This window comes from Neltuma alba, unplaced genomic scaffold (genome assembly GCF_004799145.2).
Source record: "Neltuma alba isolate B1F8T4 unplaced genomic scaffold, ASM479914v2 tig00012000_pilon, whole genome shotgun sequence".
NCBI lineage: Eukaryota > Viridiplantae > Streptophyta > Magnoliopsida > Fabales > Fabaceae > Neltuma > Neltuma alba.
The window spans coordinates 513,991-658,169 of NW_021636573.1; the positions used below are offsets into that span (position 1 = coordinate 513,991).

General features: G+C 32.5%; 12 protein-coding genes and 1 non-coding gene across 16 annotated transcripts; 5 read left to right on the forward strand and 8 right to left on the reverse strand.

Annotated features, from left to right (window-relative positions):
• Nucleotides 1-1,394: 1,394 nt before the first annotated feature.
• Nucleotides 1,395-2,273, reverse strand: LOC114720797 (uncharacterized). The gene has a single exon (XM_028906500.1). The coding sequence runs from the start codon at nt 2,222-2,224 to the stop codon at nt 1,598-1,600; it is 627 nt and encodes a 208-aa protein (XP_028762333.1). The 5' UTR covers nt 2,225-2,273; the 3' UTR covers nt 1,395-1,597.
• A 2,486-nt stretch (nt 2,274-4,759) lies between these two features.
• Nucleotides 4,760-5,855, reverse strand: LOC114720840 (uncharacterized protein At4g14450, chloroplastic). The gene has a single exon (XM_028906561.1). It carries the CDS (start codon nt 5,659-5,661, stop codon nt 5,329-5,331), a length of 333 nt encoding a protein of 110 aa, XP_028762394.1. The 5' UTR covers nt 5,662-5,855; the 3' UTR covers nt 4,760-5,328.
• A 21,446-nt stretch (nt 5,856-27,301) lies between these two features.
• On the reverse strand, nt 27,302-34,004 carry LOC114720844 (DNA repair protein RAD5B). Its single transcript, XM_028906567.1, has 18 exons — nt 32,978-34,004; nt 32,665-32,798; nt 32,244-32,379; nt 32,115-32,168; nt 31,601-31,741; nt 31,347-31,498; nt 31,140-31,224; nt 30,868-31,056; nt 30,517-30,660; nt 30,282-30,434; nt 30,089-30,156; nt 29,850-29,972; nt 29,655-29,754; nt 29,405-29,517; nt 28,598-29,159; nt 28,439-28,510; nt 28,234-28,332; nt 27,302-27,641 (listed from the first exon to the last, which is right to left on the reverse strand). The coding sequence occupies exons 1-18, from the start codon at nt 33,974-33,976 to the stop codon at nt 27,519-27,521; spliced, it is 3,447 nt and encodes a 1,148-aa protein (XP_028762400.1). The 5' UTR covers nt 33,977-34,004; the 3' UTR covers nt 27,302-27,518.
• A 6,907-nt stretch (nt 34,005-40,911) lies between these two features.
• LOC114720837 (enoyl-CoA delta isomerase 2, peroxisomal-like) lies at nt 40,912-68,218 on the forward strand. Its single transcript, XM_028906558.1, has 3 exons — nt 40,912-40,923; nt 43,070-43,078; nt 67,312-68,218. Exon 3 carries the CDS (start codon nt 67,312-67,314, stop codon nt 68,026-68,028), a length of 717 nt encoding a protein of 238 aa, XP_028762391.1. The 5' UTR covers nt 40,912-40,923; nt 43,070-43,078; the 3' UTR covers nt 68,029-68,218.
• LOC114720820 (nonsense-mediated mRNA decay protein 2-like) lies at nt 43,010-44,662 on the reverse strand. Its single transcript, XM_028906539.1, has 5 exons — nt 44,525-44,662; nt 44,233-44,436; nt 43,584-44,069; nt 43,207-43,517; nt 43,010-43,046 (listed from the first exon to the last, which is right to left on the reverse strand). Exons 1-5 carry the CDS (start codon nt 44,660-44,662, stop codon nt 43,010-43,012), a joined length of 1,176 nt encoding a protein of 391 aa, XP_028762372.1.
• Nucleotides 68,219-69,345: 1,127 nt separating the features above from the next.
• Nucleotides 69,346-69,472, reverse strand: LOC114720848 (U11 spliceosomal RNA). Its single transcript, XR_003737997.1, has one exon. It is a non-coding gene; the product is annotated as a U11 spliceosomal RNA (small nuclear RNA).
• A 688-nt stretch (nt 69,473-70,160) lies between these two features.
• LOC114720794 (uncharacterized) lies at nt 70,161-73,320 on the reverse strand. Its single transcript, XM_028906496.1, has 5 exons — nt 73,127-73,320; nt 71,113-71,227; nt 70,927-71,016; nt 70,705-70,803; nt 70,161-70,611 (listed from the first exon to the last, which is right to left on the reverse strand). The coding sequence occupies exons 1-5, from the start codon at nt 73,192-73,194 to the stop codon at nt 70,510-70,512; spliced, it is 474 nt and encodes a 157-aa protein (XP_028762329.1). The 5' UTR covers nt 73,195-73,320; the 3' UTR covers nt 70,161-70,509.
• Nucleotides 73,321-80,704: 7,384 nt separating this feature from the next.
• LOC114720841 (1-aminocyclopropane-1-carboxylate oxidase homolog 1) lies at nt 80,705-84,676 on the forward strand. Its single transcript, XM_028906562.1, has 3 exons — nt 80,705-81,374; nt 83,139-83,460; nt 84,193-84,676. The coding sequence occupies exons 1-3, from the start codon at nt 80,845-80,847 to the stop codon at nt 84,442-84,444; spliced, it is 1,104 nt and encodes a 367-aa protein (XP_028762395.1). The 5' UTR covers nt 80,705-80,844; the 3' UTR covers nt 84,445-84,676.
• A 5,049-nt stretch (nt 84,677-89,725) lies between these two features.
• On the forward strand, nt 89,726-93,778 carry LOC114720804 (CASP-like protein 5B3). 2 transcript variants are annotated; one of them, XM_028906511.1, is made up of 3 exons: nt 89,726-90,295; nt 92,346-92,451; nt 93,303-93,778. In XM_028906511.1, exons 1-3 carry the CDS (start codon nt 90,165-90,167, stop codon nt 93,495-93,497), a joined length of 432 nt encoding a protein of 143 aa, XP_028762344.1. In that variant the 5' UTR covers nt 89,726-90,164; the 3' UTR covers nt 93,498-93,778. The 2 variants fall into 2 exon arrangements, with proteins under 2 accessions (XP_028762344.1, XP_028762343.1); XM_028906510.1 differs by having other exon boundaries at nt 89,733-90,295; nt 92,346-92,478.
• Nucleotides 93,779-98,546: 4,768 nt separating this feature from the next.
• On the forward strand, nt 98,547-111,531 carry LOC114720792 (WAT1-related protein At2g39510-like). The gene is made up of 7 exons (XM_028906492.1): nt 98,547-98,628; nt 106,148-106,210; nt 106,292-106,408; nt 106,719-106,959; nt 107,260-107,418; nt 107,988-108,139; nt 111,211-111,531. The coding sequence occupies exons 1-7, from the start codon at nt 98,549-98,551 to the stop codon at nt 111,329-111,331; spliced, it is 933 nt and encodes a 310-aa protein (XP_028762325.1). The 5' UTR covers nt 98,547-98,548; the 3' UTR covers nt 111,332-111,531.
• Nucleotides 111,532-112,712: 1,181 nt separating this feature from the next.
• LOC114720796 (electron transfer flavoprotein subunit beta, mitochondrial) lies at nt 112,713-116,651 on the reverse strand. 2 transcript variants are annotated; one of them, XM_028906499.1, is made up of 5 exons: nt 116,462-116,651; nt 116,084-116,364; nt 115,601-115,681; nt 114,364-114,458; nt 112,713-113,188 (listed from the first exon to the last, which is right to left on the reverse strand). In XM_028906499.1, exons 2-5 carry the CDS (start codon nt 116,339-116,341, stop codon nt 112,963-112,965), a joined length of 660 nt encoding a protein of 219 aa, XP_028762332.1. In that variant the 5' UTR covers nt 116,342-116,364; nt 116,462-116,651; the 3' UTR covers nt 112,713-112,962. The 2 variants fall into 2 exon arrangements, with proteins under 2 accessions (XP_028762332.1, XP_028762331.1); XM_028906498.1 differs by having other exon boundaries at nt 116,084-116,368.
• A 13,682-nt stretch (nt 116,652-130,333) lies between these two features.
• On the forward strand, nt 130,334-133,769 carry LOC114720793 (APO protein 2, chloroplastic). Of its 2 annotated transcripts, none has more exons than XM_028906493.1 (4): nt 130,334-130,439; nt 130,831-130,976; nt 131,271-131,620; nt 132,484-133,769. In XM_028906493.1, the coding sequence occupies exons 2-4, from the start codon at nt 130,833-130,835 to the stop codon at nt 133,313-133,315; spliced, it is 1,326 nt and encodes a 441-aa protein (XP_028762326.1). In that variant the 5' UTR covers nt 130,334-130,439; nt 130,831-130,832; the 3' UTR covers nt 133,316-133,769. The 2 variants fall into 2 exon arrangements, with proteins under 2 accessions (XP_028762326.1, XP_028762328.1); XM_028906495.1 differs by having other exon boundaries at nt 130,369-130,401.
• A 609-nt stretch (nt 133,770-134,378) lies between these two features.
• Nucleotides 134,379-140,473, reverse strand: LOC114720811 (RNA-dependent RNA polymerase 6-like). The gene is given in 5 exon segments (XM_028906530.1): nt 134,379-135,041; nt 135,044-135,605; nt 136,303-139,023; nt 139,864-139,973; nt 140,274-140,473. Coding segments are annotated over 4 exon segments (3,600 nt in total). The 5' UTR covers nt 139,870-139,973; nt 140,274-140,473; the 3' UTR covers nt 134,379-134,730.
• Nucleotides 140,474-144,179: the final 3,706 nt, after the last annotated feature.

Consider the following 144,179-nt stretch of genomic DNA (forward strand, 5'->3'; position numbering starts at 1 on the left):
CCTTGACCCCTCAACAAGAAACATGAAGAAATCTGAATTATAAGTGTTTGCTTTTCTAGCTCTTTTACTTCTTCTAAGTTTTTTTTCTTCCAAGTCATTGTCAACAGATTCATTCTTCTCTTGATTTGTTTTCTCATTGGAATGAAAAACACCATTGGATTTAAGAATTGAGTTGAACCTTTCTTCTTGAAACATTGCATCCCTTGATTCAATGACTTTATTAACAGGATATGAATTATTTGGTTCAATAACCAAGAATCGATATGCCTTACTATTTTCAGCATATCTTAAAAAGATGCATTCAACTCCTCTTTCACTCAATTTCTTCCTTTTGCATTCTGGAACTTTAACTATTGCTCTACATTCCTAAACTCTAAAATAATTGAGATTGGATTTTCTTTTCTTCCATAATTCATATGGGGTTATCTTGTTCCTTTTATTGGGAACTCTATTTAATATATAACATGCAGTTAGCAATACTTCATCCCAATATCCATTAGACAAACCAGAGTAAGATAACATGGCATTCACCATGTCAACTAAAACTCTATTTTTCTTTAGCTATACCATTTTTTGTGGGGGAATAAGGAGCAGTTACTTGATGTATTATGCCAACAGACTCAAAATATTTTGGATCAAAATATTCTCCTCCTCTATCCGTCCTTAAACATTTTACAAAGGTTTCACATTGAAGTTTTACTTCAGTTTTAAAGATCTTAAATTTGTCTAAGACTTCATCCTTCGAATGCATTAAATAGACATAGCAATATCTAGTGCAATCATCAATGAAAGTCACAAAATACTTTTTACCACCCAAAGTAGGCCAACCATGCAAATCACAAATATCAAAATAATCAATTCTAATATTTTAGAACTTCTTTCTACTCTAGGAAAATGTTTTCTTGTTATTTTAGTCAACATGCAAGTAGTGTAAGAGTCATGATTAATAGCAGCTTTTGGAATCAATTCAAGTTTCATCATATCATTCTTTTGCCAAAATTAACATGACCCAAATGATAATGTCATAAATCACAAGAGTCAATATAAGCAGAACTATAAATACTGTTATTAACTTTAACAACATTACATCTAAACATGTTATCACAAAAATAACCTTGGCCCACAAATGTTCCACCCTTAGTGAGAACAAACTTATCTCTCTCAAATATAGACTTAAACCCAAACTTATTAAGTAAAGATACAGAAATTAAATTCTTCCTAACTTCCGGTACATAATAGACATCTCTTAAAGTAAGAGTTTTTCCAGAAGTGAATTCAACTTCCACGGTCCCTTTGCCCTTGACTTGGACAGCTGATGCATTTCCCATATAAAGTACATCCCCATCTTCCTCCTTCAATGTTTTGAAAAGTTCTTGTTTTTGTACACATGACGTGTGGCACTAGAGTCCACCCACCATGATTCATTATTATCAACTAGGTGGATTTCAAAAATTAATGTCACAAAATTGTCTTCTTTTGTAGATGACTTGTTCTCTTTCTCTTTCTTTTTTTTGAAAAAACGACAGTTTTTCTTGAAATGACCACCTTTTCCACAAAAGAAGCAATTACCTTTCCTTTTCTTATTCTTGTGACCATCCTATGCTTGGGGTTTGTCTTTATCCTTCCCTCTTTTCTTTGAGGTCTTATTGGATTGTCCTTCCTCTACCACATGTACCTTCTCTTGAGTATTGGCTTTCTTTTCAGTGTTTTGCTTTCTATACTCATCTTCTAAACGAAGATAATTTCCCAATTGTTCAAGAGAGATATCTTCCTTTTTATGTTTGAAACTCTTTTTGAAGTCTTTCCATGAAGGAGAAAGTTTGTCTATGATTGAGGAGACAATAATAGACTCATCCATATGCATTTTATGTTGATTGAAATTATTCAAAATATGTTCAATTTCATGCATTTGCTCCATGATAGACTTTCCATCAAGCATTTTATAACTATTGAAACGAGTGACAAGAAATTTCTTACTTGTAGCATCTTTTTGCATGTACCTTGCCTCAGGTTTGTCCCAAAGATCATTTGCAGAGGTTGTATCTTGATAAATATCAAAGAGAGTGTCACAAAGGCTGTTGAGGATATGTCCAGTGCAGATATAGTCATCATTCTCCCACTTCTGTCTCTCTCTAATTTCAGCAATGGTCTCATCCTCTTTTTCTTGAGGCTTGGGAGTGGTGAGAACATAGGCCACGTTCAAAGTTGTGAGAAGAAATTTCATCTTCCTCTGCCATCTTAAAAAGTTGCCTCCTTCAAATCTCTCCAACTTCACAAAATTTACAGTCAACTCCTTCAAAGAAGCTATTTGTACTTGCGGATTAATCCTAAAGACTGTTCATGGGAATGGTTCTCTAAAGAGTATAAGAAGAAGAGATGAAGAAGAAAATAGTGCATGATGTCTTCAAGGCGTGGGCAGCACTTTCTTTTAGGCTTAATTCGCCCCCACCTATTCCTATCTTTTAGGGTGCAAGTTGAGTTGACTAGCAAATTTCCTTCAGGATACAATGAAGACCATTGAATATGGATTGCACTTCCAAAATTCAAGTAAAAGCAATAATGGCTTTTACAAAGTGATAATTTGACTCTATCTTTGTATGCACTCAAAGACAAAGGCAATGAATTTGATCTTAATGTTCATGTTGTGTTTTCTCCAAATGAAGTGATGGTGAAGGGTTTATATAGACCATAAAATGATACCTTGAAAAGATACTTTTTAGAATAAAACTTATTAAATAAAAGGTCACAACCATATGTTGGTTCATGAACCAACATAATTTAAATAAATACAATGAATTTAGTATGTAGGTTCATTTAACGTTTTAACTTTCTAGATGACCCTTTGTTAAATACAATGTATTTAATATGTAGGTTCATTTAATGGTTTAACTTCCTATATAACCCTTCATATAAATATATTAATTTATATGAAGACACAACCTTTTAAATAAATTTATTAATTTATATGAAGACATAACCCCTCATATTTATTAATATAATAAATTTATATAAGGACATGACTTTTCAAAAAACATATTTCTTTATTTTAAAAATATTCCAACACGTTGAACTATAAATTATAAGTTTCATAACCTTTTTGGGTTCTCTATTATTTAGTTAGCTAATAAATTAATAAGTTGTGAACTGAAAAATGAGTAATATTAAATTGGAATTAACAAGTTTCATGAATTTTTTTTGTCACAGATGGATATATGAGTAATTTCACGATATTATCAAAATGGCGATTCAAGCCTTACTTCCTTTACTATCATTTTTAAGTATTAGTTGTCTGGATTGGAATTTTACATATTCAAACTTTTTCTTTACAGATTTTCCCTTTTTATTTTTATATTAAATTTCACATTATAAAAATACATATATTGAAAAAGAGGTGAAAAGCTATGCTTATCCGTTAGCCTCTGCCCAAGCTCCTTTTTTGAGCTTATCAAAGGGGAGCTGAAAAATTTTTAGATTAACATCATTGTTAATCCTTACGATTTGACCGGATTTTGATTTTATTCTCGTAATTTCAATTTGTTAATTTTGGCTTTTAGACTTTCATAAGAATTTGATTTAGGGATTTACCGAAAGTGCAAAACACAACATGTGGCTTGGCTCGAGATGCCCGATGCCAAGCAAGGCAAGCGTACGGAGCCATTAGTTGGCTATGGCCAAGAAAAAAAGGAAAAAAAATTGTTATTACCGACTCAGCATGACGTAACTTCTCGTATCTTTAACTAATATAGTAGTACAATACTATAATGTTAACATAAAATTTAATCTTATTTTACTTGTGGTTTTTGTAAATTTAAAGCTAATGGCTTTGCTTATTCAAATTTAACTTCATTTTATTTTTCCCTAAAATTTGAAATTGATTCATAAAATTTGACTTTATTTCAATTTCAATCTTTAAAAAAATTCTGACAGTCTTTAATATAAAACCCAATTAATTAATTTAAATAGATAAAAAATAGGGGAAATTACAAAAAAAGACTTTGGAATTGTAAAAACGCAGATAGGGACCCTTGACAACTTCACTTTGGGTTTTGACAAGAATAATATGCCCTGAAGTTGTCAAAACCCAAAGTGAAGTTGTCAAGGGTCCCTATCTGCGTTTTTGCAATTCCAAGGTCTTTTTTTGTAATTTTCCCTTGAAAAATATTAGTTAAATTAATTAATATGATATGTTTCTTCTAAAACACTTAGGGTGTGTTTGGATAGAAACCAAACCATGGTTTCAGAAGTGCTTTTACGGATTACGAAGTAAATATGTGGAGGAGATTATCTCGTTTTGCGGAAAAGTGCTTCTGAAACCATGGTTTTGAGATATCCAAACAGGCCCTTAATCAACTTCCTTAATTTCTTCTCTTTCTCTCCTATGTGATTATTGTTGAAGTAACAACACTAAAAAATTAATTTAAAAAAATATTGATAAACATGTGATATAACCCTTATATATAAGATAATTTGATTAAAAAAAATTAAAGAAACATGTAACATAAGTTTTACATATAATATTAATATTAAATCTTAAATTAGATCTACGTTGGTAACAAGAAGAGCAATATTCTAAGGTCTAAAACCCTTTAAATAGACTAAAATAACCAAAACCTTTAAGTTCAAATTTTACGGAGAGTAAAAATACTATTAACCCATTTATGTTTGTTGTAATTTATGTGGATTCAACAACTTTTTTCAGTTACAAAAGAAATTAAAAGAATAGAAAATTTACTCAATTGAATTTTAATACAATAAAAAATAAAGAGAATCATCAAAAGGTCTTAACAAAAAATTTAATTACAAAAAATCCTAATGATAAGCGATGAACCTAAAGTTATTATTATTTCTTACTTATCATTACTTATTCTTAATCTTCACTTGTTAATAAATTTTAAGAGAATTAAATTTTTTTTGCTGGGACTTGTAATTCTGCCTAAAATATATCACTAAATCTAAATAGCGTGATATGCAAACACACATAAAGTATGCCTATAATTTATATTTGCAGTAACTTTTGGGGGATTTAACTTTTTAGTTCAAAAAGGAGGAGTGAAAAAGCTACTCGTAAATCCATCATCATCATCATTATCATCTAGAAAAGTAAAAAAAAAGGGAAGTTGAAAAGTTTCTTGTTCACAGGTTAAAATTTCTATGGACTTGTCAATCATACCTCCTTGGCTACTTGTATGGACTTTTTTGGCAAAATCATGTTCATATTTATATCCTACGTAAGCAAAATCAGAAAAAGCTTCTCCACCAAACATACACCGTCAGATCTTCTCCTGATTTATTCTCAACCATCCGATCATCCTCCCACCTGCTGCGTCTTCACAACTCCACCGGGACGAACGGAGCCACCACCGTAGATGGCGGCGGATCGTAGCAGAATGGTGCCGCCGGATGCTGCCACTTCTGGAAAACCACATTCTCCGGCTCCGCACTAGGAAGCCTTTTCTGTTGCTGCGGCTGCTCTTTCGGCGGCGCTCCTTCCGTCGAAGTCACCACCGGCGGTAGTTCCTCCATCGTCGGCGACAAAAGTGGAATCGCAACGTTCCACTCGCACGACCGATTTATCAATAACGATGACGGTGCACGCCGCTGCAATCGACTCGGCTGCTGCCGGCTTCCGGCGCTGAGTTTACTAATCTGAGGATCTGCCATCCTGGCGAGTATCGATCGAATTAACAGAAGAGAAGAGAGTCCGTTAGGTCGTTCAGGAACGGGTCGGATCGGCTAACGCAAAACGGATCTGAAGAGTAGAAAAGAGATACAGCCACGAGGGCGAGAAAGAAAACTGAGACGAAAGAGAATCTGTTTTTGAGTTTGAGAGATGCGTTTGGTGAGGCATATATGTATGCGAGCGCCGAGAAGCAGCCTCTGGGAGAGTGCGAGAGTGACGCGCACATGCGCGTGTCAGGCTCTGTCTCCAAAAAAAGTTATTTTCTTTCTTTTTTTTTTATGGAAAAAGTTATTTTCACTGGTAAGTAATTATTCTAAAAGCTACAGTAGTAAATATTTCATGATCTTATTTATTTATAAACTATAAATAAAATTTTATAATTAGAATTGAAAATAGTAATTATTATTTTTTCAATGTTCTACAAATTTTTGTCTTTTTTTTCTTTGCCATCCCCGCCCAAATAAATATTTCATTGCAATTTTTTTTGACATTGATATTTCATTGTAATATTAAGACTTATGAATATTGTGAATTTATATGAACGTTACCTTCTATATTAACATTAATTAATACTAATTGACTGGATTGGTTTCGTTTAATTTGGTTAATTTACTTGTACAATATTTCCATTAATATAGATATCTTAATAAATAAGATTTTGGATAACTTTTTAACAGGATTGATAACTCTCTGTTCCTTTCTAGTGTTTTTTTAAAAAAACATGTACAAAATATTTCAGTTGCTACGGTTATTTTGAACTGATATTATTTTAAGATGACATCAAGTTACTTGTATTTATTATTTTAAATTCTAAATCATGCATGTCTATGTGTATTATTTTTAAAATATTAGTATTTTATAGTAATCGATTCTAAACCCATATAAAAAAATAAAAACACATAGTTATGTGTGATTAGAAAACTTGACATGAATATAAGAAACTTAATCCAAGTATTTTTCATTTTAAAGGATATAGAAAACTTGACTCAAATATTTTTCATTCTAAAAGATAACACTTACATTAAGTTCTTTATATTTATTATGTTAAGTTCTTCATGACTATGTGCACTATTTTTAGAATATTAACATTTAATTATACACTTACATTGATATAATGGATACAAATAACTTAGTCTAGGTATTTTCCATTGCAAATAATGAGTTGCTTGTTTACAAACTATAAGAGTAAGAAATACAACTCCTGTTTTTTTTTTAATCATGTAACATGTAATACAATTTTTTTAAAAAAAATGTTTTGCCAAAAAAGAACAAGGACTTTATTATTTTGATATGAATTTATTGGATTATTAATGTAAATCTAAAGTGGATCAGATTAATGCACTACACGTTCTCATCTGGAAGATTCTCAAATTTACAAGATTAATCAGGCTAGGAATTCAAACTTCAGTATCACTAATTAAAATTTGCTAATAATTACGCTTTGACTCTAATCATTATAATCTGAAAATTTATAAAAATAACATAACCATAATAAGGTTATGAATGGATAGAATAATTTAGCCGATCAACTCTCATTCAAAAAAATAGCTGATCACAAATTAAAATTATAATACTCCTCCTATTCTAATTGTAATTTATACTACAAAATGGATCATATATTTAAAACTAAAAGGAGTATTAAAATACTCCTCCAAGCTTTAATGTAAAACCTATTTTGTAGTACAATTTATACTATAAAATAGGTCTTATATTAAGGACCAGAGGGTGTACAACGTAATTAAGCCAGTAAATTGATAGCCAATCCTCTAACTGATTTGTGTAGGAGCTTTTGGACAATTTAACTAAGTTAAATTTTATGGTTTTCTCCTCCCCTTACCAAGTTTGGATTGATGGGATTTTCAGTATAAGAATATACTAGCAGTCTATTTTTTTTGGTAACTCAGCATATATTACAGTTATTTTGAACCTAAAACTAATTTTTATTAGATTATAAACGTTAAGGTTAAAGCCGTTTCAACCACAAGGACACTTCTCAAATTTTCAGGAAAAGAACATGGTAGCAGTCCGTTTGGCAACTTTACTTTTTGGGATTATATATGGTTTACACTTAAATGTTGCATTTACTTATGGATCAATGTCTTCTTTTATTAAAATAATACTTTTTTCACGGTCATATATGCATATTTTTATACATTTTAATTAAATTATATTATTTTAATCGAGCAAATCCTGCTAACTTTTGAATCATTGTTCTAACATGTTTAATAACCGGTTTGATTTTCAATAGTAGCAATTAAAATTGAATTGAAATAAAAACTTCAAAATATAATCAAAGTTTCTTAAATAAACCCAAAAATTCTGTCTTTTTTTTTTAAAAAAAATCAGAAATCATCGGTCAAAAGTCAGAAATAGCTGGTGATAACTAATAATAATAATAATATAGGGTTGTCTTTTGGGTTGAAGGTTAATGCTCCAAACAAGTGATTGAGATAAGCGAAACCACCGGCCCTTTGACTGTCGAGCTTGTGATTGTGGCCTTCAATGTTTAACGTCCGCATCACCCCCACGTTCGCCATCAGTTTCACCATCATCACACAAACCTAACCAATTAGATTAGACCATAAATCATCAACGGTCAGATTTCTCCGCCATCCAACGGCTTGTGGTTGGCTACGTGGTCAATTTTCTAACCAATGCTTATCCCGACACGTGTCACCCCCTTCTTGCACGTTATCCCTGTTGTCGTTTGATGGTCAAATTAAAGAGTTCCAATAAAAATTAATGTTCTCAGATTACATTTGAATGACGTTAAATGCTTGTTGGTGTCATTGTCGCAGCAAGGTTGGGTCAAAATCTGATGGCCAACCTCCAAGTTGTGCCATTTGCTGATGGTTTTTGCTTCTAACACTTTCCTGTTCAACCCTCACAATTGAATAAACCATCTCAAGCTTTGGTTTTAATGGAAGACCCGTTTTAGAATCAGCATTATTATCTACTCTTCTGATCCTTAATATAAGACCCAATTGTTAAGTTAGTTTTTATCCTACATATAGAACCATTTATCATTTTATCAGTTTTCTCTAAATTACCCTTATGAATACTCCCTCAACCATAATCAAGTAGAAGAGGGAGATGAGGTATTAAGAAAGATGATTATGGTGTTTTAAAAAAAAACGTATCACATTTTTTATAATTAATTAACTTACCTAACTTTCTTAATTTAATCAAATTAGTTAAATAGGTCTTATATTAAGAACGAAAGAGTAATTTGGGATCTACAATTTTCGAGAATGTAGTACGTGATTTATAACAGTATGATCATGAAATACGGAGGCTATGCCTTAATTCTAAAGAGTGGTGATTTGGTAAACCCAACTTTTTTAGCATGTGTTTAGATTACCGTTCTGAACCTAAAACATGTTTTAGAACTTGTGAAAAGTTACATTTTGAAAGAGAAGCTATTTTTTAGTGTTTGAATTAAGCAGTTGTTCAGAACGAACTTTCATGTCAAACCCTACATTGAGCCAAAACTACTTTTTTTTGGCTTGTTAGTGTTGTTAGAATACTTCTTCACTGAACCTATATCATCACCAGGCAATAATGAAAATAGATGTAAAATAATTTTTAACATATTTTGTAATATTTTAATTTTTAATAGTAGTGTTTTTTTTATACATTATATATATTTACATAAACATATATTTTTATTTTTATTCATTAAAAAGACTTAGAATAAATTTTTTTAATATGTTTTTTATATTTTTATGAATTTCATATTTACATATAATTATATTTTATTTACTGAATATATTTTTTAGAATTTATAATTTTTAATAATACTTTAATTCCTTTTATTTTTGTAATACCTATGTCCTTTTTAGTCATTTTGCATCTAAACATGCTATTTTATTACATCTACCCGTCGGATGTGTTCAGATTAGCGGTGCCAAAAGTCACTTTTATTCTAATTGACTTTTGCAAATTTAAGTTAAAGATAAAAGTCAGGTAGTATAATGTGATTTATGTTTGAATTGATACTTATAAAAAGTCAGTTAAAAAATTAAAATTTATTAGGATAATTAATAAAAAATATAATTTTCCATATAAAATGAGTAAAACGAACATGAATTTTATTGAATAATAATGTTTTATATTATATGATTTTAGTGTGATACTTGTTAAAAAATAATTATAATTATAATTATAAAATAAAAATATCTTTTAGTGAGAAAATTATAATAGGGATTTTAAATTAATAAAAAGGATTTAAATTAAAGGGTTTATATACAAAATTAATTTGCAAAGTGCTGCTACCATGTGTGTATAAAAAATTTATTAAGTCTTCATCACCAATTAAATTTTTAATGAAGAAATTTTTTCCAATTTTCTCTCAATTTATTATTTAATTTTTTTTGGATACTTTTATAAACATACTTTTCTAGTTCTATTTATAAGATACTTTCAACTTGTTTAACACAGACTAAAAAAAACTTTAAACTGCATTAACTCTCTATTAAAATATAATAACTTTTCAACTTTATCCTATTTAATATATGTACCTTTTTAGAAAAATAACTATATACACTATAATAAATGAAGGAAAAAATTGTATATTCATGTCAAAAATTTAATGAAGTGACTTATAAATAGAATCAAGAAAAACCTTCTCTTTCTACCTTATAAATAAGACTATAGGAATATATATTGATTGAGTATTTTTGGAGTAATTTTTATTTTTGTTAAGGTAAAATAGGACACATTTTAATGTACTCATCTCTCATCTCATGGTCATCTTTTTTCTCTCTTCACGTTGGCTTTTTTCTAAAAGCTACAAAATTTGACTGTTGTTTCAATCTAGCTTATTCTCAAAAGCTCATTTGCTCAAAAGTTAATCCAAATAATATATTACCTTTAAATAAGCCACTAACTGAAATTTCACTCTTTCCAATGCACATTCTCCCTTCCCAACGGCATTCCAAACACGCCTTAAGTTAGACAATTGAGTTAAGGTGTAATTTGTTTTGAAAAATTTTACTCATGACTAATGTTGTCCCCAAAGTTTTTTGAGTTCAATGTCATTCTGAAAATTTCAAAACATAGCAATGTTGTCATAACCTGTTAAAAAAACTAATACTAATTATTAAAATATTGACATTAACCATTAATATTTTTAATAATAAGAGACAATATTACTCTATTTTAATACTTTTGAGGCAATCTTGAACCTAAACTTTCAGGCTAATTTTAATCTTAGCTAAAAGGCTAACACATAAAGATCATGAAATAATTTTTTCCTTTTCATTTTAAAGGACCAAGAACTCTAAAAATTACCCAAAAAAAAAAAGAATCAAGCTTTTAGAAAAGTATAAATGCATATTTAGTACTTTAGCATCATAAATATTTTATTTTGGTCTTTCAGTTTTATAAAGGTTTTTTCAATCATCTAGTATTAACTTTGTTAATAAAAAATGCCGACATTAAAATTTTAAAAGTTGATAATATATTCTCAAATTTTAAGTTGGTTAAGGGAACCATAAGAACCCTAGCAAAAGCAAGTCTTTGAGATTGATAGTAATGTCAGAGAACTAAAATAATATTTCTTTAAAAAAAAACAGACAAATACGAAACTTTAATTTACATAAAATTGGAGGACCATATGTGCACTTTCACTTTTTAGAGGAGAAGATAGATGAATGATATATAATGTCTTTAGGTAATTGACTCATAATTATAGGAAAACAAGACTTAAGTCCAAAAGCCACGAGATCAATTAGCTAAATTATTTAAATATTTAGATTGGATTCATAATTTATAATTCATTTGTAACTGATCTTTCAAAATTTGATCTAAGCGTGCGCCTCATATTGAGGGAGGCTAGGGTTTATTTGAGAGGGGGGAAAAAAACCATTAAAAATCACCTACAGGGAGAGGAAAGCTAAGAGAAATCTAGAGTTTCCGGATGAGATGCTAACACATCGTTCATGTTCCTAATCCCAATTGTGTAGATGCTGGTAGCTAGACGGAATTTGCTCATCAAGGAAGAACACCTATGATCTGAACTACCGAACGGAGACTTACCCTACGTTTGGTATGAGGAAAATGGAAGGAAAGAGAGGGTGGAAATTTTTTTAATAAGTTTGATTTAAAAAATTAAAGAAGCGGCATTCTAAAATTTTAATAAAAAAAAGATATATAATAAAAAAGTAATAAAAATTAATCAAAAATTTTTAACCTCACTTTGTCAATTTTTAAAAATGAGTCTGTTAAAATTTTTTCTCCCCTCCCCTCCATTTCCTTCATATGAAACGGACTATTAAAGATAGGATCTTTAGCTCAAATCAATAAGTCTCTCTTTCTATAATTCAATTTAAGTAAAACCAATGAATATTGTTTTTGGCAAAATTTTTAATCTTATTTCACTGCATGTGTGCTAGAACCCTGTAGTGTTTCATGAGAAGTAGGATGTTATCTTAACGCCATTGCAGAAATTATGAGTAATCCTAATACGACCATGTGGATTACACTACGAATTATGTGTTATATAATATTGAATTATCAGTGCAAGTGCAAGTAGCTAGAATTTCCTTGTGTTGTCATTAAGAGTTTCATTCCATGAAATGACTAGAATACCTGAACCAGCAAGAAATTTGCTGGCAAAAGAAACTATATAGTCTATAATATCTCTATTTCTCCTCTCAAATTTATCGCACCAAAATTTATCTATAATAAATTGACAAAAAAATCTCACCTATCAATATATATGCATATATATACATATATATATATATATATATAAACTACCCAAACCTACTATATTATATAGATGATAAAGAAATATACATAAAAGAATAGCATTGGGGCCCAATATCTAGTTACTTGATATGGTATGAGATTAGAAGCAGACAAACACTTCAATATCCATCCAGTTCCACAGGAGACAAGAGAGATAAGAATGGAGAAAAGATGGGATCATCAAACTTGTTGAATTGAAGAACGCATTGTCTAGAAGTCCAACTATTTTTGTCCAAAAGCCATAGAATGAATACCACACGCCTTTTACTACTTATTGCAACTTCCGGAAAACTTTCCAAAAGTGATGACACTTTATTCATTCGTTTGACCTCTTTTTTGTTGTTTCTTTAGAATTCCAAAGTATGAGTGGGCCAAGCCATACCACAAAGTAAGATGCCAGCAGGTTTGGTATATACTCCCTTCAATCATAAATATGGGAGTTATTAAGAAATTTGCTTTGATTGTGGAAAGAATCAATCACTTTATCACAGATTTATTGGGAGAAAATAGTGTGAGAGAGAGAATACATACTGAGTTGGATCCGAGTTGAAGCTTCGAAACTCAAGTAGGACTACAAGAATTTAAATGGGATTGGCGCAATAGATGCACCACACGAAAAACATGAGAGAGGTAGAGAAAACCAGAAAAATTTGCAGTTGGTTGAGAAATAAGTGAGGGAAACACCTTTTATTTGTATATTTAGGTGGACCATTATTTAGGAAAGTGGAATCTCCATGTATTAGAAATCTTTTTCTACGCTCATTTTAGGAAATGTTTATTTCTTGCCCATCAATTCTCATGGATTTAAAAAAGGTTTCCATATGAGAGTAATTCTCATTGTAAATTATTAGGGATGTCTTAAAGAAATCAACACATACTTTTTAACAAACGACTAGCTTTCCAGAGAAACAGAAAGAAGAAGGAGTCGAGAATCTCTTTCCAGATTCGTGGCCTCTTGTACTCCACAAGAATTTTGATAGCTTCGTTCAAAGTACCTGGGACACTAAGAGGAGCTGGCTCGAAAATACCACTGTTTTTACTGAGGTAGTGCAGGTCTGGAACAAGGAAGTTTTTGGACATCTTGGGCATAAAAAAAGACACTTGATCAGCCGAATAGAGGGCTCAATCGACTATCTCAACGATGTGTAAACCAGAGAGAGGTTGAGGCTCTTATTAGTAAACTCTGGGAGGATTTAGAACCAATCTTATTGGAAGAAGAATTATTATGAGCTCAGAAAGCCAAATGTGATTAGTATATACTTAGGGGTAGGAAATCCAAATATTTTCATGCTCGTACAAGGGTGAGGGGAAAAAAAAGGAAATAAAATTGAGGCTCCCTTAAACGACGCAGGAGAATGCTGTTTTGACACTGAAGAGATAAAGGAGATGGCTCTATCCTTTTTCCAATGCTTGTTTTGTGAAGAGGCTGGAAGAGGAGATCACTGTAGGTGTTCTACCGCCTACCCACAACTTGAAGAATTTTTGTGAAGAGATTAAAAATAGCATCTTTAGTATGGGAGCTCTCAAATCTCCATTTAAGTGCTCTATTTTATCAAAATCAATGGAACCGAATTGGCCCTTCAGTCATCGGATTAGTTCAAGATGCTTTTAGAGACCCTTCATCCATCCAAGAAATTAATGGCACTCTTAATTGTTCTTATCCCTAAGAAAGACCAACTAGAAACCATAAGAGACTTCAGACCCATTAGCTTATATAATGTGATTTATAAAGCAATCACTAAAGTGTTTGCCAACCAAATTAAGGGTCCTTTTCCTACTATTATTTCTCCCAACTAGTGTGGCTTTGTCCCGGGGTGTCTTGGGGCTAATAATGTGATTATTACCCAAGAAGTGATTCATTCTATACGAACGATGATTGGAAAAAAAAAAGGTTTTATGAAAATTAAGATTGATATGAAAAAAGCTTATGATAGGCTTCAATGGAGGCTCATCGTGGATTGCATGGAAGAGGCTGGCTTACCGCCCAACATTGTGAGTGTTATCAAGCATTGTATCTCTTTTCTCCAACTAGGCTGATTTTGTGGGAAGGATGCAAGACTCATGAAGTCTGTCTTTCAATCCTTATTTACTTGTGTTATGTATTGAAGAACTTGCTAACATGATACAGGAAGCAGTGCAAAGCAAAAATTGGAGACTGATTTGACTCCAGAAGGATGACCCTCCTATCTCACACCTGTTTTTTGCTGACCACCTCATTCTCTTTGCTGAGGCTTCTCTAGATCAAGAGGAAACCATCAAAGACTGCCTGGCCAAGTTTTGTCACATCTCAGGCCAAAAAGTGAGCACAATAGAGTAAACCAGTTAAATGAACACTTGGGGTTTACTAGCACTTCAAATTTGGGCAAATATTTGGGAATCCCTCCATCATGGCAGGGTTAAAATAGATTACTAGTACGTGCTTGACAAAGTAAAGAAGATATTGTCTAATTAGAAGGCAAGCTCCATCTCTCTAGCAGGACGGCACACTCTCATAACTTTAATTGTTCAAGCTACACCACTCTATTACATGCAAACTTCACTGCTTCCGGTAGCGACGTGTGAAGAGATTGAGAAGGGTACTTGAGGTTTCTTGTGGGGAACCACTAATGACAAAAAGAGAATCCATCCTGTTGCTTGGAATGACACTTGCAAGGAGAAAAACAGAGTCAGGCTTGGAATGAGGCACATGGGGCTCCAAAATAAAGCCTTCATGATGAAAGCAGGTTGGGGTCTCATGCGACAGCAAGATGTACAATGGGTCAAGATCCTTCGAAATAAATATCATTGTGGCCATGATTTAATTCCCACGATAAACCGCTCTTGGCCTCACTCTCGCCTATGGGCTGGGATATGGGACAACTGGGATAAGGTTCTGCAAGGCAGTAGTGAGGAGATAGTTAATCAAAGAGGTGAGAATGTCGTCAAGTGGAAGTTAGGGAAACATGACAATTTTTTTTCTCTAAAATCTGCTTATTCTCTTCTCCAAAATGAGGACACTCTTCCACACTCGGTTTGGCAGAAAACTTGGAAGCTGGGAGTTCCGTAGAGATGTAAATCTTTCTGTTGATTACTGTTGCATGATCAGCTTTTAAAGAACTATGAGAGGGCTTTTTTATCCAGACACGACAAACAGTAAAAAAATTTACTCCAATGCTATAAGATAAAAAATATTTACTTAGATACTACACCTGAAATCGTTCAGACAGTGAATGAGTTTAAATTTGTACAGAAGTCGTTCAGACCAAGAACGACTTCAGTGGGACCCACATCACAAAATAATAAAAGTTGTTCTTAGTCTGAACAACTTCAATGGAACCCACATCACAAAATGAAAGTTGTTCTTGGTCTGAACAACTTCAGTGGGACCTACAATACATATTTGTCTTACACTCCACGTGGGTTTCATGTGTTTTCAGTTTTTTTATTTTTGACCAGACTATACTTCAACCTTTTCTAGCCACACACAAAGTGCTCCTTCCTTCCCTAAATATTCCCATCAATATAGAGTAGTCATTCATTGTCTCTCACGCGTAAGTATACTTTGTTTTGGCATGTGAATGTATAGTATGAATTCCGTTTATACAAGGCACTCGGCATTCCCACTCATCAGAAGCCTTCTCCTCACTTCTCAAATTCTTCTTTCTCTATATATAAGGCATTCGCGTGAAGTAGGTAAATACGTTTTATCTCAACTTCAATTCTTCGTATAGTTTAATTCTTCTTTCTTTATATATAAGGCATTTCACGTGAAGAATTGAATACGTTTTATCTGCAGGTCCTTCATTTCTTCTTTCTCCTTCCGCACTTTCATGTGAAATTGGTAGTGTGTGCGGCCTTGTAAATATTGTATACGTTTTATCTCAACTTGAAACTTAATTTTTCTTCTGACTAAGGTACATTCTCTTGATTAATTTTTTTTTAATTTTGATATGTATTTTACTAAATGGGGTAAGAATTTTATATTTAGTCATTTTTACATGTTGTGTTTGTTTTAATTAAAAATGTAGACATATAATTAATTGTCATATAAAATAAATTGTAGTTTATTTTTTTATAATCTGATTATATATATATTTTTAGTAGATAGTGTTTGAGTAAATATGTAGTCAAATTAAATATGTATTTAGTTAGATAATATTTGGTTGTAAGCATGGTAATCAAACTTTTCCTATGCCAGTCAGTACGTCATGAAAAATACTTGAATATTTAAAGAAAAATTGATGGAATGATATTCCCAAATCATAAAATTTTAACATACAACGATAAAATTATTTTGTTAAAATTACGTAAGATATTTATATAAAAAATTGAAATATTTATATCAAAGCATGCGTGGAAGACAATTAAATTATTTAACTATAAAAACCTTTAAAATAATGAAAATCCAAATCAGTGGTCTAAATTATAATTTTTATTAAATTTATAATTATTTTATTATTTGACTATGTGTAGTGACTTCATATATGAATTTCATAAATTCGAGTTTACATACCTGTCATGAGTCTACTTAAATTCGTGAGTTTGACAACCTTGATTGTGAGCTTAGTCTAGTCTTGTATCTAGCTAATGAAAACTAGTACCAGATGGTGCCAAAATTTTCTGATAAAAAGAGTACTGATGATGTTAATAATAATAAAAAAATAATAAAAAAAATTTTTTTTTTTTTAAAATTTTTTTAGAGGAAAATATAGAGAGGAAGAGGAAGCAATATTTATTAAGAGGATCTTGAAAATTATAATTATTTAGGCATACCAAATAATAAAATATAAATTTAAAAAAATCACTCAATAGTAATAGCTAATTTTTTGTCATATTAAGTAATTATAATTTTTAAATAACTAGTGTGAAATAGTTATTAACATTTATTTTTGTTTTCAATCATAAGTATGCTTTTTTGGGTCACTTAAACGGTACCTAATATAAAATTATACAAGTACATTTATTATAAGCTTATTATTATTCAATGTAAATTTACCTTTATGTGTTAACCAAAGTATATATCTCATCAGAAACCTTTATTTACAATATAGAAATAAGAGATTGAAAGGAATATAATTATTCTTTAATAATATAGATAAATTAAAATTGAACATTTGAAATATGAAGTTGGGACCAGGAGAAAAATGAAGCAAAGGCAATTTTTTTTAATAAGAAACTCATATTTTCAAATTAATTTATTTAATCAAATATTTATCTAATTTAGTCATTAAAAATATCCAATAATAGAACATAAGTTAGAGAAAATTTAGGAATATAGTTGTGGGAGAATTTAATATTTTTAAATATATTTAATCCTTTTAAATACTTATAATTTTTAAGATCCTTTCTGATAATGAAGCATAAGAAATGATTTTAGCTCATTTTTTTATAATATTTAATTATAATATTTTTTTTGAATAAAATGGAATGAATAGAAAATTATTTATTTAATATATTTAAAATATGTAATTTATATTATTAATTTTATATTTATATATTAGAATTTATAATACGATTTTAATATATAACGTTTATTTTTAATTTAAATTATTTTTTAATTTATTATTTTTTTTTTATGATAGATGTTCCATAGTTATTGTTCATTAAAAGAGATTACAGGTTACTATCTTACTTTAAAATGTAAAGAAGTTTCTTAATAAATAGCCTATTTTTGTAATTGTAAGTAAATGATTATTCTACTACTTTCTTTTAAAAAATATATACATAATTGAATTAAAAAATAATGATATTATGGAGTTAATTTAGTTTTACAATTCATTTTTGTTTAATTAATAATTATATTATTTGGGAAGCAGAATGTATCATAAAAAAGAGTTTGTGTGTATATTTGCAAATAGACGAATTTTTAATGGCCCAGTCGGTGCAACATTTGAGTGTGATAGAGTGAAAGTAGTGAAAGTTGATCCAAATATTACATTGGATAGATTGAAAGAAGTTATTGGACGAAAGCTACAACTTTCTCCCAATGAAATTTTCACAAATCTAATGTACAAATATCCTACGTGCATAAATCCACCACAATACCAAGCATGCAATCTAGAAGATGATTCGGATGTACAACAAATGTGGCAAGTGAGCCGTCAATTCTCAACTCAATTAACATGTGCAAAGTTATATGCAAATATAGGTGACTTGGAAGATGTTGGTCATATTGAATCACAACTAATGGACAACAATGCTGGAAATACTCTTCCATCAAGTAGCAATCAGCTGAACATTATAGAAGAAGAATCCATGTTTAGCGATCAGATGGAAAATCTTCACCCATTTGAACTTCCCCAAGATAGTATCAACAATGGGCCATCTTGCTCTATTCCTCAAATAGAAGATACTATGGGTGAATTTGAGGACGAAGATGAATATGATTTTTATTTAAATATTGGTGATGGGAATGATCATGATGACAATGATGAGCATGACGAGATCAACCAGGATAATGAGCTAGCATCTGCTTTCTTCTCGCATATTAATGTTGAGTTAGCTATGGCTCTTGAGTTCAGTGAATTAGAAGAAATTCTACCTTTCAGTTATAATAAAGAGTTACATATCAGAAAGATGTTTAGCAATGTTCGTGTTTTGAGATGTGTGGTCAAGTTATACTCTGTTCGAGTTCATCACACATTCAAAGTCTATTATTCATGTAAAAAGTATGAAAAGTATCAATGCATTAACTATGTGAAAGCTGCAATTGGAGAGTAAGAGCTTGTACGAAGGAAAACAGAAACTTTTGGCAGATTACAAAATATGGGGGCCCCCACACATGCTTAAGCACATCACTAACTCAATACCATCCAAAGTTAGATGCTAATGTTATATCATCTTGTATCATAGCAATGGTAACTGACAAGCCAAATGTGAAAGTATCTCAAATTATAGAGAGGATACAATCCATGTTTGGTTTTATAGTATCATATAAGAAGGCTTGGAATGCAAAACAATTAGCTATTTCTATTGCTTTCAAGAATTGGGAGATTTCATATTCCTTATTCCTAAGGTGGTTGGCCGCAGTACAACACTTCATACCTAGATCATACGTACAATTTTTAAATAAATAGTGCTCCCAAGTCAATGCGAATGGAGAACCAGTTGAAATGTTTCGCTGTGTGTTTTGGGCATTCAAGCCATGCATTGATGCCTTTCCACACTTGAAACCCATTATACAAGTTGATGGAACATTTTTATATGGAAAGTATAAGGGCACGTTACTGATGGCTATATCACAAGATGGTGACAGAAATATTGTGGCGCTTGTAATTGCGGTAGTTGAAGGGGAGACAAGATCAGCTTGAACATGGTTCTTATATCATGTGCATCTTTGTATTGTAAAAGATAGAATAGAAATTTATTTAATTTCATATAGACATCGTTCAATTTTGGCTGCAGTTTCTGATCCTCAACATGGATGGTAGCCACCACATGCACATCATGTTTTTTTGTCTACGTCATGTGGCCTCTAATCTTCCCAAAGCACATGGAACAAATTAGCTAAAAGAAAAATTTATAAATAATAGTGAGATTTCTTGTGTTTTTTAATGATACAGTAACTCTAATTTTATGATTATTTTTAACAAGTTAGTAACTAATTGTAGGGTATGCGTATGAACGTCATGTTTTTGACCAGCAATTAGCAAAGATAATATTGTAACATGCATCTGCTACTAGATGGATTGGAACCATCCCCAAAGAAAAATGGTCACGTGCATATGACGTTGAAGGTCGATGTTATGGATACATGACAACTAACCTTACAAAGTGCATGAATGGTGTATTTAAAGGTGTTCGAAGTCTACTAATAACTGGTTTAGTTAAGGTGACCATGTATAGAATTAACAACTATTTTGTAAAGCGTGCCCAACAAGTTCATGCACAAATTGCAGCTGGTCAAGTGTTTTTTGAGACACTAATAAAGAAGTTAGACATAGTAACACAAGGTGTATCTGCATGTGTTGTTTGAGAATTTGATAGAATATCAACGTCATTTGAGGTTATGGAGCCTTACAATATTCAACTTCATCAATTTCATCGTTGTTGCAAGGTTAACTTGATTGATAGAAAATGTGATTGTGGAAAATTTCAAGTAAAAAAGTTTCCATGTATGCATGCTGTTGCGGCTTGCTCATAAGTAGGCATTAACCATTTGCAATATGTTGATCCTGTTTTTATATTAGAAACTATGCAAATGGCTTACAGTAACAACTTTCATCCAATAGGAGATGAGACTTACTGGCCGCAAATTGATTGCCCTACTCTAATACCTGATCCATCAATGATTAGAGATAAAAGCCGTCCTCATTCAAGTCGCATACATAATGAGATGCATTGGACCACACCCAACCCACCCAACAAATGTGGATTATGTAGAGAAATTGGTCATAATCGCTCTACTTGTCCCCAAAGTGTGACATCCAAACAATAAATTATGTATTTTGCTTATGTAAAAAGAAAATTATACACATGAAAATGAAATGTAAATGGTTTTTGTAATTTTTTATATTATGTGAATATTTATTTGTTATGTTGTGTTTAGATATTTGAAAATGGCACAATATCCAGAAGAAGTCATTAACCCTGGTCCAGAGGATGACTCACTTTTGTACTTATAAGCTCAACAGATTTCGCAACAAGTTTGGAATGAAAATGTAAGTAATCTATCTTAATTAATGCTTATTAATTCTATGCTTTAATACTAACTTTTTTTTTCCTCTATAGGTTTCTCGAATCCTACACACTAGACGAGCCATGCATGCTAATCGAATGATTGAGCCACCTAATCAGATACTTTAATATCTTAGATTAGCTGGATTTTATGGTGTTGCGCGAGTAGGGCAATTTGATTACGACCAGAGTTTGGTCTCAGCCCTTGTTGAGAGGTGGTGTCCTGAGACTCACACATTTCATACTACATGTGGAGAGTGCACGATAACGTTAGAGGATGTTGCTATATAGTTAGGCCTTCTTTGTGTAGGAATGCCTGTCATTGGGAAAACTGACTTTAATTGACAAGATTTTTGTGAATGGCTTCTAGGGATTAGACCACCTATAGATAGAATACTTGACAACAACTACTTATGAATTGGTTGGAATAGCACTTTAATCACTTACCTGATGATGCAGACAATGTACAAGTTCAACAATTTACTCGTGCATATATTCTCAGGTTGATTAGAGGATATCTCATGCCAGATAGATCGTGTACTAGGGTGAATTTGATGTACTTTCCACTACTTTATAATCTAGAAGAAGTTGGAAATTTTAGTTGGGGTTCAACAGTTTTAGCTCACTTGTACAGAGAATTATGTAATGCTACTAATCCAACTGAAGATGGGATTGGAAGGTGCTTATCATTATTACATTTATGGGCATGAGATCATTTTCCTATGCTAGCACCACAACAACTTATATCTCCAAATCCACAGTCTAATATCTGCCCTCTCTTACCTCCTTTGGGTTTCAAGTATGCCCAAATCACACAACAAATATTTCATATGTACTTATTATTGAAATTTTACAAATTTTAACACTATTTTTTTGTTTTTGATAATGCTAGATGGAAAAATGTAGGACAAAATCCTCGTCCATGTGCCACGTCCTTATGCCAATATAAGAGTCTCCTTGATAGAATGACCGATGATGACATAATTGGCAGCATATGAATCTTCTAAAATGTGCCAATTGATTCTAGAATATTGCTTGGCAACACCTAAAATTTGGCTTGCTTTAGTTCCTCTAATATGTTTTCATATTATAGAATGGCATCACCCTGATCGTGTACTAAGACAATTCGATCGTCAACAACCTATTCCTATCATGCCTGTTCATTTAGAAAATTACCATACAATATAGCTACGTGGCAGAATAAGCACAAATTCGACTGAACAATACTCAAACTTCATTGAAGCATGGAATAGATGGCCACATACTATTGTTGATGCTCCTTTGGCACTTGGTGAACTTGATTGAACATCTGAGTACATGCAATGGTATTGGAGACATACAAGACGATGGATCCAGCATAACATCTTACTCGCAGTTAGAGAACAACGATTTAATATGAATTCTCAACCATCTCTACCAACAGTTAAGCTGCCTCGTCCACAAATTTCTTGAGATAGACCAAGCAAACAGCAAGGTGGTTACTTGTCTACTCAACCACCAATTGTAAATGAAAATTTAAGTGAACAAGAGCCTCAAAATTTTAGTCATTCTGATAACATACCAGTCTTATCAAGCCCTATCACCTCTTCTAATCCAACTCATTTTTACCCTCATCACATGCCATCATCATCGACATTATCCCATTCTGACTTACCCAATCCTCCTCAATTTCAGTCATTCATGTCCTTATTTGATGATCCTGCATTATTTATTGATCAATATAACACTTCTTCTTTTGAGCAAGGTGATCCATCAAATGAGGCATTTGTCACTCCTCGACAATCAATTTCTTTAGTCGAATCATCTTGGTTTGATTTAAATACGCTAACTATGTAGACAAATGAGACATTAGATCAAACTCAAGAAGTAAATATACAACAATGACCACAGCATGCACGGAGGAGACCAAGATGTTGCACTGAGAGTCATTATTTGTGAGGTAAATTAATTCTTATTTTGTTAATGTCAATTTAATTGTTATTTGTTATTAATTTTATAACACTTAATCATTACTTATTTTCTTTAATCACTTTTTAATTAATATAATATTAATTATTACTATTATCATTATATAATTATTAACTCATTATTCTAATGATATGATCATTATTAACATCCTTGTAGGAATACTTATTTGGTGAGAGATTGTGAAGAAGTTGTTCAAATGCTGATGAAATTTAAAAATTGTTCACACCAAGATGAATTTCAGCTAGACGGAAAACAAGGTTTATTGGAGAAATTGTTCTTACTAAGATTAACTTTAAAAGTTATTCAAGCCAAGATGAAGTTCAGCTGCATGGGAACCAACGTTTATTGAAGAAATTGTTCTTATTAAGATGAACTTTTAAAGTTGTTCAAGCCAAGAACAATTTTGAGTGTAGTATTTTGGGAAATAATTCCCACTATGTAGCATTTGAAGATTTTTTTTTTCTGTTTGCAGCATTTTGGTAAAAATTCCCCAAGTAACACAGAGTTGGGTCCGATTCTAAAGCCCAAAACATGCAAAATATAAGCCCCTTTTCACTCCGTTAAGTGAGGAGAAGGCTTTTGATGAGTGAGAATACATTATTAGTTTTGGACTAGAAGCTGAGGATCAAATAAAATATGAATTTGATAGATTTTTTTTCTAAAAATTCATGGAGGAGATTATCATATTTCCACAATTCAATTAGATGCGAAATCTAGAAATTTTCTCAATATACTATTTATTTTTAATAAATCTATAATTAATATCTAATTAATCTTAATTAATTATTAATTAAATATAAATAATATTAAATAAAAATTATTCTATTGAGAATTTTAGAATTTTAGTTATAATTTCAGAATAATTAAATAAAAAGAATGCCGAATGCCTTATATAAACAGAATCCATACTATATACTCATATGCTAAAACAAAATACTCATGCGTGAGAGACAATGAATGACTACTCTATATTGATGGGAATATTTGGGAAAGGAAGGAGCACTTTGCGTGTGGCTAGAAAAGGCAGAAGTATAGTCTGGTCAAAAATAAAAAAACTAAAAACGCATAGAACCCACGTGGAATGTAAGAGAAATGTGTGTAGTGAGTCCCACTGAAGTTGTTCAGACCAAGAACAACTTTCATTTTGTGATATGGGTCCCACTGAAGTTGTTCAGACCAAGAACAACTTTCATTATTTTGTAATGTGGATTCCACTGAAGTCGTTCTTACCCTGAACGACTTTTGTACAAATTTAAACTTGTTCTCCGTCTAAACCATTTCAGGTGTAGTATCTAAGTAAATATTTTTTATCTTATAGTATATGAGTAAATTTTTTTACTGTTTGTCGTGTCTGGATAAAAAAGCCACTATGAGAGACTCAAAAGGGTTTTGACTAGCAACCCCACCGGCTTTTTTGAAAATGTCGGAATGCTAGGGTCTTCAAGAATGAACACACTACCACGTTGTCCGTGGCAAATCATGCTGGAGCCGTCCTAAACAGTTTCAACGAGGCAAGGGAGAAGCTTCAGCGAGTGAACTTACGAGGCATTAATCAACAAGATGCTGGGGATCGGATAGCCATTTGGAGGGAGATGGCTGGGTTCATCTCCACGTTGATGGAGCATTTTCCACGCAATTGGGCAAGCTGGTTATGGTGGCCTCATCAAAGACTAGAAAGAGTCAATTCTGGAAGCTTACGTGCTTAACCTTGGCAAGGGTGATTCTCTTTTGGCTGAATTATGGGCCTGTTTCGTAGGACTTGGACGTGCTTGGGAAGAAAACTATCGACAAGTGTGCTTGTGAAGTGATTGCTTTGAAGCTGTGAAGCTGATTAAAGAAGGCAGCAATGTAATGACTTACACATACATGATTGCCATGATATCCTTAGTAGGGATTGGCTTTGTTGACATCTATTGTTGCAGAAGGAATCAATAATGCGAGTTGACTTCCTAGCTAAAAGAGCTCTCGACCTCTCCCCTAGCTTCCACGTGGTACCCCTTGTTGATCTTGGCCCTATCTTTTCCGGCCATCTAGATTAGTTTCTTTAGTTTTCGCCTCTATCAGAAAAAAGAGAGAGAAGAAAGAGAGTATCTATTTTTTTTATTATTTTTATAAATCCTAAGTACCATATCTCATTCTTATAAATCATATTTTTATTTTATAATTTGCTTGATCTATTAGGCTCAAGTTTCTCTTGTTCAGTGTGTCATAATTTTCTTAGTCATGTTTCTTTATGATTTCCTTGTCGTATTTAACTAGGTGAGGTTTGATTCAACGGTGGTTGTGGAGCTGCTCTCAAGCTAAAAAAAAAACATATGCACTTAAGAGAGTGTTTGAATGAAACTAAACCATGGTTTGACTAATCGCTTTTAGAGAATAGATTTTGAAAAAATAGATTTTGTGAAGAAAGATTCTGATAAAGTGAAAGTGTTTGGATAATTGTTATCAGAAACACTTTTTATATGTGCAAATTACTAAAAAAGGCACAAGTTAATATGATAATTACATAAAAGATAGATTTTATAATATATTTTAATTTGAAAGAATAAAATTGTTAATAATATATTTTTACCAACATAATTAATTATATATAAGATAATGTAATCAATAAATAATTAATATGTATATATATTTATAAAACATAAGATTAAGTATGTTTATAGAAAAATAATTGAAGGGTGTTAAAGTCATATTACTATTAGGATCTACTATAACAAGCACAATCATACTCTCCAATTTGAGCCAGAAGCAGAATGGATTCACTTCTTCTGAAACCATAATTTTTGCCCAAAATTGTGGTTTGCTGATTTTTCCCTCTATTTGGCAAATTGGTTTGGATCCCAAAACCATAGTTTCAGGTATTTGCTAAACAGGCTCTTAGACTGTGTTTGACAACTTTGAAAAGCACTTAAAAAGTGTTTTTACGTAAATTGAAATAAAATTTCTCTTATATATTTACTTCAAATTTCATAAAATCACTTTTTTTTTGTAAACAATTTTTCAGAAAAGGGTTGGACTCACCCACGATCTAAGAGCAGGGCACCTAACACTTAATCCACTGGGCCTATCCTTACGGGCACAGGAACATGACAAGCAAGCTTTTTTTTTCCTAGCCCAATAGGTAGAAATCTCCTAACTTTACTATACTGTGGTGATACCTCTCTCAATGCCGCGATTGGAGCTACAACAAATTGGCACTCCCTAGGATCAAACTCCTCCTTTTGATGATAGAGTTCGACCCCTTTGCCAACTGAACCCACAAACGAGGGGTATAAAATCACTTTTAAAAACCTAATTCAAATACCATTTAATGAATAATTATACAGGCTGAACTTATTGATGTGGCCCATTTGGCTTGTGTTTACAAGAGACGATTCGACACATTAACCCATGAAGGGGGTAATTGGGCCCTTAAAATTATGGCCTGTCGAGCTATCAGCAAGCGTGGCCCAATAAATAGTTTTCCTCGACCCATATTCCCAACTTGATTGGATTTTATAGTACTTCTCCTGTTCTTAATATAAAATCCAATTCTTGAGTTAGTTTTGGTCCTAAATATAAGACTCATTTTTTATATTTATCAATTTTTTTTAAATTACCCCTATAAATATTCCGTCAATCATAATCAAGTAGAAGATGGAGAAAGAGTATTAAGAAAGATGATTATAGTGTTTTAAGAAAAATGTGTCACTTTTTTTATAATTAACTAACTCACTTAACTTTCCTAATCGAATCAAGTTAGTTAAATAGATTTTATATTAAGAACCGAAAGAGTATTTAAAATTGAGTCATCGATAGTCAATAGTACACAGATTCCCTGCTATAACTATTGATTAGTAATAATAAAATACAACTATTTTAAAACTACTTTCCAACCATATTAATGTAATTTTAGCGTGAACAGATATATCTACTCTAAAATACTGTCTGAGTGATTTTTCCCCCAAATATCCTTGTCCAAGGAAATTGGTTTTTAATTTTTTTTTTCTCAGTAACAAACTTGATTTTGAACTATAAAATCCCATTTGTATCAAAACCGTTATTTCTAAAACGAGCCCCAAATGATCTCAATGATGTTATATTCTCAAGGAAAAAAAAATCTGTTTTCTGTGAAACAGGGAAAAAATTCTAAAGTCCTGCAAAATATCAGCAATTTACTTTTAACATATTTGTAATAATAACTGCAACCGAAATGATAATGATGCCCTTGAAACTCAGTTATGTTTCTTAAAATTGATCCTTCTATTGCCCAAAAGATTTACAACCCAGTGAGCTTACTTAGCTCTTTCTTCAATAACTAGTCATTAGTAAAAACTAAAAGCCTCCTCTCCTCAATGATCAGAACCTACCTCTATATGTACAAAAGTTAGTAAAAATCATAACGCAAGGTTTTCTAACAAAAACTAGAGATCTCTACATCCCTTTTAAGTTATGATTCTAATTTAAGATTTCATCAAGTCTTTCAACTGAACAGCATCATGAGGTCTTCAATCCTGGTTGACCGAACCTCATCATCTGTGAGGGCTCCAGATATCATCTTCTGCTTCTTAGCCTGCACTTGTTGCAGCCTCTCTTCCACCGTATCCTTTTGTTAGTTTCAACAATGCACATAATATTCAAGTCAGTCTTCAATCAGAAATAAGACAGAAGAAAAAGGCTGTGGTGTTTCCAGACAACTGAACCAACAAAAAACTAGGAAGGAATCAATTGTATAAAAGGGAAAGAGAAAAGGACTTTGTCCGACTACTGTAAGGAAAAACTTGGGCGATATGATCCATCATTGTCAATCCAGTTAGTTCAATCAATCGCAAATCGGACACAGAAGAAAAAGGTTAAAGATGTTTCTGGGCAACTGAACTAACAAGATTTAAGGAATATATAGGAAATGCTAAACAAAAACCTGATCCGTATGATCCTACAGACAGTAGAATTAGAGACCAAATTCAAACCCAGAGTAAGTGATATTTGGCAGGTTCAAGTTAAATGACACTTCTACATTGTTTACCTAAAAGCTGTATGGCTATGGCACTTCATTGGACTAGCTAACGAGGGAGAACACAGTCACAGTAATAGAACTTTCTGGTCAATTCAAGAAACCTCCATAAAGCCAAATTACAATCTACACCAGTTTAGACATCTTGGATTGACATTGTCAGTGAAAAGAAACATTAGCTCACCTTGACAATGAATCTTTTAACCATAACTGTTCGCTTTTGTCCTATACGATGGATTCTCATGACTGCTTGCTCTTCAACCGCAGGATTCCACCAAGGATCCTAGATATTCAAGAACCGAAAACATGAACAAGTATAAAGAAACTTACCACCAGGTAAGTTACCTTATGAAAACATAACTCTGCATGTTGAACAAACATAAACTTACCATGATGAAAACATTTGAGGCTGCAGTCAAGTTCAAGCCCACACCACCAGCTTTAAGTGACATTAACAAAACCTGAAAATCGGGTATAATAAAAAAAATAATTCAGTAGCTATCATTACAGTTTGAAAGAGGGGCTTGGAATTCATTTATGTTCTTTACCCTTTTCGAGCTTGACTCATTAAACTCCTTCAAAACTCTTTCCCTATTCTTTTGTTGCAGACTCCCATCAAATCTAAAATACCCAATTCCTTTCTTCTTCAAAGCAATCTCCAGGAGGTCCAAAAAGGCAGTCCACTGGCTGAACACAATGCTTTTTTCAGCAGGGCGATTTTGCCGAATGTCTTCCAAGTTTTTCAAAAGCTCTGAAACCTTGGTAGACTCCTTCCAGTCCTTCTCAACATCAGAAACCAAGAACTGATTCTCAAACGGACAATTGATTAGATCAGTTCTGTTTAGCATCTGACGACAGATAGGGCAAGGACCACTGATTTGGGTACTCCAGCTGGAAAATAAGCATTCCCTGCACATTCTGTGCGCACATGGGGCGAACACAGGATCATCTGCAGATTCTAAGCATATTGGGCAGTCTAGTTTTTCACCCTTGCGAAGAGCCTCTATGGCCTCTATAACATATGCACGCTGATTTGTAGAATTAGAGTTGAAATCGAGTAGTCTTTTTGCGAGTATGTCAAAGTCCACAGGTTTCTTTGAATCACTTCGGCTGCATATTTAAAGCCAGTTTTCATCATAAAGAGAACAGGGAACGGGTGGAAAACATTATGTAATAGCCATGAAGTTCCAGTGCTTAAAAAACAGAATTATATGACATTATATGTCTATCAGACACAACATGGCACCTCATGCTGCACCAAGACCTATTTTGTCATATGGTATCTTGTACAATGCTTCTTTGAGTAAAATTTACGAACTTACAAGCTCGCATTTTAACGTGTTTGCCACACCTACCTTGTGATCAGAAATGGATGGTTACAACACTGTCTCAACCGCAATAATAACCCAAGAATGTTGGCATAGTTGCTGAGAACATTTCCTTGCCCAACATACTGATCGAATTGATGCTGTTCATGTGACAGAAAAATTTTGAGGTGAGTCTAATTTTGAACTTGGGCTCCAATTCCAAGTATATTTTCATCACATTATGAGAAAAACGAAAGTGAAACAAAAAGGATATCAGTGATAGCAGTGGAAAACTTACTTTAGATTTCCTGAAGAGGGCATTATATAATTCAGCTTCAGCTGCTGACTGTTCACACTCAACTAATTCAGTGTGAGCTGGTGGAAGAACAAGTATGGGCCTGGATACCATGACATATTGAACGTCAATATGATGAAAGTTTTAAACATGTTGCAGAGGAGAAAGACCCAGTTTATTTGCAGTGAGAATGATCACCTTCCGCACTTGTCCTTTGTTTCCTTTGTTCTTCTTAACATCAATGGCTTCAAAATAGCCTTGACTAATTTCAAGCCTCGAGGATCACCATTCTCACAAGGCCGTTGAACCAATTTATTAAACCTACGGAGATGCAAAGCATAATTTATAAAAAAAAAAAGGGCAAAATAGAGTACAGCTACATAAGCTACACTTTTCTTTAATGTCAACCACAAGTTATCAATAGCATTTCGTCATACCATGCAAAATTGCCCCATGGCTGAACATGCAAGAAGCACAAGAGGCTGAATAGGTCTTCCAAGCTATTCTGCAATACATAACATGTATTTCATAAATGAGGCATATCAAGGTGAACTCTTTTAACCAGTAAGACAGAACCTCTTCGTAATAATTAATTAATGATTGCACAAGGCACTAATAAACAAGGTAAACCTGTAGAGGAGTTCCAGTAAGACACCAACGGCAGTGTGAGGTCAGTGTAAAAGAGGCTTGTGCAGGATACGATTTATGGGCTTTAATGGAATGAGCTTCGTCTAGGACCACCCTATGCCAGTTGACCCTGTGGTAAATGCTGTTCTCTCCATACTGTTTCAAAAGCCATTTGTGAGGAAACTTTTCTATGCAAATAATAGAAATTGAAATAAGGATGAGGCAACATCGTATTTACAGTTTTATATGCATCTCCAAGGACACGATATGTTGTTAAAACAACATCATGCGCTGAGATCACCCGAGGATCATTTGTTCTATCCCCACCGTAGTGAACAAAAATGGATAAACTTCCTGGCTTGGAATGGATTTCAAGCTCGTCCTGTGGAATGCAATGAGACTCTTGATAAGCTATCTAATCAGAAAATAAAATCCCACCCTTCCAAAATATAAAATTCCTAGGAAGACAGAAAGATGCAAATGGAAAATTACAGTACACAAGCGAAACTTGAAAATTTTATAGTACAGACATCATTGGTTCGGCATTTGACCCATTTTTATTTAATATTTCAAGACAAGGGAAACTTACCTTCCACTGACCTAGCAATGCCATGGGACAAACAACAAGAGTGCCGCCATCAACTTTGAATGCAGGGTCACTATGAGAAACTTGGCCCCTCTTCCTCGAAAGACCAGCATTATCTCCTCTCCCTTGTCTCGCAAGAATTAGAGCAATAGTCATGACAGTCTTCCCAAGTCCCATAGCATCTGCGAGAATCTACAAAGTAACGATTTTGTAGTCAGATAAATTGTTCAAACTGAATGTAAATTGTAGTGTATTTAAAGGCAAGGCAATCTCACTCCTCCTCTTGGCAATCGAAATGCAGGTGGGAGCTTAGTTGTTGCTTCCCCTGTGAAGTTGTTTACGTAAATAATGGGAGCCGTCCTGCAAGAGACCATTTGAGGTCAGGTTGCACATATATAATTGACCAAACACATAGCAAACAAGAATACTTGATTTCCCATTTTTCTCTCTCATTTCCCCCATTATCTTTCTATTTTACTTACATATCATCTATACGATAGGCTGCCCAGCAAGGATGAAGAGTATTTTCAGCATTCTGGGCATTAGTTCCTTTCTCTAGTTCTGACATCCAATACAGTGCTTGTTTCTGGTAAGGCTTTAGATCACACATCAGCGTGCTTGGCCCTTCCATCTCCTGAAGACATGAATTACACAATGGTTGATGGTAAATCAAGAAATATTAGCCAATCAGAAGATAAAATCATAATTAATTAGTCAACCAATCAAAGTTCTATACCTCCAAGTCGTAGACTTCAGATGCTCCAACAAGCTTATTCAAAGATGACTGTGACACAGCTTGTTCATCGTCTTGATCGGGAGGACAACCCTTTCTCCGTTTCAAGACGGGCAAATCTGAAGCAGCTTCATCTGTGTTACCCTGTAGCATCACATTATCAGGCTTCTGGTAATCAGACATTGCTTATAGAACGGGTTTCTTGTGCCTTAACCTAAAATAACTTCATATACTGAAGAACATCTTAAAAACCAGTGATAAGATTCACACATGTTGGACAAGAAATCTATTGAATGAAAAAAGCATTAAGGAAAGACTAGGTAGACAATTTGATGAAACTTCATTGCTTTGTTATACCCTAAATGCATGCAAGCATGACAGTTCATACATATGTTGACCACAATGATTCTTCGGTAAATGACTTGCAGAATCGCAAGCTTGACCATATTCAAGCATTAAAACAATTTATGAAAACATCAAATAAAATGAGAGGGTTATAGTTAACAATTATACATACCCTGATACTGAACAAACGTTTCCTAGAATCAAGTTCCTCTGGGGTAAAAGCAGCCTGATTTAAGATCATAGAAACACATTAACAATCCATCACAGGAAAAAGAAACGTAAACTGTAGAAAGGTCCATACATTCTGATATGGCTTCATTCCAATCAATTTGAACACCGCGGGAAGAGGATAAACAGAAGGGTCAATATAAGTAGAGCCATCAAGCTTCCATGAAGTATTGACTTCTGAAGTGAATGCAGAGTGGTGAACGTAAAAGCTGCAAAAGTCATCAATTAAATTTTTATCAAGATGGAATAACAAAATGACTAAGTTTTTCCCCCTCCTTTTCAGCGGTTCTAAGACAGTACAAAAGTACACAAAATATGCATCTAAATTTTATATATCTTATTGTGTCACTGTGAGCGTGCTTTGTATCATATTCAAATTATTACAAGTGATTTTAAATTAATATGCTAAAAACAATTCAAACTGAAATGGCCAAATGGAACTAGAATAATTTTATTGGTTAAGAGATTCTCAACCAGAAGACTCGGAACTTTACCTTACACACACCAAGACGTCTTGCATCATTTGTAAGACAGGTGGCGCAGCTACACATCGACCTCTAACCTTGATCCTTGCAGAACGAACAAGTGGGACAACCTCTTTAGCCCATTCCATAGGAACCCGTCCAACCTATGTTGAATCACAAACTCGACGCTGTCAAGTCTTATATCTTCGTTTTTATTCCATATGTAGAAAAATCACCACTATTTATATCAAAATAATTATACAAGCTAATAAAATTTAAAGGAAAAAACAAAATCCAGGTCAAAAAAAGGAAAAAAATATAGATAGTCAAAAAATAAGCCAACCTCTCCGGAACGCTTGGTTGAAATGCGAAGAATCCATTTTGAGTTTTGTTTCGCAAATGCAGATCGGAAATCGAAATGTACAATCTCATTGTCCACTAATTTCCTCCCTTTGGTAGTTGAAAGTGCAGTGATTATTGTCCTTCCCACTAAAAACCAGTCTGGTTCTCCTGGAAAGTCCCCATCCTCCACGTTTGCAGGTCTAGGTTCAACCTTTTCCTTTTTCACCTGCGAGGATTTCTGAAAACATGGAAAGGAACCAACTTCTTTGAGGATTTTCACTTCATCGTTATCAGGGATAGCCACTTCTTTCTTCTCAGAGACCTTATTCACAGAAGCCAAATCCTGCATTGCTTTCGAACGCTCAACCGGGACTGATGGTTGTTGTTCCTCAATGGACTTTAGATATTCTTCCTTTGACATAACTTTTGCATCTGTAGCCTTAAGGAACTCTTCATATCCAGCTTCCCATGAAGATTTCCGAGTACCGGTAGACCCTTGCATCTGGGTTTGGGTCATTAAAGACCTAGAAACATCAACATCCACTTTTTCTTCCACAGAAACCTGCATCTCAGGCTCCACATTGATTTCTTCCTTCGCTTCCTTCTTCACATTCAAGTCCTCGAGTGGTCGTGTCACTTCATGAGAATCATCGGAACCATTTTCTGCTTTCACTGGGTTTTGATTGTCAATCGCCAAATGAACGGGTTCCTCTTTGACCTCGCTCTTCAGACTCATTCCATTGGACATAACCGAGTCATCGAACCCCTCTTGCTTTATCGGCGTCGGTGCCAAAACCCTCGAGCCAGTGCTAGTAGCGGCCCGAACCACCGTGACGGGCCGGGCTAGAAACCCGGGATTGTTGTTGAGGAACTCCACGGCAGCGTCCACGTCGAACCAAGATTCCGTCAGAGCGAGGCGAACAGCCGGTTCAGGAACCTCGAAACTGAATCTTGACTGTACTTTCTTGATCGACTCGGGCAAAGAATCTACCTCCATCATGCAGATAATAGCATTCAGCAAAAAGTTCGAATATCACAGAGGGAAAAATTAAGACTTTAGAAAAGATAGTGAGAACCAAAAACTCAGAGGAAAAGAATCGAAAGGGAAGAAGCAGGAAAAATAAAAATAAAAAACCGGAGGAGACGATGAAGATGAAAATGAGCGTGGCGCTAAGAACTTGAAATTTATAATGGAGTCGAAGGGATTCAAAATGGCGCGAAACCAATTTTACCGGAGAGTTTAGTATATTATTATAATCATTTTTGGCGCGAAGGGCGGTAAACCATTTCTACCGTTGTCACTTTTGGAGGGAAATTATTGTTTAGTAATGGTCAAATAATTATATAATTATGATTAGGTTGGGAAGCTAATAAATACACCAATATTGCCAATATATGTAAATGGAGATTTTCATCATTTTCATTGTTGGATCCCACCACTCTTGTGATTTTTTCTCTTTTAATAAAATACAAGTTTTGCTCACACACACACACACACAACTTTTATGCCCTTGAATCACAATCTTCATTGAGTAGCCTGTTTTTCAGTAATTTGCTTTAAAGTTTAAACTTTTACTTTTGAGAAATTTTTTTTTTAATTTTTTGTTATCAATTACAAATAAAGTTACAAGCAAGATCGAATCCACAAACCCACATGTACATAGAAGCTCTCATGCCACCGAAATACTAAGCATTAGCAATTAAAAATTTTTGAGGCTTGCTAAGCATAATGTTTGCAAAAACAACTTTTATCCTAATTAATTTTTGCAATGTAAATATTAATTAGTATAATGTGATTTATGTTTGAATATTTTTCAAAAAAAATTAGTTTGAAAGAAACTTATCTCAATAATATATTAAAGTTAATTTCAAAAAATTCAAATTTGACAAAAAAAATCAAAAGCCGTAAATAAGAAAAGAAATTTTAAAATTTTAACATGACATCTAAGCAAAGAGTCATTTGTTCAAGTCAAACGATGTTAAGTATCTAGAAAATAAAGTGAGTTTGAAACTTCCCAACTTCATTTTGTTACCAGTATTACGCATTAACAAGAGACACTTGTCTGTAGCAGGAGCTATTGCCATTTACAAACTCTTCTAATGTCATCCACAGGGATATTGTTAACCTTTTTTCTTTTACTTGTGTGCAGGTAACTTCTCAAGATTCTAGGCACAGTTTATTTCTTAGTTCTTGTCTCTCTTTTACTTCTTATATCCAGTTATGCTCTTATATTGCCTTTGCCAAGTTTGAAGTCTCACTCTTTGAACTTTGGCTTTCTAACGCTTACATTTTGTAGAAGGGAGATAAAAAAGCAGGGTTTTAAAATTTTGAAGAAAAAAAAAGATGCAAGATAAAAGAATAATAAATATTAACTAAACATTTCTAAATCCAGCTCATTAAAATTTTTTCTTTCTTCTATTTCCGTTATCCCATGGGGAAAGTTGGTCTGCAATAAACACCACCTCGTTCTGATGACCAATGCGTCTTCCCCAAGATAATGTAACAACTACTGACATTCTTTGGCTACCAAGCCCTTCTTTTAATTTTTTTTTTCCATTTGCTATTTCTATTTGGGAAAATGACATATAAAGAAACCTGAAATAATAAAATGCCAAAATTGGAAGCTAAGCAAATATATTACCAGATAGGGAAGTGTTGCCTGATTTGGGATTATGCAAATGTTGCATAATTACAAAACAACCCCTCATATGCAAACAAAAAAAGTGACTGGTGGAAGTGTGCAAGTTGTGGTGGGAGCTGGAGGAAAAACTTGGGAGGGACCATGAACGTGGGAGCATGAACGCGCGAAGCAACAATTGAATGACGGAAGCGAGGTTAGTATTCAGTGACTATATTGTTCACCTCTGTCTTTTGTCCGTCTCCTTTATGCGCTGGTTGATTTTCCTCTTCCCGTTGGATGGCAATGTCGTCGATGTGGGGATGGTTTTGAGGTGGAGAGGGTGGCGAAGCATGGAAACGGTGTGGGTATATAGAAAGTGTGGGGAAGGACGGTGATCAGAGGGTGAATGCACGGGGAAGGAAAAACACTGAGGGAGAGGGGTTTGATGGTATCACAAGTGGGTTAGAGTGATTAGTGTCAGATAAAGGGACAATGTTGGAGGGAGATTCGAATAATGGAGTGGATTGATTCTGAGAAAACGAAGCATTAGTGTGGACAGGAAAGAAATGAGTGTTTTGTTGCAAATTATAAGCATGAATGTGTCAAACCCTAAGTTGGTCGTGTAAGTTGATGATGATGGTATTAAGTCATATAATCATTTGACTTCTGTTATTAGTGCAGGTAATGAAGATAAATGAATTTCGAAGCTGGGTCATCTTGTAAGAAGGAGCTGTTCTGTTATTTTCATGTGGCGGGGGGAAATTTATGACAAATGGTGAAGGTGAAGTGAGATATAATGGAGGTGGCGTGAGGTTAAGAAGCATTAAGGATGGGCTGACACTTGATGAATTGAGGCTAATGATATTTGAGTGGATTGGTGGTGATGGAAGAAATTATGACATTAAGTACACAGTGGCCTTTGATGAGAAGACATTGATTGACCTTCATGACAATGCTGAAATGTATAACCTCTTTCAATACAATGAGAACAGCGGTCATGTGTATGTGGCCGAAAAAAGACAAGTGGGTCCCCAACCAAGGGACAATGTAAAAATGTAAGTGGAAGTTTATCCTAACTATTTGTTGTCATTTATGAATTTGTTCTTGTTATTTGTGTTAACGAGTCTTGTCATTATGAATGCAGAACAGAAAGATTTATGGGCATGTCACAGCAAACGGAACTGGATGCGTCTCCCATTAGTTTGTGTTGTGATTATGGCTGGCTTAGTGAAGAAAATGCTCGTAAATGTGACAATGATGAAATAAGTAGGCCCTCTAATGTGGATACATCTATTGGAGCTGAAGATATGGATGGTAGTGAGATGGTTCATACGGAATGGAGGGGACTTTTTATAGGAGTAGGCCAATGTTTTCCTAGTGCAGATGTATTTCGGGTGTCTGTATACAAGTTTGCACTTACAAACAAGTTTGTGGCCAAGTATGTGAGGAATAGCAAGGAATTCATGTTGATAAGGTGTAAAGTTGAGGGTTGTCCATGGAAGTTATGTGCAAATTGTTAGGATTATGGTTTTGATGATAACAAAGTTAGATTAATTAGGTGAAGTATGTTGATCGATCATTTGATCGATCAAATGATTATCGATAAGCTATCAAATAACTGTTCAATATAAATCAGCTTTATATTAAGTATTTTAATCGAAGAGCCATTCGATGAGTTGTTTATCGATAAAATGATCGATTATCGCTAACATGGAAGTTACATAAGGTTACAGTTAATTATCGATCACTTGATCGATAACATCAGATAAACGAACAAGTAACAGATAAAGAAAACCAAATCTGAAGTGCATTTATCGATTACTTGATGGATAAATCAGTTATCAATAACGACTTCGATAAGAGGTAACACACTCTACTCGTTCTGCACATTAATTCTGTCATCATTTATCCATCATATTTTCGATCACTTGTTTATCGATCACATGATCAAACATTATGTTCTAACTCTTTGTATGCAGGTACTCATCATAGCTGCTGAATCGAAAAACTTATCGATCACTAAGTTATCGATCAGATGATCGATAATCAATGTTCTATCTGCTCTTTCTTAGTTTTTCTACAACCAAATTATCGATAACATTATCGATAATTTAGCCTGTCTGCATAGTATCTTTTCATATAACATGATCGATAAAGAGCACCAGGATTAGTATTAATTTATGTTGAATCACTTTTTCGATCTTCTAATCGATCATTGATTTATCAATAATATGATCGATCATCCGATTTCCTGAAACTCATGTTTTCACATGACATGATCGATAATCAGTTTCTTCACCTTACAAGTTTAAATCTCTGTCTTTCATTTTATCGGTCACTTGATCGAATATTCTTTGATCGATCACCTGTTCGATAATTCCAGATAGTCTGTGTTTTTCGCTGAATATATTCTTACTCATTGTTTATCGATAACCTTATCCTTCATCCATTTATCGATAATTTGTTCGATCATCAATGACTGAAGTTTCATTTCTGTAACACTTGAATTATCGATAATCTGTTCGATCACTTGTTCGATCTTGGAACGATTTCCGTCAACTATGATGATTCTTAAAATCAATGATCCAACACTTGATCAATAATATTGTTGAACTGATTCAAAAAGCTTTCACTCTATTTATCGATAACCTGATCGATTACCCTGATCGATCAACAAGTAATCGATCACCACTTCGATCAAGCATATCCAGGATATCTTTCTGCTCTTTTTACAGATAAATCATTTCGTCCAGAATCATTGAATGATAAATTCGTTTTTCTTCTTGATCATAATTAAAGCCTACACCACAAGACTCTTACTTGCTTAAAGTTTAAAATATGCAGATTACTAAGAAAGAATACAACGGCTCTTTAACGGGATTACGTAGACTACAACCTACAGTGTCAGAAGCTCAAACGCATTAATGGCGGAACCGTTGAAACAGGCGAAACACACAAACGGAGTCACAACGGCTAGAAGCTCTTCCGTCTAACGGCTACTTAACAATCTCAACTATAAAAGGCGCGAAGAAGCATTAATGAAGCGGATTGAATACCAGAACTACCATCTGTGATTATTAAGTCTAGCATTCAATACTCTGTTTTCTTCTATATTACTGAGCGTCAGTGTTCATCATTAATTTCACTCTGTAAGAGAGTCAATAACTATTCTTCATTAATTACTATTGAGTGATACTCAAGAGTGTGGACTCTTGAGAGGGCTTGTATCCTTACGGGAGTAAGGGGGAGTGATTGAGCGATTCAATTACTGTACCGAGGCACCAAGAGCCCTATCGATCTTGGAAGATAGTGAAATACTCAGAGGTGTTCTGAGGACTGGATGTAGGTCAAGTGGTTAAGACCGAACCAGTATAAATCTTGTGTCTTCCCTCTACGGTGAAATCTCTCCTAACTCTAACTCTCTGTTTTCAATACTGTCTCGTTTTAATTTCGCAATTTTTTTTAACTCACCCAATTCACCCCCCTCTTGGGTGAGGTTGATTCTAACACAAATCATGTGGGGAAGAGTTGTGATGTGCTACGAGTGACGACATTTATAAACTGGTATGTTCATTCTGCCTAAGATAGCTTGGACGTGATGCATAGTAGAAGAGCTAGTTTGAACTCATCAATAATAATTGATGAGATGAGAGATCATGCAGACAAGCGCACTTCTGAGATAAGGAAGAGGTTGAAACGAGAGTATGGGATTGATCTAACATATAAACAGACTTATAGAGCAAGAGAGAAGTCATTGGAAGACATATATGGCAGGCCTGAACAATCATACATGCTCATACCATGGGTATGCGAAAGGATAAAGGAAACAGATGAAAAATCCGTGGCTGAATGGACTGCTATTGGGAACCGGTTTGAGTGTGTTTTCATTACCTACGGGGCATGCATTAAGGGTTTCTTGGGTGGCGCGAGGCATATTATGTATGTTGATGGAACTCACTTAAGCGGACCATATAAGGGGACAATGTTGTCAACTTCAACTTATGATGCAGATAACGAGCTGCTGCCGTTTGCAATTGCAATTGTGAAGGGAGAAACACTAGATGACTGGACGTGGTTTTTCTATATGATAAAAAAAATCCTGGGTTCTGTGGAAGTAACAATTGTATCAGATCGACACAATGCTATTATCAGAGGAGTGACATCAATCTTTGGGGGTCAAAGGCATGCCTTTTGTTATAGACACATCAAGCAGAATTTTAGTTCAGAAGTTATGAAAATGAATAAGGGGCAAACAAGGACAAATGGCCGATCAAAGAGGATGCACTATATTTATTGGATAAAATTGCATGTGTAAGGACGAATGAGAAATTTGAGGCGACAATGGATGACATGAGATCCTTTTCTCCAAGGCTATTTGATCGGCTTATTCATCATGGGGATGTAGATAGGTGGGCTAAAAGCAGGTTCCCATATAAAAGATGGGACAATATTACAAGTAATATAGCAGAATCATTCAATGCATAGATGGTTAATGAGAGAAAGCATACTGTAACCCGATTGATCTATGAGCACCGAGATAAAGTTGCAAGAAAGCTGCATGCCTCCTATGTGGCTATGACCAAATGGAAGAATTGCGTTGATCCAAATATAGAGAGTAAGGTGCTGGATATGGTGGTTGGGTCTGACCATATGTATGCTGAAAATTATGGTGGGGGAAGAGTAAAGGTGACAACATCACGTGGAGACCATCGGGTTGATCTTGGACTACACCAATGCAGTTGCAGATCTTGGCAAATGACAGGGATCCCTTGTTCCCATGCTTGTGCTGCCATCAAGATTGTGCACGGCAATGTTTATGATTATATTGATAATTGCTATAAAAAGTCATCACAAGAAAAGATTTATGCTCGCAGTTTAATTCCTGTGGTAACAACAGACATGCCTCACCCAAATGACTACTATAGAATAGAAAATGTCAGTGAGCAAGTTTTCTTGCTACTTCCCATGACATCCCGACCACCAGGAAGGCCAAAAGTAAACAGGGATGAATCACAGTTCCAGAACAACGGATATACCACTGTGGAAGATGCCACCAACCTGGACACACAAGGAGAAATTGCAAAAATCCTAACCCATAATGAAGTTTCGAGTACAGTGGGGATGGGTCATTTTTTGGTGTACATAGTTGTATGCTCCGCCCTTGTCAACTTTTTTGGGACTGGGGTTGTAGTTAGGAGCTAGGTGGAGACATTTTTTTGTAAGTAAGATGATAGAAATTTTAGTGATAAGGGAGCATTAAGTGTGGCTAGTATCTTAATGTCCACTTGTCGTTGAATACATGAAAGGAAATTACTGTTATGGGGATGTTAACTTTTGTTAATGGCACATTACTTGTCATTTTAAAAATTGTTCTAGTCATTGGCAGTGATGCTATCAGCATAAGCTGACAGCCGATGTTAAACTGATGTTATAAAATCAGATCAGGTTATCCTTATCATTATCGTTGTCATATTCAGATCACTTGTTGTCATTTTTAAATTTGTTCTGGTCATTGGTAGTGATGCTATCAGCATAAGCTGACAGCAGTGTTAAACTGATGTTATAAAATCAAACCAGGTTATCCTTATCATTATCGTTGTCATATTCGGATCACTTGTTGTCATTTTTAAATTTGTTCTGGTCATTGGCAGTGATGCTATCAGCATAAGCTGACAGCGGTGTTAAACTGATGTTATAAAATCAGACCAGGTTATCCTTATCATTATCGTTGTCATATTCGGATCACTTGTTGTCATTTTTAAATTGGTTCTGGTCATTGGCAGTGATGTTATCAGCATAAGCTGACAGCTGTGTTAAACTGATGTTATAAAATCAGACCAGGTTATCCTTATCATTACCGTTGTCATGTTCGGATCACTTGTTGTCATTTTTAAATTGGTTCTGGTCATTGGCAGTGATGCTATCAGCATAAGCTGACAGTTGTGTTAAACTGATGTTAAAAAATCAGACCAGGTTATCCTTATCATTATCGCTGTTATATTCGCTTCACTTGGTGTCATTTTCTATTGGATACCAACAGGATATATTGAAGTAAAATTTAGCGACCTCAACAAAAAATGGAAACCAATAGCACATGTCCAATGGGGTTGTTGTCATCATCTGTTTTGGTGTGGTTAAACTTAGATTCATTCATGTCACTAGGGAATAAATTGGCATCATAGATCTCAACAATCATACATTTATGGACACTAATATCTGTTAACCATAATAATACACAGTAAATTTTTGGTCAACCTACAATGCACATTAAATACAGCAATCTAACAGAGGACAAGTGAATTATGACCCTAACATCGAGACACCTAAGACCGACGCCTTTTCTTGGACTTTGTGCTCTTGGTTGGTTGTGGTCATCGAATAAGGGCCAATGCCTCATCACGTTTTTCATTCAATTCATGATTCACTAACCACCATGTCAGGTCACGACGAAAGCCAGCAACTTCTTCCTCTGTGTAGGTAAGGGTCACACCAGGTTCCCATCTTCTCAGCCACATCATGCAGTGCACCCCACAATCCCTCCTGTGGACGCAACAATATCAGCACAGTTAGTTAACACATCTGATATGTGCATTTACCACACAGAAGTCAAATTTGACAAAACTGACAGGTTATTCTACTGGGGAACTTATGCAAATATCATGGGAGACATTGGCTTTTTCCCAACCAATCCTGGCTTGACCAAGTCCAGTATAATATTGAACCTCATCCTTTGCAACAAGATTTAGGACCAATTAGAAAGTTTAATGATTTTCCAAGTTAAAAAACTAGAGTAAAGATAATGAGTTTTTTCTTACACAGTCATCCACAGCCATTTCCACTGGGTCTTTGATGACAACCTTCTTCTTCTTCTTTCTGTCCTTGGTTCCAAATTGGTCCCTCATGGAGTCTAATACGTGGAAATCCAATGTGCTAGGATGAATGGCAACGCAAAACCAGTGTTGGCCAACAAGAGCCGGACCAATTATGAAATCATATTTAGCTAAGTTGTAGCCAAGGAACTCAGGAAGAAAGAGCTTCTTATATTTTTGGGCTTTCCAGGTTGGATCATGTGCCATCATGTTCTGCATGACATGAAATTGTTAATCCATTAACAGAGAACAAGTCATTTCCAATTCAATTGCTGTCATTGGTATTTGCATTTGGAATTATGCAACCTCACCATGAAATCAACATCGAAAATGTGCCTCTTCCCTGGCCCCAATTCTACCTTCATGTCCTCCATCGCTCCCTTACACACCAAATTAAGCACCTACGGAACACAAGTGAAAACGTCATTCTGATACAATAATCTCACCAAACATTATCAAACATAATCATGGGTGCAGGGACAGAGCATTCTAAAATACCCTGTTATTTACTCTGTTCACTCCACCCAGGGAAAACAGCTGTTGTCAGTCTATATCTTCATCACACATTTTGATGACAATCCTGCAAATATTATCAGATGTCAGTGACAGAAAGTATGGTGTTGGGGACATCAATACTTGTCATCCCCATGTATTTTATTGTCATTTTCAATTCTATTGCTGTCATTGTCAGGGCACACTATGTCATTTAAAAACAAAACGCTAGCTGGGGATATACTTACATATTCCCCTCTTCCTCTCCCTTGGGTCTACGGGATATTAAAATGAAAAAGATGTCCCTTTCCTCCTTTGGCCTCTTTGTCCTTGGAGCTGCCTTGAATTCTATCCACGAAGATTTAATTGTGAAACTCTTTGCCCTTGTTGACCTCCTAACGTCAATCGATTTTTCAAGCCCTCCTTCCTCCCCACTGTCACTGTTCACCCATTCGCGATCCAACAGCAAAGGAACATTGGTAGGGGTCATTGTCAGTACATGTGTATCTTCCTCACCCTCATCATCTGAATCCCGAACCTCCTTATCATCATCTTCCACCTCCTCAACCACATAATCATGACTGACTTCCATGTCATCATGGTCATCTTCCTCCTCATCAACCACATGACCTCCTTCCTTGTCATCATGGTCATCTTCCTCCTCATCCTCATCGTCATCATCATCACCTCCATGACCATCACGGTCACCCTCTTCTTCCACCTCCTCAACCATGTAATCATCACTGACTTCCCTATCATAAAGGTCATGCTGTTCTTCATCCTCATCCTCATCCTCATCCTCATCCTTCTCATCATCTCCTTTGCTGGTTTCATCCTCATCAAATTCCTCATCTACACTTCCCGCTGCAACCTCTCTTGCAATCTCCTTCACCACTCGGTCAACATCATCAGCTTCTTCAGCATCGTTACCAACTGCATCACCAACTGTTTCAACCCCTTCTTTAGCAGTGGCATTCTCATTCCCCATCCCCTTAACTTTGGTGTTCAATCCAATCTGCAGTTTGAGTAGCTCATCATCAAGAGCCTTCATTAACGTCCTCTGGCTTTCTTCAAGCTTCTTGACAAAACGAGCCCTCAACTCCTTCAATGCCTGCATACACAGTAAATGAAGAAATCAAAAAAATTGTTCACTGTTATCGAATGCCAGTATCTCACTGGTCATTTGTAAATAAAGTCTTATCATCTCAAGTATCAACCTTGCTAATAGACTGACTTAAACTCAGGTCACGTATATTTTCTAAGTTCCCACATACCGGATCTAAAGACTGCAGAATTGGACTGTCCTCATGTCCTGCTGAGTAAACCTCGCTGCCACTGCTTCCATGCAATATTCCCATGCTGCTACCTCTCTCTTTCTCCACCCTCTCCTTTATCTTCTCCTCGGTCCAATATTCAATGGTGCTTGTTGAACCCCGGTCAACAGACAATCCCAGCGGGAAACGCTCAGCAAAATACAGCTGCAAAACCAAATAAAGATAGGTCACACTTCTGCAACAATAACATAAAACAAAAATATAGTGAACTATAAGAAAAATATTGACTTACCAGCAGCAAATAAAGACACCCTCCAACATTGCAGGTTCCTTTCTTCTTCTTCTTTGTCATCTTCACAAAGTCTCCCATTTCCTTCCACAGGTTCTTGATTATGTACGTTGACCAATCATATTTCCCAAACCCATCCATCGTGTGACGCATCACTTTCAACAAACGTATATGTACAGTTGTGCTTGACCCAGGACATAAAAAAGCTCCAACTATATAAAGCATAAATAGGAACTCCAAATTGTCGCTTTTTTCCCTAGATAATATCCTCTTCAGTATCTGGGTAAATGGAACCTTCTAATAAGTGTCCTTCAACCTCTTGTATTCCGGGTCATTCTCACTAACATCAGATTTCACTTCCTCCCCACTGTCAGGTACACCTAGAAACTCATGGGCATCTTTTACCTCAATTGCCTGCCCTTGCCCTCTAATGGTCAAAAAATGCGTTGGTGGGTCATAGCATCTCAATAATGACACAAGTAGATCACGTGGAAGTTGCTTCACATTCACATTAAGCAAGTTCCCAAATCCCATCCTCTGAACTTTCTGCCTCAACCGCCTGTTCTTCTTCACATATTCAGCCAATGATAGAAATCCAGGCAATGAGCACCGGGTGTACAAGGGCACATCATACTTCTTCTTCTCACCTTTCTGTGGCTTCGTTTTCCTTGCCCTCTCATTATACCTATCTTTCTCTTCTTCACTCAGGGCCCTCCAAGCCTTCCCCACTTCAATTTTTTCTTCTCTTGCGTTTTTGCACTTCTCCCCTCGTTTTTCCATATACTCCCTTCTAACAACACAAGCCCACTGTGCACTTCTTTGCTTGTGGACCCTTCCCCTTCTTCCAACACCATCTCGTATAGTTCTGCAAAGTCATCAAGGTACCATCATTAAATCATAATTTTTATACATATACTAGATATCTAGTTCTTTCCAGATTTGTTATGGTCATTTCCAGTTCCTTCATTGTCATTTACAATATGGCCATTACAGAGTGACAATAAGGATGCTACTATGAATATGGTCGTTTCCAGTTAATTTATTGTCATTACCAATATGCCCATTACAGACTAACAGTTAGGTCATTACTATGAATATGATCATTTCCAATTAATTCATTGTCATTATCGACATGGCCATTACAGTCTGACAGTAAGGTCATTACTATGAATATGGTCATTTTAAGTTCCTTCATAGTCATTTACCAGTATGGGATTGTCATTTCCAGTTTAGTCATATAATCTTTCCACTCATTCAGACAGTAAGGTCATTACTATAAATATGGTCATTTTAGGTTCGATCATAGTCATTTACCAGTATGTTATTGTCATTTCCAGTTGTTCATATAATTTTTCCAGTCAGTAAGACAATTTTCCTACTGATTTGAAAACCCATTTTTCCAGTTCTCAACTACGTTATAAAAAACAAAATAGCTTGCCACAGAGACTCAGCATAAACCCTTAATCACCATTCCTGTCATTCACAAACTTCATCGCGTTATATCTAAATATTGCCCAATCATTGCTTACCAGACTCACCCAGAAACGTCAACCATAGCACGAAACTTAAATGCCTAAACTTACCTCAGTGAAATGCTGTTTGATGCTTGTTAACTGCAATGGTGAATCACCATGCGCCAACCTTCGTTTTTCCACACAATCAGTCAGACGCAACCACGTTCGTCCTTCGAACAGCACACCCTTCCACTTCCAACTCCTCTGCTCTCTTACGCACACACTATTTTGGGGTCCTCAATTGTCCAGCTTGCCGGCGTTTTTAGGGCAACAATGGGGATGGTGGAAACGAGAAATTGGGAAGCACGACGGGCAGTGCACGAGTGTTCACGCCTTCTCTCACTCTGCTTTCAAACACTGACTGACAGGGGCTGTTTCGTAATTGTGCAACATTTGCATAATCCCAAATCAGGCAACACTTCCCTATCTGGTAATACATTTGCTTAGCTTCCCATTTTGGCATTTTATTATTTCATGTTTCTTTATGTGTCATTTTCTCTTTCTATTTTTGATTTTGACAGCTATCTTTCTTTCTCTTACTTTATCTATCTAATAGATTTGCATGTGCTTTATAAAGATTAATAGAAGAATTACAATAAAGTTTCAAATAAGTAATATAATTATTAAAAAGTCTCATTGATAATAAAATAGCTTGTAATGACAAGTTTCAGGATAATAAATGACAACTACTCACTTGTTATCGAAACTTATTAATAATTATCTTCTTTCCTTAGAAACCTCATTATAATTCTCCTAAGATTAATTTTGTACTCTTTTTAATTTCTCTAATTTTATTTATGTTATAGTTTTTTGGATGTCACTGTTCTTTTTTTATATATAAATATTTTTCCTGCAGATTGTTGGTTAGTTTATTTATCGTTTTTGCCTGTTCATTCAAGCTCTATCTTCATCCTTCACGCCTTAAGTCTTAACTGAGGAAAGATGCGATTGCTGCCGGTGAAGAACATCATCTTTCGTGCGGTTGGGATCACTATCTCTTTGCTTAAATCATGTGTTCCCATCGTGTACATGTTTCCAAGGTTCAAACTCTCATCAATCTCCATTGGAATCTCCAAGACACTGTCAAAATCATTCAACACCATTCCAATTACCTAGTTCTTCATTTCAAGAATGAAATGGATTGTGCAATTATTCTCAGTCAAAAGACTCAAGATATTGCGTTAGCTGTCCACGAGCGGATCCCAGATACCGCAATCACAATGGTTTCCTTCCCTGCTATACATGTATCGTTGCAGGTTCTAGGACTTCCTCTACATTACTACCTCTGGTTCTTAATATAAAACTTTATTTGACTTTTATTTTGATTCTAAATATAAAACCCCAATTCACTTTCCTAAAGTAATCTTTCTAACAATGGTAGTTCTATAACTAATACACTTTATTAGTAAGGATATTTTAGGAAAAATAACATCTATTTGTTACAAATAACTAATTTAACTTATTTCTTTAATCTTGTCAAATTAGTTAAATAACTCTTATAATTAGAGCCAGAGGTAGTATTATATTGGGGAATTTGCTAGCAAATAGATAGTTTATTATTTGGGGAAGTCTTAGCGTTTGATCACACTTGTTCGTCCTCTCCAAGTGGTCTCCGTTTCAAGGTTACCTTCCTGATGCAGTTTCCTTCACTTACGGTAGGTGAGTTTGAGTTGAGTTCCGGTGCTAAGATTCCATTTTCAGTGCTTTTCGCACATTTGGGAAGGTGCACTACGCATTTAAGTTTAATATCTGTGGCCAAGATTTAATGTTTTTGTTTTTTAAAGATATTTTTCTTTTAATAGATACATAATTCAAAATAAATATAATCCTTTAACAGTAAATTTTTTAAAAAATAAATTTTTTATTTAGAAATCATTTGCTGAAGATGTTAAATCTAAATTGTTAAAACTAATTTATGAATTAAATTCGTTGTGATGATAAATATCATAATACTTATCTTTACAATGAACACTAAAACTGATTCCACTTGCCATATGATGGGTGTAAGGCGGCATTATTATACAAAGTCGGTGCCTTTCTTTAATGCGCATTTAAGTCAAGTGGGTCCAAGATCTAGTCATATCAGAGGTAATCAAGATTTTTATGATTTTAGGGGGTGTTTGGACACCCTCAAAAGTGTTTTTCAGAAACACTTTTCCGTAAATCGAAATAAATTCCTCCACATATTTACTTAGTATACTATAAAAGCACTTTTAAAACTATAGTTTTGATTCTATCTAAATACCTTTTTAGTTACATAGTTGGGCGTCCAATGTAGACCTGTACATCGTCTGAGTTTTCCCATTCCCTAATGGGCTTCGCATTTACTTCATTAGAATCTCCAAAAGTCCAAGCTTCATTGGAATCTGCAAATGTATCCTTTTCAAATGCATCCACCAACTCCACCGACTCTCGTAGTGCTGTCCAATCTGTTTCAAGTTCCACATCATCAATGAAGTCTTATATACCTATTAGTAGGAAACAGTGGCGAATTGAATCTTCTCATCCCAGTTCCAAGCGATCCAAGGTAGTTTCTCCAAGCCACATTGCTTTCCACTTTCCATGCCTCTTGTTTAGGCATCTCTAGTCCAAGAAACACTATGTCCTCTTTCCATACTTCCACTTGTCGTTTGAGGTCTCCAGAGTTTCGCTCTATTTGTCACGATGAGCTCTTAATCAACTTGTTGTGTTCTTATTTATTCGTTGTCTCCAAGAAGCAACGACAACGAGCGTTTCACTCAAGAGCTTTGGAACCTGTTGCTGGTAAATGTCCTTTGAGTATAAAAAAGGCATCGATGGAAGCTACTCCTTAAATCCAAGGCGCCAAGTCTTTATAAGATGAAGCATCGTTGTTTTACAAGAAAGCGTTCACGAGATGAGCTTTATAATCATTTTCAGGTTCCTGCAGAGCTTATTATGCCAAAAAGGTCCGCACATATGCATGATTATATCGAGGAACTCTAAGTTCACTACCAAATCCAATAGCTACTTAGAGGTCCATCTTGTAGCATTGCTGTCTTAATATTTTTTGGGGTCCTTTTATTTTCTATCTATTGTGTTTTTGTTATCAGCTTCTTCTATCCATGCAAAGTGATAGAGCTCTCAGACTTATTTTGGATGGAGGTTTAAGGGAGCTTGTTTCGAGAAGTTGGGTGTGGTTTGTTCGTCGAGAGCAAGGAGTATAGCAGCTTCTCATTCTTGCATGCTGAAAATCATCTTGTTCATGTCCAGGATCAAGCTGGCATATTGTTACGCACAGGCTTTGTTGTTTTTTTTTCCTTGTCTCCATTGTTGTTTGGACTGTTTTTTGTGTTTGCTTTTCTGTCCTTATGATTCTGGCTGGCCTATCAATTTGGTGTCTTTGGGCTTTGCTCAAATTGTCCAATGTTGATGAGCCAACCTAATCTTATATTCATTTTATTTGGGTAATTAAATTGCTTTTAATTCAAAAATATATAAAAATTATACTTTTTGGGAAAAATGACGAAAAAGGAAGTCGGAAATTATTAAATCACAAATGAGGTTTAATAATAATACTTTATTTAGTGTTGACAATACTAAACTTGCAAATGACAGCAAATTTTTGTAAACGTTTCTTATTTGGTATTTAGTAATTACTAACTTTATATATATATATATATATATATAACATTTTTCCTACGTTTTAGGCGTCTAAAATTTTTTGTCAAAAACAGATGTGCATGAAATATAGCCCTCCCCCACAGGACGCCCGTTCTCTCTTCAGTCTTCTCTAAGAAAATCTTTCATTGGAACAACAAAAGTCATATCTCTCTCCCTCCTCCCTTTTATTTGGAGAAGAGAAAACGGATGTTTTTGAGATTGGTTCATTTTTAATATATTTTTTAATATATTATTGATAAAATTACACTACAAGATACTTTACATTGTTAGATGTACGTCCAAAAGTATTTTAAGGTACACGATGTATATTAACCCATGAAATTTTAATTTATTTATTTTCTATATTTTCAACACGATAATAAATAAAAGGTAAAATTATATATTCATATGAAAAATTTCTCTCTCTATCTTATAAATAAAACTAAAAAATTTATTTTCTCTCAAACCCTATATATAAGACTAGAGAAGTGTTGTGAACTATGGGGAGTATATTCGTGCACATTTATTGTCTTTTATCAATTTTTTATACTCTAATCCTATTTATAGGTTTTTTTTTTTGCTTGTTTTACTAGAATCAAGAAAAATTTAAACAATTAACTCCATCTTAAAAGTTAACAATATACCAAATTTACTCCTATATAGTACATACACTTTTTTTCTAGCAATACATATACTTTTTTTTAAAAAAACCTATATAATAATAAATGAATAATAAATTATAAATTCATGCTAAAAATTTTATAAGGTTGCTTATAAATGAAAATAAAAATAATTTTTTATGTGTGTTATAAATAGGATTAAAGAAGTGTGTGTAATTTAGTTATTTGCATTTTATATTCTCTCTAATCATGTATGTAGTTATATATAAGTTACAAAAAATCAAATTCTGTAGATAAAAAAATCACGTAGGACTTTGGGAAGTAATTTATTTGTTTATCATTATAGATAGAAATTTCTCTCTCATGAAATGCATGGATTAGTACATTTGATTACATTTAAAATTCTAATAAATTGTATTATATCCAGGGAGTATGATTTTTTTTATTCATTCAAATGGAATTTGGATAAAAAATGTACAATTTATGAAGAATAGATGAAAATTTGAAATTAATTAATTATTTCTCCATTTAAGCCTCCAATTAAATATATTCAAATCCAAATTGCAATATTATTCAAATTTAAAATTAATTATTAAATTCTTTATTTGAGCTTCCAATTGAAATTTCATTTATTCATAATGTTTCCTATCTAATTCAATATATTCAAATCTCAATTAAGATGTTATTCAATCTCATTAATTAAATATATTTAGATCCCATAATATTATACCCGACTCATTTTTAGATGAATCGAGTATTACATGTTTTTAAGAATATAATTAACAATTGATGATTGATTGATGATTCTTATTATTTGTCATTTGTAGAAATTTCTCATAATCAATGAGAGCATTAAATAGATGAAATCTTTTACTTTTGCCCTTATTAAAGAGATGGATATTGGGAAAACACTATCTAAGGTAATTAATTTTTTTATTGTAATCAATAGAGACAAAATTGCAAATGAAGCATTAAAAAAATATAAGTGACTAATAAAAAAAACCAAAATCTCTTTATATAATTAATAAACAATAAGGATTGTAACAACCCCATTAATACTCAGATAATTACTTATTTTCAAAACAAGTGATTAAATCCTTAATGGCTACTATAGTAAAAAAAAACAAAAAAGAGTTAACCCAAAAGCTTTAAATAATAACTATAGTAGAAAGAACAAATTATATAATTAAAAATTATCATGGTTATAAAAAACTTTGATAATTATTGTAAAAAGTCAACTATGGTAGCAAAAGACAAAATCAATCTAATAAAAGCCTACAATGGTTTTTTCTTGGGCCAGCCAGAAGTCCATTTTATTGATTATCAAAAAAGCAATACACGCACTAATAGCCCAAAGGCCAGGAAAAAAGAAAACACTCAATAGAAACCTACAATGCAAACTAATGCGCATCTATGCCAAAACAAAGCCTAGGATACAACCTAAAAACAAGAAAAACAACCAATAAACCAGAAGAACAAGACATAGACACAAGTTAACCAACGCCACTTCTATCCATCCTCTGAACAGCTGAAGAAGTAACAGGCCTTGCAAACTTCTTTTTCACACCTACATCCACATCCAGAATCTGTCTTGAAGAAGGTGTTGGATAAAAAATCCATCCAATAGGGCACGCCTCTTTTCTACAATGGTTCTTAAAAATTCATATTCATAACAAAACACTAATTACTTTTTCATAATAGCAAAATAGTTACCATAGCAAGTACCCAAAAACACCTAATCGTTATTTATATATATGTATGTATCAAATCCATCTTAGAATTCTGAGATCTCAGAATTAAAACTAAACCTAGTTATAAATGGTCTAGGGCATTTTTAGCCCACATAACAACAATCATTGCAACCCGTTATAACAATTACACTCAACATAAAAGTCACATATATCCAAAAAAGGCTCAGCCAACAATATAACTCTAAGTCTAGCATGCAATGGAATATTCAAAATATATTAAATATAACAAAAAGGTTTCAAGGTTTGGCAATATACATGAATCAGAACATGTAAAACAAAAAGAGGCTATATAGAGCAGAAGGAGAAACTCAAGTCTCAGAAAACTTTTCCTAAAACTAACACCTAAACCCTCGTTTGAAAAGAATAAATAAGCATGAAGTGAGTTAAACTGTCTAGTAACCACAATTCCAATTCAATAAGTATATAGAGAGTGATTACAAGATAATTAAGCAAGCAAAATATAAATTCAAATAACGTATAGTTTAAACAACTTTATAGAAAATAATATGTAATAATTCAAGATGTAACTTGCGTGCATGGAACTCCATCAATCATCCTTATAACCTCTTTGTAACCTGTTATAGAACCTATAGGCTATCCACATATAACAGGATTCATCCCTTTACAATACTGCGTTATGCTCTCCAATAATAAGGCGTAACTTGGCTAAAAGTTATAGAGCTCATATCGAACCATAGGCTTCATTTTCTGGGAATACGGAAAGGCGTCACATCCTTTGGTTTGACCCTTAACTTGGCCAAAGGAAGGATGATAATAAGGGCCCTAAGAATGCTGAATCTAGCCACTGGGCACCAAATGACGGCTACACCACATGATGTGAAACAATCAAACCTCCTCTAATCACATATCAGCATAATCCAATACAGTTCCATATGTATTTGGACAGCTTAATCTCATACAATCTAGTGTCCATAAAACATACTCATAATTAAGATTCAATATTATTCGGCATCAACAATAAAATCTAAAGATAAATAGTTCATTCTCGCTTAACTAACGAGTTTATCAAAACATAAATTTCATATTTTTATTTCATACTTTTCATGTATAAAATATGATAACATATAATGATAATATTTACAATATTGACATATGTTTATAGTCACATAACAAGCATACAAAATAAATTAGATAGTGGTTAGCTCAAGTTTTTGACACAGTAACCAAACTTGAGGGGATTCAAGGCCCAAAAGCGCAAACCAAGTTCATTCTATAATAATAAATTTATAAAATATATTAATAAAAATGTTAATTAAAATAATAATAATAAATAGTTAGTGGTTAAATTTTCTTAATTTGCTTACTTAAAATTCTTTTTGGAAAAAATGATAACAATTTCTCTATTCCTCCAATCATCCTTCCCAATCAAAATTCCTGAAAGTTCTCAACTTTACTTTATTCATTAAAATTATTAACAAAGATAATTCCTTCCAATCATCCAAAAATCCCCAAAAGTGTTTACTTTAATTTTTAGAAAAAATAACCATACATTAACTATGCCTCAAATCACATTACAATCATATTTTCTCCTTCCATTAATCATCTTTCACTCATTAGGATAATTAAATTATAACTATTTTATCAATTTATTCAAAACATCTAAATTTCTCTAGTTAACTTTTTCCCCAAAAATAATAAATATTCATATTCCAACAAAATCCTCGAAATCTAACCATTAAATCTTTAATGTAATCTCCAATAAACTAAATTAAGAGCTCCAATTCAAATTTAATGGCAACATTATCACATACCAGAATTTTTCCTACCAAACCCAAACTTTAATTCCTTAACTCAATCATTTCAGCAAAACTAAACCATGCAAACTTTTATTTCAACATCTTTAACATTATTAAGAACTAAATAATAAAAAACGGCTAGAATTCAAAAATCCATCAAGCCCTAAAATTTTTCTACTATCAAGAGTTTAAGAACTAAGAGGGAGAGGGAGAAAGGAAATTAAACATTTACCCAGCCTTAGAAACCTTTAGATCACGCCCAAAATTTATGCATATAGAGCCGAGAGGTACCAAAAAGATCTCACCATGACTCTCACTCTCCTACTCTTGCTTGCAGGGACGAAAAGGACGAGGAGGAGGGAGGGCGGTATCAAATGTGTGGGGGTTGATGACAATATTGGCCGTGGCCCATGACACTAATCCAACCCTTTTTCCTTCGTTTTTTTAATCATTTCTATTATCTTTATATATAAATATATATTTATATTAAAGGCAACGAGGGGAAATACTCCTTCTCCCTTCATCCTTACGGCAATGGATGGCCACGTGCCACCCACTTGTTTTTTTTTAAATAATATATATTTATAATTAATTAATTTTATATAAATATATATACATATATATTTTATTAAGACTATGATTTGCAATTAAGCCATTACAATTTAATTCCAATTACTATTAACTAAGAAAAAATGAAAAAAAGAAACAGAAAATCATTAAATGTTAAATAAGGAATGTCAACAAATTTTTTTTTGTTATTTGTAAATTCAATATTGTCAATATCAAATAAAGTGTTGGTAACAAGCCTAGCTTGAAATTTAGTAATTTTCAGCTTCTTTTTTGTCATTTTTTATTAATTAATTCTTAAATATAACATAAATTCTAAAAATTAAAAATTAAGGTGTTATAAGGACTATAGTGGTACTTTTGATAAACTTTTTAGAATAATACTCCTCTAATATTATGCACAAGATATAATTATAAAATTGATTAAGTTAATTATTTATTATTATTACATAAAAAATTGTATGCTTTTTTCTTCAAAACACACCCGTCTTTTTACAAGGGAAAAGAACCTTTGCAAAAAATAAGGGTACTAAAAGAGGAAGACAAAGATAATGAAAAATTTGCGAAATGAGTCATCAATAATCGTTAATCATCGATCATCAACTTAGTTGATACTTAGAACTAGAAACTTCTCCTCGGCATTGCACGAGGAGTATGAATTATGAATAATTTTGTCATGATTTTATAATACACACATAATTTGACCATAGAAGTTTTTTCATCAAATTAGTTGAAATAATTTCTTTAAACATAAAAAGGAACATACAAAAGAACCTGAAAGTACTAACACAATCAACAAAAAGAACAAAAAATTGTTTTTTAACTTTGTAAAGTAATCTATTAAAGATAAAGCTTTGACGCTTTCTGAAAATACCAGCATGGGTTTCAGTAGCTAATTAGAAGGTCATGAACCCTTTATTAAGGCATTATCAACCAAATTAGCTGTGATATTTGCTTACCTTTGAATTTTAGGAAAAATATTTTTTTAAAAATTACATCACAAAACACTAGTAAGTAGAACTAATTGTCATTTGTTGGAAGAGCAAGATAATGTGCTCAAAAATGTCAGCACACATATAAGCAAATATAACTAATCAATTAGATCCTATGAGTGCCATCTGTTAAAAATAATTACAGGCTAGAGTACTTTTGTTTTGGGAGAAAGCACTATTTTTTTAATTGTAAAAGAATTATTCCCTAGTGTGTACTTTCGTTTGGTTTAGAGGAGATGCAACTAGTACTGTGAGTAATGTTATCTTCTTAAAGCAATCATTTATGTGCCTTCTGGTAGTGTTATGCACATCCAACGCTCTGGGGTATCAAGAGAATCTTAATTAACAGCAAAAAACATGGATTGCATAAATTTGAATATGTAAAGAAACATTTAATTACCAATAAACTTCACATGATGTTTTGAAATATTTCTCTATATACCACATTGGTCGTCTTCCTTGTTGGGTTTTTGTTTGAATCAAGAATTATATTCTTGATACTATCCATAGACTTAATCCTTGAAAGAACAACATATAACGAAGGAATAAAAAACCGGACCGGACACTAAACCAGTTAAAATAGTGGTTCAAGGGTTAGTAGTTTAGATTGGGGTCAATCCGGGATCAAACCGGTCATATTAAAATAATATAATTTGATTGAAAATAACAAAATATAACTATACTAATAATCACTAATAACAAAATATAAAAAAATACAATAATAATTTGATTGTAACAATAATAAAGTACAATAATATTGAGAATTTTGATCTTTATGATTCCTGAATAACTAAAATTAATAGTTATTGATACCAAAATTATCATTAAAATTCATTTAAATATATAATAAACGAGATATTAGAAGCTGAATGAGTAAAAATATGACAAATAGCAATATAATTATTCAAACCAGTTTAGGTTTTTACTGGTTTTCACTGGTTCACACCTATTTCACCTGTTCAATCCAGTTCAAACCAGTCCCCGGTTTAATCCATGAACCAGACCGGACCAATGACCGGTTCAACCAAAAAATCCAATATGGTTTTTTTTACTCTGCATATAACTGACCATGTGTAAAGACAGGTCTAGGTAGGTATAAGCCAACATTAGTCATTGATTGTCCCTGACTTTTGTTGATCATCATAGCAAATAATAGTGTGAAAAGGAATTGCCTTGTCATTGTGAATTGTAATTTAGATTCTGATGGATTCATATCAATTTGATGGATTAAAACTTCTTGACCTGTGCTTGTGCTATTTAAGAGCTATTGATTTAATAAAGTGTTTACCAAGAAATGTGATCTTCAGTCTTGTGCCATTATAGAGTCCTCTAGCTTGATCTATGTTTCTCACCAGTATTATAGGAACTGTAACTTTCACTGCAAGTCTATGTGGAAGTAAGCCATAGCATTTTATTGTGTTCAAGAATTTTATAGTATACAACTCCTGAAATGATGCATAGCCTTGATCAATTGCACTCATAGAATCAAAGCTAAAATATTCAACAAGATCGCCAGGGAACACGTATAGTCATTAATTTGGTCAACGACTTCAACAGTTGGTGTCAAAATAGCCCTATTAGTGAGATATTTAGAATTATCCAAATGATGTAAGAAATCAGGATATGTGGCTTCGATAATTAATTGTAGAGGATCATGATAGTCCATAATTGAAAAATCATATGGGATTTTGTCTGTATTTTAGAGGATCATGACAGTCCATAATGTGATAATGGTTGATAAGTAGGCATCATATTTGTGGAGTTACTTGCAAGAGAAGTGGATTGTTGCAACTGAGTAATATCAAATTGGTCATGTACATCTATATTGAGATTTTGTCTACCACCCAATGCAAATTCCGATGTCCCCTCTATAGTTGCCAAGCGTCTAGATCTCTTTCTCTTATTATGCATAATTTGATTGTTATCAAAGCGTTCTACATGACTAATGCCCCCGTAAATGTTGAAGGCAAGCACATCTAGGAAGTAAATATAACACATTCAATGAGTGTGGTAATCACATTATGTGCAACAGCACTTTGTGCAATCAACCAAAAATGACGTAGTGAATATGTCCAAAAATGAGGAGATAATCTAACCTGTAGGGTGAGATTGTGCTATGTAATCAATCTTCTTCCTAAACCTTCCTATGAACACTACTCTCTAAGGTATGTATAGTTTCAGCAATCGGAGAAAATATTTCAATTTTTGATTTAGTATTATAATAAAACCACAAAATTCGATAAATGTAGCTAAAATCGCACCTTGAATATAGACATAATTATGTCAAATCAATGAAATTTACTTACTATCCAAGCAGATGAATATCCATATTCCATGTTTAAGTTATAGAGTGAAGGTAGATAAGTGGCATTGCATTTTTATCATGCTATAGTCTTCACGATAGAAATTAATAGGTCAAAAGGATTACATAGTTAATATCACCCACGCCAAAGGGATTGATTTTGTAATTTGAGAAAATTGGATGAAAATTATATGAAAATTAATTTACTTCTCTTGAAAATATTTTATTAGCTACCTTGATTTTGTCTTTCATTCAATTAACCTTCATAATTTGAAATGGGGATGGGGATTTTAATTAATAAATTTATCTATTTGAACCTCTGATTGAATTCCCATTTAATTAGGATGCTCCACATTTAATTCAATATGTTCAAATCCTATTTGACTGAATTATTTTGGATCTTACAATGGACATTGAAATCATCTTCTTGTTATATATGCAATAAATTCTACATTGCCAAATGTTCAGATTGTCTAGTTCACTGGGCTACCAAAATCCAAAATGAATGGGCTATTTTTTGCCAGCCAGAAATGAATGTACATTAACCTTATATTGCTAAATTATTTTAGTAATGTTAATGGAAGGAAATCTGAACAAAACTATGTTAATTAATTCAATTGTGTAGAAGATAGGATGAAAATCATAAGAAAATCAATTTACTTTCCTTGATTTTAATTTATAGGTTTTCTTGATTTTCTCAATCATCCAGTTAACTAGCCCAATTTGAAATTTGAAATGGAGATGCGAATTTTATTAATAAATTTTTCTATTTGAGCATCCAATTGAATTCTCATTTAATTATGATGCTCCACATTTAATTTAATATGTTAAATCCCATGTAACTGAATATTTTTGGATCACACAATGGACATTGAAATCATCTTTTAATTCTATATGCAATGAATTCTATGTTTTTAGATGTCCTAATTCACTGGACAAATAATCCAGAATAATTGCACTGGAATCGAATATTGGTTAATTATTATTGTAATGTAAATGGAAGAAAATCTCAACATAACTATATTAATTAATAAAAGTATACGGTGACATATGAATATTTAAGGAATACCATCACATCAGCATTAATTCATATATCCAAATAAAAAGTAAATAATGTCACAAGATTTTTTTTTGTTGAGTATAAAAAATCAATTGAGTTTACCTCTAATTGATTTTATAAAAAATATAAAAATTGTAAAATAAGAATGTATCAATGTTCACCATATCAATATCAATATAAAACAAAAGGAGTGGTGATTCTACAAATGTAATTGGGTTTTAAATTTTGAAAAAGGTGAATATTTTTCTTGATAAAAAAATAGGTGAATTTATAGAGTAAAGGTAGATAGCATTGTATTTTTTTCTCATGTTATTGTCTTCACAATGAAAATTAATAGGTTAAAAGAATCACGTAATTAATATCACTCACACCAAAAGGATCAATTTTTTCTCATGTTATAGTCTTCACAATGGAAATTAATAGGTCAAAAGGATTACGTAATTAATATCACCCACACCAAAGGGTTGATTTTTGTAATTTGAGAAAAATGGATAAAAATCATATGGAAATTAATTTACTTCCCTTGGAAATAATTTACAAGCTTCCTTGATGTTCTCTATCATTCAATTAACCTGTATAGTTTGAAATGGAGATGGAGATTTTAATTAATAATTTTCTCTATTTGAGCTTCCACTTGAATTCCCATATAATTAGGATGCTTCACATTTAATTAGGAGAACCAATTTCTTTGTTGTTCTAGACTCATTTATATTATCAACCATGTTCCCAAATACTTGTAGGAATCTAATAATATCTGCGTGAACAAATTGAAATAGATATAAATAGATATAATTGGAAGATCAATTATTGAGATTTTAATTCAACAAAAACAATATGGAAAAGGAATGCTAACCAACTAGTTCATTGTTTTTGGCATTGTTTTTGGTAAAATTCTTAATTGGAACAAAGTTAAATGTATCTAGGGGGATTGGCAAATCATGCTCTTGAAAAAATGTCATTGCATGGAACATAATTTTGCAAGGGTTGTCACAAGCTTTGGAATTGTCATCGTCATTATCCACAATTTCAAAGTTCTCAAATTGGTAGACCCCACCTCCTCCTAAAGCTTTGACATATCTTTGTATTTATCTTTTTTGAGAGCAACCTAAGCTTCATTTATATCACCTTGGTTGCATAGAATACAACGAAATGAGTTCACAACAGATATTATTTTTAATGAACAAAACAATATTATTGTTTACTGACCCTTTTATAAGACAAAATTATACTAACTCTCCAAACATCAAAGGGTGGATATGTCTCGATTACTGTCAATTTCCTTAGTACTCTAACAATAAAGCACCACATTTCTTTGCTACCATCAACATCCTTGATCAAATCGTGAGGGAAGTTCACCACTTTTTTTTGACATTAGAGTATGAAGTTGCGTGAGGAAAAGTTAATTGAGCAAAGTGTTGGTACACCACGTGAAAGGAATGATTATTTATAGGAATATGATTTTCTTATTGGTCCCAATGGGATTTGAATTAGAGAAGCTTAATTTTTGGGGGGGCAAATGGGGATTCAATTTCTTATTAATGTACATCATAAAAAATATTATGATCTTAATGACCCGATAAATAATACTCCTCTAGTCCTATTTATAAGACACTTTCAGCATGTTTTACACAGACTAAGAAAAATCTTAAACTTCATTAACTCTCATTTAAAATTTAATGACTTTTCAACTTTATCCCTATTTAATATACATTATACCTCATATAAATAAAGTCAACACAATAATAAATTAGGGGTAAAATTGTACATCCATACAAAAAATTTCTTTTAGTGCCCTATAAATAGGACCAAAAAATATCTTCTTTCTCTATCCTATAAACAGGACCAGAGGAGTATCTCACTAATGCATATGTCATCATATACTTTTATTTATATTAATTAATAAAAGTATACGGGGACATATGAACATTTAGGGAATACAATCACATCAATATAAATTCATATATCCAAATAAAAAGTAAATAATATCACAAGATTTTTTTGTTGAGTATAAAAATCAATTGAGTTTACCTGTAATTGATTTTATAAAAAAAATATAAAAACTGTAAAATAAGAAGCTATCAATGTACACCATATCAATATCAATATAAAACATAAGGAGTGGTGATTCTATACATTTAATTGGGTTTTAAATTTTGAAAAAGGTGAATTTTTTCCTTGATTAAAAAAAAATAGGTGAATTTATAGAGTGAAGGTAGATAGCATTACATTTTTTCTCATGTTATAGTCTTCACTCTTCACAATGGAAATTAATAGGTCAAAAGGATTACGTAATTAATATCACCCACACCAAAGGGATTGATTTTGTAATATGAAAAAATTAGATGAAAATTATATAGAAATTAATTTACTTCCCTTGAAGATAATTTATGGGCTTCTCTATCATTCAATTAACCCCGTACAGTTTGAAAGGGAGATGGAGATTTTAATTGATAAATTTCTTCATCTAAGACTCTAATTGAATTCCCATTTAGTTAGGATGCTTCACATTTAATTAGGGGAGCCAATTTCTTTGTTGTTCCAAACTTATTTCTATGATCAACCAAGTTCCCAAATGCTTGTAGGAATCCCATAATATCTGCATGAATAAATTGAAATAGATATAAACAGATATAATTCAAAAATCAATTATTGAGATTTTAATTCAACAAAAACAATATGGGAAAGGAATGCTAACCAACTAATTCATTGTTTTTGGCTTTGTTGTTGGCAATGTCCTTGATTGGAACAAAGTTAAATGTATTTAGGGGATTGGCAAGTCATGCTCTTAAAAAAATATCATCACATTGAACATGATTTTGTAAGGGTGGTCGCAAGTTTTGTAATTGTCATTGTCAAAGTTTTCAAATTGGTAAAAGCCACCTCGTACTAAATCTTTGACATATCTTTGTATTTTTCCTTTGAGAGCAATTGGAGCTTCAATCATATCACCTTGGCTGCATAGAATACAATGAATAGAGTTCACAACAAATATTTTCTTCAATGAACAAAACAATATCATTATTTACTAACCCCTTCGTAAGACAAAATCATACTAACTTTTCAAACATCAAAGGGTGAGGACTTCTTGGTTACTGTCTATTTCTTTAGTACTCTAACAATGATGCACAACATTTATCAATTGAATTTACCTCTAATTGATTTTATAAAAAAATATAAAAACTGTAAAATAAGATGCTATCAATGTGCATCATATCGATATCAATATAAAACAAAACGAGTGGTGATTCTACATATTTAATTGGGTTTTAAATTTTGAAATAGGTGAATTTTTTTCTTGGTTAAAAAAAAGTGAATTTATAGAGTGAAGGTAGATAGCATTACATTTTTTATCATGTTATAGTCTTCACAATGGAAATTAATATATCAAAAGGATTACTTAATTAATATCATCCCCTCAGAGGGATCGATTTTGTAATTTGAGAAAATTGGATGAAAACCACATGAAAAATAATTTACTTCCCTTGAAAATAATTTATAGGCTTCTTTGATTTTCTTCATCATTCAATTAACCCTTATAGTTTGAAATGGAGATGGAGATTTTAATTGATAAATTTCTCCATGTAAGCCTCCAATTGAATTCCCATATAATTAGGATGCTTCATATTTAATTAGGAGAGCCAATTTCTTTGTTGTTTCATACTCATTTCTATAATCAACCAAGTTTCCAAATGCTTGTAGGAATCGAATAATAGCTGCATGAACAAATTGAAATGGATGTAAATAGATATAATTCAAAAATCAATTATGGAGATTTTATTTCAACAAAACAATATGGGAAAGGAAAGCTCACCAAACAATTAATTGTTTTTTGGAGCAAAGTTAAATGTATTTAGTGGATTCACAAATCATGCTCTTGAAAAAATGTTATTGCATGGAACATGATTTCGTAAGGATGGTCACAAGTTTTGTAATTGTCATTGTCATTATTCACAACTTAAAGTTCTCAAATTGGTAAATCCCACCTCTATTAAATCTTTGACATATCTTTGTATTTTTTCTTTTTGAGAGCAACCCAAGCTTCAATCATATCACCCTAGTCGCATAGAATAAAATGAAGTGAATTCATGACAAATATTTTCTTCAATGAACAACACAATATCATTACTTACTAACTCTTTCGTAAGACAAAATCATACTAACTTTTTAGACATCAAAGGGTAGGGATTTCTTGGTTACTGTCTATTTCCTTAGCATTCTAACAATGATGCACCATGTTTCTTTGCTACCGTCAATGTCCTTGATAAGATCATGAGAGAAGTTCACCACCTGTTTTGATATTGGATTATGAAGCTGGGTGAGGAAAAGTTAATTAAACGAAGTGTTGGTAAACCATGTGAAAATGAATGATTATTTATAGGAATATGACTTTCTTATTGCTCGAAATAGGATCTGAATTAGAGGAGCTTAATTTGTGGGGACAAATGGGGATTCAATTTTCTTATTAATGTACACCATAAAAAATATTATGATATTAATGACCCAATAAATAATATATTATTAATGCATTTGAAAAATAATTATTTTACTGTTTTGATGTTTGATTGGTTGTTTACAGAGATGATTAGGCTTCGTCAGATAATCTTAGTTGACAATCTAATTTGATTAATAATATTAAAGTACTTTTCAGTGAAAAAAATTAACATCAGGGCATTAATAACCCCATTAATGCCATTTATATATGCTTTTCTACAAATAATCTTAAAAGTATATATGTAAATTACCTTAATTTTTGAGATCTAATTTGACCCAGAATTATAAGATTTCTAGTTGATAGTTAATGATTGATAGTTGATAATTGATTGATTGATAAGTGATTGATTGATTTTATAATATTCTATTGGCTTAAAAAATAACCAGCTAGAGTTTAGCAACCAATAAATATTTTTTTACAAATCAAAAATCAATATTGAAAAATTAAATGAATATTTTCATGGCCATTAAGGTGGTCAATTATTACAGGAGAAAATGAAAATTTTTTAAATACGTGATAATATTTATTAATTAAAATATCAATATCATAATAATTTATATTGTGTCTATTCATCAAATCTTATTGTCAAATATAATAATCCCTGTACGTAGGGAGAAGTTTCTAGCTAATAAAAATAACTTGTAAAAAATGCTAAATAAGAAAAATAAAATATATCAAAGTCTTATGCCTAGCGCAGAGGCAGAGGAAAAAACGGAAACAAAAGGGTGATCATTGCGTTGAGGGGTGTTTGAGAGCAATTCAATCATAATTTTAGAAGTAATTTTATCACATATGAAGACACATGAAAAAAGTATTATCTCAATTTGCATAATTTTTTTAAAAAGTATTTTTGGCATATATACCAAACACCTCATAAATTGAAAAACAAATCATAAACTTTGTATAATACCTAAGTTCGTAATATAAAAACTAGTTGAAAATTTAATTTGCTTTTAAATATAACATCTCAATTTATCTTCTATCTAATATTTATTCATTTTATTCTTAAGTAATTTCATATGTTAATGAGTTTCTATTAAAAAATTTCAAATGCATATAATTAACAAGTATTTAAGACTCACATTTAAGTATTAATTGGAGGAGCAAATTATTCCCCAGTCCAAAATATAAAAAGCTAGTTAACTTTTTTTCTTGCCTAGAAATAAAAGTTTAATTATTAAATGTGTTCTAAAATGATAATGTTTTTCTATTTTCCTTCTAAAAAAAGATAAAATTTTCTTTAATGTTATACTTTTATTATCTCATCTCTCATCACTCTCCTATATTTAATAGGGTCAAAATAAAAAAAATCATATTAATTGTCCTAAAAATATCTTATAGCCACAGTTTTCTTCTAACATCTTATATTATGTAAAAGAAAGAGTAACAAATAAGCATTAACTATTACTCTATCTGATCTTTAATATAAGAGCTTGTTTTATTTTTATTTTAGTCATAAATATAAGATCTTAATCCGTTTTGCATCTTTGCCTATCATATTTATCTTTCTTTTCAAAGTGATTCTTATAATAATGATAGTTCTAACCAATATATTTGATTAATAAAGATATTTTAGTAAAAATAACACTTATTTATTATAAATAACTAAATTAACTAATTTTTTAACATATTCAAATTAGTTAATTAATTTTTATATTAAAAATTGAAAAGAGAAAGTAATATTTATTTTGCACACACACATCGGATTGGAGAGGGTTTTATGGTTCCAAGGCATTAGGTCATCATTATCTTAAGAGGGTGTTTGATAATATGAAAAAGTACTTTTGAAAAATACTACTTTTTCACAAGAAAAACTCTTTCACTATTTATTGTATGCTTTTTCCGTTTTTTATTATAAGATTTAATTTTTTGAATAGGTTTGTTTCTTTTTATAAGATCTTTTTTGAGTTTGTCTGAATATTTAATATAATATTACCTATTTTACCCCTAATATAATGTATTTAATACATTCTCTTTCTTCCTTATCTCACTATTATTCTCTCACATTTATCCATTTATATATAGGGGTATATTTGGAAAAAAAATTGCATTTGCTGCATATTAATTGCTTTTAATTAATTTTAACTATTTTTTTTAAACCGCATAATTTAGTTAAAAGGATCTTATAATAAGAGATGGAATATTATACCGTAAAAGTATTTTTAAAATTATAATTTGGTTTCCATTCAAATACCGCCTAAATAAATAGATTCTAAGTGAAATATTCCTCTACTCCTTTTTTTCCCCATAATCCCCTTCTAACATATTTTATGCAAATAAAAAAATTAAAATTATATTAATTCTATATTAAAATATACTTTACTCTTTTTTTTTAGCAGCAAATATACTTTACTCATATTTAATATATACTCATTTAAAAAAATAAAGGAAAATGACACAAAAAAGTTTAAAAATGTGAAATGCCAATTTGGAAAGTTAAGAAAATGTAATAACAGAAAGGAAAATCTTTCCCAAATTGAAATTTTGAAATTCAGTCAAATGACAAAAATGCTCTTGTCTTTTTTTTTTAAAAAAAAAAAGCCCCTCACTGGCGGCCAGTGGCTGACAGACACCACTGGGCATCGGCGTCGACCACCGGTGTGGTTGCTGCCAGTGAAGCTTTTTTGTCACAATATTTTTTTTTGGACATGGGAGAATATGGTTCAAAGTGACAAAAGTGGGATTTGATCCCACAACTCCTTGGCCATTTGGACCAACAAATAAAAAGATAACTATTGGGCCATCAAACATTTCTTAACTTTATAATGCAAACAAAAATATAAGTTGACTCTTCTACTGTGACTTCAGCCTGTGACAATAATTTATCTGAGGATGACAAATCCTAATTGAGAAATAACAAGTCTAAATTAACAAAACAACTTTTTTTGATACATAACAAGAAGTAGCATGTACATTAATTAAAAATGACTATAATTTATTTGAAAATGACACGTCTTTACTAAAAAATGACAAGTCTAAACTTGATATTAACAATGTGGCTTTTCCTGATATATAACAAGAAATAACATGTACATTAATTAAAAATGACTATAATTTATTTGAAAATAACAAGTCTAAACTTGATATTAACAAAGGAACTTTTTTTGATAGATAACAAGAAATAACATGTATATTCCTAAATAAATTATTGTCATTTTCTAGTAAAGACGTGTTATTTTCAAATAAATTATAGTCATTTTTAATTAATGTACATGCTATTTTTTTGTTATGTATCAGGAAAAGACACATTGTTAATCTCAAGTTTAGACTTGTTGTTTTTCAGTAAAGACGTATCATTTTCAAATAAATTATGGCCATTTTTAATTAATGTACATGCTACTTCTTGTTATGTATCAGGAAAAGTTACTTTGTTAATATCAAATTTAGACTTGTTATTTCTCTATTAAGACTTGTTATTCTTAGGTAAATTATTGTCACGGGCTGAAGTCATAGTAAAAAAATCAACTTATATTTTTGTTTGCATTTTAAAGTTAAGAAATTTTTAATGGTCCAATGGTCATCTTTTTTTTTTTTGTTGGTCCAAATAGCCAAGGGGTTGTGGGATCAAATCCCACCCCGTCACTTTAAACCATATTTTCTCATATCCAAAATATATATATATACACACACACATATATTGTGACAAAAAAGCTTCACTGGCAGCCACTACACCATTGCCCGGCACTGATGGTTGACCGCCAGTAAAGAGTTGAGGTTTTTTAAAAAAAAAAAAAACAAAAGGCATTTTTATCACTTTACTGAATTTCAAAATTCTAATTTGAAAAGGACTTCCTTCTTTATTATTATATTTTCTTAACTTCTTAAATTGGCATTTTATATTTTTAAACTTCTTTATGTGTCATTTTTTCAAAAAAAATAACTATATAAAATTTAATAATTGAATGAAATAACTTATAAATATAATTTAAAAAAAACCTCCGTTGTGTTCTGTAAAACATTATAAATAAGACCGAGGAGGATATCTTAAATGACATAATAAATGCCTTATCGTCTCTTCTTTCCATCGCCCTGCAATATCACCAGGTAATCAAAATTTATTACTTTGTGATATTCAGATTCAGAGCTCACTTTTTCTTTCAATCCCCAAAACAAGATGTGCACTCTCGAGAAGCGAGGTTCTCTCTTCGTTCTTTCGCTCACCGGCGACGACCAGCACCGCCTCAACTCCACCCTCATCGCCTCCCTCCTCTCCACCTTCTCCCAAATCCGCTCTCAAGCCAGCCCCGGCTCCGTACTCATCACCACCGCCCACGGCCGATTCTTCTCCAACGGATTCGATCTCGCCTGGGCCCAATCCGCTGGGTCTCCTTCCGCCGCCCGCGACCGGCTCCTCCACATGGTCGCTTCCTTCAAGCCGGTCGTCGCTGCGCTTTTCTCCCTCCCGATGCCAACAATCGCCGCCCTACCCGGCCACGCCGCTGGTGCTGGTCTCATGCTCGCGATGAGCCATGACTATATTCTGATGAGGAGCGATAAAGGAGTTCTGTACATGCCGGAGGTGGATCTCGGGATGACGCTTCCTGATTACTTCGTCGTTGGATTGAGATCGAAGATCCGGTCGTCGGCGGGCTTGCGCGACATCTTGTTGAGGGGCCTGAAGGTGAAGGCGACGGAGGGAGTGAAGATGGGGATTGTGAGTTCGGCGCACGATAGCACAGAGAGCGTGATGGAGGCTTCGGTGCGGCTGGGGGAGGAATTAGCACAGAGGAAATGGAACGGCGAGGTATATGCAGAGCTAAGGAAGAGTTTGTACCCAGAAATGTGTGAGGTTCTTGGATTAACTCATAGGCCTATTGTATCAAAGATATGATTATCATGGTTATCATTTTAATTAGATATTCATAATTTCTGTAATCCAATAAGGTGGGAACATAAATACGCTGTTAATTTCAGTTTGAGGTTACTTCAGATGGCTGAACAAAAAAAAAAAAATCCTTGTTATACAGGTTTCAGTATTATGCTTTGTTGATAAAATAAGTAAGTGTTAAGTAAGTTTCAGTATTATGCTTTGCTGATAAAATAAATAAGTGTTAATTAAATTAGTTAATATGATTTTTTTTCACCCTTTCTTATTTCATTATTGTTGAGAAAATATAAATAGGTTTAATTTGAAAAAAATTAATAAATATATAAAATAAGTTTTACATATAGAACCAATATCAATTCTTAAATTAGGTTCTGATTAAGAAATAAAGGAGTTATTTTTTTTTCCAAGAAGATTAGAGCTGTTTATGAGAAGTTTTTCTTTGGATAAATTGCATAAAGCATATATAAAATATAAAAGAGAAAGAGGGAATTCAGCTAAATGACCTACCCCTGGAAAGATCAATTAAGTTTGTATTGTTGGAAATTCTGGCCGGTTGCTGCGGAAACTTCAGCAGGCCTGCATTGCATCTGCTGCATGGATAATTGGATATGCAGAGCACAGGTGGTGAGTGGTCTAATTGCATTGCCACTTACTATTTTTTATCCTTAATATAAAAATTTATATGACATTAAATTTGATCATAAATATAGGATTTTAATTTATTTTGTCTCTTATATTTATCTATTTTTTTAAAATAATTTTTATAATAGTTACACATGTTAAATATTTTATCAAATAATAATTCTAGTTAACATACATATACATAAGTAAGAGTATTTTTAAAAAAATAAAACATTTATTATAAATAATTAATTTATTAAATTTTTTTAACATATTCAAATTAGTCAACTAATTTTTTAAAAACAGCCTGGCATGCAACTAGTCAGAACAACCCTCAGGTTAACCATGAAAAATCACGTCCTCGCCCACAATTGCCGGACGAAGGTGGTTCTGCAGAAGAGGGCAGGGCTCCTGAGCCTTGAGGTGTCAACAAAATAAGTTGTGTTTGGACCACCAAACGCTTTGATCAATTTGAAAGATTTGTTTCAGCTTGTCCGCGGAGTCCTGAGGCAATTAGTAGGAGACTATAAATGAAATAACCGAATGTACTTTCAATAATGAGCCTTACGGCTCCCGAGTCCTAGGGCAATTAACATCCCTATTTGTACTTAAACCACGCAAAGCGAGCTCCTGAGTAGGACTGAGTCCACAGCCAAGCTGTCACCCTCTATCAGAGGGAGGAAAATTAGGAACTAAGGAAGGAGGATCGGCCGGGCGGGCCAACCCTTTGGGGTCCCACAAATTATGTCGGCCATATGTCTTGATAGCCATACAGCACTCGCCAATCGAGGGCGAGCGTGGCATATTTAGCCAGCCGACCCTTTTTAACCCGATAACATTCCCTGCTCTTTGTTCTTATACCCCACCCGTCCCTGCCTTATTTCTTAGTTTCCCGATGTGGGACTCATATCCCATTTCCGACACACGCTCCTCCTCCCTCGCTCCTTTTAATTACTTGCAAGTTGCCACTCCACTTCTACGCAGGCAGAGGGCTATGCTTCAGATCTCTACGAGTATCTTTTTGCTTATAAAGTCCCAAATATTCCCCTCACTCATTTGCTTCCTTTGACTTGTGATTCTTGAGACCAACGTTGTTGGTTGGTTCGAGTTCAATGTGTATAGTATTCAATTCCAACCATCTCATTCGTTCGTTTCCATCTTACAAACCCAATTCACCTGTTCTTTTAAAATGTTTCTCATGAAAAAATTCAGCGTAAACAAAATTTCTATAAACTCTTTGCCCCCGTCTTCATATACGGTAGACACAGAGTCACAGTGCCATCAATCTCCCTGCACGGATAACATGGCTGTAGGCCCTTTTTCGAAGAATGGGCATGGCTCAGCCCATTTATGTGATCTGTAAGTCTTCTTATTTGGTGTTTTTCTTTTTGGCTTTTTTAATCAACCTCATCTGCTTTTTTACCATTCCCTCGATTTGAGAAGTAGAAACAATGCCTAACCAACACTAAACAGCTTTTTAATCATGATTACAAAATACAAGATAAACATGTTAAAAGAATTTTGTCTCGATTTAAGTGAAACATGCTAATAAATAATTCCAAACTTGATCCCAAACAGGCCACATAAGCCTTACTTAATACCAAATCTCATCTCAACTTACTGATAGAATTAGAATAAAATGATATGCGGGAGCTAAACCATATCCAGGAACAAATTATACGCCCTCTGCTACAAAGTGTCGCTCAAACAAATCAGAGTATCCATCTAATACAAACTAGAAGAGGCTAAAGTAAGGGGAAAAAGAGGCAAAAAGATATAAGGCTAGCTTAGACAAATCTGATGCTGCAACACAGCAGGCTGTCAAAAAAGTGTCCTTTGAGAATACATTAATGCATCTCTGCTCTAAGTTGTCTTTGTTTTTGGAGCCTTCTTCTTCAGTTGCCTCCTGAGAATTGAGTTCTTCATCCCTATAAAGAACAGCAATGCACCAAAAAGTGCTGTGTTCTGCAATGAGGAACAAACCCAACATACAATGTCATTCAAACTTCAGAAATTATCAGCTGGAAAACACGGGAAAGAGCACAAGTTTGCACGAACCAGGACGAAATCATTCAGCAGCAGACTATATTCCCGCCTGTTGGGCTTATAATTGTAGAAATCATATAGAAGTGGAACGGTAAGTGCCTGATGCAGAAGCTACAAAGCAAACACAAATATTTCAATCTTGATCACAGTGCTTCGGAACCAAAACAATGGATGCTTAGGAAGTTAGTTAATAACAAATTATCCAAATTCTAATGCAAAAGAGCAAGGTTTTACCAGTAGGAAAGCTCCAAATGCGCTGCCAAACACAAAAAGGATCCCTCCAAGGCCCTTCAGTACTATTATAGTAGCCACAAAATGCTGAACCTGTACATGGCACCTCGTTCAGAAAGGAAACTGATGTTACCTAGAATGAAATTCAATTGCTATAAACGACAATGGACCAAAAAAAAAAAGCCTTACATCAATATTTGGTATCTCAATCCCCAACTTGGAGGACACATTTTTTCTCATAACAGTGAGCTTAGGAATCAATTCCTTTGCAAAAGGTCCACCGCTGGCATCAAATTCATTAAACCTACAAACATACATGCTATATCAATGCAAAATACTGCATGTTGCTATGATAACACTCTTAACATCATATGTAAGCAACCAAACTAAAGAGGTGACAAGCTGCCGGGCAAAGTGAAAGCACTACCCAACCTAAAACCCCAAGTTATCCAACATTTAGGGCCTGAATTTTTAATTTTTTTTCTGAAGATACGTGGTGCGGGTCAATTGGTAAAGTTACACCTACATAAGCTTTAATTAAGTAATCCAACATTAAGTAGTGAAGTGGGGGGTAAAACCACTTCAAATGGCAGAAAAGGTTGCTAAAAGACCACCCCAACGAACAAGTATCCATAAAATCAAATCCAGAATAATAAAACTTAGTAAAGCAGAGAAGGCCAGAGATGCCTTTTGCTTTACTGCTTGAGCTCCGAACTTATCTATTATGTTTCTTCTCAAACTTGAGACAAAGCACTAGCCCCCAAGAAAGAGAGAGGACCATCGAGTCCTTTCCAGAAGGTCCACCAGGCATGAAATTCATTAAACCTAGCAGCATACAGGCTATATCAATGGAAAATAATGCATTTTGCTATGATAACATTATCACTCTCAAATCTTCATTTGTTAGAAATCACCTAAAGAGAACAGTCTATCTAATTATAACAGTTAAGCTTTCTTTTATTATGTCAGGTACAAACTTGCATATAACCCATGTTAAACAGAAATGAACTAATAATATCTTTACTCCTCTAACCCTATTTACAGGGAGCACGGAAGAGTGAGAGGGAGAGGGGGGGAGAGAGAGAGAGAGAATTTTTTCGGTCATATAATCCATCTCATTAAATTTATCACACAAAAGTGTCTTATAAATAGAACTAGAAGAAAACAATAATCAAGCTTCAATTTCTATCAGGAATTCAACTGCTTTGCTATATTCTCAGGTAGAGGTAGAAAAGATATAATGGATTAAATTCATATTCCATAGATACATATAACTAAGATAACATGATGTAATGTCTCATATTCCTTCTCCAATAGATTGCCATAAAGAAATGAGAAAAACGGTGAATTCTCTGATCTCTACATTAACTGCATAGCAGCTCTTTCCAGACACATACAACTAATCTGAAAATTAGATCTCTCACCATGTGACCGTACTCAACTTCATATCAAATTTAGTGCCTAACGAAACCTCAACATTCTCACAGAATTGAAGCAATTAACAAAAAAGAAAGTCAAGGCAAAACCCATCGTATTCGCAACTCAAATTTTGGGTGATTCTACGAGAGTTTGACCAACTGGAGAGCATGAGCTCTCCCACTGCTTGATGTATCTCAAGCTGCTCATCTTCACAATTTACACGTTAAATCCTGAAAAGTAAAGGCCAAAATTTCGAGTTACATCTGACAGTGGGAGAACAACCAAGTCAAGCTCTTCAGAGGCTCACAGCATTTCTTACAGTCAAAAACTATAACACTCTTCCACATATTGGAGAAAGCTCCAGTGAAAAAAGAAAAATCCAATAAGTGCACTTGAGAATCGCCGCAGGCTTACAAATATGTGAAACAGTGCCAAATTAAAATAATAATATATCATTAACACAATCAACCACCAGAACAAATTCTAGAAGAAGATGCATCGAACTTCACAGTGCAATCGAAGCAGTTGCCGATGGCTTTCAGGTTGACTTTTTGAAAAAAATAACCCAAAAAAAAAAAAAACCCGGCCAAACATATTTCAACTTTTTGCGAAGCAGACATCAGGTCATAACACCCGCAAACAAATCAGTACGATTTAGGAAATAAAACAGACAAAAAAGACATTCATAATTAGTTAAAAAGTGGGGAAACACAGATTAACGAAGTCTTCGCCAGCAATCGGAATAATATTGACCAAAGTAAACAGATCTGAAATGTCAGCATACATCTGCCAGGCGGAGAGGATGAAGACAGAGGCAAACAGAACACGACCCATAAAGGAAGCGAACCCCATTTCCTTCTCTCGCTTCGGAGCAGAGATGGCGAGCTGGATCGGAGCTCGGTTGGATTCACCACCTCGCGAGAGAAAAGAACAGCGAGTGACTCGATGCAGAGTAATTAATACAGTGAAGCATACGACCAAGTCGCAGAGTCCACAGCGGCACAGCCTGACGAGTCACTTTCTGAGGCTCACGTCTTCTTTATATTATTTTGTGTTAATATAATTTTGGGTTAAGGTGTGCCCAGCACCAACTATTTATCCAGGTGCATCTAGTGACCTAAAATAATTTTAAATGCATCTAGTATTTTAAATTAATTAAAATGGTGCATCCATATCCAGATTCACAGAAATGTTATGTTTAACTGTTACTTTTCTGATTCAGCTTAAAGTTGACCGCAAATATTCTAAATGATAGATATATAGACATTTAATGTGTATTATTCTCACTCAAAATTGAATTTATTTCCTTCCTCTTCTTCTAAATAAATTGAATTTTGAGTAAAAATAATACACATCGGGTGTCTATGTGTTTGCCATGTAGAATATCTAGGGTCAATTTTAAGCTGAGTCAGGAAAGTAACGGTTAAACATAACATTTCTGTTAGTCTGGGATATGGACTCACCATTTTAATTAGTTTAGGACACTGGATGCACCCAAAATTACTTTAGGCCACTGGACACACCTAGGTAAATAGTTCGGGGTGTTGAACGCACCTTAACCCTATAATTTTTTATCACTAAAATTTGGGTAAATTTTGATTTTAGTTCTTTACATTTTAAATATATAATTTTAATCTTTAAAATTTAGTCTGTTTTAAAATATTAGTCTCCAAAAATATAACAGTATTAAAATATGCTGAAATATCATTAATGACATTAAAAATGGTGATGTGAACTTACTAGATGACACCTAAATAATAGAGTGTAGCACAATGACTAGCTCCTGGAACAGGAGGATAAAGAGCTGTGTTTTGGATCTATTCTTTTTTTTTTTTTGTCCCTTTCTATTATCCATACAAAATCTAACTAGATATTATCTAGTGAATCTATATCACATGAAGAAAATAACTCGAAAAGTAAATGATAACATATTTTTATAGTAATTTTGGATTTGAAATTTTGAAATTCAATAATATTTTTTTAAGATTTTCCCTAAAATGATACTTCAATTTAAAAAATTGTAAATAATCACTTCAATAAGAGAAATTTTATTTTAGTCATATATAATTAAAGAGAAATTTTGTAATTTGCTTATATAACTATATTATCCTTGTGTCATTTGTGCTTATTCCATAGAAATATTGTTAATTATGTTACCAAACTTGTTAATAGTGTTACATGGCTTGTTAGCCATGTTACAAAAATTGATAAATTCACAATTCATTAGGCACTAAAAAATCTTTCAAAGCCAAAACATCTCTAAGATAATGTAAATTGTGTTATTTCAGTTGGTAATATCGTTATAAAAATTGTTAACCGTGTTACTAAAATAGAAAAAAATCTCACTTTTATATAAATGTGTTTCATGATTAACAATGTCATGTAATGGTATTAACAAGTTTGATAATATGATTACCAACCTATTTTTCAGAAAATTGTGAAAGTTGGATTTTTTGAACTTAGTAACTCAATTATCAATTGTTGTAATGATATTAATAATTCTAATAACACTATTTATCATGTGATTTGAGAAGTATTTTGACTTTAAGAGTTTTTTGAATGCCTAATAAATTAGAAAATTTTCAACTTTTGTAATATAGTTGATAAGTTATGTAACGATATTAACAAATTTGGTAAAGCAATTAGCAACCTATTTTTCAAGAAATTGTGAACATAAGATTTTTCTAACTTCAGTCATATGGTTAACAGCTCTTGTAATGATATTAACAGCTCTAATGATATTATTCACCACATAATCTAAGAGGTATTTTGACTTTGAGAGATTTTTAAGTGCTTAATGAATTGAGAAATTTTCAACTCCTATAATGTAGTTAACAAGTCATGTAACAATATTAACAAATTTGATAATACAGTTACCAACCTATTCTCTAGAAAATTGTGAAAAGTAGGATTTTTCTAGCTTTAGTGGCATGGTTAATAGCTCTTCTAATAATATTAATAACTCTAACAATATTATTCATCGCGTGATTTGAGAGATATTTTAGTATTGAAAAAATTTTGAATGCTTAATAAATTGCAAATTTTTCAACTTTATAATATGATTAACAAATCATGTAATAGTATTATCAAGTCTTGTAATGTAATTAACCACATATTTTTGAAAGATTTTCATAGAATAAGCACAAATAACATAAAGACAATATGGTTATTTTAATAAATTTGAAAATTTTCACTTAGTCATATGTGACTGAAATGAAATTTCTCTTATTGACGTGACTATTTAGGATTTTTGAATTGAAATATTACCTCCAGTCCTAATTATAGTATCTCTTTCATAGACTATAAATGAGTTCTTATAATTAAGACTGGAGGTAATATCATTTATTATCATTTTCTTATATTTTTTCTCAATTTTTAATTCAGCATTAATAGTAGTTTTCCCCCTCTTAATTAAATCACATGATTTTCTCAATTTCTTTTAATCTTTTTATAGAAGCTACTCCTCTGGTCTTATTTATAGGGTAGAAAGAAAATATTTTTTGATCCTATTTATAGAATATTAAGATAAATTTGTTTTATGAATGTACAATTTTACCTCTCATTTATTATTGTGTTGACTTTATTTATATGAGGTATAATATATATTAAATAGAAATAAAGTTGTAAAGTTGTTAAATTTTAAATGAAAGTTAAAGAAATTTATTATTTTTCTTGGGCTGTGCGAAACATACTGGAAGTGTCTTATAAATAAAATCAAAGGAGTAACAATACTAATAAAACAAAATTCAAGGATTTAATTACAAGAAGAAATATATAGATACCAAATTAAAATTCAACTTGTGTAAAAGCTAACAAATAACAATACTAATAGATTATGTTAGGATTAAGGTTTTGATAATAACAAAGTGAGTAGTTTGTGATTCAGCATGTTGATCGATCATCTGATCGATCAAGGTTTTATCGATAAGCTGATAGATAATAACTCTGTTTAATTAAGTAAACTCAGCAGAAACTTTGATCGATAACGTGTTAGATAATGTGTTGATCGATCATTTGATCGATCATTCTTAGTTGCATATGAAAATCTAGGATAAATTATCGATCACTTGATTGATAATTGGAATTCAAATTTAATAGGTGTGATCGATAAACCAATTATCGATGAGAAGACAGATAAATGGTAATGCACTTTACTCATTCTATGTTTTGCTTTTATCGCCATTTATCGATCACCTTATCGATCAGCCATTTATCGATAATATGATCGAACATTGCCTCATAACTTTTCGTGCAGGAATTTATTTCAGTGATTATCGATCACCTGATCGATAAGAGCATTATCGATCACATGATCGATAATCAACATATCTTTGTCACATCGTGGCTCTTCGATCATCGGATCGATAATTAGATTATCGATAATATTATCGATAACCACCCTTCATGTTTACTTTGTTTTCACATAACCTGATCAATAAATCAGCTCTTTTGTTTTACAAGAAAAGACCTCTTTATCGATAACATTATCAATCAACCCTTTATCGATCATCTATTCGATCAACTTACATAGTCTGTGCTTTCACAAAATATACTTTTGCCTACTGTTTATCGATAAGGTTATCCATCATCTATTTATCGATAAAGTATTCGATAATTAGTGTTTCAAAAGTCATTTCTATAACACTCTATTTAGTGATAACCTGATCGATCAACAAGTGTTCGATCACTTGTTCGATCATGAGGCAATTTTAGTTTAAATCTTAAGTCTCGATGTTTCTCAAAATTTATCATATATTTCATTCGAGTTTTTCTTAGCCTTCATAAATGTCTTGTTTCACTATTTAAAGAGTGTCAAAATCAAAAGCAACCTTGATCTTCTTTGTCTATGCATCGCAGTATGATATCACTATTTCCTTTTATCGATCACCTGATCGATAAACCATTGATCCATCACTTGATTAATAATCTTAGTTCTCTGGTTCAAAAGTCTTCACTCAGAATAATCGATAACCTGATCGATCAAGTAATAATCGAACATCACTTCGATAAGCACGTTCAGTTACTACCAAGTGCATCTGACAACTGATTGATTCTAACCATAAACTATGAATATTCGATTATCAGTTGTTCGGATCTACTCTTGATCTTATTCTACGAAGAAAAAACTTATTGAATTAATATATTTTTGCAGATTACAAAGAAAATCCCAACGGTTGTCCAAGTAGCCTGTAACCTACCTTGTTAGAAGCATTAATGGCGGAAACCGTTATAACTGGAAAAACACGCAACCGGACTCACAATGGCTAGAAGCTCTTCCGTCTAACGGTTACTAAATGACCTCAACTATAAAAGGCGTGAAGAAGCATTAAATGAACAGATTGAATATGCGAGCTATTCTCTGTTGATTTTTACTGTTGCATTCAATACTCTGTTCTTCCATAACACCGAGCGTCAGTGATTATCATTTATTCACTTTGTAAGATAGTTTATTTACTACTCATTAATCACGTTTGTGTGATGCTCAAGGGTGTGGACTCTTGAGTGGAGCTGTAACCTTACGGGAAGTAAGGGGGAGTGATTGAGAGTTTCAATTACTGTACTGAGAAGTGGTTGAGACCGAACCAGTATAAATCTTATGTCTTCCTCTCTACGGTGAAATCATTCTAAACTCACACTCTTTGTTTCCAATAGTTCTTTGTTTTAATTTCATAAATTTTTATAACTCACCCAATTCACCCCCTCTTGGATGAGATTGCCACTAACAGATTAAAGTTACAAAAACTAACAATACTAGGAAAACAAAATTCAAGGATTTAATCATGAGAAGAAAAATATAGATCCCAAATTTTTTTCCTAATTTAAAATTATTCTAATTTCAAATAAAAAATAAGAAAAATAAATAAATGTTTCTGAAATATACAAAATCCAAATCAGTAAAATACATACATGAAACTACTTAATAATATAATGTAAAATAATATATAAGATAATTATTAAAGTTTAAAATATACGAAACAACTAAAATAACCCAGCAATAAGAAAATTAATTAACAAATGATGATGCCATCTAAGCGAATGACTACTATTTTCATAAAATTTGTTGGTACAATCACAAATTTAATTATAAATGATTATAGTATTACAGTGATGAATAATAATAATTGACTAAGCAAATAATAATGCCATCAAAACAAGTAACCATTATTTTTAGTTAGATAAAACTAAAGGTATTAAGATGGAATGACTAAAAATACAGTTTATAATCACAAGGGATTAAAATGAAATTAATTAAATGCATTCTATATCTTAATACAAAAGTACTTTATATTTTAAACTCTGAAACCAAAAAAATTGGCTTTTTTATCAAAAGACTGGGGCAGTTCAAACCACGCGAATTAATTTATTTCTAACAGATAATATTTAAATTTAATTTTTGGCAAAAATATTTAAATTTAAATTAGTTATCGTTATTCTAAATAATCCGCAGCCTTTTACCAATAGTAAAACGCATACAAATCGGTCAAACAGAGCATGCTTTGAAGAAAAGCATGAGGCAGAGATATGTATAATTTTATCATTTTTTTAATAAAATATAGATTAGTTGAGTAATACTTGGCCACTTAAACATTTTATAATTTTTCTTTTTTGAAAGAAAAGAGTTTTTTGACCCCAAAAGGAAAGATAGGGATTTTATAATTTTGATGCAACTCGCCAACTGCAAGTTCTCTTCCCATTGGGACGTTGATTTGGTGGAGTATTTATTTATAAAAAAAATTATAATGAGGTCTCAATAAAAAAATAATAATTACAAAATAAGTCCATGGTCATTTTTTATTCTAGAACTTGTTATTACATGCTACTTAAATTGTTATTTGGAATTTTTATTAATTATTTTTTTGGATCTCATTATAATTCTCCTTTTATTTATTTTCCCATCCTTAAACAATTGACTTAGACCAAATTAATCATATCACCTAATCTAGCCTATGTGACATTTTGCAAGAAGGGTTGGATGATTTTATTTAAAAATTTTTACTAACTGAAAATTTTACTTCGATATTAAATATAAAATATTAATTCATTTTATTTTATAAATTTATTATTTTTTATTAAAAGACAATGGAAAAATTTATTTAAAAGATACTTAAATAACTCAATCTCTTATTTGGGTCACTGAATTTTGGAGATAGAAAATTGTTAATTTAGAATTGAAACATGTTAATTATGAAATATAATGTATTACTTTTTAATGTTACATTGTGATCAAATTTTATTCAAAGGCTTATTGCAAGTGTTATGGGAATACAAAATTGTTAATTTAAAACTAAAACATGTTAACTATGTAATTAAAATTATTTATTTTTGATATTTTATTTTGATCAAATTTTATTAAAAAATTATTACAAGTATATTATGGAGACAAAAAATTATTAATTTAGAATTAAAATGTGTTAACAGTAAAATGGAACATGTTGATTTATAATTTTCTTTTGATTTATGATGAAATAGGTACTAAAGTTGTTTCATAAAATTTTAAAATTTATTTTTGGGTCATTTAACCAAATTAAGGGTTTGACAAATTTAATAACCCAAATAAAAATTTGGGTTATTCAAGTATCTTTTTAAGAAATTTTTTCAAACATTATCTTAATTATACCTATTAGAGAGAGTTTTTATTAATTAATGCTATATGTGAATGATTAAGTGAGCGTTTTAGAGATAATAGAAAAAAAAGAGAGTGTGGTGGTAGCCGCCTCACTCCTGTAAGGAGGAGAACATAAGTTCAAATCCCGAAAAGCACACTTGTTGGGTAAGCTATTCCTTAACCTCTCTAGATCCAAAAAGAATTAGTCTCAAATCTAATATGACTTGGGGATATCCTTGTTTCACCTAAAAAAGAAAAAAGGGAGTGTTTTTGCAACATAAAAAAGAGAGAGAGTGTTTTAGAGACATCAATATATATATTTATGACAATATTAAAAGAATTTATTATTAAAATGGTAGACTTGAATTTGAATTTTGATCTTTAATTTTAAGTGAATTTAATTAAATTTATATTTTCTCAAAATTATTTTTTAATATGGTATTTCATAAAAAAATATTATAATTTTGAAAAAAGAGAATGTAAAATATAAAATTAAATTAAGGTGCAACTTAAATAGAAAATTTATTGTCCATACATCAAAAAACTAAAATTAGTTATTAAAAGAATGATGTTAGCTGTTATTTAATGTTAGGAGTATTATTGTTATGATTTTAAATTTTCTCAATAAATTTGCATTCAAAATTTTTTAATACTAATCAGTAAAAACTTTCAAACCGAATTCACATTTCAGCCTCTCAAAATTATACAATGCAGCTGCGCAAGTGTCTTCAATATCATCATCGTTCCATCTCTGACCGCAACATCACACCCAACACAGAAAACAGAAAAGCGTGAACTTCAATGAAATCAATGCTAATAAACTAAGTGAAATTATGAAATAGCTGATCGATATTGAGCTCTTCGTAATCATCAATCAACCTACGATCGTTTGCAGTATGGGGAGCTCCAACACCTACGATCGTTTGCAAGAACTGAAGGCCTTCGACGAATCTAAATCCGGTGTTAAAGGCGTGGTTGAATCAGGGATCACGAAGATCCCTCGAATTTTCATACGGCCGCCGGAGGAGATTGCCGGCGACGAAGGTCTCGGGAGTGAAAGAGGTCAGACCCAGTTCGAGATTCCGGTGATAGACCTCAAAGACATAGTCGCCACCGGAGGGGATCATGCTGATGATGATGTCGTTGGCAAAGTCAGGTGTGCTGCCGAGACAGTGGGGTTTTTCCAGGTGGTGAATCACGGGATACCCATGAAGTTGCTGCAGGAGATGCTGGCGGCGGCGCGTGTGTTCCACGAGCTGCCAAAAGAGGTGAAGATGGAGTACTACACTAGGGAAGAGAAGAGGAGGGTGAAATTCAGCAGCAACTTCGATTTGTATCAGTCCAAGTATGCTAATTGGAGGGACACTTTGTTTTGTGTGATGGCTCCTGAACCTCTTGATCCTCAAGAATTGCCTTTGGTCTGTAGGTAATTTTGAACTCGCGGATTCAAGTCCCATGGAAACATGGGGAAGTTAATTTTGTTTTTTGGAAAAATCATTTTGCAGGTACTCGTAGTTCTCCTGAATTTTTAATTTGGTACATCTTCTGTTTTTTTTTCTTTTTTAAAATCCTTCAACTTTTCTCTGTTAGCATTGTCACCCCCTCTAGTTCATGAAATCCTCTCAAGAGCCAATGGAATATTGAACGGCCTTAAAGTAAAAAAGAGGAGGGAAAAAAACTGAAGACGTAGAAACACAAACACGTGACTGTGCAGTAGTGTCTTCTCGTCTGTTTTGTGATCATTGCAAGCAACCACAACACATTCTCTTCTGGGATTGAGCAAGGATTTCGAGTTGGGTCAGTCTATAGTGGCAAGTATTAGAGATGTGAAAAACTGCTATAATGGCTGATTCAATGACCTTTCCACCATTCTTTTAGAAAACACTTGAAACTTGACAACCATGCTATTTCCATAGTTTTATGTTCTAAAGAAACGTTCACAAATCACACATGAAATCTCCGACTATACATCACATTTTTAACAAAAAACTATAACTCATTGAGCTTAATAGAAGACCATCACCAAGCTACAATCACGGGAAAATGCATTGTGGTGACAACAAACCTCAGTATAGCTACAATATAATGGAAGAAAAAGCTAGAATGCCAGAAAGAAATAGGATGACCCACAATTACTAAAAATTGGTTCAGACTTCAAACGTCTAACATGTAGGATGAAGAAAATAAAATTAAACTAATATTGTAGAAAATCATCAGTAGATAAACCGTAAACAAAAGAAGTGAACAAAAGTTCATAGACTTTGGAATTGAAGTCCAAATTGCACCTACATTAGCTCACCTCTTTGAATAGAAAGCACTTTTTGATGGGGAACAAGCAAATCGGAGAACAGATGTGGCTACCAGAGAAGTAAATTGAATGGTAGAAGTCGATTCCCTCGAACGAAACAAATAAGAAGATTCATCCTCCCTCAAACCCTTAGTCACAAAAATCCATGGACTCCATGGAAGCACATCGCCTTGGCCCTCGAAGAAAATTCCTCTGCAAATGATTGATGAAGGTTTCTCTATTTTAACACCGTTTAATACTCTTAGCCCTTAAGAGGTTTTTCTGAACTAGAGGGGGTAACAATGCTGACGGAGAAAAGTTGAAGGATTTTGAAAAAAGAACAAAAAAGACGTAGAGGTACCAAATTAAAAATTGAGGAAAACTGTAAGTACCTGCAAAATGGTTTTTTTTTTTTTTGGGTAAGTATATGGGGAAGTTAGTTAATTGTTACCTTTTGGGAAACCTACTATATATTTAATCAGTAGATCTCACTTTGCTTAATTAATTGAATTTGGGTTCAAGCTTTGTGTATGTTGTGGGTTTAAGAAAATAATCAATATAGCAATACATCTATTGAAGGTTAATTTAGTTTGGCAGGAAGTAATTCAGCTAATTACTACTCTTATAGTTCTATTTATAAGGCACACAGAAAAAGTTTTTTTAATTCTATTTTTAAACCACCTCATTAAAATTTTAGCATGAATATACATGCTTCTCAAAGAGAGAAAGACGCGGCCATATGGACCCTACATCTCTGAGTAGAGATCGCCTATCTATTTCCTTTCTCCCTCCGAGAAGCCTAACGCTAAAATAAAATCATTTTGAAACATGAATCAAATGACATGCGCCACAAAAGATAATTAAAGAGAGGATGTTGATGAGTGAAAACAAATTAATTTGCAGGGATGTGACAATGGAGTACTCAAAGCAAATTGCGGCACTGGGGAACGTTTTGTTTGAGTTATTATCAGAGTCACTTGGACTAAAGGCAGACTATCTTAAGAGCATGGATTGTGCAAAAGGGCATTGTCTTCTGAGCCATTATTATCCGCCATGTCCTCAGCCTGAGCTCACCATGGGCACCACCAAACACTCAGATCCTGACTTCCTCACCATCCTCCTTCAAGACCATATTGGTGGACTTCAAGTTTTGTGCCACAATCAATGGATTGATGTTCCTCCTCTTCCAGGAGCTCTAGTTGTGAATATTGGAGATCTCTTACAGGTCAGTTTCATATATGTGTGTTTGGACAATAAATGAGTTAGAAATATAAATGTATTAGAAGAAGAGTAGATGCTGCAGCATTATTATATAGACATTAGTGATGAAAAAGCTTTAAAACCTCAGAGTTTTGCCTCAGAAATGTTATGTGCATGACTTTTTGTGAAGCTTTTTCTTGAAGTTTCTTTTATGTGTGAGCAGAACAAAAGTTTGCATGCTTGTGACATAAAATTGCATTATTAGTTTAGAATTGACTGCAACTCAATCAATTTATTTGGTTCTTATAGTTTTGACTTTGTTGAAATTTATTTTTTAAACTTTGACTTGTGCAACCTAGCCTCTAAAGTCTTTAAAATTTTGGTCCGTAGCTACATTTTAGAAAATAAAATTATAATGACTAAACTATTTTTAAACTTAAAAAACTTATGTTCTAAATGGTTAAAATTATAGGGATCGAATTGTATCAAGTTAAAGTTTAGGAATTCAGTTTCAATAGAGTAATAAAAACTATAACAATTAAGTTGTATCAAGTTAAAGTTCAAGGATTGAATTATACAATTCGAAGCAAAACTACAAGGAACAAAAAATAATAATTTTCCCTATTTTCCATTTCCTTTTTGTTTATCATGCTCCATTGATCTAATGTTAACTTTATAAACCCAATGGAAACCATAAAGTTTGAGTGAGAGTGAACTTCTATCTGAGATTATTTAAAGAGCTTTATAAATGTCGCAGCTTATGTCGAATGACAGATTGAAGAGTGTTGAACATCGAGTTTTGGCAAATGTGGAAGGGCCAAGAGTCTCAGTTGCATGCTTTTTCACTCTTCATACCCATCCAACAACAAGGACTTATGGGCCTATCAAGGAATTATTATCACCACATAAGCCTCCTCTCTATAGCCATACTTCACTCCAAGACTTCATTGCTTACTATGATAACAAGGGACTTGATGGCTATTCTGCTCTCTCTCACTTCAAGTTATGATTAAGAGGGTGTTTGGATTAATTTGGTAAAAGTGATTTTACAATATATGAAATAAGTATGTGAGAAAAATTTTATTTTGATTTATGTGAAAACACTTTTTTAAGTGTTTTTGGGAGTCACCAAACACTCCCTTGCTCTTGTCTTCAACTTTAAAGTTACTTGTATCTTTTTGTAATTACAGAATGGATGTGATAAAGAAGTGTGAAGAGATGTACATGAGAATCACTTATCATTCTCTCTCTCTAAATAGATTGAAGTATTTTTTTTAAGATATGTCTATTATCCTAAAGTATTTTGTGATTAATTCAACATTTTGAAGTATTTTTTTCATGTGTGTTTGGTACCTTTGAATATTTTATGATAACAATTTTGTTCTTGAAGTAATTTTTCAGGAGCAATTGTGTATTTAAAGTATTTTTTTCATGAGCAATTTTAACATTGTCTTTAACTCATCAAAAAGTCCATTAAAATAAACGTGCATCAAGCGTTCTAAAATATTCTTTAGTATATTTTAGGTTGTTGGATATACTTGAAAAAAAAAATGCTTCAATAGATAAATCTTAATCCAATATAATGTATGACAATGTGATGGATTTCAGATTCGTTCTTGATAAGCTAAAATATTTAATAAGACTATTTGGCTGAAATAATAACAATAACAGTAAGCCTTATCTCATCAAGTATGGTCGATAATCAAATATTTGGACAGATAGAGGAGAAAGAAGGAAAATTTTTAATGAGTTTGATTTAGAAAATTAAAATAATAGGATTAATTATCTTCTTTTTATTAAAATTTTATAATCCTACTTCTTCAATTTTTTAAAAATTAAACTCATTAAAATTTTTCTTTCCCTCCTCTCTATTCTATTCATTGCAAACATAGGGTTAATAATTTCATTGAGTGTTCTTGATTAATTAAATATTACATTAAAGAGTATTTAGTTTAATATCAATTAAATTAGTTTAGAATAAATAAAAGGATCCTATTTGAATTGATCTTATCTGAATCCAAGATATCTTATTTAACTCAACTATATTTTATAAGTGGTTAAAAGATATTCCTAATATCCAAACTGATTCATTATTCAAAAGGCGCATAAAATTAAATGTATGATATTTTATGCTCTTCCGGTCCTTAATATAAGACCCATTTAACTAATTTGATTAGATTAAGGAAGTTAGATAAGTTAGTTAATTATAAGAAATGTGACACGTTTTTCTTAAAACACCAGAATCATCTTTCTTAATACCCCATCTCCCTCTTCTACTTGATTATGATTGAGGAAGTATCCATAGGGGTAATTTGGAGAAAATTGATAAATATGAGAAATGGGTCTTATATTTAGGGGGTATTTGGATAGAAACCAAACCATGGTTTCAAAAGTGTTTTTACGGATTACGAAGTAAATATGTGGAGGAGGTTACCTCGTTTTGCGGAAAATTACTTTTGAAACTGCGGTTTTCAGAATGCCAAACACTCCCTTAAGATCAAAACTAACTTAACAATTGAGTTCTATATTAAGGACCGAACGAGTATCATGAATATATAGAATATATCTCCAGTGGCTAATGTTGATTCTTTGTGTGAGTACACCTGGCAAACCACTCCGAAACCGAATCTCGTGTCTCTCTAAATTCTTATTTATTTTCTAACAAAATGATTAAGAATAAAAAGTTTTAAAATAAAAATTAAATGATATAGGTTTAATTTTAAACAAATCAAACTAATAAACATCTTTAATTTTTGTTTGTTTTGAGCACTACGACATAGATAATGATGTTGTTTCATTAAAGCAAAATAAAATCATGAAAGGAAGAAAAGAGAATCGTAACGAAGGATGTGTTTATTTCTAGCAAAATCATGATTAATTAAACATCATCCGCATGGCTCGTTCATAACATGTTGTTTTATGGTACACACCTACATAGTACAATTCATATTTAAGTATTGTTACATATCTTTGGGAAAAATAAAAAGTACCTATATCTATATATACCAATCAATTGAAATTCATGTATAAATATTTCATTTACTTGTAGATTAATTTCTATTTAAATATTACTGTCTCATGCTTATATAAATTTGTATATCTTAATTAAAGAGTTAAGGTATAAATTTGTTCCAAAAGTTTTTATTCAGAAGCACTAAATATTTAAAAGTTTTTTTTTTTGGTTCAATACCGTCCTGAAAATTCACAAATTATAGCAACATTGCTCTCACCGTTATTTAGGTTAAATTTGGCTATTAGTTAATCAAAAATGCCAAGCTAGCAAGTCCACATGTCATCTACATTATTTTTTTTGGTCAATGTGCAAATTTGCCCTATAAGGTTAAGAAGTGTTGCCTAACAAGTTTCCAAATTGTAATAGTCATTTCAGCTATTATTTAGGTTAAGTTTGGCCATTAACTAACCAAATATACTTAGCCAACAGAGTGAACATTGAAGAAAAAGAAGAAGAAACATCTTGTGTGACAAATAGAAAATCAAAGAGGCACCCCGCCTAATTCGGCTCCTTTAAAGCATGGTAATGGAGGATTGCGAGTAGCCTTGTTCCGGGCAATCCCCCTCAGCGTGCTTTACATCTTGTAATTGAATATTCATCTTCAATGCTCATCAGTGAACATGAGCTCCTCCTCCATCTGCTACTTCTTCATCACTATTCACTCTGCCAACTGAGCGTATGTAGTTAACTAATAATCAAACTTAACATTGAGTTAAAAATATTTCAGAATACTTAACATTTTTAGGTACAAGTTTTTAAAACAAATTGGGCAAATAGGCAAATTTAAAAAAAAAAAGTACTAGGCAATATAATAAAATTTTAGATGCAAAAATACGTGTAGACATTTCAAAACAGGACAAAAATATCACTTCCGTTAATTCTCCCAAACGTCTGTTACGTTTTTTCTCTTGTAGGTCCCACCTATTCCAGGCTGGAGTCCCATGCACGCACCATCTCCTCTGTTACTCTCCCCTTAATCTCTCTGACATAGATAATGATAAAGCAAAATAAAATCATGAAAGGAAGAAAAGAGAATCGTAATGAAGGATGTGTTTATTTCTCACAAAATCATGATTAATTAAATCTCGTGTTGTCATGATTTGGAAACTTCCGTGGCAATATTGAACCCAAAAAATTTTGGATACCCGACACCTACAAATAAAAACTTTCGAGACAAATTTGTATTTTAACCCAATGACATGGATGACAATTGGACCTTCCAACTTGTCATATTTAGTCAACTAATAGTCAAACTTAAATAATAATTGGGTTAACATTGTTATGATTTGAAAACTTTCGGGGTGATATTGAGTTCAAAATATTTCAGAATACTTGGCATTCCTAAGTGCAAGCTCTTAAAACAAATTGGGCAAATGGACAAATTTACCCATTCTAATATAAAAAAAAGAGTACCAGGCACCATAATAAAATTTTGGATGTAAAAATATAGATGGGCATTTCAAAGTAGGACAAAAATGTCATTTATTCTCTGAAACGTCTGTTACTTTTTTTCTCCTGTAGGTCCCACTTATTCCAGGTTGGGATTTGCATTGGGTGCTCATCAAAACTAATGAGCACCCAATGCTCATCAGTTTAATTTTAATTTTATTTTTTAAAATAATTATTTTAATAGGTATAGGATAAAAAATAAAGATAATATCTTAACTATCATTCTTTAAGATTAGATCTGAACGGCCCAAATTGCTCATCATGTGATGAGCACCTGATGAGCACTGAATGCGGACGCTTGCAGGTTGAGGTCCCATGCACGCACTGTCTCCTCTGTCACTCTTCCCTTCCTCTCTCTTTCTTTTCCCTCTCATCCTCTCTCCCTGTATCCATCCATGGCCAAGGTAAGGTAGTTAGTTCATCAAAAATTTCCCATTGCTAAACAAACAAGCCTTACGAATGAATCATGTCAAAGCATACAAGGTAGCCATGTTAATCCCATGTTATTAGGTAGCCATTCATTCAATCAATTTATGAATTTTTGTCATTGAAGAAAAATGTTGTTCAAGACTTGTTAAGGGAATTTAATCATTAGCCAAGGACAATACCTCACAAAATATATTCTACAGGCATTCCAGCAAAACCAAAATATGGCATTATTTACACAGGAAGTAACCTTATTTAGTCACAGTATATACCGAGCTTAATAGGAATAGCAGAGAGGAAGAAGTAATTGAACAGAATAGTAGAGGAGGAGGAGTGAATATTGCAATAATCCCACTCATTTGGATTTTCTTACCAAGAAATTGAAACCAAAAAACAATCCTATTCAATTTAGAACGATAGAGCCTTAGAGAAAATAGACGCGATGGGAAAGCAAATGAGAAAATTCATGCTACGTTTGTACACAAATTCATGAAGAAACCGAGTTCTATTAACATTACAAATACAGATGTCAATCGCCTGAGGCCACCGTGCATCAATCACTAGAGCTTCATAGCCGTTCGCATCTCTCCCCCATCGTTGTCGTGTGGCCCGTCAACATCTTGAGAATGCTGGGTCAGAGCGAAGCAAAAATCCCTAAAGTCCCCAGTTAAAGTAGATGCGTTGATCATTCTACCGTTAATGGCTAAGATTGGTCACTCTAATATCGACGACGTGGTTTCAAAGATGAGCTTCTGGTTTCATATATTAGCGGAGCGCGTAACGTGGACTCGGTAAGAGAGAGACGGGGAGGAGTAATGGAGGAGAGTGCGCGCGCGTGAGACTCTAGCCTATAATAAGTGGGGCCCACAGGAAAAGAAAAGCAATAGACGTTTGAAAAAATTAATGAAAATGACATTCTTGTCCCGTTCTAAATTGTCTGTGTATTTTTGTACTTAAAATTTTATTATGGTGTTTGCTGTTTTTTTATATTATAATAGGTAATTTGCCCCTTCATTTCAACAAATTTGCATTTTAAATCTTAATTAAATTATACTTATTCATATATATAAAATACAAATAATGAAATTATGTTGATAAAACATTCGGTTAAAATTGATTAAAAAATAAATATGTAAAAATATATTTTTATTTACTAAGAGGATGAAAAATATTCGAAAAAAAGAGATGAGAAAGAATTAAGTATAATAAACAAAAGGAAAAAAAATATAACTCTTGTCCATGTGAGATTAGCTTATCCAAAGATGGCACCCGAGGAGTGTTATTTTAATATTGATTGAATGCGGTTAGATTAATGAGGAGGATCATTCCAGCTGTAATCCCGTGGGTCCAATCCTATCAAACTTTATGTGCGCCTGGCCACTTTCATGATGAATGCTTGGGGTGAGCCTTCCCTTTCCCTTTCACTGTATCAGGACAAACACGCAAGCAACAACAATGGCGATAAGGTCGCTGTTTAGTCACACTCGTGACTGTTTGTGATTTTCTCTGGTGGTGGTGGTGGATGCAATTCGCGAGCAAATCGTTATCTGATTCATTTATTCGGTCACATCGTCTTTTTCTTTCCTTCCCTCTCCAAAATCATCTTGTCTGGTTCTCCTTTTTCCGCTTTGAGACCTTACCTTTTTCTATTGGTCACACGGATTGGAATTTCGATTTGTGTCAATTTTTTTTTCCCCATCTTTGTTTCGTGTGTATATGGAGAGGGAAGTAGGTATTGGAAGTTTTAGACTCGTGGTCTGTCCTGCATTTGGGTTAAATCTTAAGATGCGTATTTTGTTGTGAGAATCCAAAGATTTATCTTTACAATTTTGGAGAGGAAAATGAAGGATTTCCCTGGGACGCCTGGAACTCTCACTGGGTTGTTTCTGAGGATTTCACAATGCATTTTTGCTGTAGGGTCAATTGCTTCCATGGCTACCACACCAAGCTTCTTTAGCTTCACGGCTTTTTGGTGAGTACTCTCTCTCCTTCAATTATAAAATTTTCTTTTCAAATGATTATGCTGATGGACTCTAGTTTTCTCCAAACTCATTTTTTATATTACTCACTTGTTAGTGATTGATTCGACTGATTCCGCTTAAAGTCACGACTTGAATTTTAGATGTATGGAAATAACCCAGATTATCTTGCACAGATCGGGTTGTTATACAACTATCTTAAGGAGCTCAGTTTCAGTAATCTAGTAGTACTGCTTCGTTTACATGTTGCCGTTTGTACTGCTGAACATTTGTACTACTTTTACATGTCAATTGTCATGTTATGTAGTTTGAATTATGATTCAGCTGATCTAACTATTACGAAATGGTTCCTTGCTTGTCAAAGTATGGATGGCGATGGGAAGTAGAATAAATATTTCCTTTAATCAGAAAAATGCGCTCTGATATTTATGACTAAGCTATGGAATAGAACAAAACAACTGTCTGTATTTGTTGGAGTAGCTGAAGCAGCTACTTATCTTAGATCCCAAGTAGAGGAAAATGATAACCATAGTTCGAGGACGATTGCCATGGCCATCTGCCTATTTGAAATAATAGCTCCTGATTTCTTACATAGCTTCAATATTCTCATATGATGGAACACGATTCCCTACCTTTCCAGTACACAAAGTCCTTTCCACCAAGACGATTATTTGTTAGGGGAGCATCTTTCATCGTCAAAGCATCTGTGAACTAGAAGTGGGAATTTTTAGCCAATTAATTATAATGTTTACTATTGTACATGCTTATAAAAATAATAATCTTGATTCTTTACTATTGCTATGAAACATACTAACTGATTTTACGTAGATTTCCATTTCAAATGTTTCATATGACTCCTTTCTGATTTATGCAGTTCCTGGACTGGATGCTTCTAACGTGATGGATACCAAGATAAAACAGTAGATAAAATAATGCTGAACTGTAGTTAATTCCACAAAACACCCCATCCTCGTGAACAAGAGGCAAGTGCAGTACATGAAACCCCTCACACGCACTAAAATGGAAAGATAAAATGATGAAGAAAGATGATATTCCTTCACCACCAATCTTACTTTCGAAAGGTCAGGCCTCTCCTCACAACACTCAAAATACAAATTATGTCCTGCCTTCCCCTGAGAAACGACGACTATTAGAAGTCCAAATATCACAACCCTCAATACAACCCTTTTCTAGGTCAGGCCTATAGCCACCCTAAAGTAACTCCAGTGCTTAGTTTCTTTCTCCAAAACAGTAGGAAGCTTGAGGTCAATACCCTGGAGAGTAGAAAGTGTTTTTCCTCTTTCATGTATCTTGCTAATTTTCATTTTGTAGGTCTGGCCAGTGAAAGCAATTCTATCATAATGTCTTGCTAATATATCTCCTAGTTGACTATTTGTCAGTTTGGCATGATAACTACCCAAACACCATATGCAAGCCCTATATGCACTGGACAAATTTATTTCAAGGTGATCCTGTTGCAACAGATGGCATATTGACTTTTAAAAGCATAATTCAATTTAACTAGATTAGGCTCCATGCCTTGCACAGAATCAAGAAACAAGTTGCACTATTCTTGGGTTGTTAGTGGTTTCCTTTATGTATTCCCAGTATGCTGCATTTCTTCGTGCCCTCTCCTCCCTCCTAGTTGTTCCCAACAGAATTTGAATGAGATCATTGTTTACCGCTGAATTTATCTAATTAATCATGTTGTCATCACATTTCCAACGTGGTAAACTTCCTGTTATAATGAATGCATATAAGTAAGAAACTAAGATTTTAGTGGAGATGGCAAGGGAGTTTGGCTAAAGACGGAGATTGTTAATAAAACCTCATTGTAGTGTGATGTATGCCCATATTATAATTTTTCATCTATTCCTTTCACGTATATATTCCATATTTTCCAAGAAATGCTTATGCTTCATGCTTCTCCAAAACTGATTCGTCATCATTGATTGGTAGAAGTTTTGCTATTGTTACGCCAATGAAATTTTTAGATGTTAGATGAGGAAAAATTTTGTGGTAAAAACTCTTTTGGTATTACAGTTACTTGCTAGCTTCAATGGGTTTACAAGTCATTTGGAGTTTTGTGCTTGCCTTGTTGGATGCATATGCTTGGATGAGAAAGAAGGTCCTCCACAATGCCGTACTGGTTAGCCTCTTTGTAGTTGGAGATTGGGTTAGCCCTTACTCAACTTAACTTTACGATTCTTACGGCTTGTATGATTCTAAGGGGTTGTTTGGTATGCGAAGTATATTGAAATGAAATTGAAAATTGGATAAAAAAAATGATTTTGTCCTTTGGAAATGTTCTTTTTGCTCCCTTGAATAAAAAAATAACTATAAAATTGATAATCAGTTAGGTAATGATTAAGATTGATATTATGAATATGGGTTGAGGGGTAAATCCACCCATGAAGTATTCATCCATGTGTATCTAATACCATGAAGTCACCATTGTTACAACAGTACACATGAAGGTTTCCAAATGAAGCATATGTGCCACATCGATTAATGTCTGTTATTTTTAGTGTGGTGGGCCCCCCACTGTTTTTCGGGTGAACTTAACAGTCAATGTTGCTAGACTTGACAGACATGGCAATTTTGCTTCATTTTGAAATGTTCATGTGTACTGTTGCACCCATGGAAACTTTATAGTGTCAAATGCTAATGAGGGAATACTTCATGAGTATTTTTGCATCTTAACCTCATAAATATTATATATATATGTCATTTTTTATGAAATGGGAAAGAAATGCTTTTCCTAAGAGAAATAGTTTCCCTTCCCTTATCTTTACTCAATAATAGCTATCCCGTTATTACTTTTGCGTTTATCCAGGGATGTTTTCTACCTATAAAATTACCTTTTCCATTGCTTTTCTTCTTCATTCCTTTCTGTTCCCCGTATCAAACGGCCCATCTTGCTTGGTAACATCAAGTAAGAGTTGTGTGCTTATGGCTCCCAAACATTTGACAAGTTTACTTCTCAACCATTGCCCACAGATAACATCAACATTATCCTTAGCAGCAGCTTCTGCTTCAGCAGGCGTTACAGTTTTGTACTTCAATGATTTGGGACACTGCAATTTTGGAGAGGAATGCCAAAAGTACCAGATTTCAGTTGCTTTTGCTTTCATGAGCTGGATAACAATTTTAATATCCTCTTTAATTATGCTTTGGCTATTGGCTTCTGGGTAGCAGGCTCGATATTTCACCAGAGTTCCCTTGTCTAAACAAAAGAAATTGAAATTCTTCTTCAATTTTTTGTTTTCTTCTGATCATATCAGCACGAAGGCAAATAGATCGTTTCACTCTACATCCATATTGGGCTAGTTAGCAACGTTTGTATGAGGAAAAGGTGGAATGTATAGGTGTTTTTCATGATTTACGAAAGTTTCATGTTGATTTACAAAGGCACAGGCTGCAATTGGTTTGCTGATAGATGTTCTTGTTTCTATGCATCTTTCTTTTGGCCCCCTCTTTGCTTAAGAGTTCTGTTAGATGCTTGTAAAGCGTCTATGGTTAGGTTTGCCCCCATTCTCAGTCCTATTTGAGAGTAGCTTTCTCTTCTCTTATCTCTCACTCTAGACCCTGACTCATCCATATTTGAGTTAACGTTGGGTTTTAAATGAGGTGTTAATCTTTCGAAGGCACCTTTTAGATTTACACGACCTGAATTCGATAATGTGTTTAGATGGTCATAACTCCGTAATACTCTCTTTGGTCTTGTTCATGAGATACAAATAGTTGAATTATGGGGATAATATGTTGGTTAAAATTGATTAAAGACAATAAATATGATAAATATTATTTTATTTTAAATATGCCCTTATTTTTTAGCAGAGTGAGTGAGAAGGAAAATGAATTGAAAAAAAAAAAAGAGAATATGTGGGAAAAAGAGATGAGACAGACATGTAATAATGTGGGTAAAAATGTAAAATGTGAATTAAAACTTCAGACATATTTAAAATGTAACTTATAGAATCAAAGCGAATAATATACTATATTTAAAAATGTGTAGGCTTTGAGAGTAATATATTGTAATTTTATATTTTATTGTCGCATTTAAATTTAGAATAATAGACTTTATGTATTATTTCTGGTCTTAATTATAAGGTCCGTTTGTAGATGGTCTTATAATTAGGATCTAAGATAGTATATTGTGATTAAGTATATTCTCTCCTGTATAATTATGTGTGTGTTTATTTTAATGATTGCTATTGATGATTAATGTAATATACGTAGGATGATATTGGGATTTAAAAAATCTGTTTGACTGCGTACAATTTGAGTTTCATATGTACTATCTACGAACACCAGTAGAGGTTTTATCGATAATGTTTGATTTCAAGGATAGAACACAGAAGCGTAAACTTTAGTTGATCAATATGGGGAGATTGAGAAAGTTACCAAAAAGTTAATACAATCTTTAATCCTTCAAATTTGTTCTCATTTTACTTTTAATTTCTCAACTTTCAAACCATAAGTTTTAATCTTTTAGAATTAAAATGATCTAAATTTTTATTAAATTATAGGGGTCAATGTTTTAGATGGAAAAAAATTTGAGGGATGAAAACATATAATTTGAAATTTGAAAGATTAAAACCAAAATGAGGGCAAGTTTGAATGACAAAAAAAAAAATTAACCCATTACTTAATTATAACATCTGTTACATGATATTTTTAAAATTAATTTGCAGTATATAAATACTTTAAAGTAATTTATTAATTTCTTTAATCTTTTTAAATTAATTAATTAGGTTTTATATTAAGGGTAGATATAATATCATACCGCGTTGACGCTTTTGTGACGATGCAAATTGTAATAAATTGGGATTATTGGTTATATCGAAGTAAATTCTTCACATGTATTGCAGGAGGGAGTCAATAATAGTCATACTAAAATTTTTTTAAAAAAAATTACTACCTTTAGTTTTTAATATAAGACTTTGTTTGACTTTTATTTTGATTCTAATTATAAGATCCTAATCCATTTTATCTCTCATATTTATGTTTTTTTTTAAGATGGTTCTTCTAATAATGATAGTTCTAGCTAATACATTTCATTAGCAAGGATATTTTAGGAAATACAATACCTATTTATTATAAATAACTAACTTCACTTATTTCCTTAATATCCTCAAATTAGTCAACTAGCTCTTATAATTAGGACCGGATGTAGTAATATTGTGAATTTATTGTAGATATAGTTTTGGAATGAACTAAGTTTATTGTATGATTTTTGTTCATCTCACTCCCTTAATTTTTTTGGGTTATGTATATACATTTTTGATACATGTACTTAAAAAAAGGAGTAAAGATGCAAAAATATCTATTTTTTTTTAAAGTACGATGAACACCATAAATAAACCTTGGGCGTGAATATAGGTTTGCCATAAATCCAAATCCAAAAATTTGTTTTTTGTTTAAAAAATATTTAGATCAGATACTTATTTTCCCATTGATGAAATATTTTTTTAGTTGTCTCTAATAATTTGCTTTACCCTTTTTTATATGGGATTCCAAGGTTCTATTATCTAAATATAGTATTATTTCTGGTTTAAAATATAAGCATCAAATAACTAATTTAAAAAATTAGTTAAAATTGGTTAAAAACAATAAATATGTAAAACAATGCAACCTATTTTCCTATAACACCCTTATTTGTGAAGAGAACGAGTTTTAGGGGGGGAGTGAGTGGAAAAAGAGATGAGAGAGAATGTGAGGGAAAAAGAGGGAGACATATAATTAATTAGGGGGTAAAAATAAAAAAATGTATTAAATCATAAATGATTAGACAAATTCAAAGCTATATATATATATATATATATATATATAAGCCCTTTTAAAGATTTGATCAAGATACTGAAAACCGAACTAATAACTGAATCGGTCAAGACACTAGGTCAAGGGTCAGTACAGATCAAAGTCAACCTAGACATCAAATCAGTAAGAGACAAAAAATAATTTAAATTTTCATCATGCCATCCAAAGATTAAGTATCAATTAGTACCTTGAATCACTAATATAATAATCATATACTTGTAGTTTCTTTTTAGTCTTCTTTACAATTCCTTTAACAAATTGAAATCATAATATCATACTACCAAAATTATTAAATATTCATCCTATCAAAATAATACGATAACAAAATATTTCACTCTATAATCATTCAAGCACTAAGTAATAATTATTAATATCTTAAAAAAAGAAATTTTTTTTACATCAATAGCTTTAAAAAAAAAAAGAGGCAACTAGGTTAACCAGGTTGCTCCCAAGTCATTTTTTCCATTTCGTAGGTGTTCCGGTTCAACCCGGCCCGCTTTTCAAGACAGTAGATTTGAAGCTTATACATTGAAACTGAGAGAATGTTATTTATTAGTTTTTGTTGGTATTGTTATTTATTAGTTTTTTTTTGGTCGGCAGTATTATTTTATCAGTTTGGTGGAATACAATAAAATTACAAATTATAAAAGTTTGTAATGGAAATGGAAGTCAGCAGCCACAAACCAACCCCATCATAATACACAATATTTATTTAAACTGAATCCACCATAAAGCAAAAAGCTAATTAGCCAACAAGAAACTAATAATAAAATAATAGAAATGATAAAATATTGGTTCTGTTAATGAATCACACTTCGTCACCAAAACATAACTACGAACGAAGCGGGTGGTTGGTAAGAGTTATAGCAAAGTGCTTTTCTTTTGTTACGATTACTGTAAAAAATTACTACAAATCTATATTATAATGACCTAAATTACTTAAATTCATGGAGAGGCAAACCTCTTGAAATGTTGCAACAGTTAATATGCAAGTTCTTAAAATTTTATCCTATTTTTAATTTTTTATTTATTTTTATTGGGTCCTTATAGTTTCCAAATTTCTTGTATAGATATTGATTCATATACTCAGTTTATTAATTTACAAGAGAAACAACATTAGAAGGTGATAACATGCCTCTCACTCAACAATCAGCATGCACTTGAATTAATTTTACCACATGTGGGTTGAAATAAAATCAAAATCAGCTATATTATATATCATATATAGATGTAATAAGACCATTTTGAGTATAATAATTTTTTATTTTTATATTGTTAATAAATTTTATTTCATCATTTTGTTTTATGAAAATAAACCTCTTTATTTTTGTATTTTCGTATAACTTATCTATATGTATGTGTTGCTTGGTCAGCATCTGCATCAGCCCTAACTAAAACATTATAAGCATATGGATTAATACTTTAATATAATTGGAAAAAATATAGGGACTCAATTAAAACCTATAAAGACTATAACTTAAAAAAAAGGAAAAATCATAAGGACCGACGAATTAATTTTATCCTTTCTAAAATGTATAAACTAATTTCTATTTTTCTTAATGTGTACAATTTACTTTTCTATAAGCTCAAAGGTTACTACGCTATATTGGCCCCAAAAAAAAAAAAAAAAGTTGCTACGCCACATTAGGGTCCAGGGTCTCGACTGGTAGCCAAAAAATAAAAAATGTAAACATGCGTTCTTTCAACAAATATAGAGTGCAAATAGTGTTTTCTTAAAGCACTCCCAAATAGAATAAAAGATACTTTTTGTGGGAATTATTCGCAAGTCACTAACAATGGTGTTTGCAATATTTAAAATAAAGGAGCCCATGTCATTTGTAGGTATATTCATTAATTAAGAATCTTGTTTGAGTTGGTATTAATTAAAAAAAAAAAAGAATCCAATTAAATTTGTTTTCATATTTAGCGCAAATCCTATAACCTCAGATGATATGTTTTTTTTTAAAAAATCATTTCGTTTCAAATTAATTGTTTTAAGTTATAAAGTTAATTAAGCTTAATGCCATGGTAGCTTCGTTGTGGGTTTGATTCCATTTGTAATATCAAACCGTTACTAGCTATGCTTTGGATAATTAAAAAAGCATTGCTTAAAGGTTTTGGAGTCCCTTAGAACATCAAAAAGTTCAAACCAAAAGCATTGCTCAAAGGTTATCGAGTCCCTTTGAACAGGATACCATCAACATGTCTTAAGAAATAAAGAATCACATTCTCGTATAATATATTCCATCACACACACACACACACACACACATGTATGTATAACTGAAGTGTCTTCTTGTACTTGTTCTTAATTGAGAGCTAAGCTTGTGAACATGAAGTTCAAGGCACACATCCTCATGGTCTCAGCACAGATAGCCTATACGATGTTGTATTTCATCACTGAGGCTTCCTTCAACCATGGCATGAACCCTCATGTTTATGTAACCTACAGGCATATTGTGGCTGCCCTTGTCATGTTCCCTTTTGCTTACTTTCTAGAGAGGTGTGTATTAACGAAATTTGGATTTCCCTTTCAGTTATTGTCTTTGGTTTGGGTTGAGCACGGAAAATGACTTAATATCCCTTGTGGAAATCTTTAGTTCAAATCTTATGAATGAAGATATACATAACGGAAGGGTTTTATAATAAGTTGGAGGCCAGACTTAATTGGATCATGAATTAGTTAGTAGTGTATTGTATTGTATTAAAATTCAACTTGAGTCGGTTGGTCAGACTATTGAATTGGTGAAATATAGTCCCCTTTAACTGGTATGGTCAAGAGTTTTCGACAGTTCGACCACATATTGGATTCTATATTTGTTGTCTTCCCTTGTTGAACCTGAAATGATGTCGCTTTTCCGTCATTTTTTTTATATTAATTTTAATGCAGAATGAGCTCTACATAATTTGCCAAAAGTTTGACAGTCAAAATTTCAACATAATTTCTTACAGAAAAGTGAGACCAAAAATGACAGTGACTCTTTTCGTGGAAATTTTTGTGCTTTCTTTGTTGGGGTAAGTATAAAGAAAGTTGACATTTTTACATCATCATTATTATTATTATAGGTTAATACAAATTTTGGTCCTTTAAGTTTATCTTCATTGTGGTTTTGGTTTTTTAAGTTTCAAACAATAGATTTTGATCCCTCAACCTTTAAACAATAGGTTTTGGTCTTTCAAGTTCTTTTTTATTTAAAACATTGGTTCCTACAATTTAATAAAAACTTGGATCATTTTGCTCTTGAAAGACTAAAACTTATAGTTTAAAACTTAACGGACTAAAACCAAAATGAAGGCAAACTTGATGGACCAAATATTATATTAACCCTATTATTATTATTATTATTATTATTACTACTACTACTATACTGCTGCTGCTACTTCTACATGAAAGGACATGGGCATCTAGTTTTGATTTGGGCAAATTTTTCATGGATTTTTAGGGTTAGTTTAACTCTGAACATGTACTTTGCAAGCCTGAGATATACCTCTCCAACCTTCGTTGCTTCCATGGTTAACACCATAGCTTCTATCACATTCATCATTGCAGTGCTAGTCAGGTTTGCTTTAATTTCTTATTCTTTATTTGCTGTCAAAATGATAGTAATTAAAGTCTCATCCAGAAGCCTCATTTTAGTGCATTAACTATACTTATAGCTTATCCCTTATACTTATTTGGTCATAAATATAGGAACGATAACTAATTCACAAATGTTAAGAAAAATTATTAGTTAATTATAATAAATATGCGTTAGTTTTTTTTTTTTAAAAGTCCCTTTGACATTTACTTCAAAAACTATCGTCATTGATGGAAATCCGTTCAGAATGTCCAAATTGCAATTAACTGGATTGTCTAATAAAAAGAATTATAAACCGGTGACAAAGTGAATTGTTGAGGTGCTGCATTAAGACTGAAGCAAACTAAAATTCATCAGTAAAAGTCACCTCTAACATATAGATACTTAATTCGTCTTGTAACCACTAGATGCGGGACTTCTAATATATAACCATCAAACACACAGCATTACTAATCCAACGAAGAGAGGGCTTTCTTTTGGAATATTTTATCATTTACCATTTGCATCATCAATTTGTTTAGCCTTGATCCATATTTGAGTTGAATGATTCAGGTTAGAAGTTGTTGATTTTCGTCACCCTAGAGGTGTAGCAAAAGTTCTTGGAACTTTGTTATCATTAGGTGGTGTAATGACCATGACACTATACAAAGGTCCTGTTATAAGGAATCCGTGGGATCATCCTCTGGTTCAGATGCATGGGGAAACTGCTAATCCTATCCAAGAAGATTGGTTAAAGGGTTCAATCCTCACTCTCTCAAGCTGCATAACATGGTCTGTTTGGTACATTATGCAGGTTTTGATCACCACTTTTCTCAACTTACTTTGATTTAGGGTTTAAATTGTGTCTTTTTTAACAATTGCAATGAAGAAGAATAGTAACGCAACTATAAGCATAAAATTGCAGGCTATGACTTTGAGAAGATATCCTGCCCAACTATCACTAACAGCTTGGATGTGTTTTGTTGGAGCAGCACAATCAGCTATTTTCACGGTGATAATACAACATAACCCATCAGCTTGGGCCGTAGGCTTCAATATTGACCTATGGTCCACCATTTATGGTGTAAGTATAATACACCATCTTCTAATGTTGCAAGATACTTGATCGTATGTAAAAATGTCTGTACTCTCTTTGGTCTCTATTATAAGACACCTCTAATCACCTCATCAAAACCAATGAGAGGTGTTTAAGTCATTAAGTTCATTCAAAAATGAACAAAAGTATAAACTAATTCTTATTTAAAACCAAAAAATACAATTTGAGAAGCAAAAAATGAAGATTGCATCAAGGTTTAAATAAGATCAATCTTGAACAAATATAATTAATACCCCACTTAGTGATGACTTATAAGAAAGATCACTTATTTCTTCTAAATAGTGCTTTATAATAGAGACCTAATGGAGAGTGTGCGTATATCTTTATATATATTGTTTAATTTACTAATATTTTGTTCCAGAAAGGAAAAAAAATGTTTATATGAATAATCAAAACCCATTAATGATTAATGGCAGGGAGTAGTCATCTCTGGGATGATAATCTTCATTCAACTATGGTGCACTGAGCAAAAAGGGCCAGTTTTTGTCACTATGTTTAACCCTCTCTCTACAATACTAGTGGCAATTTTAGCATACTTTGTCTTTGGTGAGAAACTTTATTTGGGCAGGTATGTAACACTTCATCTCTCATCATTTTTATTTTTTTAATTAAAAAACAGAGCAATGAATACTATTCATATACTACATTTTTCTTTAGCGTACTAATACTCACTTACTAAATATCAAGTTAATGTAATAAAAGACAAAGGACTATTTAATTCTTGGGAGAATTGCTATGAAATTATAAGAAAGGAACACAATTATAAAAAGGTCTCAATGATAACATAGCAGCTTGTCATAATAAGTTTTGGTGTAGAAAATAACAACTGTTTACTTGTCATTGAGCCTTACTATTAATTATGGTTTTCTCTTGGGATCTCATTTTAATTCTTTCTTATTTATTTCTAATTACAACTATAGGGAGTAGAAGTGAACAATATATAAAACTTCGACGAGGTTTCAAAACAGATTGGCTTTTGTTCCTTTGTTGTGGTAGTGTAACCGGGTTTGTTATAGTAGTACTTTTTCATATCCTAAATGTAAAAACTAGTTAAAAAGTTTATTTTAGTACTAAACCTCAGTCTCCTTTATGTCTCATTATTTTTTACTTGAACTATTTCTATTGACTGCACAATGTTTTTAATAAGCTACATTAGAGAAGCATTAGAGGAGACTGCTAAGTAAGGTATTTTAGAAAAGCTAACATATATATTCTTCAAATAATTTATTCACCTAATTTTTTTCTTCATACGTGTGAATTACTTAGTTCATACATCTAGGACAATAGAGAGTGATAGATTTGGCTCATGCAGATCAAATTAAGATAAGTTAAGGTGCAAATTTATCTTAAACGTTTTCGCTTAGGATCAATGTTGCTCCGAATTATTCTTTTTGGATTTAAGATTTGCCCTAAAAGTTTCAAAATGTAGCAATATTGCCTTACCTTGTTACAAAACTAACGTTGACTTTTAAAATATTGACATTAATTGTTACTATTTTTAATGATTAGGGGCAACATTACTCCATTTTCACACTTTTGGGGTAACTTTGAATCCAAAAAACTTTTGGAGTAGTAATGCTATTAAACAAAAACTTTTGAAGTGAATTTACACCTTAATCTAGTTACGATCTATATGGCCTTGTGGCCCAATTATAGTGCTATAGCACAAACAGATACCAATTTGTAAGTTCTGACATAAATTTAGACAAAACGAGGGGAAGAAGAATAAGTTTTGAGATGGTAATTTAATTTACTCCAAAATTTCTATATACTGACATAAGGCCTTCTTCAGCATCATAGGAGCACTTACTGTGATCATTGGCTTGTATTTGCTGTTGTGGGGCAAGGAAAGTGACCAAAAGATTCACAATCATATCAACAACATTAAACAACAATTGCAGAACACTTGTGCAGATTCTGATTGCAGAATATAGCTAACGTTTCTCAGAAGCTGCAGCAAAAGGAATGGTATTTATGATTCAACAAAGAAGCATTGCAAGTCAAATCATCAATATCATCAATATATATACAGCAACCGATTTCAAATTCTGCGCAAATACGTGAAGCCCCATTTTAGTTTAAACCAGTAATTCTAGTAGTAATTTACTATTGAGAAAAGAAAAAGATTTTCTTTTCCTTTCTTTCTTCGTATTTTCTAGACAATCTTAATTTTAACCCAACAAGCAATGAAACGAGTGACTTATTAGAGCAAAATAAAATACTGCGAGTAACAAAGTGTTCTGAGATTTAGAAATGCAGTTTAAGCTTTTGAGCCACAACTATACATAGAACAATATAATGATCATAACGTTATATGTATGCTTACTAGAGGCCTCAAGAAAGAATAAAGAGGAAAAACAATCATCTTAAAAAGGTCATACAAAGCAAATGTAGAAATACAAGAATAAAATCCAATGCACTTGTAAAAAGTTTAGGAGCCAAAATTGATCACAAGTTGTGAAGGATGACCTTTTTCTTTTTAGGGGCCCACATGCACGACCACACCCTGTCAACCATGCAAATGTAAAAGCAAACACACAGTTGTAAACAAATAATATTTCCTCTCAAAAAGTAATCTTTGTATTGAGAGAATTACAGCGAGTTCCAAATAAAAAATATGATTATCAAAAGTTTCAATAACAAATGAGCGGTTATTATTTAGTTTTTTTAAACTTGTCATTATATGGTGCATTATTGTCACCAGGACTTTTTAATAATTTTGTTCCTTATCTGGGAGTTCATTGCAATTCTGTAATGTTTTTTAATTTTTTAAAGGAGTTTTTTTATAAGCATTTTTTAAAGGAGTTTTAAAATCAAAGATATACTTTTAATGGGAATTATTCCTAAGTCACTAACGATGGTTTTGCAATATTTAAAACAGAGGAGCTTATTTTATGTTGATTGCATATTGCATTAATTAAATTTAGGATTTTTTTTTTTTACCAGCATGAGACTTTTGCTTTATTAGAATGATGCCTTGGATCTGAAGTAGGATTTGGTTTGAATAAATCTAATTTTTTAGAAAGTTATCCTTTAGATTATTCTAGAATATTTTTATTTAATTTTTGGGATTTCTAGGATATTTACTTTTAATGCTTTTAATTTTTAGGATTTGGGTTAAGGCCTATAAATATGCCTAAGACATTTTCATTTGTACACCTTATGAATTAAATCAATTGAGTACTGCTATTGCCTTCTCTGTGGGTTGTTCTCTTCCTCTCTATTCGTTTTGTTTTCTGCTCCTTTCTTGCTTTTCCTTCCTCTTCCCTAGTCTCCTATGATCTCTTCCCTTCTCTATTCTTTCTCTCATTCCTTTCACGTCCCTTTTGCATCACATTCAAATTTATAGGTATATTTATTAATCATTAATTAACAATCTTGTTTGGAATGGTATTAATTTAAACAAATTAAAGAATCAATTAAATTTATTTATACATTTAGTGAGCAAATCCTATCACATTAGATGGTATTTTAAAATCTTTTCGTTTCAAATGAATTCTTCTAAATTATAAAGTCAATTAAGGTGCTCTAAATACAACGTAAAGGGGACAAAGATAATCAAAACCTAATAACCCATTTGTCCCCAAACATTCACGTATAGGAATCTGATGCCACTTTGTAACCCAATATGCTACAAAATATAAATTATCATTACCAATTCTCTAAAAAGTATTCCCTCCTATCCCTAATATTAAGAGTTAGCTGGAAGGTAGACTTGGTCCTAAATATAAAACCTCAAGTCATTTTATATTTCATATTTATCATTTGTTTCCAATCTTATTTACCCAACTTACTAGTCTAATGTTACACATGGTTATTTTGAAAAGATTAGATCACATTTATTTTAATTAATTAATCTACCAGACTTTAATCTGATCAAATGAGTTAAGTAATTTTTATATTAAGGACCGATAAGAGTATTAATTTGCTTAGGATTACAAGCACGATCTTTAATCAACAGCGAATGAAAATATCTATCACACATGCACGCCATATGATTGAAAATTTTGCATGAGAATTAGGTTGAATCTTCAATCAAACTTTGACTTATATGCAGGTAAATTCCTAAACTTTAAGTTACTTGCAGATAAATAATAAACTTCAGTAATAATATGAGAGTTATCTGCATAAATGTAAAAAATTTATGGAGAACTATTGTAAAATTTCAAAAGTTAGGAAAATTATTATTTACGTATGCATCAAGCTCAGGAGATTCGATATCATTTAGTTTTGACCATGATCATTCATACGCTATATATCACGTTTATGTAATGGGAATTAAATATAATCAAGAACAGGATACCATCAACACGCCTTAAGAAATATGAATCACATTCCTGTCTAATATGTTCCATCTATATATATATATATATATATATATTATACTACTGAAAGCGTCTTCTTGTACTTGTTTTTAATTGAGACCTAGCTTGTGAACATGAAGTTCAAAGCACACATCCTCATGGTTTCAACTCAGATAGGCTATACGCTGCTGTACTTCATCACCGAGGCTTCCTTCAACCATGGCATGAACCCTCATGTTTATGTGACCTACAGGAATATTGTGGCTGCCCTTGTCATGTTCCCTTTTGCTTACTTTCTTGAGAGGTATGCAATAGTTAAATTTACATTTCTCTTGTAGCAAAATAACTTGATATGCCTTGTACATGGTATTAAAACCCAACCCAAGTTAACCAGTCATAATAGTGAATTGGTGAGTCAGTCTCTTGACCTGCTCAATTAAGAGTTTTGGATGGGCCAATTAAGTTGAATTTTATATTTTCTCCCTTCATTAGTAAGCTTGAAATGACATCGTTTTGAGTACCAAAAAAGAAGAAGCAATGTGTCATATTTGTGTTCTAGTAACTCTATTTACTTGTGGATTAATGTGTTTTTATTTAAATATATGAATGTTCTATTTCAATATACTGTTTCAAGGTTATATATGAATGTTTTATAAATTTTAATTAATTATTTTATTTGAATTATGATTAGGTTGATTGTGGTTCAACCCTAGTTATATCACTAACTCTTGAACCATTGTCTTGATTAGATTGACGGCCATTCTGATTTTCAGTACTTTGGTCCTGTTAAATATTTAGTTCAAACCTTATGAATGAAGAAAACTGTGATGGAAGAGTTTTATGTTGAAGACTTAATTCAAACATGAATTAGCTTATAGTCTCATATGCTTAAAAAAATAAAACAAAATTCTATTTTGACCAGATCTTGATGGTAAGTTTGTATCTCTCTTCGTTTTTTTCCCCTCGATTTTCATGCAAATTATGAGTTCAACATATAGCTTACTAGAAGGTATATTGTTAAAATTTCAATATAATTTGTTGCAGAAAAATGAGACCAAAGATGACAGTGACTCTTTTCTTGGAAATTTTTGTGCTTTCTCTGCTGGGGTAAGCAAGCACAAAGAAAGTCAATATGGAAAAGAATAGGAATTTAATTTTAATGTGGGCAAAATTTTCATGAATTTTTAGGGTTAGTTTAACTCTGAACATGTATTTTGCAAGCTTGAGATATACCTCTCCAACCTTCGTCGCTTCCATGGTCAACATCATAGCTTCCATCACCTTCATCATTGCAGTGCTGCTCAGGTTTGCTTTAATTTCTTCTTTTCTTTGTTTGCTAATCAAAATCATACTCATTAAAGACTCATCCTAAAAGCCTCATTTATTAACTATACTTAAGGCTTATCCTTCATAAATATAAATAGACTCACCTCTAACCTATATATCTTCAATTTGTCTTATAACCACTGGATGTGGGAGTTCTATATTCTAATAGATAGCCACCAAACATTACTGATCTAATAAAGAGATGACTTTCTTTTTGAATCTCTTAGCATTAATCATTTGCATTTTGAATTTGTTTAGCCTTGATCCATATTTGAGTTGAATAATTCAGGTTAGAAGTTGTTGATTTTCTTCACCCTAGGGGTGGAGCAAAAGTTCTTGGAACCTTATTATCATTAGGTGGTGTAATGACTATGACATTGTACAAAGGACCTGTGATAAGGAATCTATGGGATCATCCTCTGGTTCAGATTCATGGGAAAACTCCTAATCCTATCCATGAAGACTGGTTAAAGGGTTCAATTCTCACTGTCTTAAGCTGCATAACATGGTCTATTTGGTACATTATGCAGGTTTTGATCTCCAACTTCCTCAAACTTACCATGATTTTAGGGTTTTAATTATGTCCTGTTTAGCAGTTGCAATTCATATTGCTTCTCTTGGCTCATTATACTTGTAGTCCAACTTTTTGCAAATCCTTCTTTATACATTGGTAGACTAGACTAAAATTTTGTTCTCTCTCTCTCACACAAGTCATGATAATGAATTCTTTTCTTCTTTTGGATTTTTTGCAATGCACATTAATATATGTCTTGTTTATTTAAAAGTTGCAGTTAAGAAGAATAGTGATGAAAGTAAGTGTGGAATTACAGGCTTTGACTTTGAGAAGATACCCTGCCCAACTATCACTAGCAACTTGGATGTGCTTTGTTGGAGCAGCACAATCAGCTGTTTTCACAGTAATAATGCAACATAAGCCATCAGCTTGGGCCATAGGTTTCAATATTGACCTTTGGTCCACCATTTATGGTGTAAGTATAATACACCATCTTCTAATGTTGCAAGTTACTTGACCTTTTTTTTTTTTTTTTTGCAAGTTACTTGACCATTTATACATTTGTGTGTGCATGCACCCACATGTATGTATGCATATAATCCCTGCACTCCTTATATATCTTATTATAAGAGACTTTCAACCATCTCAACAGAGAAAAAATAGCTGATTCATTAAATATAAATGAAAAAAATCAAATTTATTTATATTTAAAACCATAAATTACATCTTGAGAAGCGAAAAAGGAAGATTGCATCAAGATTTAAATAAGGGGGAAAATATATAATCTATACCACTACTTGGTGACTTATAATAATGATCACTTTTCCTTCTAGAAAGTGCTTTATAATAGAGATCTGACGGGGTGCGTATGTCAGTTTCTGTTCAATTACATTAATTATTAGGGTTGGCATTTGGTAATTTGCACATCTCTTGGTTATCAATTAGTTTCTTCTAGTGCACAACAAGCATATGTGAATTGAAAGTAACAAAATCTAATGTTCTGATGATATGAATAATCAGTACCAAATTAATTATTAATGGCAGGGAGTTGTCGTCTCCGGGCTGATAATCTTCATTCAACTATGGTGCAATGAGAAAAAAGGGCCAGTTTTTGTCACTATGTTTAACCCTCTCTCTACAATACTAGTGGCAATTTTAGCCTACTTTGTCTTTGGTGAGAAACTTCATTTGGGCAGGTACGTAATAATTCACCACTCATCATTTTCATTTTTTTCATGGAAAAACAAAGCAATGAATCAATAAATTGGGCCATACTATTCATATACTACCAACTTAATTACTTCAGTCTCTGTATGATACGCAAGAACACGTGTGGTTGCAGCTAATAATCTCTCCATGTCAATTGACTTGAATGTGTTTGTTGCATTTAGCTTAATAGTTTCTAGAAATCCTAAACAACTTAATTCAATGCACAAATGCTTGCTGACTAAATATCAAGTTAATGTATTAAAAGACAAAGGTCTTTGTAATTCTTTGTAATTACAACTATAGGGGTGGAAGTGAAAAATATATAAAAGGCTAAATTATACTTGTTGGTCCTTTTAAGTTGTCATCAAATTTCAGTTTAGTCTTTTATGTTTAAAAAGTGGATTTTCAGTTCCTTAAATTTAACACGGTTAAACTTATTAATGGAAAGCGCCAACTTAGCAAATTTGAAATGCTGACTCACCAATTTACAAAGATGAGAGCTGTACAATTAAATTTCGTGAAATAAGGCACTTCTAACATATTCATATACACTAAGAAAAATCTTAAAATATATTAACCCTCCATTAAAATATAACATCATTTCAACCTTACCCCTATTTAATATATACTCATTTCATAAAAATAACTATCTACATTGTAATAAATAAATGACAAAAAATGTACATTCATCCTAAAAATTTAATAAAATGGCTCATAAATAGCACAAAAAAAATATCTTTTTCTCTACCTTATAAATTGGACTAAAGGAATATATGCGTGGGTGTGTATAAATACATATAGGACAAAACTTATGTCAAGTGCCTTAGGTCCATTAAGTCCAGTTAACCAATTAGGTACTGTAACATGGATTATTTTTCCAAATCAGGCCTTAACCCCTTAAACCGTGGTTTGCCACTAAAACTTTAGGGGATTTGCTTTGGGTGCTTATTAGTTTTGATGAGCACTCAATGCTCATCAGATCTGGACCATCCAGATCTGATCTGAACGGTCCAGATTTAATTTTAATTTTATTTTTTAAAAATAATTATTTTAATAGGTATAGGATAAAAAATAAAAATAATCTCTTAACTATCATTCTTTAAAAATATAATTTTTTTATTTTTAAATAATTATTTAAAAATATTAAATCTGGACCATCCAGATTAGATCTGGACAGCCCAGATTGCTCATCACCTGATGAGCACTGAATGTGGACGCAACTTTAGGGGGAAAAAAGTAAAAAAAGAAAAACAAAGAGAGCCAAATCAGAGGGGCGTAAGAGTTCCCCGTAAAGACGATGACAACTTTGAAGAAACCTCATTCAGATCCTTGGGAAATTGAAACTTGCCTGAGTTTCTTAATGAATTCAACTAGGCCTAACAAAACTCCATTATTATCAATCAACCTGTTAAAGGTGATAATTTCCTGCTATTCTTTTGTATATTTCGAATCCAATTTTTCTCCTCCAATAACCATTTTGCCGCGTAATCATAATTTGTTTTTGCTTCCGTAGCTTCATTCCCCAACAACGATGCTTTAGAGGATAAAGGAAGAGGGTTATTGAGAGAAGAATCTGTAAAAACAACTTTCTTTTGGCTTTTCGATAATCTCTTCCTTCGACATAGCAGGATGTCTTCCTCCGCCGTGAGCATCTTGATGTCCCCATTCCATTTTTTTATTCCTCCATACACTGGATATTCATCTTACTTTGACAGAGCCAGGCCATCGGAACTTTCAAAGTTGCTGTTGCCATTGTTGGGAACTTTGCTTTCTTTAGCCCTTGCTCTCATCGCAACTCCTCCCCTTTTTTTCTTAAATTTTTTTTCCAGAAATTTTAGTCTACTAACGGCAGTTTACGGGGTCAAGGGCTGATGCGGAAAAATAATTGAGGTGGTAGTTTTTCATTGGCTAACCGGACCTAATGGACCTAAGTAACTTGACCTAAGTTTTCTCCTTATTATTATATGTGTGTACATTTTATTGATAGAAGAAGGACGTGTGGACACAATTAATGGAGGGATGAAAAATTGATATGAAGAAGGAAACAAGATGGAAGGGTGAAAAACAGCTAGAGATGGCGACTAGAATAGATAAAAAGCTACATCTAGATTTTTCATTAGGCTAGCAAAATATATAATTACTAAAAAAATTATATTATATTAAAGAATTAAAACTAGGCATTAAAGAACTAAAATTAGGAATACTTTGTCCGCATTTAATTCTTGAGTCACTATTTTAAATTCATTGAATCAAGAGTTTCTGTTAGTGAAGTTAACAGTGTTAAGTTTAAACCTTTAAAAATAGATATTTTAAACTTAAGAAATTAAACTAAAATTTAATGTAAACTTAAAGGACTGAACTTATATTTTAAATTGTATAAAAATTTACAGGAAGTTTCAAAATTTTTGTTATTTTGTTGTGGTTGTACAATGATGTTTCTTACTGTAATATTTTCTTTGCTCCTAAATATAGAAATTAGTTAAGAAATTTATTTTGAAACTTTGATATAAAACCTTAATCTCTTTTGCTTCTCATGTTACTTTTTCTTCAAGCTACCCTGAGAACACAATTTCTTTAGGTAATCTATTTTGTTCCTTTTACTCACATAAATATGGAATGAACTATGCACTCCACTAGCCAACATAGGAAGTCCTTCCTAGTAGGGAGAACAAACCTTCAAGTGGAGTATTCCCCAATCCTAATTGTAAGACCCATTCTGCAGTATAAATTACATTATAAAAAGAATCTTATATTTAGAATTAGAGAAGTATCTAAAAAAAATCAACATATATATATTGTAAATAACTAACTTAACTTTCTTAACATGTGTGAACTAGTTAATTTCTACAACTAGGATAATTGGGAGTAACAAAATTAGACTGTCAAGATCAAATTAAGGTCCATAAGGCTTCATTTCCCAATCAGTCTTATAGCAACAAACAAATAATGATCACGAAGTTCTAACATAAATTTAGACAAAATGAGCAGAAGAATAAGTTCTGAGATTGTAATTCAATTTACTCTAAAATTTCTGTTACTCACATAAGTCCTTCTTCAGCATCATAGGAGCACTTACTGTGATCATTGGATTGTATTTGCTATTGTGGGGCAAGGAAAGTGACCAAAAGATTCATAGTCATATCAACAACATTAAAACAACAATCCCAGAACACTTGTGAAGATTCTGATTGCAGAACATAGCCAACATTACTTAGAAGCTGCAGCAAAAGGAATGGTATTTATGATTCAACAAAGAAGCATTGCAAGTCAAAATCACCAATATATGTATGGCTCATTTCAGATTTTATGCAAATAAATGAAACCCTTTGGGTTTAAACTCATCAGCAAGTGATGAAACGAATGACTTAGAGTAAAACAAATACTAGCAGACAGAGTGTTCTGAAAACCCACTCTGTTTCATTTTCTAAACAAGGGATTTTGTGTTCTATTATTATTTCTTCTCCACACTACTTTTTACGTTGGAGCTTTGAACGCTCATGTTTACCCCGTTCATTCCCCCTCTCCCTTTTCCTTTTTTTTTTTTTTTAAATTCCTTTTTGCAATCTTCTTCACTATTCCTTTTTTATCATTCACATTCTTAGCTCAAAGTTCAAACCTTCATCTCCTTAATCCTTCTCTATCATTCTCTGATCGCTTACTCTAAAGAAGTTTTGGATTACTAGTTTGATTTAAGGGAGAATTACAATAAGATTCTAAGGAAGAAAAAAAATAACAAAACAAGTTCTAGAGGTTCTTATTCTTCACTCTAGAACTTGTCGTTACAAGTTGCTTAGATTGTTATTGAAACTTTTTAGTAATTATTTTTCTTTTTTAAGACTTGATTGTAATTCTCCCTTGATTTAATGCTTTTCTAACAAAGTGATGTGTGAGAGATCTTCAAAATGTAATCTTAGCTTTTCAACCTAAATATACAACAATGTTCATGACATTATGTATGCTCACTAGGGGCCTCAAAAGGGAAGATAAAGAGGAAAAGTCAACTTAAAAAGCTAATAGAAAGCATAAAACCAAAAAAAAAAAAAGCAAAGCAAAATCCAGTGCGCTCGTACACTTTTTTTTTTTTTGGGAAAAATTGGAGAAAACCCCCCCTTAAAAGTTTCATTAATAAGAATAACCTAAAGTATAAATATTATGTGCGTATAAAATTTACAAAGTATCTGTGCTTTGCGCATGAAAATTTATCAAATCATCCTCACTTGAAAAATTTTCAATACAAATTTTTTCGCAATTCCCCTTTTTGAGAAAATTGTCCTTTCTTTCAGAAGGGCCTTTAGTATGTTGAGCCCTCGTTTTTCTATGCTATCATATATACATCGATAATGGCCTATATCGCATTGCAAGGATACCAAACAAGTGATAGGAGCAAAATGTTCGTAAGCTGCGAAGGACAACTTCTTGTCTTGGCCAACGGTGAAGGATCATCTTGAGCTTCATATAAATACACCAACGGTCTTACTCGCATAAGAAGAAATCACTGCTTTGAGCCTCACAACCCTCCCAACAGTACCTTTTTTGGGATCAAACTCAGATACTTGTATCTTTCTAGCATTTAAAGAGAGGATAACTTTATTTGAACTTTTACAGCTAATAATCTGTTTTCATCATCATCTTCGCAACCATATCACAATAAAACCTAAAGCATTCATATGTAATATCAAATGTCACATCTAATAAGGGCATTCCACACATCAGGTTAAAACACAATTTTTTTGAAGTCTCAATGCATGATGGATTAGTATTTACGCTACAACAAGCAGTAACTGAGCTGAAGCTAACAAGCAGAGAATTATCAGATGACATTAGCTTCATTTTTTAGCTTGTCAATCAGTTCATCCACAGAAGAAACCAGTATCCCGGCTTTTCTCTTGGGAGGTTCTGTAACTTGAAGCACCTCCAAATCAGATCTGATTTCCACATTCAACTCCTGTGGAGTGAACTTCTTTATGGGCTTTGATTTCGCTTTCATTATATTGGGAAGTGTCGCATACCTTGGCTGGTTCAGTCTCAGATCAGTGCTGCATGGAGAAAAAATGTCAAGAAAGACAAAGCATACTGTTAACTTCAGTACTATTCTGTTATTATATCCATTTGTAATTATAATATTAATAGTAATGGCTTACGCGGCACAGACACTAACAGCATTGACGCAGATTACTGGAAAGAACCACACACAAACACTTTGACACAGCAAACTTTGAGGAGACTTGTACCATTTAAAAATGAGTATTGCGCCACTGCTGAGTCTAAGTGGAAGGGGGATTTGATTCTCCCCAAACAAAGTTGAAGGTTTAAATTTTAGGGATAGGGGAAAACAACTATGGTGGGTGGACTGTTTATAATTCAGCCTAACAATACTCGAATCTTCTTAGTGATATCAGAGAACAGATATTAGAAAAATAGTATTGTGTAAATAATACACAGGTGATAACCCGCAGGCATTTAGTGTCACTTTAACTTCAGGGGCTTTTGAAAACATGGTCCAGTTAGATAAATCTACTTTGGTACAACCTTTGATAAACGGCCTTACTTGGGATGCAAAAGAAATGATGGTACATATTTAAATTTTGCTAAAAAAAAAATTCCACATCTGAGGAATGCGGAAAGCAGTGGAAAGCCCAAGTAATGAATTACAGATGTCAGACTACAGATGAGTTGAAGAGTTCTTGTCTGTTCGCTAAGGCCACTATAAAAAAGATAACATATAATGAATTACAGGTGTCAGATTTTTTGTCATGTCACCATACCTACGACTTACACTTTGAACATGTCAGTGTTAATTTGCAATGTTAAACAAGAAATGCATCATGTAATAACTTTGCAGAAACCAGAAAAGAGGATAACTGCAAAACCAACAACACAGAAGGAAAAAAGCATTGATATAGACACGCATGCATTCACTACTGTCCAGTAACGCACTACATCTCACTTAAAGACTGAATGATACAGTAAAAAAGATTCAGAAGCCCTTCAAGACTTCAGTTCTGTTAAGGATTGAATAGATATTTGAATTTTATCCAATAAATAAATTAAAAACAAGATAAAAATTAAAAGAGATGCATCTTAGGTCGCCAAGGCACACACAAATGCACCAAAGAGAGGGAAGATGAAAAGGACAAAGCATTTCAACAACCTGTATGATTGTGATGCAACATACTTAAAAAGTGAAAAAAAAAAAAACGTGAACACTTACGTGATTACTGCTGGTAAATTCAAAGAGAGGGTCTCAATACCATCATCTACCTCTCTGTCCACCGTAGCTACCTGTTTCTCCTTATCAAGGATAACCTACTGGGAAGCAGCAGTCAGTAACAAAATAGTTCAATTACGTGTCAAATAACTTAATAAATCACCATAAAGGCACAGAAGAAAAATCTGCATGAGAGGCACAGCTAAATTCTTTCTGATACAAGATATCTGGGAATTAAATATTTTAGCATAAATCAGACAACTGAGTATGTGTTTGAACTACACTTTTTAGAGTGTTAGTGTGTATCTTCTCTAACAAAATTGCTGAAGCATAGCACAACTTATTGAAGACTGAACCAAAAAAAATCCGTATGAATATCCTAATAAATCATTCGAAAATTACATCTTTCAATCTCAAATCTAGAAGGCTGACCTATATTTTACCGTAGAAGCAAAATGATTAACACACAGAATTCATTCCAATAGCTCAGACTAAGCTCATTACTCAGCTGCTAACATGTTGCCAGGAAATTTTGGACTAGAAAGATGCAACAATGACAAAAATGCTCTGGAATACTTCAGAGTTTGACAGATAAATATTGTAAAAATAATGACAAAATGACAGATATAAGATGAATAAGTATAAAGATCAACATTGTATTGAACAAAAAATAACAAACCCATCTAGTCAGATGGAGAGTGCATATTTTCACAAGGGCGCCAGTTTTTCAAGTTATTGATTTTTACCAAGTCATTGCAACCAATGGCATATGAAAGAAATGGCATACACACACGTCCTTGTTAGAGAAGATCCAACTTCCTAGCTTTGTATCCAACTTAACGCTTGTGCTCCTTGATCTAAGCTCTAAAAATCACAATCAACGATACATGTTTAATGATTTTTCAGAGGCTTCAGTAGCCTTATTCCTAATAAAATAAGGAGGGATATTCACATGTAAAGTAGGAAACAGAGAGAAAACATTTGCTAACTCAATAAATCGGATTGGAGGTTCAGAGAAATCCATTGTCGCAACTGGTCTTCAAACAAAATACTCCCGTGGGATAAACAGAGGGATGATGAATAAAACAATAGCTTATATGAACACAAATATGCACCGTCCAATACATTTACGTCACTCAAGCAAATCATGGCATATAAAAGTGTCAGTGATGAACAAGGAACTCTGGCCTGAAGGGGGGACAAGGAACAACTTTATCAAACATCATGAAGATGGACAAACCTTCGAAGCAAAAGTGCCTTGTGGCCAGTTGAGGAGGCCTGCTATCATCTGCCCTGTTTGATTGCAATCATCATCAATGGCCTGCAAGCAGTACAAGAAAAAGAAGAAAGGATGTCAGACAATCATCTAAATGTTCTCATTAGAGTCAGATATCAAACACCAGCCATTTATAATTTTTCAAGTATACATTTAGAGCATAGAAGGTATCACTGTATATTTAGAGCACAGAAGGCAAAATTGTCTACGTATTCCTGCTTCCATAAGTATATTCAGCAACTAGAAGAATATTTCCCCCTTTAATTCATTAGGATAACATTAAAACTTTTTAGAAAATTGCGGCATGGTATATAGTCAAATAAAAAATAGAAGAATAGAAGTTTGCTTTTCCCTTAAATTCATAATCCTCAACAGCATGTAACAACGGTTTATAAACAGCCCAGAAATTTTCAAGAATTTCATCATCTCAAAACACAAAGGTAGTACCTGTTTACCAAGAATTAGAAGTCCAGGTTTTTCAACCTCCACAAGCGACCTTAAAATCTTAGCCACAGAAAGTGGGTAAAGAGTTTCGTTGAACTCCACATGAATGCCCCTATCTGCACCCATCGCAAGACCCGTTCTCAACGTATCCATACACTGAGAGGGCCCCATACTTACCGCCACGACCTCCGAGGCCAGTTTAGCCTCCTTAATCCGAAGAGCTTCTTCGAGCGCGATCTCGCAGAAAGGGTTCATCGACATCTTCACGTTCTGCGTCTCCACACCTGTCTGCAACATCGCTTCGTTTTACAACTAAAAAAATTGTGACATTCTGAAATGTAAACCGATTTTACGTCATTGAGAGGCAATTCTAGGTCGCACCTTGTCGGGTTTGACTCTGATTTTGACGGCGTAATCTACTACTCGCTTGATTGCCACCATAATCTTCATCTTTGATTTGATGTTAGTAACTTTTCTGTGATGATAATATGTGTCGTCAAATCACTCTGTTTTCCGGTGATGGCGTGAATGGCTGGAGCGGGGAGGGTCACGATTCTGCAGAAATCAGCAGTACGAGCGATACATCATTACATAATATAAAATAAATAATTTTTATTTATTTTAAAATAATTTATTTAACTTATTGATACCACACGTCCTTAATATAAGACTTAATTTGACATTCAATTTGATATTAAATGTAAAATCTAATCCATTTTGTCTCTCATATTTATTTATTTTTTTCAAAGTAACTTTTATAGTAATTACACATATTAAATATTAGTTCTAACTAATACACATGATTAGTAATAGTATTTCAAGGAAAACAATAACTACTTATTATAAATAACTAACTAAATTAATTTTCTTAATTTATTCAAATTACTCAATTAGTTCTTATATTAAGGATTAAAGATAGTATTTTAGAAATATACTCCTTCTCCCTGTTTATAAGTAATCTCGAATTAAATCACACAGATTAAAAAGTTAGTTAAAATTAATTAAAAACAATAAATATATAAAAATTGAATTTTTTTTAATACTCTTATTAATGGAAAAGAGGGAATATAAGGGGAAAATAAAAAAAATTATTATAACAAATAAAATTATAAAAGAAAGAGAATGTATTATAAAGAGGGATTATATTAAAATATAATCTTTAGAACATTTATTATCTAGAAAATGATATTTTGGGAAACAAAAAATATATATTAATTATTAAAATAAGTCTTTAATAGAGGCAAAAGAAAAAATTTACTATAAAAATTTAAGACAACTCACAAATATTGTTTATCTTTAATGATAAAGTAAAAGTAATCATTATTACTTATAATAAAGAAAGGAGGGAGTAATATTTTCATCTTTGATAAAATTAAGCAACTCATATTTAGTTTTTTTGATTTACCTAAATTAGTTAGATTTGGTAAGTTAGCTAGATTCCTAATAAGTATATGTCACTTTTTTTTTTTTAATATTCAGGTACTGCTAGAAATCAAATATAGGCGCCCGAGATTTAAGCTTTGATATGATTTGTGAGGGAGTACCATTTTCGTTCCTTACCCCAAAAAAAAATAAAACGAAGGGCCCTTCACAGGTGGCGGCGGCAGAGTTGGCATGGTAGGAAGCCCAACGGGATAAGAGCACCATGCAGCACGCTTCGCTGTTTGGATTGTTTATTTGTTTTTTGCATTGTAATCTTATCCTCAAATGTCATCTAACACGGCACGTCGTTTCATCTTATTCTTTAAGGAAAAAATTAATTCCATTTTTATTCGGTTTTTTGTTGTAAAACTACAAGAAATGAAGAGATTTGAGAGTAGAAAAGGGAGCAAGAGATAGAAAAGACAATAGCCTTTTTCTCATTCATTTTGTTTCATTGTGCAAATGCTTATGGATACCTTCTATTTATAGGCCTCCAAGTATTGAAGTCCTATACTAAGGTTATAAAGGAATAAAGAATAGCATAATGGCATTAACAATGAGAAACTCCTCTCAAGTCATTCATTAGGAAGTTATGTAGTTTATTACAATTGAAGGTAATAATTCCTATGAGAATTCTAAGGGTTAGGGGTTATGGACATCCACTTATACAATATGCATAATACTCCCCCTTGAATATCCATAATAAGTATTGTGCCTCATTAAAACCTTATTAGGAAAAGCCCATTGGGACAAAAACCTAATAAAGGAAAAAGAGTATATAATATTTACTCCTCCTAATGATAACATCATTTTAATTCTTTAAGTTTGCATGTTCCAATACCATATACTAACTTCTCAAATGTTCTAGTTGGCAGTGTCTTGGTAAACAAATCAGTAAGGTTGTCACATGAAAGAATTGGTTGAACATCTATATCGCCACTTTTTAAAAGATCACGAGTGAAAAAGAACTTTGGAGAAATATGTTTTATTCTATCTCCTTTGATATATCCCCCATTTAATTGAGCTATGCATGCTGTATTGTCTTCATATAATACTATTGGAATCTTCTATTCAAGGGGAAAACCACCCTTTTCTGAATATGTTAAGTCACTGACCTCAACCAAACACATTCTTGACTTGCCTCATGAATTGTAATTATTTCCGCATGATTTGATGAAGTAACTGATAAAGTTTGTTTTGTTGAATGCCATGAGATCGTTGTACCTCAACAAATAAATAAATATCCTGTTTGAGACTTGTCTTTATGTGGGTCTGACAGAAATCCTGTATTTGCATAGCCAATTAATTGTGATTCTAATTCACCAAATTAAAATAATCCCATATTAATTGTCTCTCGGAGATATCGAAATATATACTTAATTCCATTAAAATGCCTTCTTGTTGGGAAGAACTAAATCTTGTCAATAAACTAAGAGCAAATGCAATATCATGTCATGTTGAATTAGCAAGATACATTAATGCACCTATGGTACTAAGATATGATACTTCAAGACGAAGAAGTTTTTCATCATCTTCTTGAGGGCAAAATGGATCTTTATCCTTGTCCAGTGATCTTACAACCACAGGAGTAGATAATGGATGTGCGTTATCCATATAAAATCACTTTAATACTTTTTCAGTATAAATTTATTGATGGAGGAAAATTCCATTTGCTAAGTGCTTAATTTGCAAGGCAAGGCAAAATTTTGTTCTTCTAAGACCTTTCATTTCAAATTTTTTCTTTAAACAATCAACTGCTTTTTGAAGCTATTCGAGAGTTTCAATTGTATTTAAATCATCTACATAACAAACTCTGATCCATTTTTTTAATAAAAATACATGGGCAAATTGAATCATTTTTATAACTTTCTCTCAATAAATATTCACTAAGTCGGTTATACCACATTCTTCCAGATTGTTTCAATCCATATAAGGATTTTTACAAACGAATTGCATAATTTTCTCAAGAATTCTTACATGCTTCTGGCAATTTAAACCCTTCAGGGATTTTCATATAAATCTCAGTATCTAAAGAACCATACAAATATGCCGTAACAACATCCATTAGATGCATTTCAAGTTTTCTATGGACTGCCAAACTAATTATGTCTTAAAGTGATTGCATCCACCATAGGAGAATATGTCTCTTCATAATCAATATAAGGTCTTTGTGAAAACCCTTGTGTTACATGCCTTACTTTATATCTAACATTCTCATTGTTCTCATTTCATTTGCACACAAAGACCCATCTGTATCCAACTGGTTTTACACCATCTGGTATATGGACTACAGGTCCAAAAACTTCACGTTTTGAAAGTGAATTTAACTCTGCTTGAATTGCGTCTTTCCATTTTGGCCAATCATCTCTATATCTACATTTTTCAACTGATGTAGGTTTAAGATCTTTATGTTGATTAATTATTTCAACGGCAACATTATATGAACAAATATTGTCAACAACTGTGTTCTCTCGGTTTCATCTTTTTCCTATAGTAACATAACTTATCGAGATCTCTTCATTATTTTCAGGTACCTGAGCTTCCTTTGAGGTCTTTTGATTAGTTATGTTTAGGTCCTCTCCTATAGAACTTGCCTCAATTTGACTATCATGACCATCATGATTATTTGCTCCTTTTTTTCTTTCTAAGGGTTTTATTTTTGGAACCAATTGGTCTACTCTGCTTTAGGCGTGGTTTGGTTTCACTTGCGCTTTCTTATTGTCCTACTGGGACATCAATTCTAATTAGAGCATTTTCAGCTAGAATGTAAGATTTAGTAATTCTCTTAGGATCAGTAAATATATTTGGCAGTTGATTTGCAATGTTTTGTAAATGAAGTATTCTTTGAACTTCAAGTTCACATTGTTGTGTACGAGGATCTAAATGAGATAATGATAATGCTTTCCATGTAATTTCTTTACGCAGCTGTTTATTATCTCCCCCCTAATATTGGGAAAATTGACTCATCAAAATGACAATAATCAAGACGTGTCATAAACAAATCTCCTGTTAATGGTTTTAAATACTTAATTATAGTAGGAAATTCATAGCTAACATATATCCCTAACCTTCTTTGAGGTCCCATCCTTGTACGTTGTGGTGAAGGAATAGGTACAAATACTGCACATTCAAAAATTCTAAGATGAGAAATATTTGGCTCTCGACCAAAAGTCAATTGTAACGGGGAGAATTCATGATAATTTGTTGGCCTGATGCGTATAATTGCTGCTGCATGCAGAATTGTATGTCCCCAAGATGAAAGGAGAAGTTTTGTTCTCAAAAGCATTGGTCTAGCAGTCAATTGGAGGCGTTTAATGAATGACTCTGCTAGGCCATTTTGAGTGTGAACATAAGCAACAGATTTTTCACCGTTATTCTAGTTGCCATGCAATAATCATTAAAAACTTGAGATGAAAACTCACTAGCATTATCAAGATGAATTGTCTACTTGCATGGTCTGAAAATTGTGCTCCTAATCGAATCATTTGAGCAAGTAATCTAGCAAATATTAAATTACGTGTTGATAACAAACACACATGGGACCATCTTGTAGATGCATCTATTAAAACCACAAAATATTTAAATGGTCTACATGGTAGATGGATAGGTCCATATATATCTCCTTGGATACGCTCTAGAAATGCAGGAGATTCAACTCCTAATTTTGTCAATAAAGGCCTTATAACTACTTTACCTTGAGAACAAGTAGCACATAAAAAATCTTTAAATTGAAGAATCTTTTGGCTCTTCAATGGGTGTCTATGTGAATTTTCAATAATTCTTCGCATCATAGTTGATCGGGATGGCCTAAGCAATCATGCCAAACAATAAATGTATCTTTATCAGTAAATTTCTAGTTTACTGTAACATTTGTTTCAATTGTACTAATATTTGTATAGTATAAACTAGAAGATAATGTTGGTAATTTTTTCATGACACATTTTTCTCCATTTCTTACCATTGTAACATGCAGATATTCAATGTTCTTCTCATTTATAGTCTCAACAAGATATCCAATTTGGCGAATATCTTTAAAACTTAATAAATTTCTTTGAGACTTAGAGGAATATAAAGCATCACTAACAACAAATTTTGTTTTTTTGGGTAATATTATAATTACTCTTCCAGAGCCTTCAATTAATTTTGTATTACCCATTATAGTATTGATGCTTGTATTATTTATCGTAAGATGAAAAAACTATTTTCTATCTTTGAGTATGGTATGTGTTGTGGCATTATAAATGAGGCATATATCTTCATTCTTGTGCCAACAAGAGGAAGAGAAACATCCATATTCTTCACCAAAAGAAAAAAAAAATCATTAACATAAGTTCGAAGTACATCATGATTAATAATGCTCTGGAAACACAGAGAAAAAAAATAAACATAAACCAAATTAAAAAGCATAAATAAAGCAAACTAAAATTATCCAAACTCTTCTAATCATGATTCTCAAAGAAATTAGCCACATCCAAACATGCCATAGCATCAAAGCCATTAACATCGTCTAGCTCATTGGCATCATCATTTTTGTATGCAAAATTTGTCTCCACATCATCAGTTTGAAAAGTCAAATTTGTTTCCATATTATTTGAACTTCTTTTCTTGGAGGGTTGACAAAGTTTTGCTAGATGCTCAAGCGTATGACAGGTATGTGACTAATGTCCTTTCATGCCACATCGGTAACATTGATTTTCAACAACTCTTGAAATACCATTCTTATATTTTTTCTGTCATCACCAAGTTTCTTCTTTTGGTGGGTATTTGAGTTATAATTGTTACTTCCACTACCATAATAACAGTAATTAACACGTCCCCTGCCATAACCACGGCCTCAGCCACGACCGTGTCCACACACATGATAATTATTACGTACAGTCACATTCGCTCCAGGGAATGGAGCTGATCTAGTGGGACGGATCTCATGATTTTTCATTAATAATTCATTATTTTGTTCAGCGACAAGAAGACATGAGATCAATTCAAAATATTTCTTAAAACCCTTTTTATGATATTGCTGCTGCAGGAGCACATTTGAAGCATGAAAAGTTGAAAAGGTTTTTTCTAATAAGTCCTCATTTGTTATTTTCTCACCACATAATTTCAATTGAGAACTTATTTTGAAAACTGCTGAATTGTATTCATTCACAGCTTTAAAATCTTAGAGTCTCAAATACATCCATTCATAAAAAGCTTTAGGCAAAATTACCGTTTTTTGATGATCATACCTTTCTTTTAAATTATTCCACAATGCTAACAGGTCTTTCACCGTTAGGTATTCAGCTTTCAACCCTTCATGCAAATGGTGGCGTAGGAAAATCATGGCCTTAGCCTTGTCTTGGCTAGTTGCTTTATTTTCAGGTAAAATAGCATTTCCTAGACCTTTGGCATCTAGGTAGATTTCAACATCGAAAACCCAAGACAAATAATTCTTTTCAGTGATGTCAAGAGCCGTAAACTCGAGTTTGGTAAGATTGGCCATGGATCAAACTAAAATGATAATAATAAAAATTAGAATTATAATAAAATTGATGCACATTGAAACATAATAAATAAAATATTAGGATTCAAAAGTCATCCATAAATAAATTATTCCTTTAAAATTATAAACAAAATAAATGAATAAATAACTAAGAACAAATAAACGTATGTGAGAATGAAAAAGATAAACAACACAAATATTAGTTACAATACATAACATAGAGATAATGTATATAAATATATAGAGAGGGAGGGGGAAAAGCAGTAATATAAATAAATATATGAATATTACAATAGACTAACTAATATAATAACAATTTAAATTAAAAACAAAGATAATGCTACAGTGAAATAAACAAAAATAAATAAAGCTATAATTATATAAATTGCATTATATAATCACATATAATATTATTAGACATTATTATAAATAAATTATATAAACAACATATGTAAACAACATAAATAAATACAAACAAATATAATAAGAGAAAAGAAAATATAAACAGTATAAATTATATATATATGTGTGTGTATGAGAGTTAGTATAACATAATAAAACAACATAGGACGATATAAATTATGTGTATATGTATATGCGAGTCAGTACAACACAGATAAAATAATATAAAACATCATAGATGCCAAATGGAGATGATACATAAATTACATCAATTATAAAAAAAATAAGTAAATAACATAATATTTTACAATATAACAACATAATAACATGATTTAAAATAAAAACAGAATGTTAACGTAATATAAAGCACAAAAAGGAAAAAAAATAAAATAACATAATGTTAACATAAAATAAAAGAAATAAAAATATATAACATAATGACAAAATTAAAATGTAAAGAAAAGAACAATAAAATAACATTATATAATATAAAACATGATAATTAGAAAGGAGATAATAAAAAGTTAATATGTAGTCAATACATAGATGCATATGATGATGATTGAGTAAGGAGATGATTAGATGATGAGAAGAATATATCATCTTACATAGAGTATATACCTCAAATTTTCAGAGCAATGTCGTTCTGATAACTTGTTGTAATACTACAAGAAATAAGGAGACTAGAGAGTAGAAAAGGAAGCAAGAGATAGAGAAGACAATGGCTTTTTCTCATTCACTTTGTTTCATGGTGCAAATGCTTAAGCATGCCCTCTATTTATAGGTCTCCAAGCATTAAAGCCCTATACTAAGGTTATAAAGGAATAAAGAATAGCATAATGGCATTAACAATAAAAAACTCTCCCAAGTCATTCATTAGGGAGGTTATGTAGTTTATGACACTTGAAGGTAAGGAATCCTAGAGAATTCTATAGGTTAGGGGTTATGGATATCTACTCATGTAATATTCATAATATTTTTATTGGTTTTTCCGATTATAAGCATTAATTTTTATACTCATAATCTGTTAATTATAGCCTATGCACACACTAACTAAACATATCATAAAGCACAAAATAAAAAAATATTTTTCTAAATATAAAATGATGGAATAAAATTTTCATTATTAATATAATAAAAAATTATTATATTTGTAACTGTCTACATATATTTATTTTTATATATAATTCATAATAAGGTTGATTTCGTTCTTATTTAAAATTTTAGATTTGCATGACAAAATTAATTCAAACACAGCCATATGTTATAATTTTTTTCAGAAAATATCCGTAACTGAGAAAAGGGAAAATCTCAACAAAAACCTTTGGAATATAGGAAATTTCTGATTAGGTTCTAGAATTGTATAAATAACAGAAAAAGTTAACGACCCAATCTGTCATTTGTAAAATCAAGAAGAATTGACAATTTTGTCTTCATTTGTATTCATTTACTACAATGATTTAAAGAATCACTATAAAGATTTAGATGTTACTTATATTCGTGTAAAAAATAACTACCCACTTTTTTGTAGTCAAGAATGCCCCATGAGAAGGTGCCTTGTTATTAACTATAACTAATCATGTAATCATTAGAACAATGTAAGCATTACCTACATTCATTTAGAGAATAATTACTCACTTTTGCTTAGCCAGGCATATGAAGATGCCTTGTTATTAATTACAACTAATCATGTAATAACTGGAACAGTATAAGCGTTACCTATATTCATTTAGAGAATAACTAACTACTCACTCATGCTTACCCAAGCATGTGAAGGTACCTTGTTATTAACTACAACTAATCATGTAATCATTAAAATAGTGTAAGCGTTACCTAAATTCATTTTGAGAATAAGTACTCACTTTTGCTTAGTTAGGGTAAAGTTATCAATTTTTTTTATTTTACAAATAATAGATTAGGTCATTAACCATTTTTATCATTTACACAATTCTATGACTTTAGAAATTTTTCATACTCCAAGAGCTTTTTTTTGGGATTTTGACGTCCTTTGTCTTTATCTAATCATCAGCACTAAATGTTGAGTATTTGAAAGCACTTTGCGTCTCACTTGTCGCCTTTCAATAGCACAAAGGAAAAATCGTAAAAAAAAAAAATCCTAAAAATTGAAAAATTACATATAGGGATTTATTTATAAAAATTATTATTAAAGCCTATACTAATATTGTAATGGGTCTTTATTTATATATTTTTTTATTTTAGCAGTTTTTAAACTATTTTTTCTTGCACAAACCTCATGAATAAACTTTAATAGCAAATAACACTTGGCGTAGCATAATTCTTACTTCGTTGGGTTTTTTATTTATCTAGTTGGAGATTCGGTCCTTAATGATATGTATATGAAGAGGGTTTTGTAACTAGCACACTAAAATCCTTTTGAGAAGTCTTTTTTTTTTTTTAACCAGAAAACAGTAGTCCATTTTATTGATAAGCAAAAAGAAGTACATAACCCCAAGAGCCGAAGCCAAGAAAAGCAAAAGAAAGCAATAAATCCTAAGATACAACTAAAAAAACATTAACAACATACAATTATATGATAAGTTTTGAGAAAGAAAATAACAATGGATTCATACTGTTTTTTGTTTTCTGGTTTTTGGTATAGTTTTGTATAAATTTTAGAATGAATCATATTATAAATTTTAATAAGAAAAAATAACAAAAAAATTTGGAAAATATTAAATTCCAAATCAGATTTGTTCCCTACATTTTGAGAAGTAATGACTGTTATATTGAAAAAAATTGTATTAAAAAAAAGTATTGACTAAATTTGATTTAGGAATAACAACACATTTTTATAAAAATTTCTCATTTAAGGTCGTACAATTTCTTTGTTTTTTTTTTGCTCATTCTCCTTTTTAATAATATGACGTTTGATAAACCTTTTCAATAAAAAAAAATCATAAATTTAAGGAGACCCACAAATTTAAGAGATATTATTTACTTTTTTTAGTCTTTATTATATGGTATCTCAGCTGCCCTATTAAAATTAGATAGAGATGATTTTTGTAAGTGTTTTTTAAGATTAGAAGCATGTCTTAATTTTAGTGAGTATCTGGAGCACAACTCACAAACATTTTTGTATTATTGATAAACAAATTAGGAAAAGATGGCTTAGTTATTAATTTGGTCTACAAATTAAAAATGGGAAGATTTTACAAAAAGAAATCTAAAATTATCATTTCCCAATTCAAACACTTAAAATTTAAAAATGATAGAGAAAGAAATGATGTCTACTATGGTATTTTACAAATAATGACTAAAATGCTTTTGTATTATATTTGAAAAAAAAAGCTATTAAATTTGTTATTGCTAGTACATTTTTTATTATTATTTCAATATTTGTTATTGTTAGTTTCGAACTTGTTAATAAAATTTTTAATATAAAGGCATTTCAATAATTTAACTATATTTACAAAATACCATATTAGACACCAATTTTTTATCTATTATTTTCAACTCTTATGTGCCTAATTTAGAATATCATATTTTCTTGTTTCTTTATTTGTCATTTTCCCTTTAAAAATTCCAAATTTTTTTAGGGAAAATCCCTTAAAAAGACAACTAAATAATCTAAATTCTTATTTAAGTCATTGAATTTGTCAAATTCCTAATTAGGTCATATGACCTAAAGAGGGATTTTAAAACTTTATGAAATAACTTTAATGCCCCTTTAATTAGAAACTAAAAGAAAATTCTAAATTAGCATATTTCATTTTACAATTAACACATTTTAATTCTAACCTAACAACTTTCTATCTTTATAATACATTTACATGAAGTCTTTAATAAAATTTTATTTATTGCAATACAGCTTGAAAAATTAAGAAGTTCAATTATGCAGTTAACAAATTTCAGTTCTAAATAATTAAAGCTTTATATCTTCATAATACACTAACAATAAATATTTGAATAAAATTTAATCACAATATAATCTTCAAAATTAACATGTTTCTTTCACCGTTGATATTTTTCGATTCTAAATTAACAACTTTTTATCTGCATAAAACACTTGCAATAAGTTTTTGGAAAAAACTTGATGATAATATAACTTTAAAAGTTAACATGTTATAATGTACAATTAACTCATTTCAATTCTAAATTAACAATTTTTTGTCCCCATAACACACTTGCAGTAAAACTTGATTACTATACAAACTTGAAAATTAACACGTTAAATTACGTATTTAACAAGTTTTAGTTCTAAATTAACAGTTTTATATCTGCATAACACGCTTGTAATGAGTCTTTAAATAAAACTTGGTCACAATACAAACTTGAAAATTAACACGTTCTATTTCATAGTTAATACATTTCTATTCTAAATTAACAACATTCTATCTTTATAACACACTTGCAATAAGGGAGGAAAATTTAATATAAAAACTAATTCGCCACTACTTACTTGATCAATTTTTCGACTTGCAATGCTATATGCCAAGTTTCTCTCATTCAAAGTTCTTAGGCAACACGAGAATGATACAAATTCTCATCTCTCTATATTTCTAATAAAATGAGTATTAAAGTCATTTCATAAAATTTTAAAATCCCTCTTTGGGTTATATGACCTGATTAGGAATTTGATAAATTTAACAACTCAAATAAGAATTTGAGTTATTAAAGTGTCTTTTTAAGGGATTTTCCCATTTTTTTATAGAAGTTATACAAGTTGTAATGATGTGATTTTAAATAAGAGTAGCATTAAAAAATAATTAATACTTCTCATGTCCTTAATATAAACCTATTTAACTAATTTGATTAGATTAAAAAATTAGATAATTTAGTTAATTATAAAAAATATGATATCCTTTTCCTAAAACACCATAATCATCTTTCTTAATATTTTCTTTCACTCTTTTACTTGAGTATGGTTAAGGGAGTATTCATAGTAATTTAGAAAAAGATTAATAAATATTTGAAATATATCTTATATTTAAAACTAAAATCAACTCAATAATTAGGTCATATATTAAGGACCGGAGAAGTACCATACTTAATAGCAAATAATAAAGTTATAATAAGAACAACACTTTTTTTTTGGTACAAGTGCCTGGAGTAGTAGTGGTCTCATAAAAATTAAGAAAAATTAATCTTTTAGTCCATATAATTTAGGTTGGTCAATTCTTGTATTTTGACTCTTTGCAACTTAATTTGTATAGTTTTAATTTAGTTGTAACTCAATCTCTAAACTTTGACTCTCTGCAACTCAAATAACATATCTAATAAAGATAGGGATTAAATTATAAAATGATTGAAATTATACAGGGATCGAGTTGTAACGAGTCAAAGTTTAATGATTGGGTTACAATCAAGTCAAAACTAGAGTTGTATTAAGTTAAAGCATAGAAATTGAGCTACAAAGGAATTAAATATATAATTAGACTAAATGAGTAATTTTTTTTGCTCAAAACACTAAATGAGTAATTTTCTTTTTTATTTTTATTTTCATGCATACCAAAATAAAAATCGGCTCAGCCCAATGTCCAGGCAGAGCACCTGTGAAGAAGTCGAGGAGCCGAGATCAAAGAGTGGATCTCTCCATCCTGGCTAGTCATTAGACACGTGGTCAGTCTCATGGTTTGCCACATAAGTCAAAGGGTAGGGATTGAGTAAAGTGTAGGCAGCGTGATTTTATTGATTTATACATTATAATACTCTTGCAGTTTTAATATAAAATCTGTTTAACTAATTTGATTAGATTAAAAAAATTAAAAAATTAGTTAATTATAAAAAATATGACATGTTTTTCTTAAAACACCATAATCATCTTCTTTAATATCCTTTCTTCCTCTTTTGCTTGATTATAATTAAGAGAGTATCAATAGGGGTAATTTAAGAAAAATTGATAAATATAATAAGTAGACCTTATATTTAAGATCAAAATTAACTCAACAATTAAATCTTATATTAAAGATCGGAGGAGTATTATGCATTGGCTTCGTTCTGATATTGTTACTAGAGGGAGATTAATGATTTGCAAACAATTTTTTGATACATTGAATTGTACACCATTTACCTTAGCATATGGCTTATGCCAAACTAATATGTATTTTCATTTGGTCCTCATTAACCTAATTCTTGAAAAACATTAGAATTTAAAAAAGTAATTTATTTTCGCTTTGTAAAGTTTTCCTACAGACAAGCATTACCATTTAAAACATCGACAATCACTTACTGCAGCTCATATCACATCAATACAATTAAAATGTGATATAGTTATTTATAATAAAATAAGTGTGTGGATATATATTGGATGAAAACTATGGTATATTGATCAATATCACCTTTGTTTTTTTTACTATATATGACTTTTTATTATTATGAATGATTATTTCTTTTTACTTTAAGTATATATCATTTAAAATGATTAGTTTATTTATGGCCAAAAAATTATTCACATTTTTTCATTTCTTCTTAATTTTCATTTCTTCAAAAAAATTTTGTGCTCATTTATTTGCTATCTTTATTGATATGCTTAATAAAATCTTAAAAAGACTAATAGAAAAAGGTGGAAATAACTTATTAACAGCATGAGTCACTGCCAATAAAAAAAAGTGATGTGAATTTAATTTCGGTCTTTAATATAAAATCATATTGACTAATTTGAAGATATTAAAAAAATTATTATATTTATTATTTTTTTCAAATAATTTGACTCATCTATAAATTTTATAAATTGATATATAATATAATAATATATATAAATATTTTAGAGAGATCATATAATATTTATTATGATTAATAATTTAATAGTTTTTAAAATTAATTAACTAAATTTTATATTAAAAACTTGAGGAAATATTATATTACAGTATATATGAAATTGTTAACTCACAAATTTGTTGGCCAAAAAAAGCTCACACACAAATTGGTCGGGGGGGAAAAATCCCCGATTCCAAAAGGCTCGTGGCGAACCTGTATGACGCATACAGACCATTGTTTTTATGGGTTAAACAACGCAGGCCATTATCGTCTACCAAAATCACCTTGGAAGCAATTGGTGAACATCTCCTCTCGCCACTTCTCACTTGGAGATTGGTCAGCGTCTCTCTCCTCCCCTTTGTTCCATGTTTAGCACTTCCCGTTTGTCTTGCTCCATTCTGCATTTCTTCAAATTTTCATCTTCTGCTTATTAGCCGTTTGATATATATATATGTATATGTATATATTAGAGAAAGTGCATATGTTCCAAACTTCCTAGGTTAAAGGGTTCATTAGTAGTCATAGTTCGAAAGTTAACTATTTAAGCTTTCGAGATGTTGGGGAATCACTCAATTCAAGTGTTTTGCCAATATATTATCTTTTAGATGTGGCAAAGTTCAGATCTTGTAGTGTAATTATGATTTTTTTCTCCAGAAATATGCTTGAACTACGACCTTGTAGTTGATGCTTTTGAGCTATCTAGGTTTACTAAATTCTGTGGTTTCAGGAATGAATTGTGTTCCGAATAGTGTCTCTGATGGCACTGTGCTGCTCAGTAAAGGGATGACTATAACACCACGAGAATCATTCATAGTTTCCTTAAATCAAAAGCCCAACATATCGTCAGGTCTTAGTTTTCTCAATTCCTTGCAGGTATGTTGCGTCATTGTTGATTATAGATTCGAGTGGAGGATATTTGTGAAGCTGTTAATTGAAGTTTAATTTATATGGCCCAATTTAGAGTTGGTCTGAAACAAAAATTAGTCACTCTGCTTCCTTTCTTTGTTTACATTTTATGCTTGATTTATGTAGTGGGAGGCTGAAATGAAATGCTTTGGTTAATCTTGTCAAGAGAACTGTTCAATTCTTGAAACTTCATATATGTATAGAGATGACAGTTATAATCTTATATTTCTTTTTTTTTTTTTTTTGGGTTCCCTTGTGCAGTATACTTGCTGCAAGATTAGTGTTCCTATAAATATTAGAGCTCCACCACATAATTTTTGTCAACATGCAACCATCAGAAATGAAATTCCTCAAAATGCTGATTTTCCTCGGAAATATTCAAGAAAGGAGAAAAAACCTTTTCCAACACCCATTGTTGAGCTGCGGCGAGCAGCTAGGGAGAGGGTAAAGAAGATAAAAGATGAACCAAAAAGGAGAGCATTGCCACCCCCAAAGAATGGGTTGCTGGTGAAGAGCCTGATCCCAACTGCTTACAATGTATATAATGCAAGGATCACTTTGATTAACAATCTGAAGAAGCTTCTTAAAGTGGTGCCCGTGCATGCTTGTGGGTAATTAAATTACTCAACATCTTCTAGCAGACTTTTGGCTGAAGTAGATTTGGCTTATGCAAAATTTGGGAAAATTCATTTGCATGTGCTTTTACTGTGATTCAGCGTGGTATGGATTACCATTGTTGTTTCTGTCTTTTTGGTCGGTTAATTTCTTCATGCAGCTTAAGTGGTTTCCTTGGCTGTTATAAATGATGCTTAACTTGTAACATTTCTTTACCACAATAGCTTTTAGTGGTTCACCATTCTGTTGTTATTATAGCTCTGATCTAAGTTATTGCCACCAGCAATTTGCCATTTCCCTTCGTGAGTTGATAGGTATTTATCTTTCTCTTTTCAGAAAGTAAATGGTTGAATCATTAGATATTATGGTGATGTCATGACCTTGGATGGTATGGTTCATCAGTAGGTTAATGAAAAGTTCCCCTTCCTGCCTCCTTAGTCATTAGCAAACATGTTCACTGCTTGAAACCTTTAATGGTATTCATAAACATGCTGCCACGGCAGCGGATGATTCTCTGAAGTTGACAGGTTCTAAAAGCAGTAGTCTGCCCTCGATGCCTGTAGGAACTCAAATAGCTTGTCGCTTCACATAGTCAGGATAAACTTAGATGTTTTCTTTTTATCCTCTATGTGCATTTTCAGCTGTAGACAAGAATATAGAGGGCAGAAAATATTTCATTTCAGTTGTCAATGAATACAATTAACATATGTCAAGGTTTTTCGTGCTATCTTGTTACGTTTCTAATTTTTGTTGAATCCATGTTCAATACCCCTTCTTCTTTCCTTCACATATAAATTTCATATTATTTCCTTGATCTGTGCATTTAGTTGACACTGTTGACATTGATGTTCTAGTGCAGGTGGTGCACTGAAATCCATGTAGGACCTGTTGGACATCCTTTCAAGTCATGTAAAGGCTCGCAAGCTAATCTCCGCAATAGTCTTCATGAATGGACAAATGCATTTATTGAAGACATATTAGTGCCGATTGAAGCCTATCACCTGTATGATCGTCTTGGAAAACGTATTCCTCATGAAGAGAGATTCTCTATCCCCCGAATTCCTGCAGTAGTTGAACTTTGCATTCAAGCTGGTGTTGAAATTCCCGAGTATCCCACCAAGAGAAGAAGAAAGCCTGTAATCCGCATAGGGAGGAAAGAATTCGTTGATGCTGATGAAAGTGAACTACCAGATAGAGTCCCAGAGGAGCCTGTGAAACCATTACTAACTGAAATTCCTGATTCAGAAGTAGTTGCTCCATCTAGCAAAGAAGAGGCAGTCCACCTTGCTGAGGAAACTCTCGAAGCATGGGAACAGATGAGGAAAGGAGCCAAGAGACTAATGCGAATGTACCCTGTGAGGGTTTGCGGATATTGCCCAGAAATTCATGTTGGTCCATCAGGGCACAAGGCACAGAACTGTGGAGCTCATAAACACCAACAACGCAATGGACAGCACGGGTGGCAGGCTGCAGTGCTGGATGACTTGATACCTCCAAGATATGTTTGGCATGTCCCTGATGTGAATGGACCACCATTGCAACGAGAGCTTCGTGATTTCTATGGGCAAGCTCCGGCTGTTGTGGAAATATGCATTCAGGCTGGTGCTGCTTTACCTGAGCAGTACAAACCAACCATGAGGCTGGATGTGGGGATCCCATCAAATTTAAAAGAGGCCGAAATGGTAGTTTGAGATGAATTCCTCCTCTAAAAAACAAGAGGGTATGGGTTGTGAAGTGTATGCACTATATAGGATGTTAATGGAATGCAATGAGAATTGTTGCTGAAACGGAGAATACTTCTCTTGGTTTGTGCTGGCTGAGGGTTTTTTGGTGGTTAAGGCAGGATATGGTGCGATATGCTAGCCTCTGAATACCATAGCAGGAGATTAAAGAAAATGTTGAAAGTCTGGTTACTGGAACAAAGAATATGATTTAATATTTTCTGTAACCTCTTCTTGACCATGAGATGAAAATTGCAATTTTTGAATCATTTTGTTAGGCTAGGGAAAAATTATTGATGTCAAGTGTCACTTAACCTCCAAAAGCTTAGAGAAATAGTGACGCCATGATAGTAATGAAAATACTCTTGTGACTAAGTTCAGTTGTTCAGTGAAGAGGGAAGAGAACGTCTCCTTTAAACATCAAGTCTGTGACAATGAAAAATGGCTTGGATTTTTTACGTGTTTATGGGAATCAAATAACTGCTTGATTTCCGTATGAATCAAAGCATCACTAGAAGGAAATATTTTTTGCTGAATATGCTACGTACCCTTTTAGCAGCTTTTATATATGTGCGTGGTGCCCTGTAGACGCTCTCATTCATGGTAAGCAAGGCATTTTTATTATTTTGGGGGTAAATCCATCATTGCCAAGAACAAAGGAATTGAGGAATAGGCTATGCCTTTCATGACTCTAGCATATTTTGCATCCTTCTTTATAGTGGTGAAAATGATAAAAAGGCTTATCGCGGATAGAATGGGGTACGGTCCATAGGTCATAGCCAGTGACTAGAGTTGAAGAATGTGTCTTAAATATGCAGTAGCATGGGATTTTCAAGTCTTGGAACAATATCAAAGCAAGCGTCCAACTTTTGATTTTGCAGGAGGAGGATACTCCCAGAGTCCCGTGATAGTTATTTCTTGTTGAAATACCATTGCGCTCAAAAAAGAATCGCAGAACTTGTGCCAATTGGACGTTTGGAAATAAACACGATCACATTCAACGAGTTCATTAAAGAAAATCAAAACAAATATCTTAAGTATGATCACAGGGCCTGTAAATTTAAATCTTTCAACGGTTGGGTCCACATGTACGAGAACTTGTATTACAGCAAATTCTGCTTGCTGCTCTCTGGCATCTCCATCACCACAGGCACAACATTTACAGAAGAAAGTACAGTCCAATGCATAACGTGACAATAAGCACATTTTTGCCGGGTAAAACAAGATGGGAATATGGCTCAGTATCTTAAAAGCAAGGCAGTAAAACTGAAACACCAAACGTACAGCAAATTACAGGGCATATTAACTAAATGCAACGTCACAGCATCTATTTGTAAGAATGGCAGAGTGGCCTTGAAGCGAAGCTTGGAGCAGAAAATGAAGATTTATAGCCTTTCGGCTAGATATTCTGCTAAAGAACCAATCGGCTTAGTAGAATCAACACTTCCAACTCCTTTGTTCTTTATCTTAATACGAGCCAGGTAATCGACTGCAATCCATGGGAAACTCAGCATCACTTTATTTCCATGATCAACAGATTTGTCTCCAAGATCAAGGGACTTCTTAACCCATTCAGGATGATATGTGACCTGATACCAGGCTGATGCCTTCTGCTCATATAATAAATGTTTTTCTTCATCACTTAATTCTTCCATATTTGAATTCAATTGCTCAAAATTTTGCCTAAATTCTTTCTCAGAGTACTGTAGGCATGCTTGAGCCTTTCTTTAAGATCACCTTGCTTTCTGCTGCTGTATTTGGGCATGGACCAGATCTGTCCAGTTACAATTTCTTCTTCTCTTTCCACTTTGTACTGATTAAGCAGTCCATTTAGCTGACCATCATAAGAGCACTTCTGATCCCATGCATCGTTAATAAACTCAGCAGCCCCGGGAACCTCAAGACTAGCATCATAAGGTATATCGCCAGTTACATGCTTCAAACTAGTGCTATCCAAGTCTTCATCATAAGTATCTCTAATTCGCCTGTAAAGTCTACCAAGGATTTTCTTGGATTTATAAGACTGGTGTGGCTGCTTCCCCATAAAATCAGGGTATAGTTTTGGCTTCAAGTGAGAAGGCATGGTGACAATCTTTCCAGTTTTTGGAAAGTCAACAGCCGTGGCTGCCAACTCAGCCAAGGTTATGCACTTCTCATCCAATGCGCCATAGTCACTAAGATCAGCATGTACTACATGTGCATTGCAGATTGTCCCCAAATTCTCATTTGCCATATTTCTCACATAAAATTCTACTATGTCCTGCAGCATGTAAGATGACAACATTTAGAACTCCCAAGGAATGATTGATGCATTTTCAGAATGCAAATAATGTATCTTCAACATGAAAGATCAAATTAAAATAAGCTAGTCCAAGATAAGTTCAACGATAATGTACAGTGAATGCATAGAGAATTGCAAGAGAACACACTTGCTAAACACCTTTAACAATTTCAAGATAAGTCTTGAACTTCAACTTCGAAGGTACAAAACAGACTATTACAAGTTATTTCTGCCTTTAATTTTTTTTTCCTTTTTATACCCTTTATGCATTTCATCAATGACCTAAAAGAACTTTGATGTGAAAGTTTGAATGTGGTATAAATAAAATGATGGCAATGCTACTGCACCATTAAAAACTCCCGTTAATAGCTATAGACAGAAGATGCGGGATTGTGGGCATCACTTTATATGCAATTTTTTTTTCTTCCAAATTTCATGTTTCGACACAATTTAAAATATTGTGTGACAATTCAGATCACAAGAAACATACCCTCAATATTTACTATGATCACTTTAGGTAAGTCCTTAACCTGTGCATGACGCTTAATTATTGATTAAAAAATGACAGTCTAACATAATATACGAAAGATATTAAACAGTCTTATTTTGAGTTTTGTCCATGGAAAACATGCAACTATGTAACATTAGGGAGAAAGATGAATGAAAGAACACATACTCGAGTAGTAACTTGACGTGCCAGAAGTTTGCTTTCTTGAGATATATAATCCATAGGCGTCCAACTCCTCTTACGGGGTGGAATAAGATTCTCATCCCATGTAACAAAATAGAGGTCCCCATCAAGGTCACTTCCAGAAGCTTCGTTTGTATGGGGTCTATCACCCTTTTGAGGAAAAACAAGGCAATCATGTAAGTGATGTAAACCAGGAGCATCAACTGCTTCCAAAATTCTTACGTCTCCAGGGTGAAGACAAGGATTTTTAGCTATAACCACCAAACCTTTAACTACTTGTAGATTCTTTGTCTCTTTGAATCTTGAGCCATGTTTTGCAAAACAATTTTCAAGAGAAGGGGTAGAGACTCGAATGAAGCACTGTCCTTGTTCAAGCACACCCTCCTCATCTAACACGCCCATTAACCATCGCCCAGATGAAACAAAGATCCTGGCCTTTTCTCTAAGGCCCCAAAGCTGTGCAGCACGTACGGATGTTAATATGCCTCTAAGATGAGGTTCCAATTCAGGGCTAAAACCAACACTCAACATTATTGCCGCAGCATTTCCATGCTCAGCACAAGACTTCGTAAGAACATCAAAAGCCACATCTGCATCCACAAGCATTTTGTTTAACTTCGAAACCATAGCCTCCTGCATGTTCCAAAATACTTCATCGGGCACATTCAGTGCTGAAAGCAATGTCACGATTTGCCTATTAAGGAAACCAGGTTGAAACCTAGTCCAAGAGCAGATCTCCAAAGTGGTGTGGGTGGATTCAAATTTGTTCATACTTGGTCTTAATAAAAGTTGGACCCCATCCTCTCTAGCTGGCCAACAGGCTACAACCCCTTTAAAACCAGCATATCTGATCTGGTATGCAGAGGGCACATCATCCAATTTCAATTTCTCAGCTACTGCTCTTGCAAGATCAGGTCTAATAATACCGATTCCATCAGAGAAATCATAATTATTCCTCTTGATATCAGGTATTGAATCATGTGCTGCAACCTCCACAGTTGCATATGTAGATGAGAAGCACTGTCCCATCCTCGCAGCACATTTTGCAACATTCTTGTGATTAAACCTCCCCATCCAATCTCTTATGCGATCGCAAGTTATGCTCTTTTCTTCTGCAAAAAACCATGCAGAACGGTCCCGTAGTTGATTGGATGAGAAGGCCAAAAATGAATATTTTCGGCCACACAAGTGAAAACCCTTTTCCAAAATTGTCTTCACCCTTCTATATATATTAGTCTTTTGCGGGAAGGGGTTTGAGGTGATCTCCTTCACTATTGGAGGAACATAGTAGTTTAGACCAGATGCATTGATTGTCTGCATGCCTTCATCCATAAATGTGACTCTCAAGAACCGATCTGCAACTTCTTTGAATTTCCTGAGAACCCTATTGGACATTTCAACTTCAGGTGGCAGGCAATATGCTTTGGTTGGAGTGATGATGAGTCTATGAACCTCTGCAATATCATCTGACTGTTTAGAGATTTGGTAAAGCTTTGGATTTCTAAGCAACCACTCTTGCACCATTTTAAGCCTCTTGGCTGCATCAAATATGGGGCGCTTGTAAGAATACAAGTGCTTGAGTGCAGCCACATTGACCTCCTTAGGCTGTTTTCTCAACAGCTCAAAAAAACCATCCGACAACCTGTGTTGATTGAATATGCCTTTGTGCAAAATTGCATTAATCAAAAACATAATGTCAAAGGTGATGCCTTTCTGGAAATGAATACTGAAGAAATGATCTGACAAGGGCACCCCATAAAACGGTTCATTCATTATTCTAATAGGCCGATTAAGTGAAATCTCCTGGACTCTTTGGCCTTTTAGATACTCCATGGTCTTCAGCAATTTCATACGATACCTTACTGGCATAGAAATTCTGTAAAAACTACACCGGCCAAGGGCCTTACTAGGAGTAAAATCTGTGGTTCTGATCCACGGATCATCATCATCTAGCAAAACATGTGTAGCTGACTCTTCAATGTCATCATCTGCAGTTCTGTACCAAACCAATGGTGACGAAGCCAGCTGTAATAAGATAACTAAAGATGCAGATGACGTATCATCATATCTCTTGATTTCATGTATATCTCTGACCAAGAATCCCACCTGAAAGTTGCACTTGATCACTGCTTTTTTCTCCATACCTTTAAAAGAGAAAACAACATCTTTGTTGAAACATATTTTGCATGTGGCATCAAATGGATCTACCAGAAAGTTGACCCCTTTATCAGGTCCTCTCCAGGCAACATAGAAGTTCTCTGGGTCAACCAAACTCCCGATTTCAACACGTACATCAGATAACTTAAAAGGAGTTGTGGTTCTCCTCCTTAGGTTTAAGAAGTATGGATTTTCAGGTCCCAAGCTAACCTTTAAATTTTGATTCTGCCAAAATAGATCACAGCGGCCAGCAGCATTGTATGCCTCAGTTACATATTCAGGTAATCCAAAATGCACAAATGCATGAGGTACCACCTTCTTATAGTCATCTGTTCTTTCAATATTTGTTGTTTCAGTGATCGTGAAATCTGGATAAGACTCTGGAGGGGTCGAAGAAGTTTTCAGCCGACACCTATCTACAAGTCCAATTTTCTCTTCCAAGTATGACACAAGATCTTTTGCTTTGATCTGACCATCAAATCCACCAATGCTAACTTGAGTAACTATACTTTCTTTTTCTCTACCTTCTAGCTCCATTTTTGGGGTAGTCTGCAGAACATATATCGCGCATTTTTGTCAGTTAAATTAGTATTTGAAGTTGCCGCCCACAACAAATAGCAGGGAAGAAAGGGGGCGTGCGAAGCTATATTTCTAATAAGCTTGTTTACTAAAAGTAACATTCTTGCAGTCCCAATTATTAGACTATTGAAAAAACGCATAAACAAGATTTCTGAATGCGTGATGGAGAAGCAAGATGATGTTTTTACGCACGTAATTTATAAAGAAGTAATCAATACACAATCCACCAAATATAGTAAGATCGACAACAACTATTAGACAGTGAAAGAGATATGGACAAGCACATCCACCAAAAAGATAAATAAATAAATAAGTAAATCAATTAAATTTTCTACAAACTTTTTGCTCTAAAAATTTTTTTTATACACAACGTTTTCTCAAATAACAATTTAACGCTTCCAGTTCTGCAGACTGATTTTCCATGGCACAGTTATTAAAGTGAACAAGGAAACATGTTCGGAGAGAATCATGACGTATTGCAAATCGAAACGCCCTCCTTTCTTTCCTCACTCCAAAACATAAGCTTATAATAACCAAACTAGTCAATAATAGCAACTGAAGGCCAACATTTGAGAACAATTTTCTACGTTTGTTAAGCACAGAGACTTGACTTGATTTTAATAAGGAACAACATCAAGGGTATATTCATACGTTCATATAGGTTCCCCTAAAGGTCCCAAACCAAAGGATATATGAGCACTTATAAAATCTGGAAGCAATATCTTTATTACCTACTCCACTTACTCCTCCCACAAGGCCGGAAAAAAAGATGGAAAAAAGTCCATGAAAACAGAAGAAAAATATTTTTACCACCATAGTATGAGGTGCAAAGGTAATGGCAATACACTCGATCCTGGCGAAAGCTATTAATTTAAGCGCACAGTCTCCGCACTTTCCTCGGATGCAAGCTGATTTCCAACCTGCATACATTGATCGAAGTATACAAATCACATCTTACAGCACGCAAGAATCTCGAATTCGACCGATCATCGGTAACAAAACTAAGACTCAACCAAACAAAAGCCAAAACAAAAGACACCATCCTATGCAAGTCAAGCCATACTCACAGCTAGAGTTAGAGACCCCAAAATTTATAAATTACACACGCCAGATAACATCGCAGAACCAATCCTCCAACACCCATTGATAAGAATTTTAGTTGAAAAGCACGATGGATTCACATTGTGCAAGAAAATGAGAAGAGAAAAAGAGAAACCAACCTTCGGATTCAGTTACCAGCTAACACGAAATTGGGGAGCGCGAAGGAAGTGCCAGTCTAAGTAGTGGTAGTAAGCGAAGGATTTAACGATGGGGCTAGTGCCTATTCACTAAACTTCCCCACTAAGTTCACGGAAAGTATTGCGTCTGTTAGTTTACTATCTGTGATGCTCTGCTCCGCTTGCGTTTTTCCGCTTTGCAATGCTCAGTACGATACAAAACGTTAGGTGTGTGAGTGTGAGCCTACTCTTTTCCCTTTTTCAATATTCCTTTCTTCTCGAGGAAGGGGTTGAAGGACCCAGCGAGAGAAAGCATCAACATCCAATCATAAGTTCATAACCCGGGACCCATCATCACATTAGATCTGCCTTTTTTCTTTTTTTTTTTTCCAGCTTAAATTCTTTAGTCCTTTAATTTCCGTATCCAAAACTAGCCGTGGACAGAAACAAAATCATGACTTTAAAATACTTTTATAATATATAAAAAGTTAAAATATATATTTAGTCATTTAATTTTATATAATATTTTAATTTAGTCATTTAATTTTAAAAAATATACTTTTAATCTTTTAATCGTAAATTTTTAAAAAAAGTGATTACATTAAGATTTTAAATGTTAATAAAACATTCTCAAATGCAAACATATTAAGTTTAATTTTTAAAAAAATTCATAATTGTTACAAAAAAAATCATTATCGAAGCCTAATGATTTTAGAGTTAAAGGACCAAATGTATGCTTTTTAAAGTTAAAGAACTAAATTAAAATATTGTACAAAGTTAAAAGACTAAATGTATATTTTAATCTGTATAAAACAACTATGTAAAAAAATTTATCTCGATTTGTAAAAAAAAATGATTTTAAAAAATCATTTTGGGTTACCCAAATACCTTATAGCAGAGTACAAAACAAATAAAAGTACAAGGCTATAATGAGATTTTTGTACAAAAGTACTTTTTAAAAAGATTTTTTTTTATTTACAAATTGAGATAAATTTTCACATATTTATTTTATATATTGTAAAATTATTTTTAAAATTACTGTTTAGTTTCATGACAAATACTTCCTAAGATCAATCATTATTAAACACAATTTGATCTATCTCTATACAAAAGTTGCCTTAGAGCGAGGTTTTCAAATCCAATCAGCCAGCCTCGGCCGCGCTAGCGAGGTTCACGCAACGCACTCAACAGCCAGATTTGCTGTCCTCTAAACTCGCATTATTTAGTGGTTCCTTATTAAATTCATGAAGGAAATAATAGTTTCAATTATTTGAATTCTACTATGTTATTTGAAGGGAAAATTAATACTACTTTTAGTTCTAATTATAAGAGCTAGTTGACTAATTTGAAGAGATTAAGAAAAGAAGTTAACTTAGTTATTTGTAATAAATATATGTTGTCTTTCTTAAAATATCATTGCTAATCAAGTATATTAACTAGAACTACTATTATTAAAAGGACTATTTTTAAAAAAAAAGCATAATATGAGAGACAAAGTAAACTGAGGTTTTATATTTAAAACCAAAATAAAAATCAAATAAAATTTTATATTAATGACCGGAGGTAGTACATTGGTGAGTACGTTTTCAGGTTGGCTATAAGTCTGTAACTATCTTTATAACTCAATTTTTCTAATGTTAACATTTTTTTTACTAAATAATTTTAATAATTTGAAATTTTAGTTTTTATGTTTGACGAAATGTATAAATGTATTTTTTAAAATATAAGGATTGATATTATAAAAGAAGAATTTCTTAAAAAGATATTTAAATAATCCAAATTTTTATTTGGGTTATTAAATTTGTCAAACCCCTAATCAAGTCACATGATTCGAAGAGGAATTTTAAAATTTTATAAAATAACTCTACAGCCTTTTTTATGAGACACCTAGAGAGATAAGGATTTTATAAGTCCAATGCCCCGTTTATTAGAAACTTAGAAAAATAAAGATTTTCTATCAAATTGTATAAGAGTTCTAAACGAGAAAAACTTGACATCTACCATTTTAAAGCTGGGAAATCAACTAAGAAAAAAATTATGAGTTAGTTTTTATTAAATCTTCCTCCCCCAATCTTGATAGTTTCATTTTACTATCTCCTTAATATGGATTTTTTTTGGGGGGGGGGGGGTTGTTAAGGAGGGAGGGAACATTGTAGCTGTGAAGTGTTGCGCTTAAAGCGAGTTGAAATATCCATATATGTGTGTGATGTGGGGTTTAGGGTGAATGTATAAATGATAAATGATTGCGTTTGCTTAGTCACGAAGATTCAATATGAAGAATGCCATAGGGTTATGTATGTTGTTAATAGCTAAACGGAAGATATTAAAACATGCTTTGAAGTTTTTAAAATTTAAAGGTGAATTTTGTTATTTTGATTGTAAGAAGTGATTATGATCATGACTATAAGAGTCATGTTTCTTTGTTAATAACTAAGTAAAATGTGTTAACATCTAATTTTTGAAAGTGGATTTTGTTATGTTGATTGTAAAAAATGATAATGGTCATGATTATGAGCAGCACATTTGTTCTTACTGGTTAAGCGGAATGGGTTAAGACCTAATTTGAAGTTGTTAATTTTGGAAGCTAGATTTTCTTTCGTTAATTGAAAAATTAACTTTTTACGACTAGGTATTATTTAGGTTAACATAAGAAATGAATCTTCTCGAGGGACATCCTAAACAAGAGGATTATTTTGATTTTTTTTTTTTTGCATGTTGATAGGTATTAGAGTTATTTTATAAAATTTTAAATTCTCTTTTTGGATCATGTGACTTGAATAGGGGTTTAACAAATGTAGTAATCTAAATAAAGATTTGGATTATTTAAGTGTCTTTTTAAAATTTCCTATATTCATTATGTCAAGTTCTATGATTAGACATGACCATGTGTTCTACTTGTTTAATATAAGTTTATAATTTAATGATAATATTTTAAAAATAAAACAATTTCCAGACTAAAAACTTTAACATAATGATGTAAATGATCTAAGTATTATCCATTGGCCAAAAAAAAAAAAGACCAAAGTATTATCTTATTTTAAATGATTAAAATTATAGAGATTGTGTTGCATTTATTTAAAATTTAAAGGAATTGAGTTTAACCTAATCAAAACTATAATAGTTGAGTTATACCAAGTTAAAATTTAGTAACTAAGTTATAGTCACATCAAAATTAGAGGGGTTAAAAAAAATTAATTTTTAGTCAATAACTTATAGTCTAACAGCATGAATGCTAGAAGTATGTGGGGCCATGGATTTGATCCATTTATAAATTAGTACTACTTTCAATTCTTAATACAACATCTAATTAACTAATTTAGAGAAATTAAAAAAATTACTAAATTACTTAATTATAACATATATTACATGATACCCCTAAAAGACTTATATATATATATATATCATTAGATTATATATTAATTTAGAATAGATTTAAAAAGTTTGTTAAGTTAGTTATTCGTCATAAACATGTATTGTCTTTTTTAAAATATATTTACTAATTATATATATTAACTAGAACTATCATTGGATGGATTCTTTAATATGGACAACTATTATAAGGATTACTTTTAAAAAATAAATAAATAAAAAAGACAAAATGAATTGAAGTTTAGAATCAAATTAAAAGGTCAAGTCAACTCTTATATTAAGTATGATAGTAATTAGTACTCTTCTAGTTCTAAATATAAAATTTGTAATATAAATTATACTATAAAATAATTGCTATAGCACAGGAGAAATATCATTTCACGTTAGTCAGGGCACCATGTATTCAGTTCAAGAGACAGTACAAGAATGAGAAAGCATGCAGGCGTAATTTCAATACAAACATCTCAGAACCAGTTAATTCAGCACCGGAGTAAGAACAGTAAAGTCAACTTCTTAAGAAATACTCACCGGAATTCTCGT

What these genes read in the sequence shown, in the direction of transcription:
- LOC114720797 (XM_028906500.1), bottom strand. Translation starts at nt 2,224, where the DNA reads ATGAAATTTCTTCTCACAACTTTGAACGTGGCCTATGTTCTCACCACT.
- LOC114720840 (XM_028906561.1), bottom strand. Translation starts at nt 5,661, where the DNA reads ATGGCAGATCCTCAGATTAGTAAACTCAGCGCCGGAAGCCGGCAGCAG.
- LOC114720844 (XM_028906567.1), bottom strand. Translation starts at nt 33,976, where the DNA reads ATGATGGAGGTAGATTCTTTGCCCGAGTCGATCAAGAAAGTACAGTCA. An exon ending in TTGGAGATGCATATAAAACT is followed by an intron (nt 30,435 to 30,516) that starts GTAAATACGATG and finishes CTTTTGAAACAG; the next exon opens with TATGGAGAGAACAGCATTTA. An exon ending in TTAAAAGATTCATTGTCAAG is followed by an intron (nt 27,642 to 28,233) that starts GTGAGCTAATGT and finishes AACTAACAAAAG; the next exon opens with GATACGGTGGAAGAGAGGCT.
- LOC114720820 (XM_028906539.1), bottom strand. Translation starts at nt 44,662, where the DNA reads ATGGATGGGTTTGGGAAATATGATTGGTCAACGTACATAATCAAGAAC. An exon ending in ATGACAAGGAAGGAGGTCAT is followed by an intron (nt 43,518 to 43,583) that starts GTGGTTGATGAG and finishes GTGGTTGAGGAG; the next exon opens with GTGGAAGATGATGATAAGGA. An exon ending in GGAGAGGAAGAGGGGAATAT is followed by an intron (nt 43,047 to 43,206) that starts GTAAGTATATCC and finishes TAATATTTGCAG; the next exon opens with GATTGTCATCAAAATGTGTG.
- LOC114720837 (XM_028906558.1), top strand. Translation starts at nt 67,312, where the DNA reads ATGTGCACTCTCGAGAAGCGAGGTTCTCTCTTCGTTCTTTCGCTCACC.
- LOC114720794 (XM_028906496.1), bottom strand. Translation starts at nt 73,194, where the DNA reads ATGGGGTTCGCTTCCTTTATGGGTCGTGTTCTGTTTGCCTCTGTCTTC. An exon ending in CATTTGGAGCTTTCCTACTG is followed by an intron (nt 70,804 to 70,926) that starts GTAAAACCTTGC and finishes TTTGCTTTGTAG; the next exon opens with CTTCTGCATCAGGCACTTAC. An exon ending in TGCTGAATGATTTCGTCCTG is followed by an intron (nt 70,612 to 70,704) that starts GTTCGTGCAAAC and finishes TCCTCATTGCAG; the next exon opens with AACACAGCACTTTTTGGTGC.
- LOC114720841 (XM_028906562.1), top strand. Translation starts at nt 80,845, where the DNA reads ATGGGGAGCTCCAACACCTACGATCGTTTGCAAGAACTGAAGGCCTTC. An exon ending in GAATTGCCTTTGGTCTGTAG is followed by an intron (nt 81,375 to 83,138) that starts GTAATTTTGAAC and finishes ATTAATTTGCAG; the next exon opens with GGATGTGACAATGGAGTACT. An exon ending in ATATTGGAGATCTCTTACAG is followed by an intron (nt 83,461 to 84,192) that starts GTCAGTTTCATA and finishes TAAATGTCGCAG; the next exon opens with CTTATGTCGAATGACAGATT.
- LOC114720804 (XM_028906510.1), top strand. Translation starts at nt 90,165, where the DNA reads ATGAAGGATTTCCCTGGGACGCCTGGAACTCTCACTGGGTTGTTTCTG. An exon ending in TTTAGCTTCACGGCTTTTTG is followed by an intron (nt 90,296 to 92,345) that starts GTGAGTACTCTC and finishes TTGGTATTACAG; the next exon opens with TTACTTGCTAGCTTCAATGG. An exon ending in TCTTTGTAGTTGGAGATTGG is followed by an intron (nt 92,479 to 93,302) that starts GTTAGCCCTTAC and finishes CATTGCCCACAG; the next exon opens with ATAACATCAACATTATCCTT.
- LOC114720792 (XM_028906492.1), top strand. Translation starts at nt 98,549, where the DNA reads ATGAACCCTCATGTTTATGTAACCTACAGGCATATTGTGGCTGCCCTT. An exon ending in TTTGCTTACTTTCTAGAGAG is followed by an intron (nt 98,629 to 106,147) that starts GTGTGTATTAAC and finishes AATTTGTTGCAG; the next exon opens with AAAAATGAGACCAAAGATGA. An exon ending in TTTGTGCTTTCTCTGCTGGG is followed by an intron (nt 106,211 to 106,291) that starts GTAAGCAAGCAC and finishes ATGAATTTTTAG; the next exon opens with GGTTAGTTTAACTCTGAACA.
- LOC114720796 (XM_028906498.1), bottom strand. Translation starts at nt 116,530, where the DNA reads ATGAAGATTATGGTGGCAATCAAGCGAGTAGTAGATTACGCCGTCAAA. An exon ending in TCAGAGTCAAACCCGACAAG is followed by an intron (nt 116,369 to 116,461) that starts GTGCGACCTAGA and finishes GCGATGTTGCAG; the next exon opens with ACAGGTGTGGAGACGCAGAA. An exon ending in AATTTACCAGCAGTAATCAC is followed by an intron (nt 113,189 to 114,363) that starts GTAAGTGTTCAC and finishes TTCTCCATGCAG; the next exon opens with CACTGATCTGAGACTGAACC.
- LOC114720793 (XM_028906493.1), top strand. Translation starts at nt 130,833, where the DNA reads ATGAATTGTGTTCCGAATAGTGTCTCTGATGGCACTGTGCTGCTCAGT. An exon ending in GTTTTCTCAATTCCTTGCAG is followed by an intron (nt 130,977 to 131,270) that starts GTATGTTGCGTC and finishes TCCCTTGTGCAG; the next exon opens with TATACTTGCTGCAAGATTAG. An exon ending in GTGCCCGTGCATGCTTGTGG is followed by an intron (nt 131,621 to 132,483) that starts GTAATTAAATTA and finishes GTTCTAGTGCAG; the next exon opens with GTGGTGCACTGAAATCCATG.